This window comes from Manduca sexta, chromosome 25 (genome assembly GCF_014839805.1).
Source record: "Manduca sexta isolate Smith_Timp_Sample1 chromosome 25, JHU_Msex_v1.0, whole genome shotgun sequence".
NCBI lineage: Eukaryota > Metazoa > Arthropoda > Insecta > Lepidoptera > Sphingidae > Manduca > Manduca sexta.
This window is the reverse complement of record NC_051139.1, coordinates 9,998,377-10,142,555: the sequence shown is the minus strand read 5'-3', so window position 1 is coordinate 10,142,555 and position 144,179 is coordinate 9,998,377. Positions and strand designations below refer to the sequence as shown.

At 34.6% G+C, this 144,179-nt stretch overlaps 1 protein-coding gene and 1 long non-coding RNA gene across 7 annotated transcripts; one reads left to right on the top strand and one right to left on the bottom strand.

Moving 5' to 3' along the window:
* Positions 1-22,692: 22,692 nt before the first annotated feature.
* Positions 22,693-122,641, bottom strand: LOC115452692 (agrin). Of its 6 annotated transcripts, none has more exons than XM_037442679.1 (26): positions 121,970-122,641; positions 61,710-61,745; positions 56,120-56,329; positions 53,230-53,442; positions 49,929-50,153; positions 47,588-47,803; positions 47,103-47,324; positions 44,592-44,695; positions 42,850-42,964; positions 37,636-37,875; positions 37,073-37,375; positions 36,796-36,948; positions 36,004-36,285; positions 35,653-35,799; positions 35,106-35,239; positions 33,895-34,189; positions 32,687-32,854; positions 31,885-32,248; positions 31,568-31,780; positions 31,067-31,461; positions 30,751-30,997; positions 30,457-30,621; positions 29,612-29,808; positions 28,122-28,311; positions 25,338-25,702; positions 22,693-25,012 (listed from the first exon to the last, which is right to left on the bottom strand). In XM_037442679.1, exons 1-26 carry the CDS (start codon positions 122,490-122,492, stop codon positions 24,867-24,869), a joined length of 5,868 nt encoding a protein of 1,955 aa, XP_037298576.1. In that variant the 5' UTR covers positions 122,493-122,641; the 3' UTR covers positions 22,693-24,866. The 6 variants fall into 6 exon arrangements, 5 of the variants coding, with proteins under 5 accessions (XP_037298576.1, XP_030037179.1, XP_037298575.1 ...); XM_030181319.2 differs by lacking the exon at positions 121,970-122,641 and adding an exon at positions 70,973-71,848; XM_037442678.1 differs by lacking the exon at positions 121,970-122,641 and adding an exon at positions 70,973-71,848 and having other exon boundaries at positions 32,687-32,842.
* Positions 92,355-94,846, top strand: LOC115452789. The gene is made up of 2 exons (XR_003939516.2): positions 92,355-92,763; positions 93,217-94,846. It is a non-coding gene; the product is annotated as an uncharacterized LOC115452789 (long non-coding RNA).
* Positions 122,642-144,179: the final 21,538 nt, after the last annotated feature.

Sequence of the window (144,179 nt, the reverse complement as noted above, 5' to 3'; positions counted from 1 at the left end):
GTATTTATAGTAGAGTACATTTCAAAGAAAACGTATAGATTTTTTTTTAAAATAGCATAGCAGTGGCGATGTATCTAAATAACCCGATTTCAACCTGCTTCCTTTTATGTAGAATTTCTGTAGAATCTAATTAAGATCAAAACGATTTCCGAACGCATGTATGCATATTAGTACCTATATGCTCAGATGCTATATCGGGTTCCTTTTCATAAAATTTCACTATTAGCCACAGCGGTATAGATAAATTTACTGTGTGATGCTTACTCAGGTCAATTTCTTTTAATTACTATTACTTGCAACGCGCAAAATATAACTGTCATCTTAATTAAATCTTGTTTGAAATTATAGATAAACTATTTTGCTTAAGCAATCTGCGACATCGAGAATATTGCTTACTGTAGAATTTTACATCAGCTTTCCTTTAACGTATTTAGTTTGAGAAAATTTTAATTCAATCTTAGATAAACTTGACTTTGAAATGTAATTTTTAGTTAGGGACTTATTCGATAGCTCATTTTCAATTAATTATATACGTGGTATTTTTCGAAGTTTCATCTCCAAAAAAATGTGAGAGACTTTATTCCCAGTACAAGCAAACGATTATTATTATAAGCAACGAAAATATATCAAGCTGGAACAACAAATGTATATACGAAACAAAACAAAAAGCAAAAGTACGCGGTATCGTTTCCTGATGAAAAAGAAATGGAACAAAACTGTTCCCAAATTTGAAATTCCCATCTTCATTCTATACGAAACGATATACGGCCTTTGAATACTGCGAATGAAAAATGTCGCCTGAAATCACTCTCAATATGCAAACAAGTGGGGAACAACCAAAAACTGCGGTGAAAGCGCACTTTCCGGGTTCTACAGTGTTTATAAAACATCAATATTCAAAGCCAGTAGAAAAATTTGCCGCTGCGTCGCGTGTCGGGTGGCAAGGAGCTTAGCCATTATACAACTAATGGACAGTGCAACAACTTGAAAAGATATTTTAGGGTGCCTTGAAATATAGTGTTTGAAATGAATTATTTTGGTTCCTTATCTCTTAGCTGCAAGAAAATGTTTATTTAGTTGTATCGCAGATGTTTGCAAGCCAGATAACTTAAACAAAATGTGGTCATGGGAGAATGGTCAATCCTAAAAAAATACAAATACCAAAAACAAGATTTTGACAGTTTTAAAAAATCAACTGGCAGTTTTCGGAATTTTTACTAAATATCTACTAAAGGCTTTCAGCAAAATTTTAGAGTGTAATATTATCTATCTAGATACTACGAATGGCAGTAACATTGACTACAATATTTTGGTAGTTAGTGATCCTACGAAATTATTATGTCGCTAAGGGCTTTGGCGTGTGTAAACTTGGCACATAGTAAACCCAGATGCGTTACTAAACATTTATTGTACACGCGATCGACTGTTCAGTTTCAGGCGTGTGTTTATGCAGCAAGAGGCACGCTTCACTGGGTTCTTCGACGACAAAATGCACTCACGTCCCGTCCCGCGTGCACTCAACTAGGAATTCGAATGCACTAATATTGATCACAGCATCAATCTGTGTTCTCTGCTTTGCGTTGCGCGACGGCTGCATGGGAAATGACGCAGCTATTTTATACCGACGAATTGATTGGACACGCATGAACGGATTATGCTTTCGAGAATATTCGATGCATTGCGTGAACGACGGTACGGTAGCACTAAATGCGGTAAGTTGTTTTATGTTATATTCCTAAAGACTCGAATTAGAGAATTTCCAGCTAGTAATTAATAATGTTCAATTAAATTAATGTAAGTAACAGGACTCGATAGAAGATTCTCTGTATTTATAATTTATCGCGAAATCCAAAATTGTTGATAAATTTAAGCCACTCAATAAGTAAAAGAGATAACTTCCAAGAAAGGTAACTTCTAAGAAAATCATCATATTTCCAGTATTGGCTAAAAGAGCAATATAATATTATAATATTTTAACGCAATATACTTACCTATTTATAATAATGTTCCTCTTTGTAGTATACAATGAACATTTTGTAAGTAAATCTTATAATTTAATCATAAATAATCGGAATATTCACATCTCGGTTACCATATATTAACAGTTTCCCCATAATTTTGCTAAAATGTATCAAAAATCTCATAGTGTTTCATTTAAAAACATTAACATCAAGCCTGTTCAAACTCCGCAAACTCAAAATCTGCCACAATATTGGTTAGTAATTTGTAATCGCTGCGACATGTTAATCCGAAATAATCTCGTATATACGGAGGTATCATAGTCATTATTTTTCGTGGGGCTCGGCGGTTCAAAGGTATCTTCCATTTGTAGTCGAATCGTTGAACTCGCTACGTGAGCACTTATCCTAAATTAGTAGGGGCTCCACCATCGGGCGTTACACGCGATGGAGCGTGAGATCCGCTTGCGCTGAGTTAAACCGATGTTGCTTAAACGAGCGCCCGACATCCGTCGCGGTGCCGTCTCGGTACATTATTTTCGTATACAATCACAGCGATTGCTGCTTGTTCATCTTTGTAGAGGAATAGAGTTTTACGTCATGTATAAGCCTTGTAAATCAACATGAGAAGGTTTTTAGTTTGAGTTTTCGCTCAATGTTAGTTTTAGTTAGCTTGGCAGTTATTATACTTATATACAAATTTATAATATCATTCATATTTGCTATCAGCTCCGCCCAGATGATATTCTTTCCTTCAAAAAAAGTTTCACTGCACAAAAAGTATCTGTGTCTTTATCTAAGATTATTTGTGTGGCAGAAACCATCCAAATCAATTCAGCAATTTATACTGCTGTCAAAAAATGTGGTACATGTAAAATAAGCCTTCCATCCTTACTCTTGATTTAATTTTAACCGAACATCAAAAAACTATATTCAAGTGTGATTTATAAGGAAAATATATCTCCGTTTTCATTCACGTGGATAAATTGATAAAAGCGATAGCCTTCTTCCAGGAACTTAGTTTATTGCATATCGAAGGTAACACTGACGCAGTTTAATGTTTTCATAAGGATTTAAGTGTGGCATTGATTGATTCAGCACAGATATCTACAGCACTGCCATGCAAGCACCACCAGTGTTTAATTATACTTTGTTCTTAAATAATTCTAAATATATGAATTACATTTAATTCACATTCAAAGCGAAGAGCATTATTGTACGTTAAGTATTAAGTTGAAAACATTCATTATTAAAAAGTTAATAGCAACTCAAACAGTCTGTAAGACTTACAAGGGATCCAAGGATTGAAAAACGTTTTTTCATCACAGAAGCGCAGGCACTCGGGAAAGAGTATTTATATGGACTTTAGAACTGTTGTGAGCTTGAACGTTCCAAATAAAAGGCATCCGACAGGCAACGTCCTACAATACTTCCCCCCTCCCCTAATGCTACAATTAGAACGGGAATACTAGTGAAAGGATTTGTCTCTCGCTAATGAAGGACAACTAATTGTGTTCAGGCTTTTGTTTTATTTTTAACAAAAAACATTAGAATACTTAATTGATAATTACTGGCCGTCCATGGAACCTTTTTGTAATTAAAACAAATATTGAAACTCTTTTGTGTTCTTTTGTTTTGTAATTTGCTACGTAAAATTACAGTTCAGGGTTTTTTGTAGAATTTGTATCGGTATATATACGAAATTGAAGGTATTTTTTTCTATGTGAATTTGTGGTCGGAAAATATGAAACACCCCGTAAAAAGTACTTGCAGTTTCAAAAACTGTACGCGTGCGAATAAGTTATTCGAATATTTCACAGTGCTTTCTGGGATTCCGAATGCGAAATTTATCGAATTCGCTCAATGATCCAGTTATATAATATGTGAACAATGAATGTGCACCATAAAATTTCAATAGAAAATCTCATGAATTGTTACAACTAGAATGTAATAATATGAACGCTCATATAATTTCGAAAACGCTATTTGAGGTTTATGTACAGACACGTACATTATTAGCTGAACAATTTCAAAATTTAAATCATCTACTTTCATATCACACTTTTGTGTTATTACCAAAATATTTTCCTTTACTTTAATTACCTAAAAGAAATAAATTTAACTCAGTAAAAAAAATAATCAATTAAACTTAAACTGTAAAATTGATTTATAAAACTTCAATTTGCACATCTCCTTTTGTAGCTGACTGTACATATTTTATGATTTCACATACATAGGCTGCTGTCAGGTGGATTAAATGCTCGCCGTACAGTCAATATACTCTACCACACGTAGTTAACCACTGTTGAACGTATATACTGCTAACTTCAACCAATGCATGCAATTAATGAGTCTACTGCCCACAGTTGTCACAGCAGTGTTAATTATATTCGTCTGATAATACCTCGAAAGTTTAACTCCATAATTTATAAGCCATATAGCAATGCTATGCTAAAATCAGCTTTACGCATAAAGACATACATAAGGTTTTACGACACCTAATTAAAACAAATAAATATCAATATTGATATTCACACTCGCAAAAACCTCAACTTAGCATTTAATTAAAACTCATGGCAATTTATTTGCTTATTCAATAATGAAAACGGCAGAAAGGATGCGAAAAAGACAACCATTATTAACCTATTTCTGAAAGTGAAGAAAAGCGACTGCAAGAATGATTAATTAACAGAGCGGGCTGGCCGCAAATGCTGCTGCTAAGGAAAACTTAATTACTTTTCTCAGTGGAATCATAAAGCTGAATAATTCATATACTAGCTGAAAAGATAGTCCTGGATGTATGACATAGAAGCCACTTTCAGCCACTCAGTTAAAATTGAATCGCTGTCTTATACAGCGACCAACTTAAACCAAGATTAAACGTTTGTTAATGCAGCGTTACTTACGTACTTGATGGTCTGAAATATATAAAAATTTTTATTGTTTTAATCCTATTCGTAAATTAGGTGTAAAATATTTGTTACTCTATTCTGGTTATATTATATTAGATACAACATAAAATACCACATTTATCATTTTACTGAACAAAAATAAATAGCACTTCCCAGAAACGTATTAATAACCAAAGATATAAATTACTTGTACAACGTCGGATCGGGTATTACTTCAAAACTCAATACCGTTAAGAGAAAAGCTAAATTGTCCAATAAGTCAAGGAGTTAGCGAGTTGAAGTGACAGTGGGCCGGCCGGCTGTCGCGCGACAGACAAATGTCGAGGTAAACAAATTCCCTAGGGAGCACATTTAACCAATACAACCTCAAATACAATACAACATTGAGATGCGTGCTCTATAAATCGAAAGTTGAAAGGCTATTTATTTATTTATTTATAAAGATACACTAATCAGATCACTGACAATAATAATCTAAATTACTTTAATGATAATAATAATATCAACCCTGTATTACATACTTGCCACTGCTGAGCACGGGCCTCCTCTACTACTGAGAGAGATTAGGCCTTAGTCCACGACGCTGGCCTAGTGCGGATTGGTAGACTTCACACGCCTTCGAAATTCTTATAGAGAACTTCTCAGATGTGCAGGTTTCCTCACGATGTTTTCCTTCACCGTTTAAAGCGAACGATAAATTCACAAAGAATACACACTTGATTTTAGAAAAGTCAGAGGTGTGTGCCCTTGGGATTTGAACCTGCGGACATTCGTCTTGGCAGTCCGTTCCACACCCAACTAGGCTATCGCCGCTTTAAATTACATTACATTATTATTAACTTAAGCGACATTTTTATGCGACACTAAGTTTTATACATATTTAAAATCCGCACTCTTTCTATGTTTAGAAAAATAATTCGCTTAGGTCCATTAACCCTTCAACCGCTGAAATGTAATTGATTTAATAAATAACATAATATTTTATTAATTATATTGCTGGAGAGTTTTTTACATTGAAATGTATTATTTATAATGATGGTTAATTCGCGTTACGCTATACAAAGGTTAACTCATGAAGATTACGAGTTATATTTCGTTCTTGTTATTATAGTCGTTTTCTGCATAAATTTATGAAGGATTAGAGACAAACAATAACAAATAAAACTTTCATTAATACGTCATATTTTTTATTAAATTCAAAGAGAATATTAACACTTTTAAATATATTTTTTCGAATATTACAAAACATTATGTTCGATCATAAATGGAGCGAGTAATCCGATGGCCGGTCTAGGAGGAATTCTGAGGGATCGCAGCGACACGTTCTGCCCGCTCAGCAATACAGGCTCACATCTCAAAGACAATTCCACTGCCTTGAGTTGGCTCAAGAGCTCACGGTGTATCTCACGTAATACTTAATTTCAACTCAATGCCGGTTTGAAAATTTTCGTTAAGCAAACGTAGACTTACTTGGTTTTAGTTTTGTAATGGTTTCTTGTTCTATTTTTAAATGTCGATAGCAGTGTTTTGTTTTGTAACATATAGATTAAAGGACATAAAATTTAATATTTTGTTTCGTTTTACGGAATAATAAAAAACACCAGATATATCAAATATTTACATTTATTTGAATAAAGACATCTAACAAAATAAAGACTTTTCATATATCTTTTTTGTATGCAAATTCTTGTAAAATAAGACAGTGAATAAATGTGAGGGAAATGTTTTACTTCGCGCAAACTGCATTTATTCTACGAAGCGACCGCATCGCAGTCATATTCCCAAGTCATATATCTGAAACTCTTTCCAGATTACAAAGTTGTGCCCTCCTTCAGTTTTTACAAGGAAAGTGGATTAAGATTTTCTATATCTACCTAATATTTCAACATAACGCTAAGTTCTCATGATTTATAGTCTAACTTCCGAAAGTTCTGCATGTCATCTACTGGCTCTAAGAAAATTTCTAAGCTTTAAACTTTTTACGTTCTTAGCATGATGGCTAATGTTTGATATTTTCATTGGTTATTTCGTGTAAAAAGTTGACTCGTGTGACTTTGATGTCAAAATGTTCTAGGCTGATAAACCTTGGCAAACTTAATTAATTAAGATCGAGTTTCTAGCGATAAGAGACAGTTCGGCGAATTAAGTATTTAACTTACTTTAATTTATTTTATCTAGAACAAGTTTTAATAAAATTTACCTGACAAAAAAAAATATTAAAAAAAAATATACAATTTTTTAATTAATATAATGATATCAGCCTTATATTATACACTGTCCCACTGCTGGGCATGGGCTTCTTCTACTACCGAGAGGGATTAGGTCTTAGTTCACCACGCTGGTCTAGTGCAGATTGGTAGACTTCACACACTCTCGAAATTCCTATAGAGAACTTCTCAGGTATGCAGGTTTCCACACAATGTTTTACCTTCCCCATTAAAGCCAGCGATAATTCATTTATAATAGGTACATATTACATAATTTTAGAAAAGTCAGAGGTGTGTGCCTATTGGCCTTTGAACCTGCTAATTTAATAAAACATCAACATTTAAACCACGCAAAATTACTGAATTCCATAGTAAATTTGGTTTGTGGTATTTATTTTTACATGTTCTATACATACATGTATGTATTTTCGTACACTGAAATATCCGCACGTGTTGTTGTTAAAGCAAAGTGACGGAGGTTGCGTGCTCGGGCTGGATGAAATCTACGAGATTGTGTCAGCGTTAACACTAGCCCGAGAATTATGGGGGTAGGATTTTGTACAAAGCGAAACATGCTGTAACCGTCCCTTGTTGTCCCATTTCGTCGTCCTTTCAGCATTAATTAAGTACTTTGATGCACATTAGGGTGTTTGATTAATCCACGGATGTATTTCGTGTGGCCTTAATCTTATATTAGTTTCAAGTGTGCTCAATCAAAAAATAAACTATAAAAAATTTTCTTTAAAATTTAAAAATATTCCAACATATTGATAGAGGCAATTGAACTAGCTTTTTCGATGTTTACAGTTGTATGTCAATATTTGTCTAAAAATATGCCAGAGAATATTGCAAAATATCTTTATTCCAGCTATATCAGATCAGAGATTTATAAATGTTGGAAATAAAAAAGGCTTTGGCACTAAAAAGTTCCGCCCAAAGCCGACGAACTAATGATATTTGTCTGGTACCGTTGATTAATGACGCACTGCCGGATTGTTCAGGCGAGATGAGTTCTCAAGAAGCATTCACAGGCCGTGAAATTAACTTTCGTCGTCTCTCGAACGCTGTCAGTTTATTTTCTCAATAGCGTTTCGCTTTTTGTAATCGGCTGCCTTTGAAACTTATTTTAAACGTTTGCTCATTGCACTTCTTTGGGTTTTGATTTTTATAACTTATTTGCAAAAGGAATGTCATTTATTCATTTTAAAGTTCTTAAGAAGGCTAAGAAATATAAAGTTGTAAGTAGTTCACTTGTAATACTCTTGATTTAAATTTATTGAATAGGAAAAATCTTACACTAAACCCCTACCTATAATCTACTAATTATAATGACTAATTTGTGATAATACTTTCTCATATAAACTTAATTTGCATGATCAGTTAAATCTATTTTAATACGTATAGAAGGCTTATGATTACGTAATTTAACCGAACAGGGAATTTTGCGGCAGCTAACAATACGTTACGCATGAATTCGCGGAATCCATGTTAATAACGTGACGTCATTATAATGTAACGACCAAAACGGTTATCTGTGTTGTTAATTTTATTTATGTATTCACTACATTCTTTCAAACAATTCCTTGTCGCGTCTGCAAAAACTTGTGTCCTGTTTTTATTATGGAGATAGGTTACTAAAGAATCTGTTCTTTTGAGTTTGTAGTACATTTATTACTAGTGTTTTATCTTGTAAATAAACTGTAATGTGTAAAGTTAAGTTACGTTTTTTTTACTATAATTTAAAATGAAGCTATGTAGTAAATACTCAATAGGTATAGTAAGTTATCGCACAACCAACAACACAGTACACCATGCAGTCATGAATGTTTTAAAAATGTCAAGTCTAAAAATTAAACACAAAATTTCGAAAACATCCGTAAAATATTTTTATTTTAATGTGTAACTTCGCGTATTCCTAAAATTATATTCTGTATATTGTAATGAATACAATATAGTAAGATATAATGTTTGCTAGAGACCAACCAGGCTTCGTACACATTAAATATTTATCGAGTACACAAAATCCCTGTTAGTTTTCTAAATTATGCGTTCAAAAAACCATCAAAATTCTATATTCAACATTAAACATAAACACGTAGTTATTTAGTAACAAAATATAATTTTTATATTTTATTCTGTTCACAACCAAACAAAATTAAGTACACATTTTTATACTTCTCGAATAAGTCATGAACATTTTCGAAGTTTAATATAACGAAAATTTCAAATAATCCTTCGCCACCATAAAATTATTTACAACACACTCACGATTAACAAACACGCAGAATGGCTCTTTAATCAACGCTTACTTACCTTTTAGTACATTGACAAAGTGACCGGTTGTTAAGCCAGAGAGACATTGCAACTGGCACATACATCGCACGCGTCCCTCGGGGATGGGCTATAGTACCACTAATGGATCGGCATTCTGCTTCATGCTCTATGTCAATAAATGCCTTGGCTTTTAATGCTGCCTTTGTTGCAGGCAATTACTATCTGTTAACAATGCGCTTTAGGCGTCTATAGTATGTTTTAATATATTGAAGGAGCTATTGTAATCCAAATCTTATAAAGGCGAATGTTGGATGTTTGTTAGAAGTAAACGCCGTAAGCTGAAATGTTTTGAATGAAATTTGGTACACATAAACCATATCTAAGGTTAGAATATAGACTCTTATTCCGGTAATTTGCACCCGTAGGAAATACTATGTGGAATTTCGGTCGCGTTTTTTCGATATTTTTGTTGGTGGTGTTTAAGAGACGTATTAATATTACGAGTTTTTTTTTTGAATTGCCATTTCAACTCGTACGCTCTCAAGTTAAAGTCAGTATCTTAAGATAGTCGTTATTTAAGAAACACATAGAAACAACAGTTCATATGATATCATAAGTCAGCACATGACGGATTTTGATAGCCGAGATTATAAACAATGCACACTCATCTTAAAGCGACATCGACAGGCGCTTAATAACAGCTCAAACTTTGTTTATTAGATCGTCCCATAGCTTAAATATCTAGTGAGCCTTCTTAAAGGTTAGATCAGTCTAATAATACAGCCCTATGAATATGCAAGTAAAGCAGTAGGAATAATGGACTTTACTTACATAATAGTAACAACATCATAGTAACACTAGACGGAAAATGGAACGGACTGCCGAGACGAAGGTTAACAGGTTTAAAACCCTATATTTGACAGTTCAAAGTTATATTCTTATTGATTAACGTGAGTAAACTTACCTGAAAATTCTCCATAAGAATTTTGAAGGTATGTGAAGTCTGCCAACCCAATAGGCCAGCGTGGTGGACTAAGGCCTAAACCGTCTCAGTGGTAGAGGGAGCCCGTTCTTTCATTATTATTTCACCATATTTTATTTATTTTATTTTTATTTATTTATTTGGGAAATTTACAGCGATCTTAATAAAAAATACAATGCTTCTTTTAATCACATTAGGTTAAATATGGCCAATTAAAAATTTCCTCAAATTAATACAATGAAAAAACATAAATCTGTGGAAGTACATAAATTTTTAAAAAACTATAAAAGTTCATTTATAATAACTAATACGCAAATAAAATGTAGTGCGAGATTTCCATCAATAATTCTCATCAACTATTTGCCCCATTACAGTAAATGTTTAATTTTAATGATCGCATTAACGCGTTGTTTGTGCATAGGCAAGTTATTTCATCGCGATTTGGCTAATTACCTATTATAACAATACATAAGCTCACGACTAGCTGCCTTTTGGGGCAGGCGGAGTAACTAATACAACTACGATTCGTGTGATGTCATATGAGGCACAAATTAGAAAAGAAAAACTCACCCTCGTTTCAATTAACTCAGCTGGGAATGAAACACATAACCACATATTATATTATTATAATAATAATATACCAGAATGAACTAGTTACAAGTTATGTTTATACTGTCGATAGACCAATGAATTGATTCGTGTAAATATGTATGTTGTGCTGTAAATAGCTATTAAAAATGCTATGAGCAAAATATATAAATAAAGTTAATTTAGAATCGTTTTTATTCCCGTTCGTTCTGAAAGTCATGACTTTATTGACTTAGATTGGATTTTCAAGTAAGACGTCAAAATAAATGAATTTTTAATGTTCGCTTTTATTGCATTTTTCTTGGAAAATGTATTTTAACGTCTCAATCATAATGTTGCCTTTCGATATTGTTAATTTAGTTCATATTTTTCACTTGCCCAGACCGGCCGTGCAATAACGATAGTCGAAACGCGAATAAGTAATTTCATATAATTTAATACAAAAAACGTTTCTCGTACGCGAAGTCGTTGGACGTTCGACATTATATTTTTATTTTCGACTGAGACAGCCACTGCGATTTGGAGATCAATATGTAAATGCATTCGTGAATGCACGCGGCCCGGTGGAGGCGTGAGTGCATTTTGTCGTAGAGAGAAAGCAGCCAGGCGTGACGCGGCGACTGTTTTTGACTTTGTGAGGCCAACCTTTTTGCGAATTTTAAACACAGTCAGTTTACTTTAATGTGCAGTAGTAGGAATACTGAGCACGACTTCGCGATGGCCGCCACTACGATATGGTTTTGTTTGTAACATCACAATGATTATTGACGTTTTTTATCGACTACACTTTAATAATAAATAAAATTTAAAATAGCGCAACTGTGATTCTCTAAGCTAAGGATAAAGTTGATAGGAAATAATACTATTGATTTTAATATAGTCGGATGAATAAGGAACTAAATACATGTAAAGAGTGAAATCTGTGGTCTATCGTTTGTCAATAGAAAATCTTTTTGGTGTGAGATCGGTGAACGTATGTTGTTAACTTGATTTGACTTAGATTTACGACTTAGTTTTCCACTTGCCAGACGTCAATCACCTTTAGGGCTTTCAAAATAAAATTAATTATCCATTATATACCTCAGGAAAAATATACCTTACTTTACCGATACCAACCTTATACACTACATATTACGATCTACAATCCTTCCTAAACAGGAGGATCTTCTGTCCATATTTTCCACATAATAATCGGTAATTTGAGCCAGTGCCAAGAATAATCAAACTACATTAAAGGTGGCTTGAAGGTTGGCAAACATCTCGGTTAGATATCAAGTATCGCGATATCCTATGACAACAGAATGTACTTCCTGGGCACCTTGCCATGCAAACAAGATTTAGGTTAAGATTATTTTTAAGTTACCCTATAGCAATAGTGGTGCAGGTATACTGGTCGTTTCATACAATGCAACGTTATAACTTTGTAAATTAGATCCTTAATATACCTTGTTTTAGAGTTGCAAGTAACATTAGCGAAAGATGAAATTTTCCGAAAGGGACCCAACATATTAGTACTAATATGCATGAATGCGGTTTGCAAACCGGTTTATTGATAATTAGAATCTACATTAATTCTATATAAAGGGAAGCCGACAGGAATCATGTAGTGAGACCCTTCGTCACAGTTAAGTAGATAGAAAACCATAAATCACGTTCTATCTTTATGCAATATTATAACCCATCGTGCAAAACTTGTAAGGGCGTTGCTACCCATAACGCAAGGTACATCTTACCTTGTGTACCAGTGTTATATATGCCTACTACTATTATTTTTATAATGCATTTTACAATTGAGCATATTAATTGTAAGTGAGATTTGTATCTGGCCACCGAGGAGAGTTAATTCTACTATTTCATATTTTTATTATTGTAAATTTTTTACGCGATTATAATTAACTTCTATTATTCTATTAATGCGAGCTTACTTATAATATAATCGACACTGTAATAAACAACGTAATACAGCTGAAACTATATTCAAGGATTTGGTGAAAGTCGATCCAATTGTGGTCAAAGTTTGTACGGAAAGCTCATGTTTTATTTTTTGCGGTCTGTAAGCCGGCTTGATTTCATTTATTCTTTTTAATATCGGCGATCTGAGAATTTACAATTTGTTTCAATGCATACAATTGTAATGTAATACAAAAAATACATAAACCAACAACGGACACACTACAATATTAAGCTTTATTTTTTAGCATTTGTATATTGACTTCAAAGAATGGCGATTTACATATCTTAAAGTGAATGAACTTTGTAAATATTAATGAAAAATATGTTGGTAAAACGAACCAGTAATTTCGAGCGATACCACCGGACTCTCACGAATTAACCGAGTTCAAGGTTTCATTCTAAGCCAACCTAAATTTGTGACGGAAATTGCGTCACGGAATTCTAACAATTAAAATAAGTACTTATAAGAATTGTTCATTATAAAAGGTATTTGTTAAACAGCGCACGTATTTACTTTGCCATTAATAATATTAAGCCATTGTATTGGGTAAAATTCCTTTTATAAGAAGTTGGTTATAAAAAGGGAGAAGTCATAATAGAAATCATACTTTGTTGTCCAACACTTGCACTTACTTGTTCATAAATTGTGGAGCCTATTCAAAAATCATTTTACTTAGATACTGTTTATTAGAATCAATTTCGAAGCTCTGTATATTTCAGATCTCCAATTTTCGAGAAAAGGAAATCCCTTGGAGGTCTTAAGATCAATTTGTACCCAATTTATTCCAGTAATTAACTTTTACCAGCCGTAATTATTTGCTTGTTGCTTTCTTTCAGACTAACAAGTAATGAGATTTTTTTTATTTTCTTAGCTAATTTGCTAAAGCAAAGGATATTAGGAATCTAGGAGAGAAAATTATTGTTTTTGTGATCTTAGTAATGACATGATAGGTTTATTATATTTTTGTTAGTTATTCGTCCACGAAGCAATGTTACACTCAATTTACTTATTTTCTTTTTAAGAACTTATTTATAACATCGTTTCATTTTATGAGTGCATTCGACGTGTTAAGAATTTCTATCGTGCACATTGGATTCCTTTAAATATTTCCTAAACTAGCTAATTACTATTCAATAATAGATCAAGTGATTGAAAATTATTCCGATTTGGTGAACATGAAAAGCTATTTGTTACCGAAGCGTTGTTTATAGACTCAAAAATTGAATTGTTGCATGCTTAGAGGTATTTACTGTGAGTGGTCGTGGTAGAGAGTCGTAACTTCGACTTAATACTTACAGGTAATGACTACAAAAACATGATTTGATGGCTGTGTAGTGTTTTTTCGGTTTTGTTTTTTATTTTAGTTTCGGTACCGGCTAAATAATTAGAATGTTTCACTGCAATTTAGTTTCGGTGTTGTTTAACAAGAAATTTGAGGTGAGGTGTTTGTATTAAGTCTGCATTTTAGTTTATTAGTTTTTTTGTGGATTTGTTCGGGTGGAAATTCTTTTCCCGATGGTAAGTGGGATTACGTTTGATTACTATTGCTAGTTTCAAACCTTATGCAGATGAACTAAAATCGAATGATTCACAATGAATGAATGAATGAATGAACAACACACACTATTATTCACTATTATTGCATCGGATTACTTTGTATCTCGTATCCTTCTGTCAAATATAGACTTCGCTCGGAGTCTGTCGGACACCCAGCACAATCCGGTTAGTGTAAATAAACACCTTAACATATTTTATACCTTGCCTCGGTCTTCTTACGAGATAAGCAAGGAGTTTTATAACAACTTATTTTACATAAGAAAAATATCGAGTTGTCATTTTATCCAATAGCCACGTTCCAGGAAATTGAAAAGTATTAAGAACTAGATTCTTTCTGCAATTCGATTTGCGGCTGAGTTCTGATCCTAGGGAATAATAAATGGGTTAAATTTTAGAATTTATATTTATCATAAAGTTATTTAAATATCGGCTCAGTTCTATTTTATCCAACTGTCTATATACTTAGAATTATTATAAAATGAACATAACTTAATTGCAGTCCACATCAAACAAATGTAGACGAACAATAAAATTTACTGAATCATGGCTTTGTATACAATGTAGATGCTAAATTGACTCCAATTTAGGAAATACAGTGAAATCGAACTAAAGTTAGTAATGAACAGTTAATCGTTCTCTATTAGGAAATGAAAATAGCACTACAACTCTCAGCTAGCCGGCAGTTCGAAAATTATAGTTAAGTATACGGTGTCAAAATTTGTTGGTATGCGGCTGCAACACAAGCTGTGTTCACCGAAGTTAAATACGACTTAGTCCAAGTTGTGCGACATACCCCACCAGACTAAGACGCCAGTTTTGGCTACGAAACTACTTGACTTTGTTTGAAACGTACATACCTGCTAAGCTAATTCTATTCAATGTGACCGTGATTTATCAATGTTCCGTATATTGTTGGGACACGTTCTAAGGGAATGTAGGCTAATCGTGCAGTGTACTCGTATATACTCTTATGTACTAGTATAAATGGCGTATCACTCGTACATATATGCCAACATGTAGATCTATGCAATGATTTTAGAAAAAGGTATTTGTGAACCAAAATATGAAATTACGTCCTAATTATGAGCGTAATATCATATTTGACAAACGGACTCTTACAAAGGATCCTCGATTCCAGTTTCGGATTAAGGGAAATGGTATTACTAAAGCAAAGAAAGCATTACTAAATTTTTCAATATTTACAATAAAATTATTATAATATCACTGTTTTATGTAATATTATCACTTATATAGTATATTCTTAGATTATTTCGACAGTAGGTAGGTGTGACCTAGTTATTAAATACTAACTATATATCCTGAAACATGACACTTTATTAATGTTTGATAAATATTTTATCACAGGTCCAAATAATAATAAAAATCATTTTGGGAATGTGATATGATTATGAAATAAACCAGATTATAATTTTCGTAAACATTTAACTGCGACATTATTTTTCGACAAGAGCAATCAAAACGAAATACAATAGTACACAACGTCCTTTTTTATGTACACGGGAGGTTTTAGAATCGGTTTAATAGTTTAAAGATTTATTACTCTTCACAGAAACTTAGAAAATTTTCTTTATAAGTGAAGTTTTATAAAATCATAAATTTATCATTTCAAAATCAATCGTATTCCGCAGTCGCAAATAGCCCGCGGCATTTCCTTTGAGTGGCTAGAGATAAGTTGAGGTGCACGCCATATTACGTAAGACGTGCATTACAATCAAATATTATTTTCACAGTCTATATCTACCATTTTGTAAATTTTCATCCCCAAAGGAGTGAAGAAACTCGCAAGTCACAGCCAGCAGCACATCCACTTTCTGCCACGTTTATTCCGTTATCTGCCTCATGATGTAATAGAGGGCAAGCCTATCGCCTTATTAGGCACAAATTGCAGTCTCCAGGCTGATAAAAAGCAGAAAAATCCGATATCACTTCGCCCGATCCGAGGAACCAACCCTGAACCAAAACCTAATAAGATTTTTGACTGAATTTAACACAATTAACACTAATAAATTTTCCAATACTAGTTCAGAATACGACTTAGTTACAAATCTAACCCAAATGTGAAACCGAATTCTCCAAGAAAATTATAATGTTGAGTTTAATCGATTATTCGGGGTTGCACATACTGTGTTCGCATGAATAAGCAATGTTTGACTCAGACTTTCCGATTTATGACTGGACGCGGGCAAAAATTTGGAGCTGACCCCTGATACGGTTATCGGGTTTCGGCAATATGCATCATAAATCCGTAACATGGGATAGGCTTAAAAATAGAACAAAAAATTTCAAATATCCAAGACGATTTAAAAAGTTTTAGATTAGAAGCCTATTGAACTCATGTTTTTTTGTCTTATCAATTTTAATTTATTTGATTTATATTTACTGATAACAATAACTTATTGATCAGGATACTATCAAACGTATCATAGTCGAAATTATATTAGTAACTACTAACAAGATATTAAGCATAATATCGATAAAACTATAGGTTGTTTGTAGATTATACACTATATGAGGCTACATAAAGAAAATTCATATAGTTAGTCATATAACGAACAAAGTTTCAAGAAATTATAATTGTGTACGTGCATGAATAAGAGTCTTAAAAATAAAATAAATCATTTTATCTCCAGCTTATTACCATATTAAACAAAACGTTGCCTTTAAAATACTTTAAACGTTCTTAAAATGGTTCAGTTGTGCTGAGGTTTTGCATATAATTCGAGCGAAGTAATCTGCCCCGGGGACTTTAGGTATGAAACGGAAATCCTATACATGTTAACACACTTAAGCATCTCACGGCGATTACATTTGCATTTGTTTGAACAAGCTATTTAGAACGGTTATATTTCGAGTATCCGCCACTACTGCTCAAATTTGCTGAATAGTATTCAGATGTGATTGTATTTAATTAACAATTCATTTATAAACGCTCTTGATTTCTGTTGTATTGGAATATTTTACGAGAACACTTCCATTCTCTTCAACGCGAAGGACTATTTTGTAGCCGGTCGCATTAGGTGGGTGTTGTTTAGTCTTTTCCTGTCATCCATACTACAATTCATATATTTTTTTTATAAACAAAAATATAATGATTGTAGTGATTTATTTTTGTAAAAAAAATATACTTAGGTAGCAAATTTTAAATATACGAAAAAATATATGTTATAGATACCGTCATATATGTACAAACTAAACATTTTCTTATTCAAATAATAAAATACTATATACAAGCTTTGTTCAATTGTCATGAATCTTCAAACGCTTCAGACCGTATTATTGCTGTGAAGAAGAACCGGCACAAAAAACTCCCGCAGCAATACGATCAGTCAAAATGACTGATCTGATTACTGATATATACTTACCAAAGATGTGATAAACAGTTCCTTGTAAGTATTATTTCCTGGTTAGTATGCTATAAAATTCAATTAAGCCATTTCAATGGCACATAAATACGGAATATATTAAATCTAGTCAAATTATATACATTTTGAAGCAAGTATTCCTAGCGTTGGGACCGGATCGCAGTAAATTGTGATGGCGTTTTGGCCTTTCGCAATCGGCCGAGTCACCGGGGTGGAATTAAACGATTTATCGTAGTCACGCAGTCCGATTTCCACCGATCCCGTCACGGGTGGCAATATTGTTGTTACATGGGTTGCTCTGAATTTGTATAACTTTCTATTTGTATCTGCGGCATTAGGAAACACTTTGTTAAACATCCAATCCCCCAGAATTTTATTCATACAGTGATTCGAGTGTGAAAACTTATTTACATGGACAGGTTCTCTATGAGAGGGATTTACGGGCTTGTGATATGATGGGTATATGTTTGAAGAATGTTTTATTAAAGTTTATAAACAAGAAAACAAATGTTGAGTGCTTTACTATTTACTGGAACATTATAAAACTAGAAATTTCTGCCATCGCAACATCAGACTGCATTTCAAAACGAACACTATTAGTTCTTATTATTATTATCAAATATTCTGAGAGTACGTATATATAATATATTAACGTTACTCCTGGTCGAAATAACAAGTATTGGCACAAACCACTCCATCAATCTTGTCAATCCTCAAGCAAGTCAATAAACACGAAGGTAATAAAAATATTGTGACTAAGACGCATTACGCGCCTTTTTATATCACACCGACGGAATTACTTTATTGAACACGATTGTAATTATAAAATGCTGATAGACGAGCGAGAAATAAGTAACTTCCATCAGATGCCATAGCTGATATTTTATATACCTATACAGATATTAATAAGTATTTAACACATCATATCTATAGCACGTCGGAGGGGAAATGCCGTAAATAAGTATACCAATCATGTACTTACACGATGATCTCAGGAAATTAATACAGACAATCTCTATTCAATACATACATATAACGGTCTTTCCTTTTTAGTATTAATATTTCCTTCACAAACCAACGTCATTTCGAAACAATTTTACCTTTTCAATTAGGTACGACATACCAAAGGCAATTTGTATAAATTAACGTATGCAAAATTAATTTTCTATTGCTTATCTCAAGCAACAAACTCCAAGGTGGTAATATTTCAATGCGGCTCATATGATGTAGGGCCCTCCACAGGGATAATATATCAACTTGAAATTATTTTCTTCTCCGTCCTTTTGTTACCTAACCATTTCATTTGATGTCCTCGCTTTTTACTGTAGGTTGTAAAGAAATCTTAATAATGCTCTGAATTTCCGAATATTCTCTGAAATGTATTTTTGGAGTCCATTTGCCTTGTAGACGTTTAATGAGTGAAAGATAGAATTTTATAGTGGAATCCGCATAAAAAGTAGTTATTTTGTAAGAAGAATAAACTGAAGATTATTGATCCTTTATCTTCATACTTATTTTGAGCACGTTTAGGAAAATATTGCATAAAATTAAATAATTTGTTAAAAAAATGTGTATTGTTAAGTAAATATTTTCTAAAATTGAATTGAAATAATAAATGGTGACAAATTTCAACCTCGTAATAATTAGAAATAATAAAATTGTTTTATAAAACTCACGAACGAGACACGATTATGTTGGCATAGAAAAAAGCATTCGTTACGTATGACAGTGACGTGAACATTTTGATTCTTTTAGTTCAAAAGCCAGATTCAGTAGTGTGTATCGCTCGAGCAGTCGGTATTCACGCCACTGCGGAATGTCTGGATACAAATTCCGAGCGACGGCAAAAATCAGTATACCTTTATGTTCATTTTACTTTTATACAATTCAAAGAAATACTAATAATTTTGACATTGCGTTTCTAAATGGAACGTCATACTTATCTTTTTGATATAAGTACCACTTTAAATAAAATACGTTATTATAATATTGCCAGATCTAGAAATTGAAATAAATATAATTATAATTACTAATAGAATTTGACGCAGCGGCAACATCACACTTTCAGTAAGAAATACACTCACTCATTCGTACTGAACTACCAAACGATAAAAAAATTTGAATATAAAAACAGGGATTTTTGTGGAAATTATTATTATTAATGGATGTTTTTTGGCAAATGTAAGCAGAGGTAAAGATGTACCTATCTGGTTTTATTTATTAACGCAATGTCACAATGACCCTATATAGGTACTTACTCACGAGATTTATCCGTGAAGGGATCACCCTGTCCACTTTTCGCCATGTTTATTCCATCATGTGGCACGGGCGAGTATCGCAATATCAAGCCCATTCCTGACTACAGACTGATACTGTGCGAAAAAACTTCATCTAATCCGGGGATGGAAACCTAGACCAACACGGTAGTAAAACCACAACAATAACGTCACCAATACAGTCAGGTAAAAGAAACGTATTTACATAAGAAAACAAAGAACGTGCGCCGTATCCGTTTTGTGAGATGAAAACTATAAGTACTCATTATGTTTAAGTTCCACAAATAAAGTAGAGTTACCCTTATTTTTCTCTGAATTGGCTCAAGTTATAGTCGGCTTCCAGCAGAAATTTTCCGGGTAGAATCTTATATTTCTGCATTATCAGTCACTTTAAATCAGTTTAGAGGTTTAGTTCTTTTCAGGTTTATACTTCTTTATATGTGTTTCCTTTTAGGGTTAATTTAGGTTTACTTCTTTGAATTGTAATTTATTTAATTTATCATCTCGAAAATATTGGCATTACACATAATAAAATAAAATATTATTTTATCCCTGTATACTTCAAAGTACTGGATTATTGTGTAATATAACTACAATGTTGTCAGTTTCATAATAGAAAGAACAACGTTAACCTTTTAAGCATTGTTTTTTAAATTTACAACTTTTATAATAACAGTTGTCATTAATTGCTCCCAGGCACAAAACGCCATGAACTGAATGAGCCCCCTTTACAAACTACAAAAGCTTTCCACCTGCAGTTACAGCTCGAACATTTAATAAAGTGATAAAGCGTTGCGCCGAACACGCGATGTTTTTATGATTCCATTTCGTTACCATTTATTAGATCCCTACAGCTATGTATGCTCGTGCTTTAACCTTAATGACTTTGTAACTTCTAAAAATGGGTGTAATTCTCTCTCGACCTCACTTTCCCCTTCAGCATTTAAATAAAAACAAAACTAATCGACTTTTTAAATACCATGTTTTTAAACGTGTACGTAAACCTATTTTTGTTATAACCAAACAATGTTATAACTTAAGTAAATTGTTTTTATTAATCAACAGTTTCCAAGTAATATTTTCATTCAATTAAGAACTAGATTAGCGTTTTGCGTTTGCTGACCTTAATGCGGCGTAATGTTAATTCAAATTACTAGTGATTAATGAAAATTTCTTACGTCTCGATACAAGGTAAAGTTAATTTCGCATTTCAAAGAATACAATGCCGAATGTTTCAGTTCTTGGTATTAATACCTATTGCTTATTTTCCTCGTTCATAATGCCCCCAGGGATTCCGGTAGCTCGCGTGATTTATGACTTATGCAAAGAATGAGAGGATATTTTCTACACCATAATTCAGGCTAGTTGAGATTAGAGGCGGGTCCGCTTGGACGATGATATATCAATCTGTGTGCTCTCTGCGCCTTTTATTCTCCCTTATATAACGTAATTTTGTCAAATAAACAAAAATTTATTGATTTGCTCAACTTTTGTATTGTCTATTAATTTTATATGAGAAAAATAGTGTTTGTTTAAAAGTCCGCTATAACATTGGATATAAAGATGAAACAATTCAATTAGTCGTATGTACATGACAGCATTATTAATTTGCTTGTATTTTCCCTATGAATTAGTGCTATCCAACTATCTCATGGTTAAGTTATTAGCCCGAAACCTCAATTATATTTAACAATATAATATATCAAATTCTTTCCCAATTTTCATATTACAGCCTAACAGCCGTAGCCTGTGAATCTTTGTGTAAAATTCCCGTTTCTAAACGTTTATTACAGCAAATAAATGCCGTAGAACGTATTAATTACCGGCTTACTTTACGATTTATTCCAAGTCACTAAGTACTGAATTCATTAGTACAACTTCGCTCCCATAAAACCCAACAACGGCACGCGTCAAAGTAGCAAACAAGTTCGCATCATCAATCTAATCCCCTAATAGCCATCAGGTCGTTCCGACACCATGTCGGGTGTATTGTATCAACCCGCGACCAGTCCCGCAATTGTCTGTATCATTAAATTAAAAGCTTTCGTGTTTGTAGGCAGTTAGTAATATTTGCGGCACCTACAGGCACACTCACACAAAACCGCTCGCTAAACAGTTAACTAATTTATTATCCATAAATTCGTGATCAAGAAGTTGATAAGACACGTCCTTAGAGGGTTTTACGAGTGTAGTCTGCGTCTAATCAGCCCGTAGATTGGAAGTGGGCAGAGTTTAGCTATCAATATCGTGCAGGCATAATCTTGTCTGGTACGTTTCTTTCGTAACCGGAATCCGAGTTGGCGCTATAGATAAAACACGAACAAATGAAATTTTATTTACCGTTGTTGTCGTAAATAAGATGTTTTATCTACTTTCCGCACGAGCTCTTACATTGTAGGTAACTATTCTGACTGTTGTGATTACTGCGAATTGCCTACAAAGGTTTTATAGGTTACACTTGATTTATAAATGGCTGAATCTGTTGATGTGGAGATCCTTGGGGGAGGCCTATGTTCAGCAGTGGACTTCCTGTGGCTAAGATGATGATGATGATGATGAATCTGTTGAAATTGGTGCGACAATGTTGCATTAAAACAAACATTTGCGGATTGCAGTCTCTTTTATTAATCGTTTTATATTCAATAAACTAAGATAGTTACATCGAAACACACATTGCGTAACAAATTGGACTGGAAGATATGTAAGACCCAGTGATACATTATTGTACCTACAGGTAGGTAAATATATTGCTGCTAACCCTTGCCTCCGTTCCTTCAGGTAGATTTCGTAAACATTTCTAACGTTTTCCATATAAGGTGTCTATTAATCTTTATCACAAATAGATTATACAATTACCAAGAATTAACGGTGACAGGGTCCGATCTAAATCTATAAGAGTATTGGTTATGACTCGCTTAACACGAAGCACGTCTAATACGAACGAAACGCTAAAAGTCGTTCTGATATTATATAGATTTAATATTGTCATTGTTTTACTTTATTAGTATCATTACCTTACAAGTATTCCTCTAGATGAAGAGTAGAAAAACAACTTAGTTCCAAAAATCAGCGCTCAAATTAGCACATTAGAAAAACAAAATGATTACCTTAGATAATCCGTTCTAATTTCTATTTACCAAATAATTTTTCTATACATAACATTAGGTAATTTTAAAATTTACACTCTTACAAATAAAATTCAAATTCGTTATTTATTTAGTACATTTTGTAGTAGCTATTCTAAGCCGTTTTGGTTAATTTTCACAACGATAAAACATACCTCAGTTTACAACATTTATGCAAGTAAATCTCACGCACGTATTGTTTTTAAAAAGAAAATTAGTGTGATATTAATTTCGTTCAAAGCAGAGTAGACTACGTGTCTTAAATGTAACTTTAATACTGCGCTGTAAGGTACTTATTTGAAAGTTCAACTATACATCAAACATAGAACCGACTTCAAGAGCATATCTCGATGGCCCCGTTGGGGTTTATCCACGAGTAGGTTTATGTTAGTATACGTTTCGTAGCGTTTACGGACATTGCTCCTAAAGAAAATTAAGCGACTTAAACGTAAACTAGTCTAGAGAATTATGTACATATATTACAAAATTATATGGCAATGATGAGATATCAAATTAAAGTAAGTCGTGAACAGATCCATTTCTTATATAGACATACGCAAGACTGAAAATAAATTCTTAATTAAATTTACGATGACGAAGATAAATAAGAAATAGAAATGTCTACTAAAATGCTTTTATAAAAGAAAATAATTATGTTCCATAATTACTTAAGTACACAACATGGCTGTTTAATTCTTAATAGAACATATTTTTGATAGAAATCAACATCTATGAACATAGCTACTTACTGTACAATTACTATGGCACTGTTTATTTAAATTAATTAAATTAATAGTAATTAAAATAAAGTTGATCTTTATGTCATAGAACAAGATCAAAACAGAAGGCTGATTATTCCTAAAATGGACATTTAGTTGTGGACAAAACGTGTTAGTCACAAATGGAATGTTGCCATCATCAATCATTTTCAACTTCACTCGAATGAAAGTTTTTAAAACTTTCTTCGCAATTAATTTTCTTGAAACGAACTAATCTAACAACTATATAATATTTATGTCAGGATTCACGGGGAAAATATCCAAGTTATTTATCATTTATTTACCTCTTTTCATTTATACTCTGAGTATAAAATGTTTGTAAAATCTGGCGTATCAAGCACCTATACAAACTGAATATAAACATTAACACCTATAGCTACAACGTAAATTATTATGGCAGCACATTCTTTTGGTTAAGTAAAAACAATGATATTTTAGGTGAATACAAATTATTTTTTTGAGTAATATCTAAGCACCCTAAATTTTCATGTAATTTGTAGATTTCCATGCATATGTTATTTCAGTCTTAACTGTAGTTTATGTTGTCGATATTATATTTGCCGGTACAATCGACTACTTACAAACTATTTATTATAAATAAAATGCAAGACATGGCCACTAAGTCTGGTCGATCTAATTTTATGTAAAAATGCATGCGATGCTATTCAACGGACTTAGTCCCGGTTCCTTTAAGAAATATTACTAACTATGACAATTACTAAAATGCAATTGAAATGGAATGGATATGTATTAGGTACATAACATTAAACAGGTACTATCAAACTATTCAACAGAACAGCTACAAAATAATACTTTCATTTTTTTTATCTCAAAATCGTTTTTGCGTAATCTCAATAATTTTCGGCGATTTTTATTCGCAATGTCTTACTTCAGTCGCAGGTCGTATGGGTGTGCCGAGGTCAATGTGACGTCCGTTTGCTTTCACACTGGCAACACACCCGCGCAGACCAGTGTAGAGAGAAGATGGCAACCCTAGAGGCAGCGATGGCGATCCGCCTGCACAAACAAAAACAAACTATAAATATGGCAAATAATCTGCACAGAGAACCCTAATCTGAATAGTGGAGTGTCATAATTTACTCAGTTGAAACCGGAATGTACAATAATAGAATCTAGATCGAATAATGGCGAACAAAAAAAGAACAAGTCTAGATTGCGGCGCACTAAAATAAATTTCGTTGCTAAGCTTGAACAGTGTTGAACCTTATGGCGACGAAAAAGAATCCAATATATTCATATTCCTTTTTTTAAATGCATTTATGTGTTAAAAAGCCACACAAATGTAACCCTATCGATATCAATAAAGTGTGTAATGACTTACCTATCCAAAGCTTGGGGTTGGATTTCGAAGGTACCAGCAAGGACTGAGAGTACCCTCTTACAGGAGGTTTGTCATCTACTTGCAACATGGCCAATCTTTTCCTCCGTCTGATGGTTGCCGTGTGCCATCTCCCATCATTCACCCGTACCTTGGACTCCACACATTGGAACCAATCCTCGTGGGTAGCAGAGTTTATTTCTTTCACATCAGTATCAGTGTAAATCAACTGAAGTTTCCCGTCGCCCAAACCAAGTCCAATAAAATCACGTGGTCTTATTCCGATCTTCCGTCTCCATAATAAAAGACCTGATTCATTGTACGTCCGAAATTTAATTTCATATCTAATACCGCGAGCTCCGCTATTCCTAAAACGATTTTAGAGCTCATAAAGCAATCATTATTTTTAGCTGGGTTAGTGGCAGCCAATATAACGCAATGAAAAAGAACTGATCTAACTACGAAAATGTTATTACTTAGCAAAAATAAAATATGAAATATATCTACACAGTTATTCGTGATTCGATTTAATATTATAAGGAAGGACAAAATGTTTAATTTTAAATTTAAGAGAAACGTACTGTACACCACAAGCTTCTACAGTACACGTTTAATGGCAACTAAAAGAGTAATCATCGTCTCAGTACCCAGACCAAAAAATAAGCGAAAAACAATTTAACGACTTCAAAAACAATCAGAAGTAAGCAGAGACAGCGTAATCTTGCAAACTGTATTCCTGTTTACGCAGTTTAGTTTAACGCGTTTATGTAAATGCGTAAACTTGGGCGTAACTTATTTGACTTGCTTGACTTGAATTTATACATTCCGCTAACCTAAGGAGGGCCAACTAACATGAACAACAGTTTAAAGAAGTATAGCAGCTTGTCTTTTGTATTCACCGCATTATGACTTCGTTGTGAGGGAGTGAGTTTGTTTTGCATGTTGTATAATTTGTTAGCTTTCAAGTGGAATTTATAGACGTTATAAAGTTGTATTTTATTAGAGTACCTAACAACTATTATCGGAATGAAAAAATAATTAATAATAAATTTTGACTACTGTCCAAATTACATTTTAAGTGGAGTATAATATTTAGACCGACATTAAATATTTAACGTCGGAAAACATAGGGTGGCCCAATATCCCTACAATTAAGTTAATTTTAGAAACCATATCGGTTATACTACGCTATTCTATAGAAATAGATAGATATTCAATACATATAGTTACAAAGTAAAACACATTACTTGCAAAGTAAAACAGAAATGTAGATATAAATTAATTATTACCTAAACTAAGTTTTCTGCAGTGGCGTATATTATGTCTAAATATTGTTTGACGAATCCATCAAACGTTATCTTACACCATAATGTCCTTTGTTAGTTTGTAAGCTAGAAATGTAGGAGAAATGTTAGTAACAAATTAGTAAACACACCGGAATACAATGGTTACATTTAACAGGTCTATAACATCGATATATAGAATATACACACACATGTCCTTGTTGAGTAAACAAAAACTATTGAATGCCCCATGTTTAATTTCAAAAATAATAAACAATAGAGAATTTTTTACACAACTAGTCAAAGATTAGATATATTTGAATGATAGAACATTCCAGCCATACTAAAATGCTAGTCGTCTGGCGGCGGATTAGCGTACTCTCAGCTATAAATTCTAGATTTTAGCCAGACACTCAAGTACTGACATCTGCAGCTAACGTTCATTTGAATAGTCATCTTTTAGCCATTTTTCCCCTTGAATTTTATCGTCTTCGGCGTGAATATGTTCCATGTTTGTCGTGTATTTTTACCCTTTTATAACCTAAGTCGGCAATATTTGCGGTATTGAAGACAGTATATAGTATGTATGAGCTTTGTATTATATACTGCCCCACTTCTGTCGTGGGCCTTCTTTACTACTGAGAGGCAATAGGCCTTAATTTATCACGCTGACCTAGTGTGAATTGGCAGACTTCATATTCCCTTAAAATTCTTATGTTTAACGTCTCAGGTATGCCAGTTTCTAGTTTCAGTGTTTTCGTTCACCGTTAAAGAAAGTGATAAGTAATTCACATAGAATACTTAAACATTTTAAAAACTCAGAAGTGCGTGCCCATGGATTTTGGACCTGCGACATGGCTCGGCAGTCCATTCTACTCCCAATTAGGCTATCACCATTCAAAGACAGTAACTAATTGAAATGTAGCAACGCTTAGAAAAATAGCTAACCACGTACACATCACAACATAACATTGTACTTAAAACAACACAGTTATAGTTAATAAATGAACATTTATTTACTCGTTATTTTGTAATTACGAGACAATTACTACGTATTATTTTGTGTCAAATTAATCGTCAATACATAGACATTTAATTTGATGGTTTCTAGGACGCCAACAAAAATTGTGTTACAAGAAACGCCTTATCAGCTAACAACTTGTAGAAGTAAGTTTTTAAAAGAAATGTTTTAATTAGTTTCCCATTCTGAACTTTTCAACTTTTTCTTAAGTACTTTTTTTTTGTAAACGTGTCTGTTATTATTTTGATGGACTACGAAAGTTTATATTATTTCTTGTAAAATATTATCTAATTATAGAGTAATAACATAAAATATTTCCTTTGAACCCGATTATTGACTATGAGAAATCAGTAAATACTTTTGTCTGAAATGTATTGAAATGAATTGTCATCTGAAATATTATTGTCGACAAATAAAAGGTACTCATTAAATTGCAACCATTGTATAAAAATTAACAATTACAAAAATGGCAAAATTTCTTACCTACGGCTTCCTCTGCTTCTGTACGAGAAATAATTATTTCCGTCAAAATTAACTGGCGTTCTCTCGTTTAACATTTCCACAGTGGGATGTTGAATTTCACAATTTCTTCCTTTGTACCCATCGCGGCATATACATTTGTATTCATTTAGTAGAGGTACACATGACCCGTTGTTTTTACACGGTGTTAATCCTGGTGAATAATGTATATTTTAAATATAGTGATTTACGAGTGAAAATAATATCAGCACTTTTTCAATGTTCACGGTATTGTTTCGGACCGGTCGATGCTATATAAATTATTCGTGCTCAATATTTTATTGGATTATATTTTGTAAAATTGCCAACATAGCGATCACGTAGTATGAGAAAACAAAGTTACCATGACGTTTATGACCTCTAGTATATAAGACCTAAAATAGCTCTTGACTTATGATGTGTTACATCTCTGCCTATTCCTAAAAAGGGGAACAAACGTCATGCTACGAACGTTAACGACCAATGAGATCCCATAACCAACTTCACTATCCAGATTAATAGATTCGTTTTATCGCGAATAAAATAGTTCCAAACATACGCATTGGGACGAAGACCCTCATTCCCCAACAAGCCCCACGGTGTACCGCGATTCCTGTCCAATTTTGCAAGATTTACGATTAGCTTATACATCTGTAGACGTTTCTCGTTTTATACGATGCTATGAAACTAGAAACAGCTCTTATATACTTAAAACAGAACAAAGATGTTAATATCAATAAGTTACACGATTATTGAGATGTGGGAACCGTTTTGGTTAATTTATCACCTTCAGTACCAAAACAATATTTTGCATAATATTATTTTTTTTCTGTTTAGCCTTGATTTTTTACTGCGAACGGGGCAAAACGTTAACACGCCGACTGAAGTTAGTAAAAAAACTCATTTGTATACAAAACTTGGATTTACACCCGTAACTTTTGCTTACAAGGGCGCGCTTTATCTCCTGGGTGCCTCGTGGGTCTTTCATAATTTTAAATCAGAAACTTGGGAAAGTTTGCAACAGTGGACGAGGTCAATCCACAGAATTTTATCAATATCCAGCGGTCGCAAGCGCGTTTCAGGAATTACTTTATATCATAAGCTAAGGCAGCCCTTATCTTGGGTAAACTTTGGTGACAATTTACTCTGTAGTGTCCCGCTCTATTTGATTGAATTAAGTAGTTAATGAATCTTAGTAATATTATAAATATTTGTTAGAAAACACAAAAACCGGTAAATAGAATTAGATGAACTGCATAGATTTGAATAATTCTTTTATTCCTGCACAGTTTGAATGAACATGAACATTGGACAGTCCTACTGGAAAAATGTGTTCATCCGAAAGAAACTAGTAATACACAAACTCCTTTATGTTATATCCGAAACAAATGCATGAAAGTAGTTAATACCGATATTGAATCTTTACAACAAAATATTGATACGAATGGTATAATTTCATCCGTAGATATACATACCGTCTCCACACGGCGGGCCAGTGTACTTCGAGACCCCTGTCGTGGCACAAGGTAAACGCTCCTCTTCTTGTACTATAGTACACTTCGCTATGTCGCCACCGTACAAAGTAAGTGGATTCCCGTTCACAAAAACCTGTTGCACTGCTCCAATAAAACTGCTGGTCACTCCTGACATTTTGTGTGGGCGGATGTAGGCGCTAGAACCAGTGGGAAATGTGACAAAATGTCGCAGTTTCTTCGCTTATCGTGATGTGATCGATAAGGGGTCACTAACCTTTGCCGTATAATAATTGATTTTATTGAAAATATTAATAACTAAATTTTCGCTAAGAATAATAACATTAAAATTAAAATGATAAAATGTATGACAAATATAGGGCAACAATGATACAAATAGAATAATATTATCTTGACGAGAGAACAAAAATATCAAAGTAAAGAATCGAATGAAACGTCAATTAGTAGGTATTTTTAACATAACTTTTCATGCCGCTTATTATTTCTTTCCAGTTAAATAATTAATGAATGTCCGTTTGCGAATTTTAAAATACTGAACTTAGTACTGTTTTCAATGATAAAGGTAGTATAGATTACTTGGGAAAGATAATATTTGCTTATTTACTAAACTGCCCTAGCAATCAAATTATAGTAATTGATACCTACTTAATGATTAACATTTCTAAGAAACCTGCCTAGATATTTCTTAAGTTCCATTTATAAACTCAGATTAAAAAGAAAAGATGAGATTTCACGAGCTATCAACCCTAAAACCTACATTAAATGACACCGAAGCATCGTAAAAATACTTAAAAAAAATCAATAAAATTACTAAAATTAGTACTCACGGCAAAGATCCAATGAACAAAGGCAGCGTGAGTTCTAAGTGAGTGAGAGGAGGCGCAGAGTGTCCCCTCTGTGTCGGGTGGTGGTCGAGCTGTAAGCTTCCGTGACGACCAGATCGGGACACTCTCGCCCGATGCCAACGACCTTTTGTTATAGGCACCGGAGACCTTAATAAAATAGAATTGTTTTAGTACTGTTTATTTACCAAACAAAACTAATAATTGTATTTTTAGTTATAATAACTTTTGTTACAAAGAGACAAAAGTTTTAAGAATTATATTAAATGTTTGACTTACGTTATATTAGCGATACCGCTTCCCAAATTGTACCTAAATTGTAGGTAACCATTAACTAAGTTAATCGCAATGAAATCCCCTTTGGCTTTATTAGACTGGCCGGTGTAAAGAAGCATTCCGGAAAATCGGTTCGTTAAAAACCAAATTTCTATTCGGAACGCTTTCCCCAGCCCTTCGAGTGGCGGTAATTCGATATAGCTCGTACCATTGAATTGGGGCGTCCAAGTCTCTTGTATCACATTAACGTCTGAAATGTTGTGATTAATTAACATTTGATGTAAGTCAATGTTTATAATAGAAGTAACGTTATACGCACCATTACTGCAAGTATTTCCGTTAGAACCAATTTCACCTCCAAATAAACAGCGGCAGACGTGGCCGCCTTCGGGTCCTATGTCACACAATAGCCCCTCATCATATCCGCAGGGATTCGACTCGCACGGATCTAATCTCTCGTCACAATTGGCTCCTTGAAATCCGATAGGGCAGCTACAAGTATATTCGGTCGCCGACCCCTCTATGGATTTACACGTGCCACCATTCTTGCACGGAATACTCATACACGGGTTAGATTGGCACTCTCGAACGTTTTCTATAGCGACGACTAATGAGTCTGGACGGCCCAACTTCTTTGTCACTTGATGACGAATTATCCTCAAGGATTTTACGCAACCGATAAACCCGCTTCGAGTGCCGATATTATCGAATACCCTGAATAAAAGTTGCTATTATATATCGGGTTGGTTATTACTTTGAGGAAACTATTAGGTTGCCTATTGAAAATATAAAGTAGTTCGTATTATTAGTGATTCAATACCTGGAATAATTTGTGGGTACAGTTCCGATAAAAGCATCTTCAGCGAGATCTAATGCTTTGAGGTGACCGCTTGATTGTCCAACGACATCTTCCATGTCATCAACGGCCAAGATTCCGTCTCGATGATATCGTTTTGCAGATACCTTGTGATATTCATTCAATGATATTTTCTCCAAAGATGTCAAAATTAATACACCATTCCCTAGATTATACCTGCATCGAAAAAGACATAAAATGAAACCGACGAATAAAATCGCTTCGTTTCAACGAGACCAAATTTTATTCCCCTTTAACTAAAATACAGAAATTTTGCTCACCTAAACTCTAAATATCCGTTGACCAAAGCGAGCGAAACAAAATCGCCCGTGCCATCCGGTTTTTGCTGATTGTACAATATGACGCCATTCTCGGAAAAAGCTTTAAATTCGATATCGATATTCAACTTGTGGTAAGCCTTTAAGGGTTTTAGTCGTATGTAGGATGAACCGTCAAAAGATGGTGTTTCGATGTAGTTGTTGAGAAGACCATCTTTTGCGAGAGATTCACAATTGGCTCCCGTGAAGGATCCCGCACACTGACAAGTGTAAGTGGAGCCTGGCAAGTCGATACATGTGCCCAGGTTGTAGCATGGCTCTGATAAACAAGCGCTGTATTCCTCAGTTGTCTCTTGCGGTATTTGTTCTGTAGGAATATGAACATATTTGTATTGTTCTAATATTCATAAAACTTTTTTCTTTGAATAGTAAATTATCTCAAATTATTTTCACGCTGACGTTGACAGGGAAAAATGAGTCAAAAGAGAATAAGGTTTGCGTGGCTGTGCTCAATACGAGCGTGGGCTACGAACTGCTGTGCTATAGACGCCCTTAACTTACATCAACGACACGTTTATAGGCACTACACATAAAGTTGCCACTTGATCAATATTCGAAGAAAGCCTTATTGTAGTATGTCAGTAATTACGGTAAATATTGGACATTCCTCAAAACGTTTCAAATAAGTACGTAATGTAATGCTATAATTTACTCGCGTTTTTTAATGACAGTTGTAATTATTTTACTAATTTGGGTCTATAATTGATCATATAAAATTTAAAGTAATAGCTTCTATTCAACGTACCAACACATGCTTTCCTGTGAACAGTGGGCGTGTATCCAGGTCTGCAAACACAGCCTCCGTGCGGACAATAGGCTCCAGGCAGTGCCACGCAGTCAGCATCCTCAGTGCACAGGTCCCCCAGTAATGCGCCCACCGCGCCCAGCGTTGCGGTTGTTGCTGTTTGCGAACCTAACGTTTTCATTTATGTAAAAGTTACGTGGAAAACACAGAATCTATCAACCATTACTAAAGCTTCCAATTTATTGAAGTTATTATATACTGCACTTAAATATTTTTGTGAGGGTATTTGTAACGCGACGTACACTTTTTGCTATGATAACCCCGTGTTTGCGATCAAGGCAGTTAGTCATTGACACCCATAAGAGTCGGTTGGTGATAGCTTTATGTAAGTATTCGTTAAATAAGAGACAGATCTTTATATTTTCATCAAAATCGCTTCTGTTCCTAACAATGTGTAACCTATACAATCTAAGTTGTATTGGTAAGACCAATGAATTACGAATAAAAATATTCTTATGAATTCTAAGAAAAAGGTTTGCAGTGGTTTATTTTTAACCTTGTATGGTATTTGAGGTTGTCTGGGACGAATCGCACTAGAGCTAAAAAAAACCTCTCACTGTCGCGCCCAGGCATAATCATTGTTATTTTTATATTATTATTTTTTAATGCATTTGTGCAATATAAACGACTTTTCTATTCTATTTCAATCTATTAAGGTCGTGATTTAACGGACTAAATTACGTTTCGGAATAATTCGACTGAATTTGCAGGCAAAAAATAATGTATGGATATAGTCAGAGATCTTGACATAACACACCATTTTTTTGAAGAAATAGACACAATAAGGAACATTAAATGGATAGTAAAGAAAACACAAAATAACAAATAAAGTTTGGAGATACTCGCTCGATAAAACGTTAATTGTATTTGTTCGGGTTTAGTAGAAACACTATCGAGATTAAATACAAAATTGGCCAGGGATCTTGTAAATCTCTGTTACGCGTTCGTGATAAATATAAAAAACGTAGGTAACACGCAAGCTTTGTTATAGTATCTGAAGCCCTATATAAACAATAATAGACCTCATCTATTTCATTGATAACAACATTTTTCACATACTGATTAAAATTTTCACCTAAAAAACCAATGCAGACAGAGTGATAAAATTTCTAATATCTCTCAATCAAGTATTAAATTTGAAAACATACCTTTAAATTTCTGGCCCGAAAGAACGCCTTCAAAATCGCTTGGTGTTTCCTTCCTCGTCCAATCGTATTTGTTGTAGTTGGGATTGAGCAAATGCCTGGTAGACTTGGAGGCGGCGCCGTCGTCTTGTTGTGTGAATTGTATAGGGGAGGAGGGACGCGGTGGACCAGCGGTGCCAGCCACTTCTCCCAACTTGCAAGGTCCGAACGCCTGAACCACGATATCCTCTTGCGTGCGACATGCTTGCAACTTAAGGTGACACTCCGATTCATAAGTCTTCCCATCGCTACCACATACCTGTTGGTACAACCATCGGTGACAATACATTTTACGAACAAGTAGGAGGACGATGACAACACTTAATACAAAGTTTAAGAAGTGAGTTTGAAAAGTTTAATTACAAACTTAATTTCGGGGTGATTGATATTATACGGAAAATTAATTACAAAATTAATAAGGCATTCGGTAAAGTTGAAGCAATTTGTGTCGTAAAAGATGAGTAATGTGAGGTTTTTATTGATTTTATTGTAAGTAATCAAATTTATTAAGTATACATAGCGTAAGCTACAGCTTATTTATAAATTATAACTAATTTCAGTGGTTTAGAAGTTAAGTACACTTAACTTCTAAACCACTGAAATTAGTTATAATGAGAGTTGATAGTTTATTGATCGTTAAAGTTAGATAATTCTAACATGACACCAGCGACAATAACACTATATTGTCGCTGCATGACACACATTGGCAAACCAATACAAAATTAAAATTCAACACGAGAAATAACTTGTTACAGTGATTAGGGATTAAAAAGAAATAAATTTGAAACGGGCTCTCAGGAGGCCTAATTAACTTTTATGTCAGATTACTTCGAAAAAATTCAAGCGAGGATCAAATGTTGTAGCATAACTTAATAATTAAGAAGGTTGTCTATTTCAAATTAATTATAAATTTAACAAACTAGATATTGCATGCAACTCTGCACGGCTGGAATTTTCTGGAACACCAGTCTCGCAGTCAGTCCAGAACTTGATCTATCGATGTACTTGTATTCATTGAAATCTAACTTATTATGCATTTACATCTAAGAAACATTCAAATCTATCACAAATTTTCACATTTACGAAATGAAAGACATTTACAAAATTAGTGAGAAGGAAGATAGGATATAGGAATATACAGAATATGGTAAGATAGTATGATAAAACCCACTGACCAGCATGTTGGTATCGCTGTCAGGACACGGAGCAGCTGCACACTCGCAGAGAGCGCCGCCGGTCCGTTCCGTGCATACGGCTCCAAAGTAGCATGATAATTCGGCACACGAAGAAACCACGCCGCCGCTCTCCGCTACGAGTATGTTTTATATCAAAATTTAGATAAAATATTGTTAAGTAAAACTAGGAACATATCATCCGCAAAAATTATGTGATGTATTTTTATATTTACAGCTATGTTATTTATTAAAGAGAAACTGATATTTTCACATGCCAGTAAATCGCCTTTATCCCAGAAGGTCTTGGCAGAGTTGGAACCAGGCTATCCTCCTTCTGCCAAATGAATTTCGTCCTATGATATGATAGGTGGGAAGCCTATCTTCATATCATTCATATCATTGAGTAGAAATTCCAAACTACGGGCTGATACTAAGAGAAACAATTCAATATCACTTTACTCAAACCCGGGTATCGAAACCAGAAGTGTGGAAAAAGAGTAGTAAAAGCCTTTTTAAAAAAACACATCTATTTCATTATAATACTCACGATCAGAGCATCCATTAGGTCCTAATCTACGGCGGTGGTCAGCGCACACAGTACACTTCTGCCCTTGAACTCCAGTACGACATACACATCGTCCTGTCATTTGTTCGCAATCTTCACGCACTGAACCGAACGCGGAACAACCGCATGCTAAAAATGACATTTGTTTAAATAAATATCAACCATAAATTCAATATCGCTTAAGCATAAAAATAACAAAACACATATATGCGAATACTAAAAAAGAATTCAATGTGTACAACGAAGTATTTATGCACCAACACGCCATACATTAAAAAAGGTAAAAGCCTAAACAAACAAGAGACGCTTCAGATACGCAAAACAAATACTAACGTATGCAACCAGTATGACCGGAGCCGATCCTCGGCAGCCCCCAGTAGCCGGGCTCGCAGCGGTCGCACTTCAGACCGCCCACGCCCGGCCGACAAACACACTGACCACCCTCGTCGCATCGATCCGACACCGAGCCGAGGCGATTGCAGCCGCAAGTCGAACTCGTTATCGGACATCCCTCCTCATTAGGCCCCGTAGCCGCAGTGCTGCCGTCCGCACAACATCCGAACGCGCTCTCGCCGCAATGAATGTCTTTCTTCTCGTCCTGTTGCCGCGTATCATCTGTACAACAAATGTTGAAACAAAATGCATTCCTACGAATAAAATTATCTATTTCACTACAACTAAGGATTCAAAGCATCACATAGCGTGATAGCATACGATTTAGCAGAGGTGCCACGTACCGTTAGTGTATACTGATAAATCACCGGTTAGATGTTGTTTATAGCATAAGCAAATAGCCAAACTAAATGATATGTGCATAGTGATTTTTACGTGATGAAGATAATTATCCGTTAAGAGTTAATTGTCGATGTTAAAATTAGACCGACTGGAAGGGCACGTAATTCGCCCCACAACGGCATCGTTAAAAGTATTTGACGTGAAATGCGATTTATCTTTAATTGAAACTAACAGACTGGATAAAATTTAATTTAGACACGACAATTTCATGGATCTGTCATTAACATTCATAATTTTTTGTTTAACCCAATTTCATTCGTAAATTGCTTTTATATAAAACCACTGAAAGAGGCATGATTGGTTTTCTCTTTGTATTTACGTAATACTCACTTTTGGGGCAACATCTTGCGGCAGTCAATGTAATATGGCAATAGCTACCGACGGGGCAATCTTGCCGGTGTGGCCCATTACCGCAGTCAATTTCAAGACCAGTTGTTGGATCAACCATTGCCTTGTTGTTACCGCAAGGCCTTACTTCCATACCTGCGGTTAATAACACTTCGTTTCGAGACGGCATATTTGAAACTAACCTTCTCCATATGGAAATAATGTGTTAAATTGTTACGTTTATGTTCAGCGTTATTTTTAGTAAAGCGTGTGTACAAACCTTTACATAGATCCAATGGTCGAAGTCTCAATTCGAGTTGTTCTTGACAACCTTCCTTCCGCATAGCACACATGCTGGGATAAAGTCGAAAATCAGAAGCGCAGACGGGGAAGTACTCATCGTCATGTGGACATTCGAAGGGGCAGGAACAGCGAGGGTAACCATCTGGACCTATCTCGCAGCTGGCTCCGAAGTCACACCGAATGTCTCGACAGGCAGTAGGGCTGACAGTGCCAAGGTCAGTGGCGCCTGAAGAATCCGTCGGCCCTTCCTCCGCCTCGGTCGTGGTCATCGCGGTCGTCGCTACCCATCCCCAAATATTTGCGTGTTAGTCGAGCGATAAAGCGGAAAGTTAGTTAATTGATCAGGGATGGGTCGTTTTATTGGCATTACTGCTAACAATTCAGTTGATGACGGTCTGATGGTAAATATTTTCTATGCGCAAACATTATTTACAGATAAGTACTTAGTGAAAATTGATTAAATATTTACACAGATTTTACAGTAAATCCAACAAAACTTTAGAATGATACATGCATCATAAGAGATGGATAAACACTCACTCATAGCGATCGGTGGTACAACGGCGAGTCTGTCTTTGCAATCTCCGTAGAAGATGACGTGGAGTGTGCCAGGTGGAGGGAGTCGGCAGGCGGCCTTCTGCAGTTCACATTCATTAGGGTATGTCTGCATGGTGCTGCTACAGACGGGCTCACGAGCGGCCCCAGTACAATCGGTGGGACAGATGCATTCACCAGCCGCGCAGATCGCCCCGAACGAGCATTGAACGTCTTCGCACAAAGCTGTTAAAAAAACATATCCTTACTATGCAAAAATGTACACGTGTGACCAAAATTTTTTCTTCTAGTTACGAGAATTACGTAAAATAAAAGTTTTTATTCATTATGTCACTTGGGCAATCGGGAGTCTCATCTTACGTCCCCGTTTTGACATTTAAGGAAAATTGCACCTTCCCGCTCCGCGATGAGGAACGAGGGAAGACACCCGTGCAAATTTAATAACGATTGTTTACCACTTCTCCGCAAAATGAAATTCTAGTGAAAGCGCTCGATTAATACCGGACGGGAAATGAAAGATGTTTTGCAATAAAAATTTAAAAGTAGAGGAGGAAATACGCACTACTACACCGCTACATTTAATGAATTGCATTATAATATTCTGTTTGAGATTAGAGGAATGGATATGACGTAGTTAACGGAAATCCAATATTTAGTAATTGATATTATGCACTCATACATATATATGTATTCCCTAGAATTGTATGGATGATTATACAGCTAAATAATGATAATAATAACCCAGAATCGCCAATGCTTTCACTTATTATGATAATTACTATTACGTATTAGAATATAACGAACGGGCTGTGACCAGCTACATAAAATCAATACTTATTGCCCACGGAGTATGAAATACGGTGGGATTATGCGTAAACATGTGTTCTTGACAGGCAAATTCGGAATCCAGTTAAGGTTGGATGGTTTGACGTATTAGCACTGAAAATTCTTCCGTTCTTGTTTTTTTAAATACGTAAATATAATTGTATATGTTTTTATATGGTTTAGGAAAAGTATAACAAATATCGCAATGGGCTCGCCCGCAATCACATCATGGAATGGAACACACAGGTGAAAAGTGGGTGCTCTGATTGCACCTCTGCCTACACCTTTGGAAGTAAAGGCGTGATGGGTAAACACCAAGTGGAATTTTTCAAATTTTCGGATCTAAAACGAATATAAAATCACTGTGTATAAGTAACAAATTTCGCTACTTGTTAAAAAACGTTAGTATTATATCACTGCTGTAATGTTGAATAGGAATACATGAATTACAACACAAAAAGATTATTATGCTAAAGTATGTACGTGTCCACAAACTAAATATGTAACATATTACAGTAACACCGTTGCAAATATTAAACATGTTCACGTATTTTGCATGGTCGGCGTGTTTCTAAGTCGAGGGCTCTTATCGTACGTGTTACTATACGCTGATCATTCACATTTTAAACTTAGAAATAGGTCACGACTAAATCTTCAACGTAACCTTTACTACGGTGTATTTTGACCCGTATTACTGTTTTCCTAAGACCTTCTTAGTTATGATAAAATAAAACCACACTATGAGGTTGAAAATAAATGATAAAACAGATTCTAAAAAGACTACGCGATATGTACAATATCTTATTCACTCGCTTATTTTTAAATATACCGTTTTAGAAAGAATATATTTTTCATTCTCGGTTTGCCCAATTTTTCCAAAATCTAAAATATCACGCTTTTATCCCCGAAAGAGTAACCAAAGGTGCAACCAGGGCACCAATTTATCGCCAAGTCTTCCTTCCCACATCTTGATAGGAGGTAAGCCTATTGGCATATCGGGTACCAATTCTAAACGCTGGACTAACATTAAGAAGAAAACCCCAATATCAGTTTGCCCGATACAAGATTCGCACCCAAGATCATAGAGCGCTGTATACCGCGCAAGCAATACAACTACGCCACCGAAAAAATCGTGGCGAAATACTGAGCTAACATCTCTCAAAGGAAAGGTCCTTATAAGTATATAAGTCTAAGGAGACTTAAACTATAATCTGATAATCCTTTCAAAGTATTATAATCAATTTCGAGCAAACTGCGAAATGTCTTGACCTGACCATAAATGTGGTAACCAGTAACATAAGTGAAGTTCTAACAGCACAGAAAACATCTTAAGCTATTAAGTTCAAAGTAACAAGAGGATGCACATCACAAAGGAGCTTACTTAATCTGACTTTGTTTCGGGTGCTATGGAGGACTTTAATCCCGTATCGACCACTAATCCTCTACAACGGAGGCACAGGTTCTCAAGTATTACAAACTTTACAAAGGAGGCCACAATCAAAACTTCATTGGATACTTCCAGGTCGGCTAATGACAGCCGGTTAACGAAATTTGACGAAGTTGGTAAATTAACTATATTCTAGGTCAGTTTTAGTTTTCATGTGCCTTGTATTACATCGTATGGCCGCGGAGTGAACACAAACATCTAGGATGAAATAAATTACGAAACTTTTAGCTTTGTTTTTAATATACTATTCAGTAGATATACTAATTACAATTACGCGAATAAAAACCTTATTCATAGAAAACATTTCTATATTGATTTGTAATGTTAACGTGAACGTTAAGACATTGAAATAAAACTATTTTTCGGATTTTATACTAAACTTTTCTCGCGACGTTTTGAAGACATTGCAGCCTTCATCGTGGGAGGGTTGAGTTGACAAAATGTTAGTCGTCCGAAAATTGACAATTACAATATCTACCTCCATTATACAATAAAATTATACAAAATAAAAAAGCTTTTATATAATTGCGATAAAATCTGAAAAAGGGTTTAATAATAATATATTTCTGTATTAATCGTTTATATAGAAATATGCTGAAATTGTAAACTTACACATTGAATTTACGATAACCTACGCGTGCCTACGCATTTATTAAATATATACAACATTATTCGCCTCTACTGACGTAGAGTAGTAACAATACGTTGTTCAGAAAATGATGTAAAATGACTTTAACAACATTTTCTGAACAACGTATTGTATGCTAGCGTAGATAAACATTTTTAAAATTAACGGAGGCACTCGCAAAAAGAGTAACGCGTTTTGCCAGCGGCGGCCTACTTTTTCCCGTACGTATGTCTAAAGTAACTTTTATCTGATAATTAATAAAAAATGCTGCAATATGGGAGCCTTTTTTTTATCCTGGCAGGTGGTTATTTTTTTGCAATCGAATGACGAGACGTGCATGTAGCTCGTCTGATGGAAAGCGATACGACCGCCCAGAAACTTTAAATGATATAGTAGTGCGTGGCACCCTGTGTACTAGTAACCTTGAGACATAAAATGTTAAATCTAATAATACCCGCTGCTGGCTACAATGTTCTACAAACCGGAATACAACAGTGTATGCAACTGGCGCTTGGCAGTAGAATTAGACATTGCGTTGTTATGTACCATAGATATGTAGGTACATATCTATGGTACATACCTTCGCCTAGGTAGACGGCATCTCGCATACGAGAGACGAGAGTTTTTAGGCATCTCTTACCATCAGATTCAGTGAGGCTAATTTGCTGTGCCCTCGTTAACAAACCATTGAACCTAATGGTGTAATATCCTGAATGCTATTGTGATGTTTTATTTTTTACCATGACGTAGATGGTAGTCCCTATCAAGTTGGACAGCAGTACATTCAATATACAATCTTTTAACAAAATTGTTCTATTTTCTATTTTTAATTAATTCGATATTAGACAAAACATTGAAATATATTTTTATTCCATCCTTATTTATTTTGTCCAGAAACGTAACCTTAACTAGAGAAAATCATTTTGCAATAAACAAAGTAATACATATCCACTAGTTATTTCCGAATGTAAACACATAATTCAAAGGCCGGATTGTCATGACGGGTCGCAACCCGCCAACATCCTAAATTTCAACCAATTTATCTGGATTATCACGGTTTACTGAAATACGAATAATGATTAACCCTACCCCGAGTCAAATGGAATATAATCGTTTTCAATAAATGTAACCCATGATATAGAGTTATTTGTTACGAAATACTTTAACCCTTTAACGGCTGTGCCTTTATAATTTCTCTTGTTTAATGATTTTTGTACGATTCTGAGTTCGTCGATTTACATAAATATGCCCTTTACCAAAATATACAGTAATATAATTTCATAATAATAATTACATAAACACAATACTTATTTATTACAAATATTTATTCTATGATAAAGCAAATACACTCGTTGAGAAACATTAAAAAGGTCAAAAGATGTTTACAATCTTTTATATTTTCTAACACGTTTTTCTCGTTACATGAAAACATAAACTAAGAAAATATAATTTCAAGCCACCTCTCAACTCTACCTGCGTTGTAAGATTCTTGAAACTCAAGAGTTTACCCCTTACGCATTTCCTTTATTAAGTAGATGCGTACAGTAAATAGGATACGAGAAAATACACCGAAAGGGAGGGGATTTAATGGAGTAGACAATAGTTACCAGACTAAGTAATGGTATCATTACGAAAACACCCAGCTTGGGATTATTTCGTGGGTATAACAAAACCGGCGGCCGGTTTTACTTTGGAGAATACACCAAAGTAGCCTTTCATTTCGTCAACAGTTCATCAACTCATACGTCTAGAAAGTTTCGAAAAAATACCAAATGCAATATAAGTATTATTGTTCCAAAAGACAACAACTGTCTAAACAGTGCAATATGTGTTTCTCTTTAGTGATATATTAAGTGAGATTAAAGCCCAAGCAAACCAACTACCACAGATAGGATGTCTTTCAATATGTCTTTTTATACGTACGACAAAGTGAACCTACTGTACCTGATGGTGAGGTGAGTGGGGTCCAATAGAATATCGACTGACCAGGATGATTACCCCTCGGCAATCGACACAATTATGCCGGCCAGTTGAAACCAGATGTACACACAACGACGACGGAACGCCACACACTTACGTGAGCCATTATGGCGAGTTTTAACACTTTGTGTACGGTGATTGCTATCCGAGCGGATGTAAAATATACCCTACCACCAGCTATGATACATTAACATCAGTTTTATATGGATCATCATTTGTTAATAGACATATATAAAAAATCGGCATAACACAAAAAATCCTACCACATTGCGAACGAACTCAAATTTTAATCATACAACGGATAATTAACATGGCTTACCGCAGTCTCCTTTGTAGGCGAGCCGCAAATCACTTTGCTCGCGACACGCTGTCGAGTCCAGTTCACATTGTGAGGGATAGGTCTGACCATCTGTCCCGCATACCGCGGCCGACTCCTGCCGTCGAAATTACGGGTTAAATTTATTAATGGAATGATTTGGAGATATTTTTAAATATAAAAAAGCCGTTACGGCTACAATAAAATTTTACTTATATTGATTTTATTGTGATTAAGATAAATGACATTATCACCGACTGCAGAAGAATTCGCCAATTTAGTACATCTTAGCTCCTATACTTAAAGAAATTGCACATAGAACATAGCTAAGTTATATAGTTTGCGGTCTGTATCCGACTTTAAAAAATACCTCAGCTATGCTGAACTAATTTAGTTTATCTCCTGATCAGCAAACCGCTTTACATGTAAATATTATGTATTGAATTAAATTAGGTATTAAATATTTATTTTGATTAAATAGTCGTAGTTCAGTAATAAAAGTTTTTTTTTGTAAGTAAACCGTACACTAAATGTACAATAAAAAAAACAAATAAGTATTCAAAAACCGTAATATTTTTGAGCTAAGAAAATTAGCGAAATATAATTTTTTTTAAGAAACATATTTATATTCGAAAACAACTTTTGTTAGCTAGCATTTAACATTGTTCTAATGATCAGCAATATAACTTTCGTTCCAAAAAATACAATTCAGATGGGATTAGTGTGTAACTTTTGAAGAAATAAAAGGTTTTCTTAGAAACTTTGAAGTTTTTACAGCTTTTAGAGAACTTATACAATAAAAGTTTCGTATGAATTGGCACTAATCCTACGATAAACCTAAGTAAGGTCAGGGGGCCATATTCCGTCTATACGGGCAAATCCGTCTTTTTGCAATCAAAGGCGTTATATTCGAAGGACAGCTTGGATAGTAACAGTAGACGCTGTATAGGTAAGAGAGTCAGAGAATTACCTATAAGACTATCAAAGCAGTCCTTCGATTAGAACGCCTGTAATAACAAAAAGACGGATATGCCTCCATAGACGGTGTAAGGCACCCTGACCTTATACACTTTATTAAGGCGTGACCAAATTCGCACATGACACGAAACACATTAAGGTACGTGTCCATTACAGGTTTTCCAAATAAGACCAAGGAATTGTTTTTAAATTACCTTCTCCCTTTCACCAAATTACGTACTTATTGTCTTCGAGTCCATTTTGGCAAATTGATTCAGAATCGGCTTAAATTGATGGGATTGGAAATCTTTGCTACTTTACTGTTTATTCTGAAGTAAATAACTGAGGCGAGTCATGGCGTGTTCAATAAAGTTGAAATAATCATATTCGCGGTAAACCAAGGGGTCACTTACACGACTTGGAACGGATTAAATATGTGCACTTCACTTAATGTTGTAATTTTAAATTTAAATATAAAATTGCACAGATTTTTAAGTCGAAGTGTTTAACTTCTGCGCTACCTAAGCCTGATATTAATTAGACTTTGATATTATTTTTGAAATTGCTAAGTTTATAATTCTTTTCGATCTTGTTAAAATTTAGTTTAAATGTTTTATTAAATATTTTAACAACTATTTATTTTTCATCAAAATCAAAACATTCCAAATCATACCCTAAAGATTGCACAGTATTCAACAATAACATGCTAACATTGCAAACATTTATACGTCCAGAACTAAACAATACGAAGCCGAAATGCAATATTGAGCCACAAGTTGGTATCTGACCTGCGCTTCAGTGCAGTTGTGGTTGCAATGACATACAGGGCGGCCCGTGTCCCCGTCGACGATGCAGTCCCCGCCGCCTTGGCAAACGATGTCGGCGCATGTCTCTGTACCAACAAATAAATAAACTATTACTGTCGACTTTATACGTTCATGGCCAAGTCCATTGCACCTGACGGTAAGTGGAATGAGATCCAATAGAATGTCGATTGATGAGAGATGACCCCTCGACAGTCGACGCAATTATGCCGCCCTGTTGGTACCGGATATAAACAGGGTGATACCGAAACGCGACACACTTACGTAGGCCACTATGGAGAGTTTTAATATCTCGTGTACGGTAGTCGCTATCAAGGCGGATTTAAAATATATCCTACTACCAGCAAAGGTTAAAAGATTAAGTAGTAATTTCATGAACTGTAGAAGTAAGACAGATCGGTATATTTGTGTCAACTGGCGAAGTGTAATTAATCATCGCTCGAACCGACGCTCTATATGAGCTCTACTCCACTAACCATCAGGTGTAATGGGATTTGCCATTGCCGTACAAAAAAGTAAAAATAACAGTTAAATTAAAAGCGGGAATATCAGCGTCATAATGACGTAATAACGTTGTAAATAAACCGGCCGCTAATGGCGAATAAGCCGTGGTTCGTCGATGTAATATGAGTTAATTCTATCAATTCTGGCCATTGAAATCATTGTCTATATCTAGGTAGTACATAGTTGAAGGACGTTTTGTTGGCAAAAGTCATTTTTAAGTAAAAGGTACATAATACAATAAACCTTCCTACTAGACACATTTTTAATTTCTCACATAAATGTCTGAAATACCTGTATGTAAATTGCGACAATGTTCTCCGAAACTAAAAGGATTAACGCCCTGCCCCATAAACTAGTAGGATAAGCGCATGAAAAATGAAGCGTTATAAATAATAAGAATTCCGCTATAAGTTATGGCCAAAAATTAAAAGTGCTCCACTCTGAGTAAATTCTTGATAATTTATTACACGAACGGAATGCCCTATTGAAAAAAAGTTTCATTAAAATGACGTCGGTGGACATGTTAATCGAATATTGTTTCTGCACATCAATATTCCGCACTCAACTACTAGTGATATATTATTTCAATGATTAGATAAATTTATCTATCAAATAAATTATAACCTAACTAAATATAAAAGTGAGACAAATCTACATTATACATACAACTGTGTTTTTAATTAGTTTGTGTTGTAGTACAAAAAAAAATATCTGATGATCGAAAAATCAGCCTTTACATATTTTACGTAGAAATACATTTATAAAAATGTATTATGGCTTAGACTTGATTTTAGCTCGACATTTATAAAAATGTATTTTAGCTTCGCCAAAACATTTTGATTGCCTGCTAACCCTAACAAATAACAGCCGCATCCACATAAAAAAGATAAAGTAGTATAGTAAGGAGTTTCTTTCTGCCTTTCTTCTTCGGGTAGTCATCGCTTAGGTAGTTAGTGAAAGGCTGGTAGGTTAGCTAGGTTAGGGCTTTTATTGTCCTCACCGGTGAGGATCGCGACGCGTTTCTCCCTTATTGCTTATTTAAAAATACATACATACATAATTTTATTTCTTCTTCCCTGCCAGCCCGAGCTGGCTTCTTTGTTTACTAAGTATATTTTTCATTTATTTTATTGTCTTTGTTTATATAAGCTAATATAATTAAGTAATAATTGAATATTCTCATGTACCTTGACTTATCATAAGTGCAACTATGTTCGCCTACGTGATGAATAAAGCATTTTTATTTTTATTTTTAAACAAACCAATATTTTCCCTCAATCGTTTTTTAAATGTTACGAGTTTTGCAGAAAAATAATATGTCGATATTTCCTAATATTTTTTTTTACTTTTTAAATAAATGTAAACAGCCCTTTGAAAAAATATATCAACAGCGTAAATGTTCTCTACATCAATAAAAGAGAAAAAAAAACAATTTAATCTAAAAATGGATAGAGACTTTCCTCGAAAAGGTATTTCATAATTTATTTCATCTTTAAATTCACCGCTGTGGGGAAGGCTCTTTAATTTAAATGACTAATGGAAGCATTTCTTCACTCTTAGAATGTGAAAAATGTAAAATCAAAAGAAATTAGCCAGCTTTCAGTATAATTTTGCCGAATCTCTTTTGTGCGCAGTTACACGGCTAGGAAATGAAGCCTATTAATTTCTGTGTTAGCTTATTGTGACGGGAATTTAATAGAATTTTCTTCCTAAACTCTAATACAGACCTTGTCTAGAATCTTTGTTTTTTTCTCTCAGTCTTGGAGCTTTATTAAAAAGGTCTCGACTTTGATTTAATCAATTGAATTAATTCTGTCTTTATGAAGTCTGAAGTGCTCTGTACCTAGCACTAGATGCGTTTCTTGCTTAAGTAGGTACTACTACTTCGAGCGATCTTGAGCTAAACCATTATAAATCTGAAATATATAAGTACCAAAATTCAGTATGTATGGATACGAGTAAAATACTTACGACAAGTTCCATTGTATAGAGCACGTAGCTCTCCTTCGTTTATTCCCTCCTGGCAAGCGTGCATGCGCATTTTGCACTCAGTGCCGTAAGTGTTGTGGTCGGAGGCGCAGACCGGCGCAAGCGCAGCGTCACACACAGGACACGCACATTGCGCGGCGCCATTACGGGCTATACACGCTCCTCCCCACGGGCATTTAACGCGTGCACACGGGTTTTCCAGACCTATTGTAATAGTTATTTAAATAAATTTTTACCGATAATTATCTTTTGTCAAAGATATTATAAATATAAAACACTTAACCCGTCTTTAAAAATATCACTCAGACTTTTAGGTCACCATTTTTTAATCTTCTTAATTTTTGCATTTTAGTTGTAAACATAAGATAATATTTTCTAATAGACCAATAATTTATAGGACTACAATCAAACAGGTGATACCAAGTATTTTGTACCTGTCACGAAACAATAATATAACCAAAACTCACCACAAGGACCGGCATACGCGACTCTTATATCGCGTCCCTCTAGACACGCGATTCGGTCGAGGTGGCACGGGCTGTCGTAGGTGCGTCCGTCTGTGGCGCACACAAGCCGCACAACGGCCTCGCACTCCGCGCCACAGCCGCACACAGCCACGCCACGCGCGTCCAGCGAGCACTGCTCCCGAAGTCCACACTTCACGGATTCGCATGGATGTTGGGCTGCAAATAAAAACATCCTTACCACTCCAATCTCATCGTATAAGTTAATTTACTTATGTATACACATACCATCAGGACACTTCGATAAGTTGGAGAAAAAATACCGGTGGTCCACATATTATGTAGGTTAATGAAAAACCTGGCGTTCCTAAATAGTAGCCAGAATTATGCGAGTCTGTCTTACTAGAATCACCGCAACAATTTTGCAGAACAGTTTTGGCATAATATAATTTTCACCTAAACTCCTTTACAAAACATAAAATTTTGTGCTGGAGTTAAAAGTTATTATCTTAGAAATCCAGCAAATTGAAACCACTAAACGACGTTTATATCCCCAGCTGCATTGACGTTATTGCTGCGCAGAATGTAGATTTTACCAAGTTATGGATTTCTACGGAGGTGGCATGTTGCGCATTCCAATAGAAAGTAAAGATTGTACACAACATTTTCATAACGGGCGCTAAAGGTTTTCATTGGAACTATCTTTATTTTTTTCTTTGGTTATGATGTTATTATGTATGCTTAACTATTGTGCAAACATCTACCTTCATTTCTCACTACACAATGCAGGAAAATAACCTCGTTGGCAAGAGCTACATGCTGCAAACAACAGATCGGACCTATAAGCCTTCTTAAGTGTAAACTACCAATATTTTTGTATTAACTAGATTCCATAGCCATATAAAAGTATTAAATAATTAGGCACCAATGATAATTAGACTTGTACTATCATTAGTTCAATGTACTAATATAAAAAATGATCTAAAATAAGTATGTTCGGTAAAAGCAAACGTAATAAGGGGTTACATACGTCAAAAAAACATAATTACGGTGTTATAATATTAATACTGCGTGGGTATATGTAGTCTACCTATTACCTTATTAAGGTACATTGTCACTCAGTTACGTGACCAAAAACTATTCTCTTACAAGCACTTTAGTAACAAGTATTCTCAAAGCAACTGACACAATAAATTTTACTTCAAAACGGGCGAGCGCTCAAAAAATTAGACAACAAACGACAAAACTTAATACCACGTAATAAAATTATTTCGTTCCTGTCACAATATCTTTAGGTCGCGTTGACGCTTCGATGCTCGTATTCAATTACTTTCTTCAGAACAAAATGTCTCTTCAACACCGACTACAATAAGGCAGCTGCTTTGCATTTTCGAACAAAGATTTAATTTTAGATTAGCAGACAAGCTTTTCAGCCGACAGAATAATATAGAATTATAATCTTGTTAAAAAGTATTATATTTTATGTACGAGAATACACCATTTTTTCTTTTGCATGTTTGGAATAAGTAGCGATGGGCGATATAGAGAATTTTAAATTTAATAATAAAGAGGGATCATTATTCTAATTGAAAAGGCTTATTTACATTTAATACGAAATGAAAAACTAAACGTTGAGGCACTATGCTCAAATTTTCATGAATTCTTTCTATTATGCTCAAGTTTACTTCCATATTCGGTCCCAAGAATGTCGTAATAGGCCCAGTACCTATATTGTACAAAAACGAATGATGCGGACGTATGGCAACGATATATAAGAACATTCACATAGTTACTTAGTAAACGCATTTTGGGACCAGACAATATATACGCTTTTTTTTTATTGGAAATAGTTTTTGTTACATTTTAATTACACTTATTATAACTTACAAAGTGCACACATCAATGCTCGCGTGCGAAAGTAAGATAATATTATAGTAAAGTCTTTTGTTGTTATCCTGAGGGATATATAAGATCTTTGGTTTCCACAGTACTGAAGCCTGAAATATTCACGTATCACACAGTCATTTGTCTCGGGGCTACGCTGAAGCCCAAAGCCGACCATTTCACAGATTTCATCGCCGGTTGCACCACGAATATAAACTTCATGTTTTGTCTTTGATTGAAAATATTTCCACACAATGTATACAATTTGCCATATTGACCTACATATGTGTGTCGCAGTCCGGGTTAAGCCAGCAGATATTGTTTTGAATAGTCCGGCATAATTATCTCAAATGGCAAGAAATCATCATCCCTCATCATTCGATACTATTTGGACACCACTGCACTTACTGTTAAGTGCAATAGTGTTACTACTATGTTCGTGTAGAAACCAGAATTTTACCTGAAGCGCATTCTCCTCTATAAGCAATAGTGAGCTGTTGTCGGGTTCGGCACGACTCCTGTCGCAGTGCACATTCGCCAGGATAGTCTCTGTAGTCCGAGCCGCAGACAGCGGATCCTGGACGCGCCACCAGCTCGCAAGATGGACCGCAGCGACATACCGGCGCGCGCGCTTCGTTTAGCTGGCACACACCCCCGTCCGCACACTCGTGTTCCGAGCAAGGATCTGTATAAAAGTATGCTATTAACAAAATAATTAAGATAAAATTCGAAGGACATAAAATATATACCTTTGAACGGTATATACACTAGTTCTTGTAAAAAAGTTCTATGTCACATTACAAATATGCATTGGTATTTACATTACATAGTATTGAGTCAGTATATCAGATAATCGAATACTCGTTAATTGTTTTAATATATAAATTACAGATAGATGAGGATGTGATTTTACTATTTCTAATAAAATAATTTACGCTTCTTCATTAAAGAACATATCCTTCAGTAACATTCTGTATCTTGCCCATAAGGATGTATAAGTAAGACGCGGATCACACCGGTTTACCTATAATAGTAGACCTCAAAAATCCCCGAGGTAAACCAAGGGATTGCCAAAATGAAAGGGCAAGTATCCAAAGATCACACGTTACCGTAGGGCTTGAATCCATTCTTAGTAGAGATTTGTAGTAAATTACATCTTTATCGAAAATGTACAGTTCACTCCAAAAAATATATTCGTTGACATAATGACGTTCCAAATTAATTACATTATAATTGGTACAGTAATTGGTCTTCATATATATTTATTTGAGTACGTATACTCAATCATGCCACAGATATCGATTCGTCCTTTAATGAACTAATAAATATTCAAACATGTTGGCAGTCGACACCGTTCTCATAAAATATACAGCAACTTTTACACGGTGAAATATCATAAAAAAACATGCACAGAATCCTACAGATCAATCGTGGATATACGTGGATGTATATTTGTATGTATATAGCTGTTACATGTACAAAAAAATGGTGCAAAGCCCTCAAAGAAAAAATGAAACAATTTAATAAAAGCACAAAGCAAACTAGTAATGTAAATAGAGAATCTCGTGGAGTATGTCGGAATGTGCGGGCTTTTGGTCTTGTACAAATTTAGTTCAAATCAAAAGGTTCTTAGACTAGTTTCGTGAAAAGGGTTAACCGATGTAAGTAAGGAGCATGCCAGATTAAATTACTTGAACAAAAAAATTATCGGCCATCTTTGCGACATTCATTATTTACAAGAATGCGTACTATTTTCAGAATTGATTAAAGATACATAAAGAAAGATTGACTAGAGTAAATCTTTACACAGTAGAAATATAAATAAAACTAAAGTTTGTTTATCGGATTACTGAAAAGCAAAATAGATCTTTCGACTTCTTTGTGAATATTTCTTGTAATATATTCATAAGGAAGATCGATCACAATATGTTCTAGTTCAAAAAGTACTACACAAAGTGAATATTAATCAAGGTAGACATTACAATTTATTATTACATGGGCTTAGCTCCCTAATATTTCACCTCTACGGCATGATAAGTAAAACTGACGTTAAATTTGGAAATTTATTCGTACACGCAAAGATTAGAAACCCCGATGTCAGTAGGAAACACTAAACCCTGACATATTACCACCGCCTGTGTTATAAAATCTGGATAAAGAACACGAAATTATTATATCTACGTGTTAAACCTCGAGTATTAGCCAAAGGAAATTCATGTCACAATACGAAATAACCGATTATTTGATAAGAAATTGTACGGCATCCTGTATTGGATTGATATCATCGTAGAAATCTTTTGCGATAAATAAAATCATACTGACAGAAAGCGTGACGCGTTTCCAAACGTGTTTCCTCTCCGGCTGATTTCATTCAGATATCGTCACGTCATCCTCTTGGGGTGAAATGAAATGTTGACCCTTTTTGTGTACTCCACGTCTGTTATCACGAAGAAGCCTTCCCTAACGAGTTTCTTTTATACTCTGAAGGATCTACACTAACAATACGCTTCCATTTGTAATTAATAATCCCTCATTAAAAATATTAAAAATGTACCCTATTATTTCTGTGTCCTGCTACGATGTTATTAAATTTCCTTAATTAATGTGTATTATAGTCGCGAAGCGCGAAATTAAGAAATGTTAAAAAGGTATATCGCCGCCATGATTTCATTTCTGATTAAGCTTTTATTTATTTGGTGTCCGCGAACGGTCTGTATTAATTAAATTTAATTGCAATTTCTAGGGTATTCATTCGGAGCTGATTTAATAATAACATGTAAGTAACGCTTTATTTAATTAAGGACAATTTGCGTGCAATAATTTTGTCATTGTGCATTAAATCTATATGATAATATATTTTCACATTCAAGTTTGTTAGTATGCAACACTAGTTAATAGCAAATAGCAACTGCTTTGGATTTATTTCATACTATAATATAATGTTTAAGTCATGATGTCTAGTAACAATATTGATATAATAGTTTACGAAGATGTTAAATTGCATTAAATTCTATAGTACGAATAGTTCTGTCTTTACAATATAATTTGATGTGTTGTATGTGAAAATTAAAATCCGCTATTAAAATATCCGCTTTAAGATAATTTATAGCACAATACTGTTCGTTCAATTCGTGAACACACTTACCTAAAAATTCCTTTAAATTCCAATACAAACCACGTATTGCTCTTTCGAATTTGGACCAAATACAACAAGAATTGGCAACAACGAACGATTCACCGTCCACAAGTTAATCTGCTATTACGTTTGAGACGACTTTTGTATCCAATATATATAGAGTTTGTTTAAGAGCCTGTTCCTACTAGAATCCAACTACATATCATAATATATCTTTAAAAAAAATACATGACATAATAATTACTTTTGTATGTATTTTAATGTTAAAATATAATACTGTTGCACCTTGTATATACCTTCAATCGTAAATCATAATATTAATACTATTAATAATAAATTTCTTCTTGGTCGTGTTCTTCATTATTGAAGGTCTTGTCTCTGAAAGGCCTTCGTGGTTGTATGTATAAGATCTTTCCATTTTGCTCGGTTTTCGGCTTCTTTTAATGCATTCGCAATAGACAATCCAACAAGGGCAGTCACTTGATCTACGGCTAGATGTACTTTGCCCACCACAAATAGCTTGTCAAGGTTATCTGTGTAACAGCGGGCAATAGGTACAAAATACCCAAGAATTCTTGGTCATTTAATCAAAACAATGTTACTTAATCACAATTGTATTACTCACCACATTTTCCGTGATATTTGATGCTTATATTGAGAGTATTATCACAGGCATGTTTGTCCAGATGGCACGCTGATGGATACTCCTTCCCGTCGGTTCCGCAGACAGGCTTCCGTCGTTGACAACTCCGTGGACACCTGCATTCAGGCTGGCCATAGCTCGCCACGCAGCGAGCTCCGACTGGGCAGGACACTCCGGCGCATGGATCCCCGGCTTCTGTACAAACATATTTAGGTTTTTTTTATAAGGATTAACTCTAATATAAGATACAATCATTAAGCACTAATCTAAAAATAGTCCGTTACATAATATAACGCATATATTATTAATAAAGTCTCTATAGGAAAATAAAAAACATCGCCATGCTGTGGAATTAATTTCTTGTATTGACAACGTTACCTTTCAAACTAAAAAGCAAAAATAGCGCCGCCAAAACAGGTATTTTTTTATTTTCCTGATCAGGCTATGACAACGATATTAACATCTTTAAAAAAATAATAAACATTTAAATTGATAAATAGAAGCGCTAATTACTGTCTAGTAACCATTGGCGGTGTATAGATAATATTCAAAAGAATTAGACATATCTAAGACAAGAGCGAGGAATCAATTGGTACCAAATTTCTTTTTTTATACATACATACATAACATCACGCATTTATCCCCGAAGGGGTATGCAGAGGCGCAACTAGGGCACCCACTTTTCGCCAAGTATGTTCCGTCCCATGATGTGATAGGGGGCGAGCCTATCGCCATATCGGGCACAATTTCCAGACTCCGGGCTGATACTGAGCAGAAAAACCCAAATATCACTTTGCCCGACCCGGGACTCGAACCCAGGACCTCAGAGCGCTATTGTACCGGACATGCAATACAACTACGCCACCGAGGCAGTCAGTTCTTTTTTTATGGTCACGGCAAATTGGGCCCCACTGTACCTGATGGTAAGTGGAGTCCAGAGGGTCCAATAAAATGTTGGCTGACGAGAGATGATTACCCCTCGACAGTGGACACAATTATGCCGGCCTGTTGAAACCGGATATACACAGGCTGATCCCGGAACGCGGCACTATGGCGAGTTTTAACACTTTGTGTACGGTGGTCGCTATCTGGGCGGATATACAATATATCCTCCGCCAGCAAAATTAATATCGCAAGATCGGTAAGAAAGAAAATAATTTCAAGAGTTTTAGACGCTTAAAAATTATTAGACCGTTAGGTATTCAAATTTATAAGTAAAACCTCAAAGTCGGCCCACGCTTTCATTAAAGGGTTGTTCGGTGTCCAATTTTGACAAACCATTTTGTGCATATTTAATTAGTTCCTAATCCCTCAGACGCGTTTTTGGTGAAAAATATGATTTTTGTTGGGTCCGTCCGTATACAGGGTCATTTTGACATTGCGTTACTAAATGAATCAACATACTCGTCTTCAACTTTGCTGACATTGTGCCAAAAATCATCCATTAATAACGAATATATTCACCAAAAATCCTGATCTTTGTTTTTAGAATTTTTGATAATTTTGTAGTTTAATGCGAATTTGTCGTGTGCGTGAATGGATTTCTGACTGAAAGTATGATGTTACCGCTGCGACAAATTCTCTTAGAGTGGTAGTAGTGGCATTAGGCGTAACATTAAAATTACTTTTTATTAATATTTATTTTGTTCGAAACTTACACTTTTTTATTTTACATCTACGGCTCAAGTAATTTATTGTAAAGTGTTATTTCCAAGTAGATAAGTTTAAGCTTTCATTTAGTAACGCAATGTCAAAATGACTCCGTATAAGGGACGTTCCCGATAATTTACAACTTCAAAAAGGAAATATTGGGACTGCTACAAAAGATTCACATATTTATATGATTCTATGCAACGAACTTTCGACACATCTATAAGTTAAAACCCACCGCTATTTCCAATTGATCTACTGTCAAAAACTTGGACAATCCTAAACTCTTACTATGTTTATATATAACATAGTAACATAATATTATGTCGTTTTATTTTAAAATTTCATAAAATAAGTAACAAACTCTCATCAAGAATAGTTATTGTCATATTTTTTAACATTATATTAAAAGGTTGTTGCTCGGGCCTTGTAATTGTCAATACCTGACATTTTTAACTGGCTGTAACTGCTTTGTACTTGGCTGAATAGCAACATTATACATTAGGCGAACATTATATTAATATTAAGTAGACCGTAAAAAGTTTTATAAAGTCACTTCTTAACTCTCGCATCCTTGGGTTTGCCGGTATGCCTCCAGTGGGATAGACCGGCATAATCTCACGTAATACTTAGATTATACAGTACTTGTCAGATTCAGTGTAGTCATTATGGTGTTAGTATTAATAAAATCGATTTCATGGAACTCTTTACGCAACGGATACGAACACTGCAGCTGCGATTCCATCAGTATAGGGGCAAATGTTTGTGGATAACGCAAACATTTGACGCACAGCGGGAATCTAATAATTGAGTCCGCTACTCTAGCGTCGCGTCGGAATTAATAACAAAGTTTATGATACCAATTAATAAAACAACAAAGACCCTGATTGGAATTAAATATTCACTAACTTCGCGTAAATTTTACCGCACAACCATCGTGGACAACATTGGTTAGCTATTTATCAGTACGTGATTACGGGACACGATAAAATTTGATAATTTTAGTAGTTTTAAAACATGGAATCGAGATATTTTAGTAAACATGATGTCTCTAAAATAACAAACCCTTAGAAATATGGTATCTTAAGATTTAAGAATAATAACTTCAAAAGAATTAAAACTAAGTGTTTTTACAATATCCCATCTTCAGTTATCTCAACAATTACAAAAAATATAATTATATACTCACCGCCCACCAATAAAAAATAAAAATAACACTAACCGCATTCGCCATCATGCTTGACGCGCAGATTCAGCCTTCGTTCGCACGCCTCCTTACGTAGGTAGCAATGGTTGCGGTAGGTCCGGCCAGCAGTCGAACACACGGGCGCGGCGGTCGGCGGGCAGCTCGCAGGACAGGCGCAATGGGCACGTCCGTCCCCCAGGGACACACACTCCGCACCCCATCGACAAAACGTTTTTTCACACGCCTCTGCAAAAGGAAGTATAGAGGAAAAAGTTCTGCGATTACCTTGACGTATCTAGTTTTTGTTAGGGTTTCTTGGAATTGGGATTTTTTCGAGATGTTTAAGGACACTGTAGCTACAATTTACAATGTTATTCAATTATTGTTGCAACTGAATGGCGTTTTTGTGAAAACTAAAATTCAACTCTAATATTGAATGACACACCAAAAGAACTTTATAAATATTAAAATTTATACATAGTTATATTAAAACAGTACATTATGCTCGTGATAGCGATCTCAAAGAAGTGAAAAGAACTGCAACTTATTTATAAATTACTGACACAAATTCTAACCCAAAATAACTCAAGTAACCGTTTCGAATAAAAATGTTTGAAATAACAATGAAAAATAGGATACAAAACATACGTAACATAATAGGTAACAGTTTATAATATTCCACAATTTATTTACAAAACCAGATAAAAACATTATTCCGTTACTTGGAATGTTAATGTTAATGCTTACTTGGAAGATTTAAAACAACTTTGTCAGCCTGAACGAATAAGAAAACAAAAGTCTCCGTCTTTTGAACGGAACGTAATTGATTGCGATTCTAGACTCTGAATAGAGCTAATAAAGCCGATATTCTCGATTCGAACGGAAGGAAAAATTCTTTTAAATAAGACTTAATTCTGTATATAACTCGGGTGTAGTCGAAGCAATTTCCAATTTTCTATCTGGGGACTACGAGGCGTGAGTAAATTATTAAGAAGGTCTTAAATAAGATGCAAACATCAATGTTTTCACAGCACTGTTATTAGCTGCCGTCTCACGAATTGCCAAATTCTATTTTAGATAAAATTCGGAGCAGGTATGACTTGAATTCCTTGAGCTGTAAATAAAAAACATCTACTAGAATAACTAATAATTTCGTAATAGAATAATAAAATTTGCCAAATTAATTACTTGCGATGAATACAAATACTTTTTAGGTGTAAACCTCAGCTAAAAATGTATACTTAAAAATTATAACTATGTTATTTATTAGTTCAATAACTAGAATTAATTAAAATGTTAAATAATTGAATACAAAAAATATTACCTAAATGAATTTTATAAAACATGGTTTTCACTCCATTTTCATAATAAAAAATAATTATCGTACCCATTGCTCATGTTTATAACATTTAAATATTATTCTAAACGTTGTTTTCTTATTTAAGTACCTCCCTTTTGATTTATTGCTAAATTTATAAAGGTTTTGTTGATAAATAAGTACATTAACAATAAAAAAAAAATATTCTTTTTTTCTTGTTAATTTTTCTTTTTATTAAATCAAAGATCATATCAAATAGAAAGCTCTTCTGTAACACATAACAGGCTGACAAATTGTTTAAGCATTACGTTTGTCTTTTGAAAAAACAGGTCAAGTATCAGAATTCAGCCGCGAACTCATTTCCTTTGCTTTCATACAAATGCTGTCAAGAGTCGACGAATCCGCTTAGAGAAAAGAAAGCAGTCGGAAATAACAATTTTGTAAGAAACAAACAAAATGTTAGAATACGAATCGCTGTAGGAGAAGCCCGAGATAAATGGTGACAAGGAGGGAAGATAAAAATGATGGCGGATGCTTTCTGAATGGAAGAAAATTAGGAAATTCACCGAGACGCTTTTTTCAGGCCAGCGGACTGTTTAAATTATCCGCATTATCTGAACGTAAATAAATTTGTATTTATGCGGGTTGAATGTATAAAGAGAGGCTTCGCTCGCGCGCCCATTGCGTCCTATATCGCTGTCGGCTAGAGGCATTACCGTTAAAATACAAAAATGAATGCCACAATATTTTATGTCCAATACGTACGCACCTGCACGGATATAATGTTATGAAAGTATTCCCTACTATTCCGAAAGTAGGTATATGTTTTACATTGTGTATGTATATATTCTTAATAGAACAATATATTTACTGTAAACAGAAGACTACACTGGAAACCATACGAAACTTCCAAACAGAAATAAAAACTTAATATAAACGGCAAAAGTTCATTAAACGAGACGTTTGTTTAGCGAAATAAGCCGAAAATAATATGGCATCACTGTCGACGACATAATGCGGGACGCACCCTTCCTAAGTCTCAGAGACAAAGCAATTTTGTTGGCTCGAGACACCGAGTTGGCATGTCACCCGCACTGTAGCTACATGGGGATTGTAGCCTTAAGATAAGGTATTACGAGTAACTCTGGGGTCGTCTACCAGCTATTTGGTTTAAATTAGACAGCAGTTTCCATAATCAGTGCCGCATCTAGCTCCAACTTTTTAAATGTTCCGTTTGTCTTTGCGTCAAAGCCAAACTTTTACATAGAACATTTGTACTGCAAAAATAAAGCCGCTGCTCGTTTGTTTTTATTGTGGCTCTGAGCAAATTAGCCACTGAATGAAAAATAAATCTTTCGGTTTAACTCTTTTAATTTTATTTGTTTGCTTTTCGTGTATTAAAGCTATGAACGAACCATTTTCTATATCAATTCCTTCTCAAACTTATTTTGATTCTAAAATATTTTTCATCAGATGCGGTAGGCAACAGCCGCTGGCATAGTAAACGCTACGCCAATATAGGGACTTTGAAGTTGGCGGAGTGAAATAGAGAAATGCAAAGATGTACTTTACCTGGGGCAATAATTTGACCCGTCATGTTTAATATAAGGCCCTCTGCTAGCAAACGGCCTTGAGCATTCGTTCCATACATTTTCGGCGCATAGAGGACAGCAAGATAAATTAATAGATAATTCTGCTTCCTCCTGCATTAGTTCATTTCTGGGTGATGTGAGAAGTAACGTCTAGCGTCCCTCAGTTTCAAGTATAGTACGGATCCACGCTCTGTTAGGTAATTCAGAATTCTGGGTGTCATCTACTGTGTATAGATATGCATAGAAATCATCTCAAGTTACCGAGTAATTTTGTGAACTGTGAATCAGTTCCGTAAGAATGCCAAAAGTTACGCCACGTCGTAGGTATGTTACAACAGCATAAATTAATATTGCTACATACATCTTATGGTTCTGCACTTTCTCTATCTTCGACGAATCGTTAGTATTAGTAATATATGAGTTCTTGTCTACTATACTTTTCTTCAATCAACCTTTATGTCACTCCAATAGGGTTGAAGAACAGAGATTTTAAAGGACGCAGGAGAAATTATTGGGCATATAGTTTTTACGACTGGCTGCCCAACTGACGCGAACCTCCTCCGGGAGAGTTAGTCTCAGCAATTGGTGTAGTTAAATTCATTCTATATTTGCTATGCACAATACGTGTAGTAATATGAATGGTTAAAATAACCGCTCAAAAATAGTTATGTGTTAAACATAAAACGCTATGGATATGTTATTTATAACGTAACACTTTTTAAAAATAACAGAACTGATTAAAATGTTAATTTCAGTGTAAAATTTTTAAGCCATTATTTAACATAATTTGACATGACATGCACATTTGTATACGCTGTCCAAATTTTAAATAATATTGTAAAAACATCGAGCGTTTGGCAGTTTTTCTTTTTTTTTTTGTTATATGGGTACAAGCACTATGTTTTTATGCTACGCCAAAGATCGAAACAGTTGTGTACTTCCACACCATTCGGTTGATTAGTGATATATTTGTGAAAGTATTTATGTTAAAAAGGTTGATCTTTTTATTCTAATCAATATCGCCTCAGTTCCAATCAATATTATATCTTTCGTGTGCAAGACGACGTTAGGGAACAGAGCCATTGCTTCGTCTACTTTTGCTACCAAGCAGCAGTATGCTAGCACTCTTGCCAATACCATTACTGGCCCCAACTCTCAATAGCCCTAATGGATATCAAAATGATTTAAATTATCGTATAGGTATGGAATATGCAAATATATACGGCACTAACTCTTGCGCATAGTTTTACTCGCGTGAAAGACTTTTCCCAGGATAAAAATCGCGCTTTTTTTCCGGGAAAAGAGTAGGGTATATCTTTTCCAGGGTCTCAAGTTATCACCATACCAAATTTCACTGAAATATGTTCGTTAGTTCTTTTTAGTTTGTCGCGATCAGACAGGCGGACACGGCGGGGGACTCTTTTATAATGCGTAAGGATATTGATTCTTGGAATCGTATTTGTTTCGAACTACCAAATCCGTAAGAGTAAGTACAGCAATATATTGTTTAATATTAATTTATTAAATAATACTTCTCAATATTTTTTTACTTAATTAAACACGCTGAAATAATTAATTGGTTTGTACAAAAACCAATTTCATCAAATATCTCTTGTGAATAGAAATGATAAATGGAGGTAATTTATTTTATAATAAAATGATTTATTGTTTAATAGTAACATAAAGTGTGAATAAGCATATCAAGCAATTAATATAGGAGATTCCTTCGTTTATTGCATTAATAATACTAAATTAATAATTGGTATTTTATGAAACACTTGCCTGTAAAACTTTGTCACAATAAAATCTAACTAATCGAAAAAAGTACAGCGTTATGTTGTTTACAAATAGTTATTACAGTAATCTAAGCTATAGATGATATTATACAGTAGGACCTAATATGCTTAGGGGGCCTGTGGCGGGTCGGCAGCCCAATACCTAAGAAATGTTTAAGAGGCTGACGGGTTGCTTCGAATCACGACTGTGATTCCGAAGTCTCAGTTCTTGGACTGTGAGAAGTTATGCCCAATAGCCGACTCCTGTGAGGGTTGCATGCATATGCGTTACCCGCAACCGTCGATGCGAGAGGAGAGAGTAGCATAGCGGGGTTTTAGTCGGATATCTACTCCGGTGTGGCTGGTAGGCGTTACATTCCCCTTATAGCCGAGGGCGTCCTTCGGTGTGCATAGCCTCCTGAGCCCTCCCACATCCAACATAGAAAATGGGCTGTTCTAAGCGGCACAACGCATGGGCGGTTGCGTAGAAAACTTAACTCATTCGGTCAAAAAAAATCCGCAATCGTCCCTAATATGCTGAAGTTAACCATCGCAGAGTTTTGATTGGAATTGACATGCAAAGAGTACGTATAGAGTGTAAGGGACTCGGCCCGGCGGTAGTCCGACGTTTTCCATCTCTCTTCGGGCGATTCAACGTCGTCACCACCCGAAATAACCGCCCATTCGCCCCCGATAAAAGCTGGTTGGCAGTGGTCATCACTGGTGATCACTTTCTCCGCGAAACCAAAAAAGGGCCTAGTAATAAGTTTATGTTCTATGTAAAGATTTTAAAATCTTTTATAAGACAACGAAAAGTTCTCAAACGTATATACCTTCTCGTCATCCAACCACAGTTGTCTAATTTACTTATTTAAACTGAAGTCGCTCATACAATATATTATAACTCTATAAAATAAAGAATAAATATAAGTACTGCTTACCTTCTGGGGCAGGCGGTCGAGGTTGGTAATGAAGATCTGAAACAATAAAAAATGACCTTAATTAGTTTGACAGAATTGTTCAGTTTTTAATGACATTATCAATTTCTATAGAGCCTGTAGTATAAGCAATGATGTTCTGCTTTTCTTTTTATTTGAAACACATTTCAGTCGTGTCAAATCTACGTCAATTGTGTTTCCGTACGAGACATTGTAATTTGTACGCAATATATTCACCGGATATTATGAGACTTCTAAAGTCTAAGCGTGACATACTTAAAGCAGGATGCCTAAGGTGAGCGGATTGCTCGTCACTTTATTCAGGTTTAAAAAAATTAACCATCAATATAATATTAAATTTTCACGAAAAAAAATCGTAAATTCAAGACTAATGAATTCCAGATATTTTTCTCACGAAGACTTAATGAACAGTATGAACTATGAATAATAAATACACACACAATACATATTATATAAACCAATGCTCTTTGTAGTACAAATGCTAACCTCAAATTATGGATGTTATTGTGATGCCGGACTATTTCCACACCGCAGCGCAAATTACCTAGCTGTAATTATCACAATCTATTTAATAAATTAGCTTGCATATACCTTTTTGGGTTGTTAGCCTTTTACGTTAATTTTGTATAATGGTATTGTAATTAATAATTAATGAAAAATTTATCATATTAAACATATTGTGGTTTTGGGAGATAATATGATTTATTAAAAAGTCACAATTCCCCGACCATTATTAGTGTTTCTGGACAATAGATCACCAGCTGTAAATACGTTCCTATCGATTTGTTTATTGCATAAATTAAACTTATAAAACTCTTGATATTAAAGCCATGGCGAAGTCAGTATAAAATGAAGATGTTCATGAGACGACCGCACAGTTAGTTGATTGATAGGAATTGCCGTACATACTAAAAGTAAAAAGAACTAAACTTATTAAAAATAGACATTAAGCCCGTTATCGATTATAACACAATTAAAGCGTGGGGAATTTGACCGCATTTATTTTGTATGCACGTTGCTATTGCGTCTTTTTTTAGACGAGTATGACAAATTGATTCTACATCTACTGGTAATCGGAGTGTGGTCCTGATAGAGCGTCAGCTGACTAGGGATAATTATCCGTCGCTGGTCGCTATAGTTATGCTGGCCTGTTCAGAACCGGATATCATCATCATTAGCCGCAGGATGTCCACTGCTAAACATGGGCCTCCCTCAAAAATTTCTAGATCAATTTATTGGAAGCGGATATACGGAATACGATATACTTTACTTAGGCCAGAGTGACGGGTTTTAGTCCTAGTGTACGATGATCACTATCCCGGCGAATACTAATATCCTAACAACAGCGTTTCTAACGGACACAATTTTATAGTATATATAGAGCAAGTGACTTAATACGACTCGCCGTGCCTAATCGACGTCGGGTGTTAGACCGGTAGCAGTTGTTCGCTTTTGTAACTCTTGGTTACCCTTTTCGATCCCCTCGAGAATTAAAGTAAGGGGGAGTGATTAGTATTCTTACGCCGCCGATCGACCCCACTTTACAACCTAAATCGCTGTCACTGTGCCAATGATGCGTTTTACTCTTTATAAAGTTTATTTTAAGTGCTGGTGGCAGAGAATTTGTATTCCAACGTATAGCGATCATAGTACATAAAGTGTAAACTCCGTCACGGTAGCTAACGACTATCGTTTTGCAGGATCAGCCTGTTTACTGCTTACGATCAGGCCAGCATAATTATGGCAACTGACGAGGGGTAATCATCTCTCGTCAGTCGATACGCTATCTGAACGCAAGTCAACTTATACTCAAATATAGTGAAGGAAATTTGCCAACTTAAAAAAAATGTGTTTGATAAAGACCGCGACCCCATCCCGCATCGTGTAGTCGTTGAAAATATTCGTCGCAACACAAATAAGCACCGCAATATTAATTAAATACTGCGTATAAAAGTATTTACTTAAACAAAGGCAACTCTGGTTGCCCAAATTTCCATAAGGCCGAGAATAACACGTAAGAAAAATATTTTTCTGTGAATTTTGGAGGTAGAACTTTGATATTTCTAAGAATGTTTACATTATCATTTGAAAGGATTTTGTTAAAGAACTTCAAATATTCTTTCGAATAAAGTTTGTGTTTTTTTGTACCTTTGTGAAAATATATTACTCATTTTATGGAGTACTTTTTGTTTATTATAACATCATAATGGTGTCAAGGAGGAAAATTACGTGAAATATTACCACACAAATATTTTGAAAATTTCGAATTTACGCACTAAAAAAATCTTCAAAGCTCAATGTACATTTTTTGATTCTAGCAGGAATGGGTTTCTCAAAGCATTAAACATTACTATAATCATATATTCCAAAATATACCACTACTTTATCTAAATATCAAATAATGTTTGTCGTAATATGTCAATGAACAAACCAAAATCACAATACATATTTTATAGAGATAAGCCAGCACACGAAAATAAAACAAATATAAAAAAACATGTCCCCTGTAGCTTGACATTCCACTTATTTACTTAAAACAACATAACAAGCAAAGGCAATGTTTAAACAACAATTTGGGACGGTTACGGCGTGATGCAAATGTTCAGGTATCGTAAACCGAACGCTACGTGGGCGGCATTTTTATGCAAAATGCCTGACAGTCAGCCGTCTGCATTGTAATCTAAATACAATATTTATTTTGTGTATAACCAATAACGATTGTAAAACAATGCAACGCAGTAATTAGACAAACGCAATTTATATTCTTTTTATACAGGGTGATTTAAAATATGTCCCTATTTTCTATCGACTTTATTTGAAGAAATAATTAGAAGATTAGTTAACAGCGTTGACTCTGATTGGTGGGATTTGTTGAAGACACGTTTTCCGATCAGCAAGGTGTAACACGTGGAGATATGCCACATTGCATCCCAAGAGATATTGTTTACGATCCCACATGTGAACATAATATTCTTACTAACCTTAAAATTTACTTAAAATAATATCAATATAGTCCAAAAGTGACTACAATTAATACAAACGTGAATTTTTGAATTACAAATCGTCATAAATTATCTAAACTCTGGTCACGGAACGTGATTTCGAGCAGCGAATCAGTTTTCACGATGTAATAATTTAATTATAGAAACTAATTGACCAAATCAACAAGATTTTTTTGTTTATATCATTATTACAGTGATACTTAAAAAAATAGCCCTAAGAAAAATAACCTTGCAAAAAATAAAACTAATTCAGAGAGTATATTTAGTCACTTCTCCTGAGCAATAAATAATGTTGACAAAACAAAAAGCTCACGTTTTGTATGTCGAAAGGTCTCGTTCGGCAAACATACTGTAACCGAATTTGCGACGTTGAAGCCGTGAGCGAACTCTCGACTCATTCTTGTGCCCTCGGATGTCCTGTTACAATACGCAACAGAAGACTACACGCATTGTTAGTTTTCGTACGTTAAAAGCATTCGGAACGAAAACGAAAACACAACGAAATACTTGTATTTTTATTTTACTTGTGAATACGAATGAATTTAGTGTTTGTTATTGTGTATGTGAATTGCGATTCCCAAAAAGATAATATAAGAATTATAGACGATAGATTTGTAGTTTATTTTAACTCATGTTTAAAACGTGCGTGATCTCAACCGACTTTAGTGTATGTGTTAAAAGCAAAGCATACCTAATAATAAGCGTTGAAAACTTATGCGTTCTTATTTCAACAAATCATTTTTCTTCTGAGTTATTTAACGTAGTTCGAAAAAAATTTCTAAATCTAAAAACCATAAGTATAATTGAAGTAATGCATTATTTCATAAGTATAATATAAATATAAGTAAGTCGTATATATGAATATTTAAATATTCATTAGAATTTATATTAATTCAACTTCCCGGCGCCGCATATTAATTAGTTTATTTCCTTACCTTCACGAAATACTTGTCCAGAAAAAAATAACGAAAATGTCAAAACGTCACATTGCATTAAAATTCGTACAGATACAGATCTCCGATTCTCTCGCAAAAGTTTAATCTCGCCGTCAGATGGCAAAAGCAGATAATGAGGCAAATTACTTTGATGTAAAAAAATTACCAAAAATATTTTAAATTTAATTCCAAACTCCAACTCCTATACGACACGACCTAACAATCCTCAAGAATTCCAGATAATAAAATCTCACTCACAAAATTTATATGAATACATTTCGGCGGACACAAAGGTGTTGCAACTAATGTCGGGATAAATATAAAATACGACGAGTGTAGCCACTGGCGGGCTGCGGCGTGTTGGTGCTCGCCATATTGTTTTATTGCAAATTGGTTGGACGTACACCGCGTCTGTCCTTTACATATACGAGGCTATTAAACTACGGCGGGTGTCCAGTCACGTGTTAAACGAATCCGATCGGTGCAACAACGCCAGACTTCGGCTGCTCATGTCGTGTAAGGTTTAGAAAATGGACGCTATGCAAATGGCGAACCGGCTCGTATTGTAAAATGAATTTGTGAATTTTTAAAGGTTTTTACGTCTTTCGTACGGTTACGAGCGATAAAGTTGAGTTTTATTATGTTTTATGTTGCACTATCGGAGTAGAGTTAATTTTTATAGAAGGCTGTCTTTTACGGGTAAATTAGATTAATATAACGAATTCGACAAGTTTCCAGCTTTGCATGTTTCAGCGTATTTTAATTTTAATAAAATGTTAAATTATTAATAATATATTCTTTTTACCTGATGTTAATGTGTGTTTTTTATAGTAGAGGTTTTAGAGGCTAGATATTTCTCATAAAAATATTGCTAATGGGCGCCACGTTTTCTTTTATCAAACCCTATTTAACAACTGATAAGTAATCAACAAATATACTAACATGTATCCATACAATATCATTTTATTTCAAAATGGAACTGCTTATTTGATTTTATGTATTGAACGTCTGGTTTTGTGTGCTAAATTTTACAATGTGCCATGCACTGTCTACCGTAGGAATATGATAAACTGCCATTTACCACGAAGGTTATCACTCCAATAGTGAGTCACCCGAAACATGCAGGTTTCATCGCATTATAATAGTGTTGGGACAAACATTTGCCAAACTCGTCTACTGTACGTCTTCAACATGACATGTTTCAGCGACATTGCGGTTCTCGCTATACTAAATAATAATGTTTGACCTAATGATGATTTTTATTATTGTTGCGGAAATCATGTAAATCATGATATCATTATGATATTACGATATGACGAGTTGACAATCTAACTACGATGTTTTTTTATCCATGACAATCGGTCACACTGCCTCACTGCTGAGTAAAAACGTTCTCTTTTTTGATAGAGAAGTTTAGACCTGAATGATGGATTGGTTTATTTGTTTTGTCGTCGGTACCTCGTGTATGGATCGATACTCGATAGGTTGTACAACGGGCTTAGAGAACAGAATCTGAAAATAGTTATTTGGATTATTTTACAACTTTGACTTTATATTTCTTTTACTTAATAGGTGTCAAATTATTATGTTTGACGGCATAAACTGTAATAAACAACACATTCCGACTTAAAAAAAATGTAAAAAGTAAAAAATAAAATGTGTTTGTTACCATTTTAAAATATTATAAGTAGGAACCAAGTAATATTTTAAAGTACCCAGTAATATTTAACCCAAACGTCCTCGCGTCGTGGGACTGTAAAACAATATCCCCTAGTCTAGAGTTTGGTAACCGTGCACCTAATTCCAAATTAATCGGAGTAAAATAAAGTAGAAATTAAAATAATAAAGTAGAAATTAGCTGACGATCTTCAAACGTCTCAATAGACCTTCGTAAATTAAAGTTAAGAACCATCTCAAGCTCGTCAGCTTTTAAACAAAAAGACACATCAAAATCGGTCTATTCCTTTGGGAGCTACGATGCTTCAGACAGACATATAGATACACATCTACACAACTTAAACTTATAAACTCTTTTCCGCCGAGTGCCAAAAATCCTTCACCCATCCATAAGCTAACAATTATAAAACAAATCATCAGAATTTCCACCCGCCGCTCCTGCACGTTACTACATACAAAGCCGCAATTACGTAGAGTTAACAAAGTGTTAGATACGGCGACCACCTCGCTTGCTCGGAGGCAAGTGCGTGATTGCGCTTGACACCCGTAATATCCGGCCGCCCGCCGCTGCCCACCGATGGTATCAATTTCAATTTGTTGCGCCGCCATAACAGCCGCCTCTGCTCGATTTGTATGAATCGATTTCGCTCCAGTTTCCTGTTGCGTTCGCATCGGACTTAATCTCGTATCGGACGATTGAAATGCTCCCGCGGTATCATTGGTGTTTATGGCGGCTGATATCTATTTAATTTCATGTTCGCCGAAATACAATAAAACAGTTTACGATAACGTTTAACCGGATGTGTTTTAAAAGGCTGTTAATGGAACAGTTTTCATAAGCATACTACAATCGACGTTCAATATTATCTGTGTTTTTGTAATGTTGATTTGAGAATGGTAATATTTTGATGTTATTTGATCCTATATCTGTTACTCTTTTTATAACACAATTTACCCGAGATAAAATGCTTTAAAGGGGTATAACATTAGGCAGGCAGCTAGTCGTAAAACCAAACCTAACCATTTCTGCTACACGTGTAAAGAGCATATTGTGCCAACTCCACATTGGAAAATAAAAGGTCAGGGGAATGGATTTCAAACTACCATGATGTAAAGGCATCGTACACTACGTAAGTATGCTCTAAAGCATAAAATATCTTTTAAACCGCAATATGTTTCAAGGAATTTGACATTTGCTTTATTAGCAGCCCATTCATAGCATAAATATAACCAACAAATTAATAACAGAAATTCCAAACCGAATCCCTCAAGACACCATAAATATCACAAGCAAACATACCTGCGCGCGTACCTATCACGGATTCCAATCCTCAGTACATTCCGCAAGAAATTTGTGTTCAAACGGCGTGAAAATTAATCGATCGATTAGCCATTCGCGCTCGGCTTCAAAAGCTAAAGTTGAACGCGAGTCAGTCCCCTGGCTCCACGGCCGCACAGGCGCCGGTGGAAATTAATTCTGCCTTTAAAAAAAGAACGTTTCGAGTTTTCGACAATCTATTGCAATAGAGTTCGGAATAACTCTTCGATTGTGCCGATACGTAGGTGGCGTGTTCGCGAACTGTGTATGTAAATAAACTGCTTCGAATATTGCTATCGGTTATTGCTTGTGACTCAATATTTCGATACTCGACGTGTTGGCTGTCGGAAATGAAACAGATTGTAGAAATAATGCGCGGATATAATGAAACGTGAAATGTTAAATATTGATTGAAAAATAATGTTTATTATAAAATACAGCACAAAAAGTCAAGACGATATTTTGATTCAATCTGATTAACATAGAAATTATTGTGTTGTCACTTAAATATTAACGCCGAAAAGTATGTCTAACTACAATATCAAGAAATAAAGAAATTTTATATTCTGATCCCTTCTGTGAATTCGTGAGATAGAATAGTTAATGTGATATTAAATGATTACTTACACACCTACTTAACACATTTTTGTTAACATCTCAATATTATAAGGACACCATGTCAAAATTATTTTTAATGAAAATTCAAAAATATATTTAACGACATAAAGTAAAGTTAATCCAATTTTCTAAATTACTCATAAACATGTTTAAATCAAGCACGAAATTCTAGTCTAGATAATAACGTCACTTAGAAAACAGTAACAAGCAAAATTCCACGTTTAATTAATTAAAAGTTAATCGATGAGTTTGAAAGTAACTTGGGGCCACGTGCGCAGCATTTTCAGTCTGAAAATGTTCAGGAGAATATTTTTGCGTGATGAAATATTTTAAATGTGTTGAGGTAATAATTTGCTTAATTATTACTTCGCACTTTCTACGCCTAGGTTTTGCAATATTTTTCAAATAAATGTCCATCGAATAAAACTATAAAACATGTTCATGTCATCTTCATTGAAATCTCGGCGCATCACAGTTTAAAAACGAATAAATTATTTTATCTCACTGAGAGTATTAAATATAACACAGATTAGATTTTTAAACGTCACACTTCGCTTTAGATATTTGAAATGCTTCCTTAATTTTAGCGGTTTAACCGCAATTTGAAAATCCGACTCTGTGGTGCCAGAGTGCCACTAAAATTAATGTTCTGCCAGCGAGAAAAACGAGCGCTACGGAACCTGCCACCCATACACCCACGGTTTTCCATTTAGTTGAATGAAATCAACTTTAAAATTTAAAGAGTCAATTGCACACTTTTTCATACATGTTAAAATAGTGTGAATGATGTGATTTTATTTATTTTATTAGGGATTCTATAAAATAAGATATATAAATAATAAGAAACAAATTAAATAATAAAGTAACTATATTGCCATGACCTTCAAATAATCCTGGTAGTATTTTTTATTTCGCTACTTATGTATAATTCTGACCTTTCTAGTTTAATTTTTATACTGGCATACAAAAGTAAACTATATTGACCGTGACGTTAAGTACAATGTAGTCTAAACATAATATCGATGAGATACTTGTACCCCTAAGCGAACGCTAGAAGTATGCCAACTTGCTGAATATTTTTTTTATATTTCAACACTTCCATACCACTACCTCCAATCAGAGCGCTATATTTACGAACGGATAATTGCCATTTACGAGCAGGTGATCCAAAATGCTCGAAGATTTGCGCCTAAATATTTCTTACTCTGAACATATTCATCACGAATTTCAATACTCTGGCATAAGACGGCATAGATCTATTTGTGGCTTACCTGAATTAACTAGGTTTAAAGTTAATAAACGTCCTCTTGCTCTAAAGTGTAACGACAGTATAATACACATACAATATAAGCTGATAGTAATTTCAGAGAAAACTCTAACTGTCTCTAATACCATTTTTTTTAAGGACTAAACATTAAAACTATTAAAAATTATTTCTCGAAAATAAGTTAATAGGTTATAATGTTTTATACCCATAGAAACTATTTTCGAAATAAAACGGGTAATGCGACTGTATCAATCGATAGCAATGATCAACTTGATCGAATTAATCGGTTTAGTGGCAGAACCAACTGCATTTGCCGATGCGACACACTCGCCGGCTCTGTTTTGTCAATTTAACTGATAACAATTTTTGGTTGCAAATATTTGTAAAATGAAACTGAGCAAATAACACTAGTAAATAAGGGTACTTACAATTATTCGTCAGTAAAAACCCTGTTGACACACCCAGCAAAACTAGAAAAAATAAAAGTAAAAGAACAATCAGTGCAGGCCGACAGTAATGCAGCCAACAGTAGTCTTCTGAGTTGGCGGCCGGAGGGCTCGAGGACCAGGCACAACACTTGCCACAGGAAGGTTCCGTGGGAGACTCAGCTCGCACTACAGCACTGTTCCCTTGCTGATTCACTATTACACCTTGTACAGGAGCCTCGCTCCCTTGTCCATATATCGCACTTTTCTCCGAGAGTCGTGCGAAGCCCGAGTTTTCGTCTTCGTGGTTATTACTGTACACACCGTACGACGCAACCATATCCACTCTCGACAGAGACCTCGTGGTCTCATTACCAACGGCATCTTGTGCAACATTATTGTCTGTAGTAGGCCAACATTCACAAGAGCAGCGGTCCTCTTTCCTCCGCTGCCTCGTTTGCGCGACATCCGCGCGTCTGACAGGAACCTCTGTTTTCTTCTCTTCTTCTTTTTTAATTTTGGCATCTTGAGGTACAGTGTCATGATTAACTTCATAGGTGGGTTGTAAGTTCTTGTGATTTTCTATATACCAGTGTCTCTCTTCAGCTCTAAGTGTGGTGTCGTTATTACCCTCATACACATCTGCATAATTGGATAGAGGATGGGAAGACGGACTGTATAATGGGCCGGCTGTGAGTTGTCCGTAACCACGCTCGTACTGCGGTGGCCTGTTAGTGCTCGCGTGATATGTGGTGGATGCAGGCACGGTGTAATCGTAGGCCGGCCTGTTCATCTTTAACGCTTAATCGCCTCATTTGAGCTTATGTTTCACTACAAAAAACATCATCAACGGCGCTGTAAATGAAAATCCGCAACCATTCAGACCCTGCCATGATACTATTAACGTCAGATTCTAAATTAAATTAAAAGTAAAATATAACGTGAATATTATGATAGGAAACAGAAAGAACTCCCTAATTTAAGGGTAAGTTAATAGACAAACTTAGTCGATTTTGTAATACGTTACATTAGAAGGCAAAAAGTTATAGAGCAGAATACACATCTGCTTATCTTAATTACTTCTTGTTCGAATGTGCTATTTGTCTTCCGAATTACGAGTTTCTCGCGCGCCGCCATCCGAACACAAAGAAGTAGCGACGTAAGTAAATAAGTAAACTTAAATTAGTCGTGTTTATTCCACTGATTTTGACACGTGAGAGTTACATAATTTAGTTAGCAAGCAACTTGACTAAGAATGGGAAACAATGAGTAGCGAGGAGTATTCTTAATTTAATTATTCGTGCTGTTTGCTACGCAGACAGAAAAGTTCATCGCATTAATAAAGAATCGACGACCTTTGAACCAAATCAATAACAAAGTTGTGTGAATCCCAGCGAAGACTAGGATAATCCGTTCCAATTAATTAAATTAAAAACAAAAGTCATTATTAAAGTTGGGGGACGTGAACTCTTGTATGTGACGTTTGTATTTAAAAATTGACACTATCTACTACAATATTATTTGTTTCAAATAGTGTCTAGTATTTAATTTAAAACACAGGACTTAACGTTTATACTAACGTTTATACTAGAAGTATAATATTTATTACTCGTAACACAACTTTACAGAGTTTGAGGTAAAGTCTAATTTAGGACAATTAATTTAATGTCCCGTAATTTTATCGATCGATGGTTTCTAGACTTCTTGCGTGACTAATGTTCTTGAAGTGGGGACAAGGGCGTACAAATGAAGTCTAACATATTTACCTCAATATTTCTTTGAAAGCTTTTTATTAATAATTTGTAGGTCGACAGTGCGGTAATCGGCATTAATACTTACGATATCCTGAACAAATACGAGCCGGATTGACGCATTAAGAATTTTCGGTGCGAAGGCAATACGTTTCTGCATGATCTAGTTGATAGGATATTATTATTTTTAAGCCTAAGATGTTTTTATTATTATTGTAAAACATCATTGTCTTTAAGCAACAACATTTTATTTGGCCAATCCATAGTAAATCATTGCGGTGGACTAAAAACTAAGACATTAATAGTAAAGGAGGTCCGTACCCGGCAGTAATACAGAATACAAAACATTTTTCAAAAAAATAAAATTACATATTATTAAGTATTTATTTATTTTTTCAGCCAGTCGTGCAAACTGCATACTTTTGTTAAGTTCAGTTACTGCACGATCTGATCATTATTTTCGGTTTTACACATCTACTTGCACCAAAATTTAATATGCCAACGTAATGTATTCAGCGAAAGGTATTAAAGTTGCGTATTGATTGTTATATTATATTGCTAACATTATATCATACAGCATTATTAAAACGCAGACTTTAGTACTTACTATAAATTTTAACATGATACTTCAAACCGGTTTCAAGAAAAAACAAACAAAAATACTAGCAAGAAAGAAAGACGGACAAAAGCGTGATCCTATAAACATTTTGTTTGAAATACGGAACCACAAACTAATTAAGTTTTTAGAAATAAATAAACTCCTAGGTAACCCACTTTTAGCTGCATGGAGGGTGAACTACCTCTAAACAACTGGGGAACAATAAAATAGTATTTCAACGCTCTCCGTGCTGGATTGTTGAAATATTTTGTTATTCGTGAATGTTTGCATTTTATCCTTACTTCATAACCTTAGGAAAGAATACATTCGTCTTGCTTGAGAGATACCAGTTTTCGTCAAAGATATCTTCATTGATTGTCACAGACTTAATTCGAATCACGCTCCGGATAATGAAATAGAACATAATATTTGCAATAAACTCGCGAAACCAATAAGGAAGTTATTGGCACTGCTTACACGCTTTACGAAAACCCGAACACATGCGTAAATCGTATTCATAAAACGTACGAGCCCTGTAATCTTTATTGTAACTCGCCAATGGCTTTAATCATGGTCTATTCATAAAAAATGTCCCAAGGCACTCATCGGAGGACCGTAAAATATGGCTCAAGTGTAATAGGAACATAAACTCCGTGCGCACGAAATTTTCCCGTACATTTTTATCCGCTCCCTTTGCAGTGTCATAATGTTTATACAGTAAACGGCAGCGACGTTAACTAAAAATAACAAGTTGCAGTGTACACTCGCCTTTATTCTATATGAAATGAATTTGAGTTTGCTATTTGTATGTATTTATACATAATCCGTCATTCAAGTTTTTACCCAACACGGTGAAACATTTAAGCATGCAAGCTGCATTTTAATAAGCTTATTACCGGTCAAACTGAATGAGAGTTGGCTTTTAAAATTGTGTACATAAAAGGAAGAAATAGTGTAATGTGTATATCACATCAAAAGAATTTATAATATTATTATTTTGAATAGGGAACGGACTATTGTTTTATTGAATACGTTATACGTAACATATCTATCTATATTCTATACTTATATATGAAACTGAATATATCTATACTAATATATGAAGCTGAATTGCTTGTGTAAACGCGCTAATCACAGGAACTAATGATTTTTTTTTTTCACTTAAAGAAAGTTACATTATTCCTGTGTGCTATGGGCAAATTTTCACACCGGAAAAACTTTCACACTAACAGAACCTCAGCTAAAAGCTAGTAAATAACAATAAAGTTATATATTAATGAAAACTAATTAAAATATAGAAACCTAACTTGCATCTTCTTGACTTGCACTTAGCCAGCTTTTTCTAGTTTTCTCAATATTTGGAGTTAACTAAATCCTACGGCAAATTGTTTGTTAACTATAACAACGATAGGAGGTAATTGAAGCAAAATACAAACGAATAGACGCCAACGATTATAAAGTCTCGAACCAGCAACAGTGCTAAAATCGCGTTGGCCCTGTAATGTGGTCAGAATAATCAGACTTACGTTTTGTTTGTTCTACGCCGAACTTCGATCGTAACTCACTTTGGATTAACTACTTTCGTCTAGGAAACCTAGTTTGCTCTGTAATAGGACTTGCTCGGTCACTGATTGAAATTTAAAATGTTACTATTGTTCTACTTGAAATATTACTGTGCGTAGTGAAATATAAACGTTCTTCTCCACATAGCGGGATAAGAGTCTGGCGTCTGCGTATTTTGCAAATGCGCGCGATCTTTGCGTATTTTTAATGCGCACATTTGTTTCTAAAACCTGCGTCATGTTATCTACGCGTTTGAGTAATATTTGAAGTGTACATGTAAAACGTGTACGTTATCCTTGGGGACTTCTTAAAATACCGAAATTTGATAATCCATTATATTAGAAGTCTGACGGTTTGTTTTATAATACTTTTTGTTTTATAGAACTCTACCTGTCAATTTATTATATTATATTACAGTCTGTACTTCACGTGCAACCTTACCACAAAACTTTTCTCACGATATAAGATAACCTATTGTGAATATAAGTTGCGTACAATATATTCCCTTATTAAAAGCGACATCATCAATTTAGTATTTCTGCACCATAATTAGAATTTTTAGGTGATACTAAAACTTATATAATTTATGAACAAAAGCTAACATAGAGGTTATAATTAGCTTATATGTTAGTCCTACCGCAGTGCAGAAACCACACACGATTGGTTTTCATACTATGCTTCACAAGCTGACTCAATGCGGTTCAGTAAACGGATTAAATTCAGACTACTAGCCAATTTGGTGTCAAAATATTCGAACTACCCGCTGAAACTCTGACTTCTAATATGTTTGAAAATTATAACCGCCTTTTGGATGCGCATATTGATCGCACTTATTAGGTTTATTATGTTATAGATTTCTTATATTCGACATTCAATATGCTATTTTGTTTTCACTAGTGTTTTTGTGTTGTAACTCGGATCGAAGGGCCTTGATTTTTATTTATTAGTCACTATAGAATCTCAATTATAATTATTACTCATCAAATATTTTAGAGTGTCGATTGCAATGAATTTTTATTTCAAATTTATGGGTCGTGTGACTATTAGCTTGTGACGTATTACTCTTATTGATTAGTCCAAAAATAACTTTTATCCACAAAGGGTTGGCATAGGTTGTATCATTCACGCGAATGCTATTTTTGTACGTATTGTAACAAAGGATAAAGCCAGACTTCACCGATAAACAGGCGGGCATAATTGTGGCGACTGCTGAGGGGTAATCATCTCTCGACATTCTAATGGACCCCACTTCACTTATCATCAAGGTGTAGTGGGGTCACTTTACCTTGTCTGAATAGAAAAAACTAAAGGACTATTTCTGATATATTGATTTGAATGACGATGAGCTTGCCGTTCGCCTAATGGTAAGCAATACGACCGCCCATAAACAGAAGAAACACCTTCCAACACCTTGAATTACAAAGTATTGTTTGGTTCACTGCGCTCGTCATCCTGAGACATGAGATGTTAAGTCTTCTTATTTCCAGTAGTTACACTGGCTACAATACCTTTCAATAATGACTAAACATTGCTGCTTGGCGGCAGAAATAGTCATTGCGGTTGTACCTACCCAAGCAAACTGTCACATATAAAGGATCTTCCACCAGTAAAGAGGCTAATCAAACTAACGGCCTCACGGAACAGCCCTACGCTGCAGCTAAGGCAAACTATAGAGCGCACTTAAACATCACAGTGTCCTATTTATACAGACCAACAGACCTACTATATTGTTACAATGTATGGTCTCCAGCGAGTTGAGTAATGCATATACGATTAGCCCGGAGTGTAACACACTCGCAGTGGCAGGACAACTGACTTCGCCGAACTAGTGATTTTAATATCTTACTTCTTACTAATATTACAAATGCGAAAGTTTGTAGTTTTTTTTGGATATTTGGGGGTTTGTTAGAAGTAAACTATGCTAGTGGTAGAATATATTTTATATCCGCTTGGATAGCGACCACCGTACACACCGTACACCGTAAGTGTATGGCGTTCCGTATCACCCTGTGTAAATCCGATTCCAACAGGCCGACATAATTGTGTCGACTATCGAGGGGTAATCATCTCTCGTTAGTCAACATTCTATTGGACTCCACTCCACTTACCATCAAGTGGGGTCACGTCTAATATATATAAAAAAAAAAAACAGAAACGACGATTTGCATGAAGTTTGATCCATAGGTAGAACATGTCCTGACACGTATAGGCTACTTATTAACCCGATAATATGCTTCTATAGGATTAATAGAACTTTTTAAATGATGGTATTGGTATCTTACTATTCACGCTATGCATATATATTATAACCAATTTCCAAGTATCTAAATAGTTCACAAAAGTACTATAAAATTCTACAAAAATGGACCTGACGAAGAAAATGTAATTCAGTTTAAAAATAACTAAATTACGAGCAGGATCGCGCTGAGAGCTAATTATCACAAATAGGTAGAGACATGATACTGCGACGAATTTGTTTAACAAAGATTCCCGGTAACGTAGCCAAGATACTTTACTACAATCGTTAACGCTAATGGAAATGAGAAAAATGTATGCGAATGATATATCCTATCGATAAGTTTATCATAATCTTAGCGTTAACTATTGTAGAGAAACATCTTCGCTACCGCCCCTGTATGTACTTAGGATGTTTAGATTCATGAAATGGAAAATGTATGAAGTTGAAGATAACAGCTACACTTACACATTACATCATAGATCAAATTATAAATTTAAATGTCAACAGCTAAAATATTTAAAATATTATTTAACAAGGTCTTGTTCGCAGCTTCGCCCGCGTGAAAAGCCTTTCCTATCCACAAAGGTTCCTAAAATACTATAGCGATTCATAGCGACACGTACACGACATTAGCGCCATCTATTAAAAAAAACTATTACTACTCGTGGGCGGAACTTGCCGGGATAATAGCTTGTGTAAAAAGGCTATGGTATAAATTTCACCCAAATCCACTTAGCTATTTCTGAAAGTACTTATAACAAAAAAATCACAACCCCGCACTTATAACATTAGTAACATAAGATAAGATAATATATTATTAATAGGAGGAGTATAGATACCAGATATTAGAACAAAAAAGTACACAAACACACGCACCGTCACGCATTTATCCCCGAAGGTATGTAGAGGTGCAACCAGGGCACCCATTTTTCGCCGAGTCTGTTCCGTCCCAGGATGTGATAGGGGGCGAGCCTATCGCCAAATCGGGCACAAATTCCAGACTTCGAGCTGATATTGATCAAATAAACCCAAATATCACTTTGCCCGACCCGGTATTCGAACCCAGGACATTAGAGGGCTGCCGTACCGCGCATGCAGTACAACTACGCCACCGAGGCAGTCAATACCAATAAGTAAAATTTTCTTATTTAACATTAATCGCAACTTTATATTTTTTAAGGATTTAAAATACATATTGGCTGTCTATATTGTGCCTATATAGATATCGCTATTATAATATTCAAACTGGAAAAATGTAGGCCCGTAGTGGCGAATGGTGAAATGTTCCGAAACGGAACCCCACACAACATTTAAGTACTATTCATGCGGTCAGCAAATCGTTCTGATGATAATTACATTCTACAGAAATTCTATATAAAGGGTAGACGGTTGAAATCGGATTAAAAAGACCCTTCGCCACTGTAGGCCACTAACTATTACTATTTTCATTGCAGCGGTCCTCACATATACACTATATTTTAGTGCATATGCTCAATATTTGCTTGACAAATCTATACAATTACGTATCCTATGTGTCATATTTTTATTTTACAAGTGAAGTAGAAGAATAAATCACTCGCCTGATGAGCGTCATTCATGGTCCATGACTTCCAATACATATCTAAACATAATAATTATACTTCTCCAATAATGTAAACATTGCAATTGTTATACAATCATTCACAATTTTAGACGCAAATTGTGATATGACAATGCGCTCATAATTTATTCGAAATTATATAAATGATCAAGAAAATATAACTATTAGCATGTTCCAAAAAAACACCATTCGAAACTCGATGTTTAATTATAATGTTTGTAGTTGATTGAGACACCAATGCGTCAACGAATCGTCACTCAACCAATTCAAATAAAACGACTCGAAGTCATGTCGCGTTTTATTGCCACGTTCTAAGCAAACTGACTTACTTTAGAAATAACATACATAATATATCTATACATATATCTACATAGTAGTGATGTATAAAGGAACAGCGGTATTACTAGCAAACTTACATGCCTTTCTGGGTAATATTTTTCCCAACCGCATTTTTAAATATGTATAAAAATGTTGTATGCCACACGTAGCCGCATAGAGCTTGGAAAATTGCCTTTTCATAAAAGGTATTGAAGATGGAAACCTCTACAAGTAACTTGGAAACCTAAATCATTACCCATTTTGTAAATACGAACTAAAAATTCCAATATTACAACATAGTTTAGTAGTTTAACAGGCTTTTTTGTTCTAGTGTGAGTATATTAAGTACAGAATCGACTAATTATAACGTCGGCTAGCGGAACACCTTAGGTTGTCAGTATTATAAAGAAATTGTTGTACTGCACATGTATGCACTAATTATTATCAGAAAAAAAATCTTGTAGCAAATGCTCAGCAGTTCTAATTGGTCTTCTGATTCGTTAGGTTAGTAACCACCGCCCATGAACACCAAATTCCGGAGTAATCATGGATTGACAAGCATTGGAGCGTCCTCCTTTTAAAGCATCATGCGGTCATACTAACTGCATCGATTTCTTGGGACATTATTACCTCATTGTTAAACCCGGCCTATGCGTATTTAAAAAAAATCTAAATTCAAGTGTATACGTCATATACGACACGACGTATGGCGGCACTGGGCCCTTATTCTGTACGATAGTGTAAACGCGTAACGTGGCCATGTCATGTTATCTTCGAGAAATGTGCGTGGAATGGTATTCTGTAAGCCAAATTTCTATAGTTCTAAACATGATGCGTTGTGTTACGTGCTTGTTACACACTGTTTAAATAACGTGCGGGATAGAGAATAAGGCCCCTGTATGCCATTAGTAAACCTAAAACCACTCGGAACAAATTGAAGCTCTCATTAGGGTTTCGTAAGCATATAGCATCTACCATACAAAGTCATATCTTAATCATTATAATAAAGCAGAGCATTGAATAACATTTTGCAGTCGAATAGACAACAATCACCGGGTACTCTGAAGGTAAAAAACCCGACATGGCTTGTTCCAATAAGTCGCGTTTCGGGATTAACTAGTGTACTAGTAACGACTGTTTTCAATAGACGATTCCAATCTTAATCTAATGATTGGATTAATATCCGATACCGAGAAAGGACCAATCAAATTAAATAATTGTAAGCATATCAAATAATTCTTATTTGTCATTGATCCATTTTCGCGATAGATCGAAAATCGATTCAGATTATTTATTGAAGTAGCGGTTAGACACCGTAGTCTATATCATATTAGGGCGATACAGTAGGTAATATCAAGGTCCAGTGTGTAGTCTCTTTGTCGCGGCTCGATAAAAAATATTTTATAAAAACATTTATAATTTTACAAGCGAATACCTTTCGTACAGTCAGACAAAAAAGTAGGTGAATAAATTCAAAATTTCAAATCGCTTTTAAACTTTTATGTCCTTGTCAACAAACGTTTATTCTTCAGAAAAATAAACTTCGAAGAGCTGTCTTTATTTTACTTAGCAAAAAAACAATTTCCATTGAAGTTAAAAATTGTAGAAACGTTGTAAAGTTTTAAAATTGTTCAGCTACTTTTGTAGTTGACTGTACATCGCAATTGAAATACTATATGGGTTTAAAAAAAAAACATTAAAATGGCATCAAGTAAAAATAACCCTCGTATATCATATCAGATACGAAAAACTTGATTAAATAGCTCACTAATTTTACAAATTACTGAATAATATAAAACTACGTCGTCAATTCATTCAATATACAACTTTATTAATTAATTTGTAAGGAATACTTTTACATGATGCGCCCCAACATTATTGGGGACTGAAATAAAATACGTCATTAAGATAATGAACCGTCGTCATGCTTTTAATAAATGTAAGTGGTTATGTATACGAATAAATTGTATGCGTATATGTATATATTTCAGCAGTTAATACACGAGTAGTGCAATTACGGTACCTAGAAAAACAATTCAAAAGACCAAGTCCGGATATATTTTTTTTGCTTTAAATGACGAGACTAGCTTAATAATAATAATAATAATATCAGCCCTGTATTATATACTTGCCCACTGCTGAGCACGGGCCTTCTCTACTACTGAGAGGGATAAGGCCTTAGTCCACCACGCTGTCCCTAATGCGGGTTGGTAAACTTCACACACCTTCGAAATTCCTATAGAGAACTTCTCAGATGTGTAGGTTTCCTCACGATGTTTTCCTTCACCGTTAAAGCGAACGATAAATTCACCAAGAATACACACATGATTTTTAAGAAAAGTCAGAGGTGTGTGCCCTTGGGATTTGAACCTGCGGACATTCGTCTCGGCAGTCCTTTCCACACCCAACTAGGCTATCGCCGCTTACCGTTCGCTAAATGGTAAGCGATATATACACCCTATAAACAGTAAAAACACCATCCAACACTTTGAATTACAAAGTATTGTTTGGTATTCCACTGCGCCCGCCATCCTGAGACATGAGGTGTTAAGTCTTATTATGTCTAGTAGTTACACTGATTACAATGTTCTTCAGACTCGAACACAACAGTGACTACACACTGCTGCTTGGCGGCAGAAATAGATATTAGGGTTGAAAAGTTCCGAACAAGGCCACCGCGGGTTTTGGTTGGTATGCCGGTGTAGGGTATACAAGGGTTAGGGACTCGGTCCAACGCTCGCTCGGATGATGTTATACTCCCGAGTGTCGACATTGGACCATAAGACCGGTGAAACCAACATAACCATTCCACTGACCCTCCAAATGGTGATAGCGATAACGCGTTTTTTCCCCGCGTAAAAAAAAGGGTTGACAAGTTGTTTAAAATTGTCTGTTCCAAAAACTTAGCCTTACGTAACAACATATCACATGTTTTATAACTAACTTTATGCTTCTAATGATACAGTTTTTGAAATATCGCAAATAGATTTACATATTTTAGGACTCTCAAAACTATATACTAATAAATATTCCTACGTTATCTTATCACGTGGTTTCTATTCAAAAATGAAGTAAGTTTAACTTACAGCTAGACCACTATAGAGAGAATCTAATCCCTCGTGAATCGAGAGATTGAAAAACTTACAAAATCATTTAACCGACGGTATCATACCTAGGGACACATTGTTAACGATCAACGTCCAATGTCATGAATATTGGAGCTATTTCAAATCCCATGTAGGTTATTTACTAAGTACAACCTTCAGGGCCTTCAAAAAAAGGCAGCTAGTGAAATGTGACAGAATTAAAATATAGACATATTATTTTAAGTTTCTGAATTATTTTTTTGTCGCCTTTAAAGACAAAGTCTACCACAACGTCTGCTCTCGTCAGATCTCTACTTCCTATCGACAATACTTCCCGTTTAACTCTATTTTAGCTAAATCAACAAAAGTTTTATGAATAATTTCATTAATAAAATATAAACTCCACGGCTATTCATCTATTATAATACTAAATGTGGGTTTTATAACTTTGAATGTTTGTTCGAAATTAACGCAAAACAGGTTGAAATGGCAGGCACACGGGGAAATTAAATACTTGATATTAATGTATAGCAAAATATTTCCCGAAAAAAATCATAGATAATGACAGTATCAATCCGACCTTTGCGAGGATTATGACCACCACGAACAAAAATAAATATCCTTACATATAATAAGATAATCGACCACCGCATCTGTTTTTCTGAACGCGATAAACTCAAAAACTACCGAAGGGATTTCGATGAAAGGTATGGGATAATGACGTTGCGAAGGACATATGCCACTTTTAAACCCATGGAAATATATAGCACGACTTTTATTCAGGCAAAACCCATTTACTGGGACGTAGATAGGACGGTAATAAAATAGAAAGTATTAAATAGAAATTAAATATAACGTGGTAGTTTTACTATGAAATATTTGCACTAAACTACGTACTGTGGAATTTTTATAATTTTTTTTATTACTGGATAGTAAATATATGCGTATTTAAAAATTGCGCTATAATTCTGTGCATAAATTCTATGATATATTCAATCAAAAAGGGTGAATTAATTATTTTACACCACTTCTAGGCCGAAATAGCAGCATAGCGTCATATCTAGTTTTTATAATATTAAAATTACAACTATCGCACTCAGTATAAGTCCAACCATAAATTTAAATCAAAACTAACGTACATACCTACCTAGTTTTATCACAACCAACATCCAATCACATTCACAAACATTTGAACGACAAACTTCTCCGGTAAAACAGTTACAGTAACTGATTTGATCAAAAATCTTGCTCGCTCCCTCACTATTCCGCGTGACGCAATGGAATCCAAGATATAAACTTTCCAAGAAACCCTAAAAGTCGAGTCCCTTTCCTCGGATTTGGCGAATAAAACAACGAAACGAAAGTATTGTATTACAGTTTAGTTATAAACGCACCAAAGATTTAATATAACTTTTGTTGTGAAGCAAAAATCATGGATTTTCGAAGGTAGCTTTGGATATTTTTTGTATGGTAATATGTTTTTATTGAATTTGAAATACGAAATGTAAGTTTCCGAAATATCTACGTTATAAGCGCAACGTAACTTTACTGATGAGATATGGGATACGATAACTATTTTACTTTATGACCTCTTCCAATAGTAAATAAGTATAATATTTTAGAAGTGATTGTAATATTTATTACACTTTCCAACATCCTTCGGAGAATTCTTCCAATTTTAACAACAAAAATCTTTACAAATCAATAAAAGAAACAATTCAAAGGGAATTTTTGAAACATAAACTACTAAATTACTCGAATGACTAATTTGTCTACCAACCTTACCCCAGAAATAAGACAAGCCGATTATTCTTTATAAAAGGCTACAGACAACTTTAACAAAATTATTGAAGCAATAGCATTTTCACAATATATTTGATAAACAGTATCTGACATCAATGGAATCGTGGCAGTTAAAAGACATATACACAATCAGGCTCGTAGTAAACAAGGAAAGTGGGTGAATGATGGCACTCGACGACAGACCAGTGCACCCATATAAACGGAATACGCCTTTAACACATATTACATGGAAAGAAAACACAAGCACGCGACGCACTAAACACATTGTCAAGGCTTGCTGTAACCAGACTGGCAGTGGTCCCCATTATCGTCCATAAAGTAACTTGAGAACAGTAATTGTTAGTGAGAGAGGTCACGATCGCGTGGCACTCGTAGAAGGAGCGTAGAGCCGTGGCGACGACGTAACCTCACCGGGGCGACGCGACGCGAACTGGCACGGCGGCCGAGCCAAACCCCGCCCGCCCTTGCGCCTCCCGCCTCTGTCACCGGCACTCTTCGCTCAAATTCAGACGACTTTTCATTAATGTTGTTATCAGTGTAAAAGTTCTACAAACTCAAACTAAGAACGGAGCTTTAATTAACTGTCCGTAAAATAACACTAAACACACAGCCAAAGAGCCGTCAGTCCGCCTTAGATATCAGTCGTGAAAACTTTTTGAATAGATTGCGATATAGTTGATTGACTTGTTATGTAAATTAGAAGCTACTTTTGTTAGTTATCTCTGCTTTTATCTTATTTATAGCCTGATGGGCTGTTAAAATCTTATTACAGAAGTTGTCTATAATTTTCAGGGAGAAATGTTTTACCCACTGTCTATCTTACACGTCGCTATGTAAAGATTACTTAACCAACTTTAATATATGTATTATCTCATTGAGCTGCTGACGTAACCTACGTTTACATAAACGGTATACGCGAAAATCGCAATATTTAGAAAACAACCGGTTCGACTAGCAAGTTAACCATGTGTTCCCATTTTGTAGTGAAATAGGCAAATATTGGGACAATCTGCCAGAGTGTTTATCAAGATTCCGTTATCAAGAGTGGCAGCGATCCTCTATCGATTGAATACTGGCACAAATTGTAAGAATTATTGATATCACGGCGGTGGCTCATACAAAAAGTTTATAAAAGGAAGTGGAGCGAACAAACTGGCGGCGAACAAACTTTTACGCCGGGACGCGACGCGAACGTTACTTATCTGCCGCCGGCGAGCTGACAGCCGCAGATGAAAAATTGAAATTGTGTGAGATAAAAGTACCTAACTGCTGCAGCGCGACCAAACAATGTCATGTCAACAAATGTACATATTTTCGAGTCTCATTTTTTAATGTGAATTTAAATCCCGTGATGCATCTGTATGCCATCCAAAGCTGAAATAAAAATAAAATAAGTTACAACCAGCGTCATAAAATATGTAGATGTACGCTGAACGAAATTTTATGAAACTAGTAAAGCAAAATTTCGTCAAGCTAAAATATTGGTACTAAAAATATTGTAGTCATCAGTCACTGAGGTACATCAATAATGGTCACGCATTGGGCTCACCACACGTTGAAGTAAAAAAGAGTCAATATGCAAATATGAGTATATCCGCTACGTATCAATTCAGTACGGTCGATGGAAGTTGAATAGTGACGACGCGACGTTCTAACATGCAATAACGAACACCCCAAACGTCAGCCGACCCTTCTCTATTTATGGAGAAACTCCGTCGAGGGTGCCACGTGAAAAGTCTCGCGTAAATCAAAGTCATAAATTCTCCTATCGTGAATGAACATTTCTCTTCGCGGACGTCTACACCGGCTGAATGGATAACGTCGGCCAACCCCGCAGGATCACCTCTACCGAGTCATTTGCTTTTGTTCGTGGGGCAATTAATAACGGGCAGAAGGGCGTTTTCAAACCGCAGCAGGCGCCATTCGCATATCAGTAATGATCTAGCGGAGTCGACCTCGTGGCCGTGTTGACAATCGCTCATATTCAATTGCTGAACGGTGTTCTATCAACTGCTTTAATTAGTGCTGCTTACCTCAACATTAAGTAAAATCTTTCGTGCAAAAAAATGAAACATGCAGTTATTAGACTCCTTAGTTTTAGTTAATATTATTATCAGTATCAGTTTACACCTATTATTATATGAGGAAGTTGTTTCCTTCCTTCCTTCCAGAACACGTTGTCAAACATTCGTCTATGGGATCCAGTCCTGGATAAATCAAGAAACCCACACAAATTGTTACAGGAACTATGGCTTCACTACCTTTATTATTATATACTGCCACTAGACCCAAGTAACATTTAAAAAAACATTTAAAATAAACTTTACAGCACGATATTAAATAGAATGACAAAATCAGGAATTCAAATAAACGTATCTCGAATCCGCAAGCGCCCAGAGCACGTTCGGCTGTCAATATTGATTGTTATTAAAGCATTTGAGGTGAAACCAAATCTATTGACAATTGGTGACTGTATATTGCCAAGTTGTCTAGAATAGTAATCTGTCAACCAACACGTGTAATGTCAAAGCGGTGAATTATGATTTTTTTTCTATAATTTAGGCCACAAAATTAGGCCAAATTAGAGGAATATTTAAATAAGCCGGTAACACCATGTGCGCAACGACTGCCCTAGTGACGTAGTTGTATTGCGAATCCCAAGCTGGGTCAAGTTAAAATAGGTTTTCCTGCTCAGTATCAACCTGAACACTAAAATTTGTTCCCGATATGATGATAGACTCACGCGTATTACATCATAATAATATATAAACATGTGTGGTTACAAAAAAATAAATATCATTGTAGGTATGTTACATATTGGTAAGCCATAGGGGTTGCTGACGCACCCTAACCTCAATTGTTGCAACATCGTGTTAGCAACCGACAAGAATGCCGATACAGCACAACGTGCACCAGCCACGAGTCGCCGACGCACCGACTCGTGTCATCAACTGCTAGCACCTCCGCGGTGGCCCCACGGACCGCGACACTTCTGGTTCATACATCGACCATTAGCCACATAAGTTTTAATTGTTAATTAATTAATCAATTTATTTTAATTCGATTTGCATTTTTTTTTTTGCAACTTCGGGACGCGCTCGACATAATTGGTAAGTAAATAAAAAAAAAAATCATTATAATCGTATAGAACAGTGAACTACGCATAACAAACCAACATTTTGTTTATAATAATCTGATATCTCTAAATAGACTACAATATTAGTGAAACTAATGTAGTTCTGACTTTTAACAACATTATTACCGCTAACTTTAATAAGCACAACTTGGTCATATAGTCGATAAACGCCACATAGATAAAACATTTGTTCAATTTTACCCCAAAACTTGATTATTTAAACTTTTTAAAGTAGTAAATATTGTTAAAGTAAAACCTATATACACGAATGAAATGTAAAAAGAAATTAATAACGTAGTTTATTTAAAAATCAGCGATATTAAAAAAAGTAATTAAAACATTGGGGCCATACAACAAATATGAATAGTATGAAATTGATGGTCTGGTATCATATTGATTTAAAAAATAGCGCTCACTTAATTTACCCTATTGATTACAATGGTATCGATTAATTTAACTTGATATAGACATTTTTTATTACGTTGTTTTATAAGGACATTTAACTGTCAAAGTACCTGACTATTTGCGAGTATACTTTTTTCAAAGAGGATTCGTTTTATTTTTCCTGTCACATTAGGCCGACATCTAAGCACAAGTTCTGTATTGTTGTTTACGACTAACTTAGAAGTTAGTAGAAGTAATTCTCTCATAAATTTTCATCGTTATAACAGTTCGCACTTTCCTTAAGACACTTGTAACTGCTCTACGGTAAGGCCGGTTTGAATAGTGTCAGACCGAAGATTCGGCTTCGGCCACGCGTATAACTTTTCGGTTTCAGCCAATATGAGCTGAAAGGCCGAACGTACCTAGCAAGCGCTAAAACATATCAAATAAATAAATAAAATATTATAATTTATGTTATTTATGTTTGACAAATTGCTACATTAATTGCTAGAGTTGATTAAAATTTATTTTTTATAGTATACAGTTAACGCAAACTTTCCATTTCAAAATTTTAATTCAATTGTATTATTAATTGTAGCTTGTAGCCAATCTTGTTTGTTTCTTAGGTTTTTAAGCCTTCTAATTCGGCTTCCATTTAAAGTTATGGTGATAGTCGATTAATCTGTTTACGATTCAGCCAATAAACCAACCTGTGGCTGGACACTAGGTTTTAATAACCAATTAATTTCATATTCACTTCATGAGACTTTTTCTTCATTTATGCCGAGCGTCGTCTTGAGCAAAATCGAAGCGCGTCGAATCCTATAGAATTTATTTTATACGTAACCGGGGCTAGCGCGCCGCGTTCCTAATGAACAGCTCCATATAAAAACCAAAATAATTAATCAGATTCCTTCTAATCAACTCGGCGTGGTTAGTTCACGCTGGGCATTACACGCAAATACAAATTCATCTTCACACGTGTATTTTTTTTTTTTGATATCGGACAACACTGGAGGAAACCTGCGAACGGTACACTGGAATCCCCCGGGCGACTAGAGAGCCCTGGCGGAAAATTATGAGGAGACAGTTGGAAAAGAAGTGGAGGGGGAAGGTCAAGGAACTATCTTAAAATGGAAGGAGGAGAGAAGGCCAAGAAATGTTCGAGAGCTCTCATAGGGCTCTCATAATGTCCCCCCATGCATGGGCGTTGGGCATCACATCGGGGGGTCACAAATGTATTGCAATACAGTAGATACATATTCACATATATATTGCAATACCATAGATATATCGACTTCTTACATCTTGCAATACGATATCAGGTAATTCAGTTATAAACTAAAAACAGTTCATAGGATCGAGATTTCATACGGACAACGTCAGGAGCGAGCACTACTTATTCGATATTGTCTAATACAAAATATTATTCCATTACGTCACTTCACGTTGCCCGACATGTAGGTTCTGTAACTTCCAAACTCCAAATATAATAGTTATATTAAACTTGAAGCGACATTCTGTCCATATGAAATATGTAATACACACTCTTAGAAATCTATAATGTTAAACTTTAAGGAATTCGAATAATTATAGTTGTTTGCTAGAATCTCGGGTTATGATGGCAAAGGTATTCCTTTGTTAATGACTTTATTAATTGAACACATCCATAAATCTACTTATCCTTTTTATTTTAAAAGCGAAAGTTTGTGAAATGAAATTTGGTTGTTCATATATATTTTATTATTTAGATGATGTTTCCTAACTTGGGCTTACATTATAGCTATAAGTTATAATATTTTAATTATTGTAATCGTATTAAGTCTGCTGGAAAACCTAACAAATAAATAAATAATGTTACGTAACAACTAAACATAGTATCTGTTCAACAGATCGCATGAAATTTGACTCAAGATTGTGGTATACATATTATAAGTTAGTATTTATTTCACAGAAACGCATAGTGGGACTCTCATTCCCAGAAAGGCCAACCAGTTCAAATAAGCCGGCATAATTGTATCGACTGGCGAGGGGTGATCATCTCTCGTCGGTCAACATTCTATGTGGACCTCACTACGCTAACCATCAGATGCCACTACATCCACTGTCCCCACTGGGTCACTTTGCCGTGCTCAACTAAAAATCAGACGGACTATAGTATTCAATCCTCACATATTATAATTAGAAAACAGTCTGCCGCCGTGTTTGTATGCCTCTACGCGGTAAACTGAGAAACGATCGAACGAATTTCGATGAAATTTGGATGAAGGTAGTTTAAGACCCTGATGTTCTGCTACGAGGCAAAGCCGGGACGAATTACTAGTTCATTCTAGAATTAACGAATGCACGTCGAACAACTACAACCTAAAGAAAGCAAAGTAATCGCGCCAATAATTCAGATTTTTTTATTTAGCGCCGAACTTTGAACAAAACAGCAAACCAGAAGCGAAATGGTTATATAAGTTTTAGCAACGTGTATTTCACGTTACAACTGTGAAATTATCGGATACGGGTCAAGTGGACCTACCCGCTGGCCGAGAGGGTTGTTTACAGATCTACTGCTACAAATGAAACTAGTTTGATAACTTATTAAATATTTGCCGTACGGTTTGTTCCTTTTAACGCTGTATTATCTATAATTTTTCTGGTTTTAAACAATATTTCATATAAGTAATATATGTGCATTTATTATACGATTTCCGTTCAAATTGTCTGTGTGAAGCGAAAATTCATTTTTTCCCCAATAATCTTTTGTTAATGGCAAACTATCTAAAAACTCATTAAGTGTACATGTAAATGTGTCATTCATATCTAACATAAAAGTATGTATATAAGAATTCAACATTTATGTTACCAAATAGTTAAACATCAAGATACGCCATTCTACAATTTGAATATTGAAGGTTCATAACCAAATCCGAAAACCAAACTAGATATTTGTCATTGAACAATGTAAATAATAGCTCGATTAAATAATAAGCAAATAAAGCCAATCAAACGTTATGAGTCTAAACAAATGAGAATACGAATTTGACATCAATTGCCGTTAGATGGCGATAGTTGTAGAAACGAAGAACGAAACAATAATAATATAATTGTACAATAGACTAAAACAGTTACCAGATAATTGTTCCAACTATATTACCGTACACGTTAATTGCATTGCACAAATAAATGTATTGAAAATAATTATTTTAACGATTTAATAAAGAAACTAAATAAGAAATTACGTAATGTAGTGGCTTTTCAACTTATCGAAGCAACATTATGCGCTGTTAATACTGAAGTAATAATCAATAGACTTTACGATTAAGGCTTTATTTTAAGATAAATGTAAGAACTCAGCGTTATTTCTGTTTTGCCTTTGAATCGATGCATTTATGTATGAACGACGCTGGTAATCTTGTACTATATCGACGTAAAAGTCAAAGATTTTGTAATACTTTTTATGAGATCTCGCAGCAGTTCGAATACTTTTATAAAATTCCTTTTGGTGTCCTATCGATACAATATTGTTCGTCCAGCCTTTTCTGTAAAATATATCCTATGAAATAATTGAACTGCAAAACAATGTCACGGGTATTACAAGCCTTTATATAATAATATAAATTATTAGTCTTCAATGAAAGCAAAGTATGGAGACTGACGGATAACGTACTTTTTTATGTTATTATGTAAATACTATAAGAATATTAACTAAATCTCTTATGCTATGTATTGTTTTAAATGCTAAGGTACTAGTATTACTAAAAATGATAGGTTCTAGTGCGTCCTAATAAATATTTAAGCAAAACATTACATTTACATAATGGTAAAAAAATCGTGTGTACACGGCACACGATGTCTGACAAAGAGGTAACAAGCAGGAAAACACTTCTAGAACCAACCTCTAATGACCAGACTTGATACAAGTCAGACAAATTGAACACGCGCTGCAAAAGAAATACATTTTCCCCACCCAATACAAGTCTAACACTAGGTTTTGTTATTATTTCAGCTTTTCTAACAATTATTACTTAATAATAAATAATAATAATAATATCAGCCCTGTATTATATACTTGCCCACTGCTGAGCACGGGCCTCCTCTACTACTGAGAGGGATTAGGCCTTAGTCCACCACGCTGGCTTAGTGCGGATTGGTCGACTTCACACACCTTCGAAATTCCTGTAAAGAACTTCTCAGATATGCAGGTTTCCTCACGATGTTTTCCTTCACCGTTAAAGCGAGCGATAAATTCACAAAGAATACACACATGATTTTTTTAGAAAAGTCAGAGGTGTGTGCCCATGGTTTTTGAACCTGCGGACATTCGTCTCGGCAGTCCGTTCCACACCCAACTAGGCTATCGTCGCTTATTATTATTATTACTTAGATTATTTCAAAACTATTAAACACAAACATATAATTGCAAAGCGATAAGTCTGTGGTAGGTGTCGATGAAAGATCATAGTTATTATTCATTAGACAGATAGCAATAAATAGAAAGTTACTTTAATACCTTATGCAAAATGTACCGCAAATTGATTGCTGAGACAAGAGCTATAATTTGCCGCGTGTCAAATAGTTTTAACAAATCTAGTTTCTAAGCTTTTACGATAAGCATTTAGTTTCATTTAAATTGTTTATAAGAAGAAATTCAGAATTTCTAAATAATCTAATTGTTAATAAACCAAAAATATAATTCACACTGTTACCTAGAGAATAGTCTATGGCAGCAGATGGAAAAATAGAAATGAATTTCATGCACGTCCATAAAAGCATGCGAGTAAAGATATCAGTGTACGCACGAATTCAATTTGCAGTTCTTGCTGTTTATAGTCCAATTCAACTGAGCGGCGAACTGTAAGTACTAAAAGGTATGTTCCACACGGGTTTTAAATTTTACTTTTAATAGAACACGGCGATAATATATTCAGATACAGTTTCGCGTAGAATCCTCGACCACAGTACGGCGAACCGCCGTCCGGACGACCGCAGCCCGCAATGTAATTAGCTAAATATGACTTTCAAACTAAGAGCTACCTAGAAACTCTATATTCCAGCCGACGTTTTTGGCAAACGAGCACTTTTATATGCGAACCTTCAACGTGTGGTGTGATACAACTTCGCAATGAAGAAATTTACACCAACTCATCAAAATGTTATCACTTGGGATTAATGGAATTTGAATTTGATCCACACAGCCAGTGAAACGTGACTGATATTTTAGAAAAACATACTGCGGCACGTTTTCCTCTTTCTGGTGACGTTATTTAATTTTAGACGTGATTAATACACGTTCGAGTGGCATCGATGTGAGTGATTTTTTCTTTGGTAAGTAATAATTTTCGCAGAAGTTTTAAAGTTCACGTCACGTCCATGCAGGAAGCTGCCAGTAATACTGGTTCGTGAAGTCTCACTATAAATCATAACGCCGTTTCAATTTACCGACTCTAACACGGCTGTAATAGGCCAGCCGCTGCCCGCTGTGTGCTGAAAGACCTGAATTTGTATTCAAGAAACGATATGATCATTAGTTGGTGCAATTTTCTTCACATCCAGCACACGAATAGTATCAGTACGTTCGGAATAAATAGTACTTCGTAATTGCTATCGGAATCTGAATTGCAAACCGAGTTTGCGAGTGGACTTTGGTAATAATTTGTGTAAAGAGCAGACATAATGTGGTCTCATTGCATGCTGTAACTTATCTACGACGTAAGCGCCGCATATTAGCTACATTATTACTTTATTATAATTAACATTGGATTTTATTTCGATTTGTAGCATGTCACACCGATGTTACTATCTGGAGCACTTCATTTAAAAACGATCTAGTTAAGTGACTCCTACACTCACATCGCATGCGTGTGATTGTCACTTCATTAACTCAGTTAAGATAACTGCTGGCGAGTTCTAAAAGTTGTCAGGTATGTTTATGATGCGTAAGTAAGGTTGAGGACTTTACCAAAGGTGTAAATTGCACACGTTCATTATGAAGATACGGGCTATGATGAGTTTTTAATGGAATCCATATTTCCATACTTATGTTTTAAATGTAAAAGTAACTGTGTCTGCCAGTAACGCTTTCACGACTGAACGATAGTACATATTTCGATGAAATTTGGTATGAAGATAGTTTGAGATATTGGCCAAGATATAGGCTATTTTTTATCCTGGTAAAATATGTTATAGACCTGTTATATACTGTCTTCTTACGCCGAGAGATCCGCGAGCAAAATCTAGTAATTATTATTTTCCATATATAGCAAACCGATAAGCTGCGGTATTCGCTCGAGGATCCCACGTCCGACCGTTCGGTCTTCGAGAAGTGACTTCAGGAAGCACGTACAAGTAATATTATTGATCACAGGGTACAGCGGTCCAACCCGATTTGAATTTCTAATGAACTCGTTAGAATCGGTCCGCACACGGCCCTCCGACAAGTGATAAAAAAAATGTTTCCTTTTTGGCTCATCGTGCATGATTACAGACCATTCTTAAACGGCGCCTTCTCGCAAATGTTTATCATAATGACGGCACAGTCGTGTATTCGTTTTTTTAAAAAGCACCATTAAGTACTTACATTTAAAGGGAAGTGTGTAAAAATGTTCGAGGAATGAATGAAGTAAATACATATAAATTGCGTGGAAACAGATTAAAGTATCAATGAAGTTTTCGTGTAGGAACATAAAGTAGACGATACTTTCTCAGTTCCACAGCAACGTAGCAATTGGAGTTGGTACCAGTTGTTAATTAAAGCCCGGCGGCAGAGCCTAGCGCGAAACTTCGATTGCGCTGTCAAAAATCCGAAGAATTATTCCAGTAGTAAAATAAGTTGTGCGATTTTAGGCTTTATCGTAGGAGTTCAGGCATATTAGCGAATTTATACTGCACGGATGCAATATGCCGCCGTACCGAGCCGCTAGTTGAACACAGCGCTTTTATTAAAAACTGTTTTTATTTATTGACGATTCGAAGTAGAAGATTTTTCTTTCCGTATTTCTGAATCTAGATTCGGGAAATTGATTTCCAACTCTCAGTACTTTTATTGTAAAAACCAGAATCTTTACGATTACTTAAATTTAAACAAAAATATTGAGTTTTAAAAATACATGTAGCATTTAAAGCCTAGATTTATGGATCATTGTTTGCAGTAATTACACTATTGCACTGTTACTTCGAGGTTAAAGAAGCACGTACTAAGTACTTCTGTTAGGCAAAATATCTACGGAATTGCGACTACAAAGTGTATAAATTGTTTGTAAAAGTTAAACGAAGAACCACTTCCGTGTCTTGTTAATTTTACATTTTACCAACGTTTGTTACTTTGTTTCGAATGATAATTGTATAATTAACAATATAATTTCTTGTACAACCCAAGCTGATGTAAAATGGAATATAAGTTTAAAGATTTTTTTTATTTGCTTTTATTAGACAACTGACCACCATTTTAAAAATAATGTTTAATAACATAGGTTGTAAAACGAATAAAATATATTACATAATAATTGAATTGATTGATGAATATTTACAGATAAAATAAAATACTTAGATAAATTGTTTATTCATCTACGTAAATAAAATCTCTGACACAGTCTATCAGCGGTAAGTATTAAATCCAGAATCAACGAATAAACAAGACTAATACGATAAAATTTTAAGTGGCTTATAAATTTATGACACAAAATATATGAAGACACTTTGAATATTTCATTCCAAAAAATAAAATGACTCGGGAGTGATTAATATTCATATACAGGCGCTATTCACTTTAATGATAACACTCAATATTTTTATACTATAGCTCCAAGGCAGAACTATTAAGGTTTTGCGCTTTTTAAGTGCCTACGCGGTTTTGAGTGAAGGGAGCAACCAACTGAATGCAGGAGTTGATATTTATAACGGCTTAATTAGCGACCGGTTCTTAGTATTTCTTATGCTATTTATGCGCCTTGTACGCGACGAAATTTATGAAAATCGCTTACAATTTACGAGGAACGCAGGACCAGTTCCTCATCATGTTTTATTTCTTACGTACGCTTGTATAATGTCTACGGGTAGAATCGGAACGCTTTCGAATTTCATGAGGGATAGATTCTAAGGCATGTCGCAGTGGCGGTCTGTTCCTCGTAACATGTGCAGTTTACGGCCCCAGCGGAAGAACGGGCCTGCGACACATCAGATAGAGCTCCCGTCACTAGACCCGCCTACGACAACACAGCCGCCGCCCAAACCGAGGAATTCCCGTTCGCAATTTTATTACCACAAACTACTTACAACGGCTATAGCTTATTGTCGAGTCGGCATTCCTTCGCGCAAAATATTTACTGCGTTGGTCATCGACACTTTGTTATGATATCTACTATCTGGCAAAGGCTTGATATATTATTTCATACTATGAATTCATTTATCTTTCATTATAATATCTTATGTTTACGCGAATGTTCCACATTGAAATAAATCACCTGCAGGCTGCAGTTTTCAAAACATCTGGAGTAAAAATTAAACAAATTTATCGCAAAAATTATTGTTAAGTATTTTCTCTCAATCTTTCATTAGACTAATTTAAATATACTATATGTAAGTATATGAACTGTGTAAGAGGAAATGCCAGAGTTCCTGCGGTCACCCCTGATATGGATTTCATTGGGGCTGTACCTGCACAAAGGCCGGTCGGTCATTCGAGGTGATTCACTTAATTGTTAATGCTACAGTGATCTAAGGTACACACCCGGGCTCATATGGGTTAATGAGCTCGCTAGTAATTCATATACACAGAACTCTAGTTATGAACTACCGTCTGCCAAGTGAAACAAGTTTCGCTGTGTTCCTTAGAAAACCTTTGCTTTTAGGATTCATAATGAATTCACGCTTCTTGGGAGGGTCCGCGTGTTTTAGTAATGAAATAAATTAGGTACACTTTTACTTGGGAACAGCCATTAAACTGTGTACTTAGGCGCTGCTAACCTAATTGTTAATTAGTAGTTTATCAATTTTAATGCTGCAATTAACTCTAACAGGACTCTCGCCTTAAATGTTTTGTCCAAAAATTTTAATTAATTTTAATAAGCCATTGTCATCAGAGAGTACATACACGATTCAAAATATACATGAGATTATAAATAAAACGAATATTAAGCTAAACATTAAGACATAAATATTTAATTGAACTCTCCGAATAACCCTTACTAATCGTAGCACAATGAATGCACACAAAAACCTAAAGTTGCTTAAAACACTTTTGAAATTGCCACTATAAAAAATTACCATGAAAAACACGTCACGAGTAAAGAACAAGCCCGATTTAAATTTAAATTAGAAAGGCGGTTAGATAAGGCACGAACATGGAAAAACGTTTCCCTGGACTATTAAAGGAGTCGTCATCAGAGCAGAGAGCAATAAGCAAATGAACGCGGACTATCTAGTGTGCAGACATTCTGTTATCGGAGGGCGGAGCGGGCGTTGCAGTAAGCAAGATAGCATCGCGCGCCCGACCTAATTCGATTCGCCGGGCTCGTCGAGACGGCCAAGTCCGCCTACCCCACGTAACCCAAACTCCACACTTATTACTCAAACCGCGACTGCAATTCAACCGTAACGATTGGTCGCCAATCGCAATGCCCTAGCTGTAATAAATCCGCGATCTACCGCAGTTATGTAATAGTCGGGTAACACCGACCCCGGCCTAGTCGTGTAAGCGAGGGAATGTTACCCTTATCTACAGTAACATGCAAATTCGCCAGTGAATCACGACAATCAATTTCGTCGTACTTTCTGTACGTACTATTTTTTTTTATTCTATCGGGATGCAAATCATATGAGCACAATGTAAACTAGTTCTTCTGCACGCGGATACAATAAGTCATACGATATTCGTGTGGAAAATTTTTCATCGCGAATTGAAAAGCAATAAAATGCAGGTATTGGATTCACTGAAATGTTATGCATCAATTATAAACAAGTTTGCGTATTGGTTTTCAATAATTTGCGTTAGAATGGAAAAATGAGAATTTAAAAATATTGTTTTAAAATAATCATCATAAAATTTGATTAGTCTACACAAACACTCTTATAGTCATTTATTACCTATATAGGAAACCCAAAAAAATACTACCGACTTCATCATCATTAATAATATTGTATAAATATTGCTTAATGTTTAATTAAAATCATACATTGTTACCATTTCGTAATACACATAATACTCCAATAAGTCAACTTGAAATAGTAGGTGTCCCTAGATATTTTGAAAAGCTACCGACATTTAAAACCAAAAGAAATCTCGGACGAAGGCTAGCGTAGAAAAGAATGAAATTTTATCGTGGCATTTAAATAGATTTCAGATTTACATAGTTTTCACATGAATAAGTTAAAACGTCCGTGAATAGGGAAAATATATTTCAACAAATCTGAAAAAGTTCATTCATCAGTGACGGGGCACGTCCATTGTAAGGAAAGAAGCGCGGGCGCTAGGACGTCGAGTCGCGGCGAGCGTGGCGACAGCGCGGCGCGGCGCGGCGTGGCGGCGGCGGGCACGCGCCGGCTGAGGCCGCTTCCGCTCCCGAACGTCCGCCTAATTAATTCAATGATCGTCCGCATAATGACTTGCATGTGGCCACTCTCTTGCGAGTGCGCCCCGAACTAACGCTCACTAATTTCCACAACGTTAATGAAGGGGATTTTCCACAGGGAGGTTTTTGTTACAACTAACACACGGCGCGAGTGGAGAGGATTTTTGGCAGTGTCATTGTGCGCGCGTTTAAACGTTTATGCCATTAATCTTGTACTTCCGCAAAGATTGCATTTTAAAAATTCTGTTTGCGCAACATTTGTTTGTAATGTTTCATTTCGACCGCCTCCGCTGTTTCAGTATTGAAATGAAATTCTGCAGTATCCTATAAAACAAAATTATTTTGGTGTCAGCTGCAGCTACGTGAATGAACCGGTCAAGTGTACTGGTAAAACTGAGCTATTAACGTCGAACGCAGACGGCCGTAAACAAACGTTTCTATAAAGTTGGATGATATAGGAAATACACATAATATTATGTAACATATATATGATGCTTTTAGCTTAGACAAAAACATCATCGGTTTGCCAGACTTACCTTCCTTAAATTAAATATTATAAGTGGCACATAATTAAGAAATAAAATAAATATTTTAAAATGAGAAATCATAATAATAATGTTTTGGCACAAATGACAACATTCTTGCTAGACAAAAAAAACGACTGAAAATATCAACCGGCCAAAGCCTTGCCGAACAACAATCAATAAAGAAAACAGTCGTCTGCAAACAGCTTTAGTTTGCCTATTGATCTCCATCTTGCTTTTAAATCTATACAAAGGTATCAAGAAGCACGCGCCACCGTTTTGGGCTACTTAGACAGCTATTTGCAGAAGCCAGTCCGACCTACCTCAGATTGCGGAACTTTACAGATAACTCCTCGAACTTCGAACATTTTGACGCTGCAATACTAGGATAAGGTAAACTGACTGTCTTAATTAAGTAAGAGATGCTCAACTATATCTCAGATTTATGTACATTAGATGTAACTTTGATAACTCTAATTACTTAACGGCAGCTAATCCTTGGCAAAACCCGAAGTCCGTACACTTCAGGGCTCTTTGACGGCCTACGTACCGACGAGTGACGGGGATAGGGCTAGAATTATTTATTTTGTTAGTTCTCTCTTAGTTTGATGCCGTATTTAGAATTATGTGGCTGTTTGAATGCAACTACATTATATGTGAAATTAACTTTTACTATACAAAACGTATTAATTTGTTTTATTAGCCATTTAAACTAATATTATTGGTTAATGTATTTTTGAAATCAAAACATTTACAACTAATAATTCATCTAACATAATTTTAAATAATCAGAACCTAATTTTCAACATTTTCATTTTATAAAACATCAAAATGATATAAAATTCATTTGCAATTTTAACAACTCTCGAGTATGTCAAGAACTACGTAAAGTCGTGTGTTAAGCCAATGATGGTTTAATGACCGGCTTGGACATGTAGTACAATAATGGTGTACAATTACTGTGAAAACATCGTATTAAGTCATTACTTTCCTATTGCAATCAGGGGCCTTATTCTCTATCCCGCACGTTATTTTGACAGTGTGTAACAAGCACGCAACACAACGCGTCATATTTAGGACTATAGAAATTTGGTTTACAGAATACCATTCCACGCACATTTCTCGAAGATAACTTGACACGGCCGCGTTACGCGTTTACACTATCATACAGAATAAGGGCCCAGGCGAGTTCGTTCGAGATAATGACAGATTATGCGATGTATTTTGTTCGCAAGTCGTTAAAATATAAATTATTAAAATACAAAATCTTTGCGTATTAAAATTAAGCAGTACTGACTCCTATTTACTATACAAAACAACATAATAATAATATAAAAATGAGTATATTTTGAATTAACTAAAATTGCTAAGGTTCGAACTCGATTATTGTGTTCCATACTAAAATTTTAATCATTTAGTAAAGATTTTTCCTTGTGTTTATCGACGAATGAAAAAACTGTAAATAACATTATGATAAATATAGGTACTATTTTATACAAAAATAAAATCGAAGTATTTTCCCTTAACGTAAATGTATAATTGTATTTTGAAGGTATTCTAAAGACGCTCACCGAACAACGTTATTTTTTTATCGCGACACCCTAGTAATACATTTAAATAATAAAGATATTAATATATTCGATGTCTAAAAAGACATGAAATCCTTAAAGACTGCGCGGAAACGCCCAGATCTCAACACAATGCCCTGGAAATGTATTGTATTGTATAGCATTTTGAGAAATCGCTTTCTCAAAAGCGGGGTTCGCCTTTTTGCAATTTATAACGGCTCTCATCCAGATTGCATGAATACAAACAGTCGGTAGGTATGACCTTTGTGTGGTGTAGCTTTGTGTTCACGATTGAGACGATTGTCTATGGACAGTTTGTGTGCGTACCTTTAATTCTCTATGATTAGCATGGGAATTCAGTTTTCAAATTGTATTTATTAATTACTAGCTTTTGCTCGCGGCTTCACCCGCGTGAAGGGGTTTTCCGGAATATTTTTTTTCGACTTATTTGATATTATGACCAAATTACACAAAATCATTATAAATTGTAGCTTATGGATTATTTTGATGTATAACCAAAGTTACTGTAAAGTTTCATCCAAATCCGTTCAGTAGTTTTTTCGTGAAAGAGGAACAAACATTCATACATCCATCCACACAAACTTTCGCATTTATAATATTACTAGTAGGATCATTGTGTTTAATTATGTAACTTAATTAATTTAAATAAATGAATAAGTATTTTAATGTCGTACTTGATAAAAAAAGATAAATTCTTGTATGTAATGTAATGTCTTGAACTAAAACGCGCTCTGGATAACCTAATAAAGAGTTTCTAAACATATTTGTAATTTATTTTGTCATACAATGTTGTCCATAAACGTGACAAATTCGTACAAAACTCACTTTGAAGATTATTTGTAAATACTTCCCAGTAAATAATTCCTGTAAGGTATTTTTCATTTTATCACATTAATGGAGAAGAAAAATATGACATACAAAAACTCATGTAAGCCTAATAAATATTATTTTTTGTAGAATAAGAACGTCAATCACAATTGATGGTAATGAATACTACCGTTCATTACCATATGAAATTATAGAGAAGTCGTATGTTATGTATAAGAAAATTATATTTGGGACTGCGGCATCTCACTAACAATATCAAAAACAACAAAAGTAGTCACTTCAGTTTGAAAATGGCGCAACCCTCGAGCCAATCCATTTGTATTGTTACAAAATGTGCCATAGCGAGACTTTACTAGAGTAACTCACCTTCATGAGGATCCGTTTATTTTACCTCCATTCGACTTGCACCTTTAAAGTCTAGGCGGATACGATTCATTTATTGCTATTTTACATGTAGAATAGGTTATAAGGAAGTATATGTATATAATGCCGAGGGGCGATTGTAAAAATTCAAATAGAATTATTTTTATACGTTTTATAATTTGATACGTTCCACTTATTCTAATGCGTCTGAAAGTTTTTTATACTGACTTTTATTTAAGGGAATTTGTGTAAACGTTATGTAATTTTATTGGATTCCGTACGTCAAAAGGAATAGTATGGAATTGCTTTTTGAACGTTTGTCTGTCTGTGAAAACCTTTCTTCTTAGATACGCGTAGGCCGTAGAGCTATCGAGTTGAAATTTATATCAGATACGGGACTTAGGTTCCTTTTAACTCTAAAAAATCAACCTTATACATTTTTTTAACAATAGAAAGGTAGTTTAGTAATAATGTACGGTTGGTGCAATAATCGTGTCTTAAGATCGAAAGGCAAAATTTTGTTCGTCAAGTGTGAACTTACATAATATAAGTTCTAATACCTTACCAATAAGAGTGGGTAAGTATACTAAACCTTTTGACGCGAGTCCAACGGGCACTTGTCCGATTTTACTTACAAAATCAACCAGATAATTTGCTAGTTTTATATGCCCCGTGAAATTGATTTCCCTTACACAATACTTTTACAAATATAAATAGTTACGATATTATAATAATTCCATTATATTAGTGTCGCTAAGCATTATATTTCGACAAAACTACGGAACACGTAATTTAGAACGTTTACTGTCGCCTTTACCAAAACGCAATATTCGCGAAGCTATATAATAAATTCCTTTTGTGGGTTCGGAAACTTCCGTTTAGGGACTAAAGCAACTTCCTCTAACAGAAACCTATTAAGACGTATTTTATGTAAAATTTAAGCAACGGAATATAGTAAGGTATATTCATCTTAAATATTATGTAATTAAAGTTAGTTTTAGTAATCCAGACTTGTTTAGGGCAATATGGCGACAGACTTACCCCTATCATACATATCATGGGAATACATAAATAAAAATCATTGCAATAATTAGGACACATGTACCTCCGCTTATTCTTTTGGAGATAAAAAGAGTAAGAGTATTTACATCTAGTAGGTAAAATTATTTTATGATTGTCAGTCTTAGGACAGGACATATATTTTTTAATATGATATCATCCATCACCCATTGTCTCACAGACAAACAAACGGCTTCGGAAAACGATAAATTTGTAAGTGAAGCTACACCAATCCGCATCTTCTAAATGGTCTACTATTGTATTTCCTTCATGATATACTGATATCTGATGTAATCTCATAACAATTACTTTTAGTTGTTATAGTTCAACCGTTCAAACATTTAAAACGATAATTTATTATACAAATGAATGACGGGACGTGCAGGTCGCTCTCCAGGCTGTAAGTGTCTCACGCAGACAGCAGCCACCCAGAACTTTGTATTACAAAGTATTGGCATTGAATACGCTTCTCACCTCAAGATTTTATTATACCTACTGGCTATTATGTTCTCTAAACCCGACCGTAGCTATACTTCCGAACTGCTGCTACATGATAAGAATACACAAATCAGTAGCCCATCCGACAGACATACAAAACGATTTTCTATTATGTTAAAAATAAACTTGCTAATAATAGAATAAATAAATAAGAAATATTCTATTTATAAACATAAAGGGGTGACCATACCCTTCTTGTAATCCGCCTACAAGTAGGTAAGGCTATCTTACTCGCGTACTTTATAATGATCAGAAGTATGTAGAACAGAATTATATAAATCGACGAAAATAAAACGCGTGATGAAACCTACTACAATATAAAAGTACAACGTTTAGATTCCATACAAAAAAAGTATTCTAATGGTAATGAACTATTTCACTACAATTAACAATGATTAATACCATTTAATTAAAAAAATAATCCGTATTTAATCTGAAGTCCGAAGTGGAGAGCACCAGCCGCGATTGTCTGGCATTGGCGCCGGCGCGCTAGCCGCGTGGGCGAACCCGTGGCGAGCTGCGAACCCGAATAGCCGGTGATTAACTGTGCATTGCACACGAAGCCTTAAAACTAAAAACTTATAATTATTAATGCAATACGCTATAAAATTTTAATACAATTGACAGCAAAGTCAAGAAAGAAGCATGGCCTGTCATTACCGGACGCGGTCCCTTAAGCAATAAATTAAGGTTCATAATTCCGCAGACATTAATCCTTGTATGGAATGATATATTAACATAATTCTATATAATGATGTTCATTTTGTAATATTTAACATGTTATTGTTCGTATATGTAAAACCGAAACCAGTTTAAACGAAATTAAAATAATATTTTTGCTCTCCCCCGGGTACTTTCAATTCCACGTTAAATTACTCATCTGGCGCCTACCGCTTAACTTAATAGCTCTAAAGCCAATAAACTAGCTTAACTAATTTCACGACGTGAGAAATTACAAATACACATTTAGCTTAATTACGCTTTTGTGCAAAACATTCTACGCAGGAACATTGCCGTGTCATTTATAACTCCATTACTTTCATGGATGGGTTTGCGTTTGAAAGAGAACGGTGCGGAGTTATTACTATGAATATTAGTGTAGCTATAAATAAAATTAGGAATATGTGAGCCTTGTTCTCTCTATGAGGTAAATGGTTGAAGATGTCCATAATTAAAGTGGCTCGCGATATTTACATGAATTATAAGATAATATTAAAAAAAAAAAAAAATACGTTTTTACGCCTCTATTAGTAAATTATTCGCTATTTATTCATCCACGTGGTTGCTAATTCACTGCACAAACTTTTCGTCAACATCTTTGACTACGCGACATCTCATAAATCGGCATTATATCTCAACTATACTAGGTACTTATAATGTAATCCACCGTAATGAGGGTAGTAACAGGATAAAAAAACAGCAAGTCCCTACCGTAGCCGGTCCGGTCCTCCAATTATGTATTTTCGTAAATGTCGCGATTTCCGCGTTGCCGACATTGACACAATTTGCGAAAAGGTCATGTTCGTATTATAAGCGCAATTGATCACTTCAGTAAACTCTTTCCCGGTCCGTGATAAACATTATTTGTATAAATTATAATTACTTAATACCTAGCAAGTAGGTGAATTGTTTAAAGTACATAATGTAACTAAAGCCAAAAAAGTTACCATAACCGCGTTTTAAAAGTGATTTAAAATAAATATTCATAAAACTGTGCGACGTAAACTCTGTCAAATCGAAGAACTAATTTAAAGCTACTAATATAATTAACAAATCAGACCATTGTCGGAGATAAGCGCTTAAAAAAATAACAAAACGGTTTCTCCATAGCTTTTTAGTATAGATATATCCTCATAACCCAAAATTACTTCCAATGTTCTCTTCAGATACTTATAAAATTTTATTGATGTCATTTAACAAATCGATATTGGAATATAGGCAGTGTAAAGCCCGGAATTCGCGATGGCAATGATTTGTATTACTTTACGCCGAATGCATCCAAATGATCAGTTTAACTTAGGGTTTCATGATCATGACTTTTTTTATTGACTTCCTTACAATCCCCATTTACGACTATTGGTTAGGTAGAAGTGTACGTATGATGTTCAAATAGGTCGCCATAATTGTATCGACTAGTGAGGGGTGAAGATCTGTCGTCAGTAGACACTATCTAGACCCTAATTCACTCGCCATTAAATGCAGTGGTATCACTTTCTGTGGCCGAATAAAAAAAATCGGAAGGCCAAATACCGCTTCTCTAATCTCTATTTTCTTCCTCTAAGGATTACAGCATGTTTATAATGCATTTAGAGTCGTAGATGTCTATCTATTGAGGATTGTGCCATAAAAAAGTCTTCAACTCAATCAAGTCTCGGTACACTAATATTTTCTGTATGCTTCGTACTAAATATATTCTTAGATAGGGCTAATGCCCGTTATGGCGATAAGTTGGTACCCTATCGCATCGTGGGATGGATACACCGTTGGCAAAATGTGGGTGAACTCGTTGCACTTCTGCCTGCCCTACGTTTTCATAGTATTATAAATACTGTATGCTGATTGTAATCCTATAAAGCGTTCGGGCAGTAAATATTTTGCAGGGTTGTTTTATTACCTAATATAAGGTTATATCAAATATAGATTATTATATTAACGTTGTTTAGCATAGGTAAAACTAATAACCCATGTAAATAATAGAAAATATTATTGACGGACTCTAATTCGACAAGCGTTAAATATACCAAATGTACTCAATTGTAGGGCATTGCTTACATATTAAGCATAGTTGGGTTTCGACTGTAGAGCCAACATGCGCACGTTTCAGTGCATTACAAACTTACTGTTCCGAAAGAGACTTGACAACTTGGAACAGCTATACGAGTATTTGATAATAGTTTTTGTTCGAGTCTCTTCTTATTATACTTTAATGGGCTTAACTAAAATGCAATGAGAACAGAGCGGGCATTAAGCGATATTCCGCTGGCTGGAATTAATACGGCTCTCTGGGATTTTGATATGCTAGAACTAATTTCGGCCTTTTAAACGGCGTCTATCAATTATCAATCATTTATCATTATAATAAGTACGCTCTTTGTACTTGTTGATTAATTAATAAAATATAATTAATGCCCGCGTTTAGAAAAAATATATATTAAAATTAAAAATTAAATAACTATTCAGCATAATAAAAGAGAATCTACGTAAATAAATAATAATTCCATAGTGAAGTTTTTATTTGCTCTCGTTCCTCAACTCTCTGGAGAGCTAATTATCTTCGAAGCATGTTCCAGCAAATAGTACAATAGTGTACGCAAATTCTATGTTCCTTTGAATTTTAATTAAGAATTATTACTAATTTAAATCGTATTTAAATAAGTGACAGATTCATTCGAGAACGTTACCGTGATTGCAGAAGAATGTTAAGTCGTAGAACTAATTGGCTGCAGAAATGCTTCGCTAATTGAAATATTTATTGACGTTAGATAGCCAGTACATAAATCTATTGCCGCTCCTAAGTAGAAATGTCAACTATTTTCCATACATAATTGAACAAAGTCAATCTCCAATCAGTATACGAGCTTTACTTAGAGCCTACGTACACCAATTTATTTAACAAATGTATATATTTACGTAACAGTACTTCTTATAAGGTTAACACAGATTAAAGCAGTCAAGTGTGTTATCCAATAAGGCGGAAAATGTATTTAGTGTTATTACATTGTAGGTGTAAACGTTTACACTATAGATGCCTTCTGGCAAATACGATTTTAATAGTCTCATATTGATTCTAGTAATGTAATATAAAGTATATTTAGATACAGTAACTACATCGGCCCAGCTGAATTTAAATATTACTTCAGATGTTGATTTCTACAACACATATAGATATATAGAATATAGATATATAGAAATCATGTAACTACCTACATCAAAATCATTTAAAAAAACATTGGCTTTTAAAATATATTTCATCAAATTTTGATTATTTAAACATATTTTTACAAAAGCGTCTAATGACAACATGATTTAAGTTTTCGAAACAACCGTACGATAGTAAAGCAAACGGAACACAACTTTACAAAATTCGAGCCACAGATTAAATATGCAAAGCAATACGGGCCAACGAGGTTTCTCTTCAAATTTTGATTTCTCTAAAACCTGTCATATTTGCGCAAACGTCACGCACTCCGGTAGGCCCGCGGTGCAGGCGCCACTGTCAACAAGTCGACGTGCGTAAACAGAACTTGGCGAAAGCCAACCCAGGTTGCTTTCAACTTGTATATTATTTACTAAGTGAAGACTCTAGACTAAACAACTAGTTGGAATGGGTAGATTCAGTTTGCTGCACAAACATGTTTATATAACTTTATTTTAACGGTTAGCATAATATACTAATTGCCATAAGTAAAGCAGATAATTCAGACATGTTTTTTTTATTATTACCTGCCCTTGGAGACATTAACGTACCTGCAACAATAGAGGAAAAAACAATTAGTAAAGCTTTGTTACATCACGGCCGCGTAACAATACATCAGTGCCCCCGCAGCATTGTTACAAATAAATCATAGTGGGTGTTACTCGTGGCGTGTCGGGCGAGCCGTCTTCAACGGATTGCGATCACGAACGTTGTCGCAAGTCAGTATTGCGTCTTCTATTTATTTACAAATTTATAGTATTCAGAATGTACGCTCTTAGATTTAAAAAAAAATACGTTTTATTTATAGCCATTTATGGTAATGAGCTTGTGTTTTCTGGTCTCTTATTTAGATACTCGTCGAATACAGACGAATAGTTATGTGAGTGTGTAAACAGCGTATTCGGGAGTTTTCGTTATTCATAATAATATTTATTCGTCAAGATATTCGATGAATTATTCGCCAATATTTTAAATGATGCCTAAAATATGAAAAAATTACAATTATTTTACAAATCAATTCGTAGTTAACAAATAGGTATTAATTAAAACAAACATAATATTATTACATCATCTATGTTCGCTCTCTGGCAATAAAATGTAATATTCTGATATATACTACAAATTACATCTACATATTCATAAAATATCAAAATATCGTGCTTACTTGGCTACCTTATTACTAGGTACCTATAACGGAACATAAAATATTAAGCTTTCTAAACCTTATCTTGGTACATTAGTAAAATTATCTCGACAGCCAACCGTTAAAACCCATTTCATTAATAATATCTTATGTCAAATTTTCGAAGGACATAGATAAAAGAGGGCATCACATAACACGGTAGGAAGATATATATCGAGATTTGTACTTATTCATAAAATAGGTTTAAAGCATATCGTTTTTAATTTATGGTATATAAATTATAATATTTAATTTACGCCAATAATGACTAACTGAGTTATGTAAAAACTGGCTGTGGCTCAATATACCTATAACTTATCTTTCTGTTTATTCATTATCTCTTGTATATTTACTTTTCTATATGATTTGGTGTACAATAAATAGTTAAAATAAATAATAATAATAATAATAAATAATAATAGCCATATTATGAGTTAATTTCAAAATGAGATTTTCTAAAAACGTTTAAGAAATTGATTTGTAGGGTATATCTACTTATCGCTTATCTAAAGACACCTTGTCAGATTTACGCCACGCTCGATATTTACAAAATATTTTAAATGGTACGATCAGCAACAAAAGTCGATGAACAGATACTAATTTACAAAACACCTGAACACTGAAACGGACCATAAATGACTTACCAAAGAAGAGTACAGATTAAGGTTATCATTTCAATATGGACACCAAAGTAAAGGATTGGCTGAAAAAAACATGAAAAAGAAACTGACGTTTACGTTGAATCCTTCGAAGAGAATCTCCTGCCAGAATAATTTTGAATTTACACATTTGTTTCTTAAACCGGCCAGTGCTCTATAAAATAGGATGTTTACAATGTAACTAACCTATTCCTATTAATGTTATAATATTACTTTCTAATATATTATGATGTTTTGCCCATACTTAAAAAATATATAATTCTGGTTATTAACTTCAATATGTACTATTATATTAACCTGAAGAATTTGTTTGTTTGAATGCGCTAAACTCAGGAACTACTTAACTTATTTTGAAAATATTTCACTAATAGAAAGCTACATTACTCCTGAGTGCTATAGGCTACTTTCTATCCCGGGTAAATATATAGCATGACTTTTGACCTTGAAAAACTTTTTCACGCGGGCGGAGCAGCGAGCCAAAGCTAATATGTTATAAAATAACAATTTAATTGATATTCTGAACTGTTGTATTAATTCGGCAATGTTTTGATAGTAAAAAACGCGGTGCGCTGCGTTTCGCGAGATGGGTGTATTGAAGCTTGATGGGTTCAATTTAATGAATAGGAAAAAAGCTTAGATCAGGTGGGGCAAGTGCGCCGACGGGGTAAGTGCATCTGCCCTAAAAAAATCTAAAACTATTGATGTTATACAATTACCGCAATCTTATATCTATGCTACTAACTGAAATACAGTTCCACTAAAAAACATAAATGGCTATGTTCATTTTAATACGATTTATTTGCCATTTTATTTTAAGTGTCATTTAGACCTGTAAACAGATATGACCCCGTGAAAGATAACATCAAATATTTCAAGATATTTAACATATTTATGTAAACCAGTAAGGTGAATACATAGTTTAAACCTTTTATTTTAACTTCCTGCCTGTATTTTATTTATATATACTAAAATAAAGGATTTTTTAGCAATCCGAAAAAATTTACCTAAAAATTGTCGAGTAGGGCAAGTGTGCCACCGTTAATAGTCGTATGGCGCACTTGCCCCTGATGCATATATAACCAACCTTTTTTGAGAATAAGTTTTACTAATATGAATTATTATTATTAAAATGTTATACTTAACATCAGAATTTTTTGTACACAAGGTATTTTGTTTTGATCCGACTTAAATAAAAGGGCGTATTAGTTAATTCGTTTTTACAAAAGAAAAAATGAAATACCTTGGTCTAGAGCAACTTTACGTGAATAGGTTGCAAGTGTTCGATCAGGCACGTTATCTGGCTATAATGCAGCTAAAACATATCAAATGTCATAAGGCCAAATTCTAAGTAATTGTGTTTTAACGCATTCAAAATTGTTAATTCCTACATTTTTGTAAGTTTTTTTTAGTTTTTAGAAATAAAATGGATTTAATATTAGGGCTACCATTTTTTTATTCCAACATATCCGCACATAAAACTCTAATATAGCAAAAATCTTATATAGCAAAAAAAAATCTAAAATGTTTGAAGCCCTGACTTACATATATATGGCGCACTTACCCCGAATTTAATTTGACAGCCATAGTTTGTTATAATATTGAGTGATTAAAAATTATCCAAGAGCAATGCGAGTAAAACTTATTTCTCTATGGACTAAAATGAGTGTTTTCTTTATAATGTTTCATATTGGCGGTTTTTTGACACAGGCGCACTTACCCCATTTCCGTAGGCAAGTGCGCCTACTACCATTTTTTTTTACTTTCAGCAAAATATTATTAATTTATCGTCCGATTTCCTGGAATGGCTATAGGTTGTTATCACAAAATACCAAATATTCTTAAATTAATAAAATTACATTCTTAAGTCAGCACAAAAATAAATTATGACAAGTTATTTTGAATTTAATGTAATCAGTAACTTATGGTAAATGATAATGATTAGGAAATATTGGAAACAAATTATGTTCAACGACTTCTGTTGCTGACTGTACATACATTACATACTATCGAGATAAACATCATTTAAAACATTTTAACCAATGACGTTTTACAAATAGAGGCGTCATACACTAACAAAATTGCACATAAAAACAGCGCAGTATTTACTTATAGTTACAGCCCTAGCGGCTCGCATTAATACGGCCCGAGTGGGCCCGCGTGTGCCCGAATGGGCCCGAGCGTTGACCACCCCGTCGCCATGACAGTCGAATAAAATGTATTTATTAGTTAAAAAATAAGTTAAATAGTGTATACTTATTACTAACGTATGAAATGAAACTTTTTTTTCGTTCAAAGTTGGATTATTATTTGTACATCATCTAGAAACACAGGAAGGTATTTTATTTATTAAAATACACTTAGTTAGTACGCCGACTAGCCGCAACAGAGGTTGGAGGTTGACTAAGTGAATGTCGGGCAATAGGGGACCGGACTCATTTTTGTTCTTTATTACTATTAAATATTTACGTTATATAAATTATAACACAGAAAGAATTATTTAAATCCGGTAAAAAATCTACAAGTTATAAGTCTTTCAATTTCGGTAGAAGGGGTAAGTAACAAGAAACAGAAAAGGGGCGCAATATCCACGTGTGACGTCATCGGGCATTACGACACGTGCGAAAGAAAGGGATGAAGCGATATCCCCACTTCCCGCCCACTTCGGCACATAGTAATATGTGAAATATAGATTACTGGCTCATTTTTTAACCAATTTTAATGCAGTTTTCGCAGGAGGGTTTCTTTTTCGTATTAATAACCGTTACATATACTACAATGTACAAATTCAAACACAGGACGGTCCCCTATTACCTTGCTTTCGTCTTGCCTGTATTGAGCTCGGACAACGTATCAATGTAATAAAAACATCTTAGATTTTAACTATAATATTCAAAATAGCTATAATATACTGAACCATTCTTATAAACAAAAAATTGTTCCGGTAGCTCTCAGTGATTCATCTTACCCCTTTTTTACCGAACAAGTAAAGACAATACAAATCATTTTTGATTAATGATTAACGTCATTACAGTTGTCTCGTGTTGACAGTTAAAAACATTAATTACCCACCTACGGATACAGCGGTGGTTAACTTTTAAACGGCCATTAGACGAAAACTGATTAATCGATAACCATTCATTGTAGTTTTAAATACTTTCGGTGATATATACCACGATTATAATACTTATTTATGTCCATACAAGAAGCGGAAATCAATTGTTGATAAGTAACATTGTTGGCTATGAATAGTGATTGCTTATGTTTACGCGGATGTTAGTGATCGAATAAAACGTTTTTTAGTTTTATCACGGTTTTTTATATTATTATTTTCATGATCGTCGGGGGGAAGGGGGACTTATTAAACATCGGGAATAATATAAAATACCGCAATAAAATCCGAAAAATATTTATAAAAGTATCTACGGGAATTTGGAATTATGAAGCACTGCACTGTTACCCTGCATTGTTACCCTGAGACAGGCGTTAAATGTTATGATAAACAGCATTGACTGCAAATTGCAATGTCTTACAGACTATAATTGCGTGACAGAACTCCAACAAATCTGCGTGACAACAAAAACAGATAAAGAAGTATTATCCTCTAATCTGTGTGACTTTCGCATGCATAACATTTTACAGTAATTACAATCATAATTTATAACCATAAAAAAATAAATAAATCTTTAAAACCAATAAAAACATATAAGGTAGTGTGACCGAAAAAATCCCAGTTTCTAACAAGGCCCGCCATTCCTGTTTTTTTATGTTGTAACGCAACAAACATCAAATTTTTTATTATTTATTTTATTCTCAAATTTCTTAACATGTTAAGTATGACAACATGCAAAGATTTTCTTTATATGTTTTCATGAAATGATTTTATGAAGATGTAAAAATTGGATCAGCCGTCAAGACTTCCTTTACCTTATAACAAACTACCAACGAAGGTATAGTAATTATAAGCAAAATACAGGTAATTATTTAATAATTTAACCATTACTTCAGAACAATATACAATACAAGAACTTTAATCAACTGAACGAGTAAAACCATAAAATATATAAAAATGCCATTTCCTAAATATTAGAAAAATATTCAGTTACTGGCACACATTCTTATGAAAGAGATAACCGCACGGCTGAAGAGATTTTTGGGGTTGCGACTTACGATAAGTCCACAGCGGGCAGGCTGACTTCCAATATAGTACAAAGAGGAAACCCATTCAACGGAATCAATAGAAGCCACACAACTACAGTATTCTTATATCATATTTTATATCCGATATCCTTGAACATTCTGTTATATTAATTTAGCTAATCACAAGCCCAAATATTCGTATTAGACCAAAATATCGTTCAATCTACTTAGAAGCACAATAACATTAATGTAATTGACGAAACAGTTACTATTTATTTGTACTGTATCCGGAAATGTGTGGGCATGAGACAGTCATCTCTAACAAAGGTTTGGAATGTCGGTCGAATCCTACCTGCGCACGAATCTTTATAACTTTAATAACAACCTACGAACTTTATGTGCTACAGAATATGATTCAGAATCGCGTACCCCCTGTATAAATAAGTGAACACGAAATAATGCTGGAAGATTTATGCGGTGAAGAAACAAAATAAAAAGATGTCGTTAGTAAACAATTTGGGATCCCATCTGAAGACAAAAATATCTTGGTACTTTTATCGCGTGTAAATATTGAACAGTCCATCAACGAATAGGTACAGCAATACCGATTATTCTTGCTATATCGTGTTTATTGAATGGAAAGGGTCAAGAAATTATTTTTAATAAATCATAATAATTTTACGTAACTTCTATTTTTTCACCTCTTACTTCAACAAAATAATCGATTATTTTGTTATTAATACTATATTAATATTATAACTAACAAGTCATTTGATAATGAACTAAAAACAAATTAAGAAAATAGTAGAGGTTTGATAGTATTTAAACACATACTCAATATACATTGGTTTACAATAAAAGACTTAAACTCATCGTACTACTCGTAAATGAAAGTATAACCAGTTTTCATCATGTGTATAGTGATCATCCAGGTACAAGACAAGTGCCCTACCTCGAGCAAAGACATGTCCTTGAGAGGAATTTACACGAGTCGAAGCGGGCTTGTACCAAGCAAAATGCCGCAACTGGAATACAATTCGATGACATAATATGTAAATATAATTCGTATTTTTAGTATTTGTTTTTAATAAAATAAAATAAAGAGACGAGCAAATCGCTTGCCTTTTCCATAGACAGTGGCAAGAGCAATTGTGCGAGTTACCAAGCGTGGAGTACCATTTCACTACGCTCATCACCTTGAGTCAAGTTGTTCATATACGCTACTATATATTTCGAATACAGCTTCAGTTTTGTAATCGCTTATCTAAATTATAAGTTGAAATAAAACATTCGTATGAGACTGCCCCGTGACCAGGAAGGCTGCAAAGTCTTCGAAACGTCGGGGGAAAATAATAATATAAATACCGCGATAAATCAAAAAAAAAAAAAATTCAATGTCTAACATTCGCGTGAACATAAGAAATATTTTTTTAAATTATAAGTCTTAAAATAAGTGACATAAGTTAGGGCATTCCATATCAATGTGCCCCTTCGCTGCGGGCCCTGGCTTGCCACTTATACAATGAAGGGATAAACGGCAATGACAGATTTAAAATAAAATGACACGGCAGTGGTAGTCACTATTAAAAAATAAACAGAAATATTTAAACAAATTGGAATCGTATTATAAATTTATCTTTTTATTTTTGCAAGTTAATTAACTCTTTAAGATGACCATAATTTTATTTGAAAGAACTAATATTAGAGTATTTCATTTTTTTACATATTATCGACATTATAACTATCATTTGTTTTAGAAAACCGAAAACATATACAACAGACAAACTTATGGTGTATTTTTATACAAATAGAATACGTTAAAAGGATCTAAAGGAAAGTGAGTGCTCACATTACTATTTCCATAAAGTAAACTATCTTAGTCGTTGGTAACGTCGTATCAATATTGAAATGATATGACCTCAGCATTGCTTGAAGTAAACAGAAGTCAACATTATTTGTTTTTAAACATATTAACATAAATATGTTTTGGTTCCTGGTATGGAACGTTGTAGATAGTACATAGACGTCATTTAAAAAGACTACTCAAGTCTATATTGATAATGCAGCCAAGATTCCTCAGGTATTTAGGTATTTCTTAGCAATTTTGTATGACGAAATGACGAGACAATCGAACCGATGGTAAGCGACAGGACCAGGACACGAAAAGGGGGAACAATAAAACCATCCGAACTTTGAATTAAGAAGCAATGTCACCCTGAGATATTGAATATTAATCATATAATACACATCGATGATATTAGCTACAACATCCTTCAAACAGAACACGACAGTGTTTGCATAACTAGCGGATTATACCATCAGGTGACTCACTCACTCATTTACCGACCTTAGTCTACAAAAAAGAATAGATTATTTAAAACAACATTTGTAATCGATCATTTATGTCACAATGTCAAGTAACAAGCTAGCGCAAAGGCGACAAGATAACTCCACGAGCTTATTAAGTCATTTTATATTTCATACTCAAACTAATTGTAGTCTCATAAATCATTCTTGAAACATTGTATATTTAATTTGAAAATATAATGTTAACAACATTGACGTATATTCTATAGACACGAACGCCCATATATTCTATTTGCTCAAAATTTGTAGTAAAATGGCAACCAAAACGTCACCGTTATAACCTATTTATTCACTTGAACAACAAATAATTTTACTTATTTGACTAATATTTTTATTCAAATCCAGTTTTAGACTTAGACTCGAGTTCTTACGTCATGAGCGCCACTCCGTACATAACCACAAGCTGTCAATATTGACCATACTAAAGTCAGTTTTAATGGATTGCAGGTCAATTCAGTTAAACACGGTGAATGATCGGAACGCCAAATCTAGTACGTAGTACATATATATATATCGATGGTCAACAATTTATTATCAAATTCTTAGTTCAATTTCATCAACATTGTCCAATATCAGAATATCCAGTTAAGCAGGAAGATAGTAGGGTAGTTACACAAGCGTTTCAATTCAAATGGAAGTTTTCTTTAAGCGAGTGCCGTCGGCGGAGTCGGTTCGCTTTTATGACAGCAACACCCCGTGCAGTAAGGCCGCTTTACGACCACCGCGTCCCCTTCGCTCTGCCATCTTGTTTGAAAGTAAAACGGTTAAAAGAACACTTACATCATGGAAGGTATATAATTCCCTGCTTAACTTTAAACACTCGATTTAAGTTATTAAAACTGGTAAGTTTCTGTAATTTTATTGTTACTATGGTAAGTAGTTCGTTATTTTAATTCTGCAGGAAATTTAAATGATTCACATTTCTATTCTTCATTTCAAGCTATGCATATCGGGTATTACTACACATTCATGCGATATAAACTCTACTGCATGTTATATTAAATACCATTTTATTTATTTATAATCCCAGTGGCATTATTAAAGCGTCAAACTTAACACGGTATGTATAATAAATAAGCTGAGTAATAATTCTACGAAAGGTTTTTAGGTATGGCACGAAACCATTGAGTGGATGATTTGAAATATATTAAGTCGATAATTTGCTGTATTAATCACTTAGTTTCTTTTTCTTTACATAGTATTAAAGTGTAAATGTATATTAATTATACAGTTATTGAATATAATATACGAAAAAATATCCGAATTATACACATTAATATACTGTAATTTAATTATCAAATGAATCCTTTAACTAGTGAAATATATGCAGTAAATCCTACCAAAAATATTTTTCTATCAGATGTTTGTCTTATTCTATTTGTGGTCTCAGGTTCGATCTCAGGTCGGGCAAAATAACATTGAGCTTTTCTAATGAATTTGTGCCCGATATGGCTCGCTCCGTATCACAACTTGGGACAGAATACACAAAGAGTAAATTGGCACAAATTACGCCTCTACCTACCCCTACCGCGATAAAAAAGAGAGTATATCTTCATATTGATCCTGTCAAGAAGTAAATATACAAAACATACGAATGATAATTCGACAACAAATAAAAAATAAACAATGATATTCCATTGCTATCTATCACAACTACAAGTCCAGAAATGTATAGGAATATAAAAATATTCATAACACCTGTCAAACAGCTCTTAAGTCGCCGCGCTTAAACGTTGAGTGAGTGTATTGAGCGCCATTTATAGAAGGTTTAATTTTATTATTACCTAAGGCTGTCAGGTTGATATACTTTTAACACGTACCAACCGCAATGTCATAAATTTCGTTATTGAAGTCATAAAGCCTTTGTTAAGAATTTCTCATTGCGTTATAACATCTCTTAACGAAGACAAATAAAATTTGTAGAGATAAAACCCGCAGCTACTTTGAAAGCGAAATATTAGTCCAAGTTAAATGGAGGCGGTGTTACCTCAGGATCGCCGACTCCCCAACAATTGTTTTGATACAACCCAAAATCTCGCTGGTCGAGGACGTTCGGACTATTTATGATTTTAACCTACTTGTGAATTGAGAAATTAAATTTTATAGCCTTCGTTAAGTACAAGTGCAATTCTCAGACAGTTTTGATTACCGACTGCTTATAAAGATGTCCTTAATTACTTCCAACTCGCATTTAAAAATAAAACCCAATCAAGATATTTGTCGTTCAAATTAAACAACTTATGCCTCATAACGTACACAATAATCATGATTTTTTATTATTGCCTCATTGAAAATCATGAAGAGGCCAAATAATTAAAATGGAGGCGGGAAAAAATCATTTAGCGTTGAATTTAGAGGTGTCGGATCCTTCAATAATAGTTATAACGTTATTTATAAGATAATATTCCTGCCTAATGTAACTTATGTGAGAACTTTCCGAATACACTTTGTTACCTGAAAGGGGTTTCATAAAACTGAATTATAGCTATAACCTTTACTTGGTCTTGTGGATCGTCGTAAAGTAGCATCTTGGGTGCTCACAGGACATGTGAAGTCAACTGTTGTTAAATTTTATGGTAACTCGGCTGGATACAATGGGTATATGTAAATCGAGGCACCTCTTAACATACTGAACCGAGTTTGATGTTTGTTATATTTGCCGTTTAATATCAGACCGAAAAACTTAGGTTTTATTCACACTAAACATTTAATTATAGCATAGTAAAGTATAGGAGTTTAACGGTGAAAAAAAAAGATCCTGAGAAAACCTGCACATCTGAGAAGTTCTCTATAGGAATTTCGAAGGTGTATGAAGTCTACCAATCCGCACTAGACCATCGTGGTGGACTAAGGCCTAATCCCTCTCAGTAGTAGAGGAGACCCGTGCTCAGCAGTGGGCAAGTATATAATACAGGGCTGATATTATTGAGTTATTATTAAAGTATAGGATGTAGGGAAACGCCGGCCATCGTTAAGTTGAAATTCATGTCATGATGTTTACATTCATAATATTCTATTCAGCTAAAAGCAAGCAAATAGCATCCCCCAAGAGTACTGTGTGTAATGTAAATTTTACAGCATTGTTGAACTCCGTTTTGAGAAATAAAAGGCTCTCGTTTGTATACGTAATCCAATACAGATATATTTTATGTTACAAATACAAACAGATGCTTACTATGCATGGTTATGGTCTCTGACCTTTCGAAACGCTTTTTTATTTCCAATATATCACGTCGGTATTGACAATAGAAATCACATATGGGTTTTCCGTAATAGGCATTAGGATGTTGTTAATAACGTATTACAATATATTTTGTAGCGAATATGTCGCAATATTTATTATTTCGTGTGTTAGATTCACTTTTATCGAAGACCAATCTATATCATAAGTCGTGGGTAACAAGAGAATCTCAAGCAAGTGTCACGTAGCTATTTCGTCTCCCAAAACAATGCGTCAGCAAAAAATGACCCATTCTCATGTCACGTTCTCTAAGAAGATTATCTCGACCTAACTGATCTACCCCAATGCATACGAAACAATAAAAGGCTTTTAAACATTCAATGTTATTTATTTTAACCGTACGTGTTTATTATTTTATTATCATTTCTTTCTTTGATGTGAAGTTTCCCTTTATAACAATAGAACGGAGTTTTAAACAGCGTAGGCGTTTACGACTAATATTGGCCTACGTTTATTTCCTATCATAGATTAATAGTTTTGAGAACTGCCTTTCTGTCAAAAGTATAAGGTCTAGCAATTTATTTTTACGGTTTCGAACACAACAAAATATTAATGTTATGAAACACCGAGTAAAAAAAAATAATTATTTTCTGATAAACATTAACATAACAATACTGAAGCTTTTGTTTATCTGTAAAATCTAGATTTTTATCACTACTGCATTGTTATTATAACATACGGGAACCACAAATAGCTTACCAAATTTTAAAATCTTCATAAATCATTTCATGTAATAATGTAAAGAAACCCCTTTGAATATATTGCAACATATCACTATATATTATAAAAAATATTAATAAAAGAACTAATCAAAAATCCTAGTATATTTTTGTATTACAACACAATAAAAAACAAAACCATGGATGGTAGGCGATGTTAGGAAATGGGCTTCTTTTTGTAACCTCTATATAAAAAAAGTATATGTTTAACAAAAAAGGATAATTATAAAATATCATGCATTGGCTTACTTGCAATACTATACGACAATACCTACAATCTTATTTTAAAAGAGAAGTGTAACATTCTTAAAAGAAATAAATTAATATTACAGTGAAGAAATTATACTGTCAGTGGAAACAAAAAAGTTTGATTTCAAAACAACACCGATGTCCAAATTCCAATGCACACATAAGTAATGACCGTGGAGTGCCGAATCAAGGCGGCGCGGCGCGGCGGAGTGAAGTGAGCCCGCTAATTACGATGGTCGATAGTCGTCATGCGACTTGTCATAAATGCCGTTCTTACTTCTTACCCCCTGGACGCGATAAATATTTTATATTAAAGGATTTATATGCCTCATAGCCACTCGCAGCCGACTTTTATATTAGGATATTTCTTTATCGTGAAAAAACGGGAAGTGCAAGAATGCGGTTATTACCAAAGAGCCAGCCCCAAAAGAAATATTTGAATTCTTACAATAAAATATATCTGAATACGAGCATCGACCGAAGAACTTGTGATCCTTCGTTTCATAGCTGATTATACTATGATTAATTCGCCATTATTAATAATGTTGTAGCTTCAAATCTTTTTTAAAATTAATCAGCCATTTATAAACTCAATGTAATTTATGCGATGAAAAATAAACACGCTACAATTTCTGACGCTAATTGTTGAGCGACTAACGGTTGATCGTGTTATTTACACAAAAATGCGTGAAGTTCGCGGCGCGGTGGACACGGCATGGCGACGCATGGGGCCGCAACACTGCCTGCCGTCTGGCGCCGTGAATTTCACTGCGCCCACGCGAGCTTATCTGCCCTGTTCTCACATAGAAATTTACACGTGCTTGCGAGTAGTAGTAATAACGCAGTGGTCGCATTTTATCTGCCAGTGTGGCAGCGGCTCATCCGCGCCGCAGCGCGATATGCACCGCCGTGTACGAACACACGACAACACCCGCGGGACGTGGGCGAGCCGCAACCGCCGCATTTTATAACCTTTTATTCCATTGTCACTCCGTCGGAGCGGCGTATCCGAGGGAAAAATAAATTTTACTCTTTATCTAAATGTCAAATCGTTCGGTTTCGATCGAATCAGTTTCCAAATAGTTTTAATAAATCTCCTTTTACTGCGGCCGGAGCGGTACACGCTCGATATGGGAACACATTACGGATACACACGGCGAGTTATCGTGTTTTATTCTGTTATGACCGCTGTGTCCGTTCACCGCAACAATAGATTTAATTGAAAGAGTGTCAATAAATTTGTCGAGGTCTGGGAAGCGGCCCTAGGCGTCGTCGGTGGTCCCGATAAACTTGATCGTGCCCGGGGCGCTGCGACATATCCCGCAGGATCGGGCCCTTGTTCCGGAGGACGAATGTTTGTTTTTATCAACCACCGCCGACTTTGTCTTCATTATAATAAATTATCTACCAATGTTTTATCTACTACAGAGGTGATATTGAGACTATCATTGTGTTCGACATTAGCTTGCTTTTATAGAGTAAACAAAATGATTCTTTTATTTGGAAACCGTATCAAACCATTAAGGGAACATTAAAGGCCGACTAACGATTCATTTTTATTTAATGTTTATTTGTAAAGAGTCGGGTAATTTATTTCTCAACACCTCAAGCGTCAAACAAGACAGCCAGGCAGTCCGTCAATTACGATTTAAGGAGTGTGAAACCATAAAACAAAAGCGAAGGATGTTCGTGGATTGATCGAATAATACGATGTTCGTTTTCCAGCGCCTTTTAAAAGCACAATCGTACAATTTGGGGTCTGTTTTCTCACGGTACGAGACGCCTCCGCCCACGGCCTGCTTCTACGAATACATTTCTGACCAAGGAGCGGAACTTTATGTTCATAATTTAGCTAGAACGTGAAAAAACGAATGATCTTAGCATTTGGACTCGCCGAAGAAGTTATGATTTATATATGCAGAATGTTTTAACCATAATTATATATAAATATAATAATTTATATCTATTCCTTCTAAGAATAATAAAAAAGAAGAACATACTTAAATTTGTTAAACGAAATTAGTAAATTAACGCTAGAATGAATCGGACTAGCTATATTAGAACGGAATTTATATTATGGCGCCAAAGTTATTTAGTGATAAACGATTTTATGACTTTACGAGCAACAAATTAGAATGTTTTAATGATCGAGAAAATAAAATTAAATAAAATCTGTGCCTTCTCCGAGAGTTTGAATATTATAACTCCGTGGTTTTACAGCAGTCCACCTTCGGAACCACCAATTCACACCCGATAATCATCTTTGAGATAAAATGCCGGCGGTACGTCACAGAGATCACATCAAACACACGCATGCTTTTCTCTGCCTACCTACACGCATATGAAACTATAGAAGGCACTTACCGTTGGTTGTTTACATAAAAATACAACAATAATATATTTAGCATACTGCATTATGTATTATACTTTTTCTGAATGTGTGTATTTTCTTTTATGAATCTTAGCATAATGCGTTACATGAATATTTTAAGATGGTATCGTGTTTACTAAGTATTGTATTTTTTACCGTTGGTACAAGAAAAAAGCAGTGAAGGTTTTGTTATTTTGTATTTTTAACTCCTTGCGGACAGTTATGGATATCAATATGAATTTAACTCAAATATTATCTCTTACCTTTTATAACTGCTTTCACTCGTCTGACAATATCTAAGTTTGATGGAATAGGATCCACCAGAAGTTTCAGGGGCGAAGAAAATTCTCCCTTACTGAACAACAACGCCGCCCAACCTTGACTTGCGCCGACGCAGCTTTGCTTTTGTGACCTACTCTCCGCAAATATGTACGCACGATTCGACGAATTCAATGTTCTAGTTTCGAAATATAACATTTCACTTAATAAATCCACATCACCTTTCAAAACTCTCCTAACGAATACCTTAAATACATTACTCTTTATTTTACCTCGTTTCCGTTTCTGCGCATTTGAAATTTTCCCCGTAAATATATATTTAGAATCTAGCACGACCCGTTTCAATGTTTCATTGTTTCTAAATACGGTATTATTGTAGCACTTCGAGTGTATGTTATCGTTAATTTTTATAATTGTGTTTCGTTTTTTAACTTTTCCATTTATTACAAAATCTGCATCAGTAGCACAAATTAGCAGTAACACTGTAAATATTATTAGCTTCTTCATTTTGGATTACATTTTTTTAACACTTTAGATTTATACATGATTACGTCCACATTGAAAGTCACATGAGTCGAAAGAGATGTCACTCTCGAACAATACTTCGACGAGTGTCGATGGGATCTGAACAAGGTAAGTAGATGCGCGCGCGCCGCCTGCCGTGCAAACCTCGACTGGAGGCTTTATCCGATCCGCTGCAGCTTGCAACCTGTTGTATGTTAATCCTTAAGCTCGCCGCGTCTTTACTAAACGGCTTACTACAAATACGATTAAGTGGAATAAATTATGTTTTTTAAATATTTAATAAACTCTAAGTTTTATCGACGTCTCTACTAATTGTTCTGCTACTTGAATTTTGAATTGAAGTTCTAGCGAAGCGGCTTTATAATGATGTGGATTAATTTGTTCTGTTTTAAAATGAATTAAGTAACTTGAATAATTCTTAGACTTTAATGTTAATATTATTAAAGTGCGCAAATAAATTACGATATAAGAATTGCTTTTAGTATAAACTTTGGATAGGCGTCTGATATTTTATTTAATGTAAGCTACCTAATTATAAAAATAATATTTACACTAGAATGCGACGTCTTCACGGTAATCAGTTATAAGATATAATATACAATTAGTTAATTATAATAAATCTAGTACCATACTAATGTACAATGTTTTCTTCGTACGTGAACATACGAATGTAGTGCAATTTCTCTTTGCATGTAAAATGCATTGTTTATTATAATTAATTTAGAAAAAGAAACGATCTATTTTCTTCTTAATGAAAAAAATAAACTCTATCAAGTATTAACATGTAAACATGTACGGGACATTTTCATGACTTCATGATTTCATATAAAAATACTTAATGATTTTTTATCGATATCAATACTCAGTGACTTCACTTGGTTTTTGCGGGATTTTATAATAACTGTAATAAGATCAAGGCAAGAGAATATTTTTTATTACTCTATTCTTTAAACCGATGTAGTAGAGATAAAAACGAAAGGGTGACGAAATTTATTTAATTTCATTGGATGTCAAAAAGATCCAAATGCACGCAGACACTCACGCCCTACATCCTCGAAAGGCTAGGCAAAGCCCCATCTGGTACACCCTCTTTCCACCGTGCGTATTCTTTCTCAACTTCCATGATGATGAAAATAGAAAGAACTTAATATAAACTTATGCTCAATTTTCATACTTCCAAGGATAAAAACACGTAATTATGCACATTGTTGGACGTTTCATATTTATGCTATTATAAATATCAATTATGTTACGTAGGCCGGTGTGGTGGCAAGTCTCATCGCATGCACGTGGCGACGCGTGGGCGAACAAGTGCCCTGATACGTTAACTTGCATGTGCGAAGGCGAAACACGATAACAATTTACTATCTACAATAGGACCACCGTATTTATTACACGTACTAGGAGTACAAGAAGCTGTTTTGCTTTACAATATGTTTATTTGATGATAAGAAGTGCTGGGCAAAAGTTATTTATCATCGGTAGATTCTATTTCTTACATACTTTGGCAGATTCTTTCATACTTTGGCATAAAAAGATTAAGAAATTCTCCCTTATAACTTATTAAATGAGTATATTATCACGCAAGAAAATATTATATAACCTGCGATTAGGCAAAAAAAACCGTTTGTAAATACAGCACGCTAAATAATTAAATTTGAATAGGTAATGCATAAGGTAATTTAATATTTGGTATCCCCCACGGTGAAGAATCGATGTAGTTATGCTAGCGAGAATTGTTATGAATTCCGCGCGGTCGAAGCCGCGGGCGATCCTTAGCATAATGTAGCATACTCGTGTTACACTCGATACATAATTGAGTTTCATAGCAAAATTACCTATTTCACACGACTCCGTAAGTGCAGAGTAAATTCCCAATAAATTTACGCGAATAACAGCTATATAAAACTAGTTGCAGATGTTTTACTTATATTATGCACTAGGTTTTGTTTGTGAATGTACTAATATTAAAGTACTTTTAGTAAATTGAAGTCTCGCTCCAATTTCCCGAACTAGAGAAATATGATGCTGTGCGGTCTCTAAAATACCCATATGCAAAAAATCATATCCTTCCATTATTTCATGACTCTAAAAAAGACAGCCGTTAAATCATAATTTTTTGTAGCAAATCAATAACGAAGCTAATTAAATCTACATCTAAAATATTTTTATGCTCCTTCAATACACATTTTTAATTTAACTAGCCTCGGAACTCCGTATATTTTGATTTTCGTCCACGAAGACACGTTGCAATAATATTTTATTCTCGTGTCTAAATGTGTAGGGACGTCAAAGTGTCCACCAGGGAAATAAAAAATTATTACAATCGGAGCTGCCTTCACAGCATCAGGGAGTTATATTTTTGAAGCAGACGAATCCACAGTTGAAAAAACAATGATGTTTTGACGCTAGCCTTTTGCATTCGACCCGGCCCGTGTAGAAATCCGTTTTGGGAATAAAAATATACTAGATGATTATATAGCTGCCGTCAAACAACTTGACCCATCGCTTGTAGCTGTCTGTGGGCAAGTGCACACGGAGCCTCGGCGCATTGACCGATCGTTTGGTAGATCAGGCAACTTGCGCCTCCTGCACTGCGCTCAAGCCCCACTGGGTCAAGTTGTTTGAAGTCTATAGTTTTCGACTAGTACAAGAATTTTCAATAATCGGATCAACTCCTTCATATGAACTAATTCTGCGCGCAACCCTCCCTCCCCCACTACAACGCTCTGAACACAATATAGTGATGATGTCACACAAGATTAAGCACAAATCGATAAATAAATAAACAACCCTGAGTCGAATTATTTGTAAATAAAAAAAAACGAACTCTGCCAGTAACCCCTGTTTTAGATACTTGCAAAGTACAGGCGAATAGTCAAAACAGCTTAATCGGGTGTGCTTATTTGTTACTATAAGTCACAATAAGAACTATGGCAAAGATATTTGACGTATTAATCGCCAATAGTCTAAGAGGCACAAAATATAAATGTCGATTACTGCAGCAAAATTAAACACGTTTCAACTTTCATGTAATACTTTCGACGCTATTCTACTAGCTCTATCCAGTGGCTTTATTTTAAATTAACATTATATGAAGATAAAGCTCAAATACGAGTTGGTCCGTGGAGAACATTTGATGCAACAACTAAAAAGCAATGTTGAAATAACCCGAATGTGGAAAATGACTGGAGTCGTGTGCGAAGAACTTTCTGCATATGATCTCAGTGTGGAGATTAAATTTTATATTGTGAGGATAAAATAACAGTGTTACGAGTGCTACGACTTTCATAATTACTTCAGCTAAGATAGCTCTCAATGGACTTACTAAGGTTTAAATAAAAAAATCAAATAGGTGAAGTTCTGTGGATAATTTTGGCTACAGCATGTATAGATTGTCTCGACTAGTACAAGTGACTTAGAACACAGGTGCAAAGTGCCACTTCACTATACTGTACGATTTATGTATATCGGAATTCTAAAATATCTTCTCCATTTAAATTCTCATCCTCTTCTTTAACTTTTTTGGCAACAAGGTAGACAGTGGTAATCACATATCCTCTCACTGTCTTGTACAAATATTCTTGTATTTAAATTATATTTCGTCATATGTGCCATTTTAGTAAAATGATGTCCTAGCAAAACGTCACAAACAGTTTTATACCTACTATACACATTTTTATTTTTCATAGATGTATTTGGTACTTGAGACGTTAGCGAAGTTCTTAATGACAACATCCATTCTAATACGAACACATAAACTTAATCTGCCAATATATTCTAACTACCCTCCTTATGCTGGTAATATTGCTAAAGTTGCAAGCGAAGGCATGGACGCAATAAGCTAGGAATTGGATATGTTGGCAAGTAAAGTCGAGTTCAAACACATTTTCCTATTGTAATAACAAAACAATGACCATAATAATTATGTTTGATTGGCTAAAAACAATGAGAAAAATCAATTCGAAAAATGAATTCTGGCTGGTTTAAAGTAAATATATTCACAAACGTCCGATTTTATAAAATAAAAACTTGTACGCCTATCATTAATTTGTAAAACGAATACAATCCCGTTTAATTTTTTCTTATATTGAAAATAAACGTTGTATCATTTAAAAAAAAATACCGCAATCAGCCGTTTTCAATAATTTAACGTATCCAATCTTAATATTCGATCAGATCCCGAAAATAAACTAATTAAGTAAGTAATTTATAAGCATGTCAAAAAAAACTTTATTCTAATTAGTCGTTTTTCGCGATCGATCGAAAAAAGCAATTTGAATCGTTTATTCCAAGTATATCGAAAAAATCAAACTAAAGAGAGTAAATAAGATTAAGTGTTTGTACTCACAATTGAACAAAAATTAAGAATGAAACAATATAATTGTGGAGATGGAAAAGAATTCCACACCGAGAAATAAAGATCGCGCGGCACCTGCACCCTGACATCATGTGGCAGCTACAATGCAAAAATAGCACTTTCATTACTAAATTGAATGTGAATTTTTTTTTTATTATCATATATTTCTTATGTTTACGCGAATTTTAGGCATTAAAAGAGTCCCCCCTCCCCCCATGACGACGAGGGCTGCAAGGTCTTCTAACTCGAGAATAAATTAAAATATAAAAACCGCAATAAAATCCGAAAAATAGTTTAATTTTAATACTCGATATTTGTTATCATAAACTCCAAAATGGTTTTTGATAAAATTTGGTACTTACAGAAAATCATGCATGCCTAGTGGCTACTGTAGTACCTACAAAATTCACTCTAAAGCTAACTAAAAAGTGTCAGTGTATATCCGAAAGGTTTCATCATGGGAAGAATTTGAGCAAACAATACCGCAAGTGAAACCTAGTTTCAAGTATTCCTTGATATAAAATTGTGTCTTCATTGAATGTAGACCTAATATATTTGTAACGATATTTTCAAAATCTGCTAAATCTAATAAGTGAAAGTATTAAATTTTTTTCCCACATTCTAAACCGTGTATATTTTATATTATTTAAAAAAACATTGAATTATCCAAAATTGAATCATTCAAAATAGTCTTACCAAGCTATTACGTAAAGTCTCACTCAAGTCGACTGAATAAATGGTAATTATAGTTTGACCTCTCATTAGAACACAATACAGTGCGTTCAGGAGTTCAACTTAATTGAATGTTGGCACTTAAATCAATGACTTTCGTATGGAAGAAATCTCGAGCAAAACCTACTTTACAAGCATCTGAATAAAACAATTATAATTAAAAATATGATTCTAGTATCTATATACCTAACTATCTTTAAGTGAATGCCAAACATCCCGGTCTTTCTAGTACATATACATATAATTAATAGGATAAACCCTAAAAGCAAAGAGAAGAGTCGACTTCGTTCATACTCTAACAAACTAAACCAAACTACATATACTAACATTTCGCAGTTTCATTTCTATGTAAATAGCAAATTATACGCTAGATTTGTTCATTTAGTAAAGAAAGATCTGAAAATCACTCAAAACGTTTATTTTGAACCAATCAAACCTCTGAATAAACTTGTATAGGAAACAATCAAATAAAATACCTTACATTATGTACAAGGGGTCAACGGCAGCAGGTCGGTAGTTCTCTATAGAAAGATGAAAGATCATCATTTAACGTCAAATATCAAGAGCAATTAATCAAAAGGACTTATGTTACAAAAAACTGCGACACAAAGGCCGCTACAGGCCAGGACAGGCTCATAGTTGGCCTCAGCATTGGAATGCAATCCGAGCGTAGCTGCGGCGGACATCGGTCGATAATTGCATTTTGTGGTCGTAGCTCCACTTGGCGGCGGACACGCGCGATTGAACGGAACGCAAACAAACTCCATGGTTTCTTCTAGAAATTTCGATGGTGCAAACAAAATTCAAGGGCTTCGAAACGGTTTCGTACCTCTATTATGTCGATACAGCGGCGTGTAGTTAAATCGATCAGTTTAACAAACAAAGCTCAAGTCGAGGAAGTTTAAAGTTATTGATTATGGTGCCAACAAAGCTTCACTCGACAACTTGGCAGAGTGGAGTGCCGCAAACCATTACTGCGCAAGGATTGTTATTGTTATCTACTTTATCTACAGTGTACAAATGAAACACATTATATAAATTAAGAGTACAATATTGTATGTTTGATTCGGGTAAAAAACACACAAGAATATTTTTTATCAATATTAAAGGAAAACCATACAAAACTTATTTAGTCACTTAAAGAATTTTAAGAAGATAATAAACTAACTGATACTTTGAAAGACCATTCAATAAAACGGCGTGACTACATTTCCAGTAGTTATTAGCATTATACACAAAGACAGTCGTACACGAGTGTCGAGAACATAAACTTACATCTACCAATAGAAAATTACAAAGGAATATGTTTAAATAAGCTGTAAAACTTAGACGGTGAATTCAATCAGACATAAAGAGAAATAGCGGACTCTTGACACGTAACAACCCAATTAAACGGTTTTAAAACAGCTAATGGTAAACTTTGTTTCAACTAAATTCAGACAGGAGCACGCCACATATTTGCGACGAAAACTAAAAGCCAACTAAAGTTAATGAGACATTATCTAACCGAACTCTGGCACGCTTCAATAAAAGGATTATGTTATTACCGGGCTTACGTCACAGGTGATATTGACGCGACGTTACTACTCTCGCAAAAATGAGATGCCAGCGCCCAGAAGCGAGATTAAATGCCGACTCGTGTCGTCTGCCATTGCCATTCGCTAAAATATTGGAGTACATTGAAACTGTCGTAAAATAAAATATTACCTCCGCTTATGTGAAACTAATATTGCTGTATAATCGTGTTATTCAAAAGGACTAGAAGAAATTTAATAAAGATTTCCGTTAAGAATTATTTTAACAATCACGACTTTTCTTGTTCAGGTAACGAGACAATCGATTAATGTTTTTTATGGTTATTCTTCGAAAGAATTTGTTGAGGTGTAGACTGGACACAATAAGAACAAAAGCACTAATTCCGCGCAGAGTTATCGATAGTTCGCGTCAGCTCAATTCGTAGCTTTGTTGCGAGGACACACGAGAGAAATGTCCGACAAATTGCGTCCCACGACTGGACCATCGTGTACACAATGCTCAGTTGCATCAACAGTTTATTTTATGCACAACTGGACTTACGAACGGTTTGGGACTTAACTGATAAATAACATTACATGTTTTTAAATTTATTTCAGAGTCCGCACATTATGCGGATGGTTTGATTTAATTTAATTGTAAATTAAAAGATATTATCTTGCATGTATTTAAAATTGCAAAATATTTATAACTATTTTTATTTAAAAATGCAAATGTCAAAATACGGTTAGATCATAGGTTATGTAAATAGAATATAACTAATCCAGCCCAGCCTATAACTTAATCAGAAAAAGAAAGAATTTCCTTTCATGAATATTTTTTTTTTAAATGTACCCACTATCAGACAAATAGCCAGTTGTTGTGGAATGAATAATTAATTTTTGCAGAACGCACAGGATCGCGAAATATATTTATGTTAATACGTATTTTGAAATTATAATTATCTGAAATATTAATTACGAAATACATTTTCAGGAAGTAATTTAAATACAAACACCAAACATGAATTAAATTACGTATTTTAATTACTTACAAATAATTCAATTACAGCCCAACCCTGACAAGGCTTCAAACGAAATTTGTATAAAATATCTATCATGTTTTAAAAAAAAATATATATCATAAATATATTATAATTGGTAATAAATTGCTTTATTCACAAATTATTGAAAGAATACACGCAACAGCATTATAACTATGCATCCCATAAATCAGATTTTTAACCCCCGACCAAACCTTGAACTGAGGGGATGAAAATACCTACTTCTTTAGAGATCCCCCGACGCGAGGACGCTTCGAATAAAATATTATAATAAAGTTGAAGCCTAAGCACAACATACAAACACATATTATTTATTACTTTTTCAGTTTTTCTTGGTGCCGGGGACTATTTTTTTATAGTACCTACTATTGAAGTTCTGAAGTCTTCATTCGCTTTAAAGCGCAAATTAGACACGTTTTACTATATAACATTATTTGCGATTATTGCAAATTTAACGTCTACACTTAGCCAGAGTTAAGTTTACAGCTAAATCATTGGTAATTTAGCACGTCCATAGTAGTGATTTCGCTCAAATCCGCAGAAGTGTCGCGCGGCATGCGAGAGAAATGGTCTACAAATTGCGTTCGCCTGACTGCGTCCCCCGCCGTACGCCTGCCTCGGGCACTAGCTCTAAAATAGATAACATTACTAAAATATATGGGATTGCGACTTACCTAACCATTACATACGTTCTTACGTATCATATGAGCTGTTAATACTATTTTGTTTCACAGCTTTTATGTTCCTAAGTATCTCGGTTCATACTTAGACCTAATTTAAACTATTTTACGGATTTTATCGCGGTTTTCCATATTATAATTTTCTCCCGATATTTCGAACGACTTTGTAGGCTTCATGTTAAGGAGGGGGAGGGGGGTAGTATGAGGTGTTTTTCGTCTGAAAAGTCATTTACAATATCTACATAATCTACATTTTATAATTATGCAATAATTTAAAATCTTTTGGGGTTAAACGTAGAACAGGATCCCCAGGCTTGTACAAGTTTCTAACCATCTCTATTGAAACTGATTTTTTTTAAATTTCAATAGCCACGCAAATCATCCTAGGTAGGAATCAGTGTTCTTTAGCAAGGATTTGTGTCTTGTCTAGTCGCAGATAATGATTGGAGCCTTCGTCCGAGGGTTCAGCAACTGCAGACTTCGTAAAGCGTCGGTGTTTCACGTCAGCTATATGTTGTTTTACGTGGCTCCCTATATTTCTTTTTTATTTTGGCCGATAAAGTTCTTTGTTTTGCCAGTACTTCTCATTGGTCTTTCAATCTACTCTTAAATTCTTATTATACGTCAGCTTTATAAAGTACAATGTTTATTATTAGTTCTGTTGAATCAAAAATATCGTTATCTTAAATGAATTGGATCGTTTTATTATTTCTTTTCTCAATTTACCAAAACACCGTTAAAATTAATTATACTGTGGTACTATTATGAGAGTACATAAAGAGTTGTCTACATTAAAATTAAACTATTTTTCGGATTTTATCGCGGTCTCTAGGGAGAAAACTAAAATATTAAAACCGCGAATATAATAAAATCTGAAACAGTTTAATTTTAATGTCTAACATTCGAGTTCTCTACACTTGACACCTTTTCAGGGATACGGTCCGAATCCTATAAGACTCTTTCAAAAGATTAATCAGCATCTTCATTCACTTGCTTTGATGTTCATTAATTAATATCAATGACGCTTGTGACCTTTCGCTACTTCAGCTAAGCATCGCCAATATTCGACAAGGTCAAGTTTCATATTACCAGACTTGTATACAATTGAAGTACGTTGTCCTTCAAGTCACTTAATTTCAATAGGTTTTAAAGAAATGCTAGTCCTAGGTTACGTCTAAACCTTAGTTAGACCATTTCATGATTAATGGAAATGATATAAACTTGTTACGAAATAAAATTGAATTTATGTTTTATTTCACAGTTTGGCGTCAAGATATAACTACTCACAATAAAACACGGTGCCAGCATGGGGCAATCGGGTTTGTCCCATCTTCAATCGTTCACAAAGAACATTAAATTTTCTTTAATGTGTTTGTAGGAATTAACGTCACACCTAGCGCAGGACACTACAAAAAATACTCCCATAAACTGAACCATTAAATAAAATGGATTTAGCACTAACTGCTATTATAGCCTTTTCATTAACACCCATAAAATCTTTTATATTTTCTGTCGCAAAATATATTTGCACCAATTTTTGAAGCAAGCCAGACTTAAATTATAAATATTGAATGAAAAAAAATACAAAAAAATATTGTAAGGCTGTTAATAACAAAACATTACCTTCCAATTTAAATAAGCGAAAGAAAAAACACTAAAACATATTTCTTATAACAAAGAAGAAACAATTTTCTAAGTGCTCAGTCAGTAAAAGTATATTTTAAATTAAGTGTTTTTGTTTTCCTTTTTCATTCCTCGTCCTCTTTCAATAATGTAAATTAAACGTTGTAATTACCTATAACTAATCCGCTATAATAATACCAGTAGCAGTATCACAAACATTGAGGTTTCGACGTCAACATATTGACAATAGTTGATCGGAGTCCAAATGTAATCCCCTGTTTGTGTCTTCACTTATCTGTTAGGACGACACATAGATTAAAGCTGTATAGGTAATTAAGTTCAATTGTTAATACAGTGTGTGGTTCTAATCGGGTTACAGTCAGAGCTGCGTACACCTGGGCCTCGTCGATATTATAATAACGTCTGACACCGGAGTCCATTGAGGTTGACTTAAATCTCACTCAGTTGTTAGTTTAGGCCCCATTGTATCTTTGCACTGAGGTGTGCTCTACACTACAGTATTTACGATATTAGCGGGGACATGATCCCGAATATAAAGCCTGTTTTCTACACTTTTGTTCTATTTTTAAAAACCCTTTTTGATGTTCTCGGCCTTATTCTATTTTTAAATCTTCGCATTCTTACTAGCACTTAACTTTTCAACGCAAGCGTATTTGTTTCTACGGAACATCTTTTGTATGTAAACAAAACAACGTTGAAAAGGTGCTTGTGCGGTGACCGCGTCCGTTTTGTGTAAAATGTCAAAGTGAGGAAAAAGTGTGAGGCGAGCGTTTTGTGTACTGCAAATAGTCCGTACTCATGAGCGGCGTTCTGTCAAGGACGTTCGTGCAATGTGATGTGGTGTAGCGGAGCGGAGCGCATAACCGGGTGGTCTGCATACGGTCTCACTCAAGAACAATTCTAGTGAAGCCGTCATCCGCTGGGATAAGCGGCTCATTATTCACTAAAAGCCCACGGCGTGCCCGCTCGGATAATTGGAGGCTTTGTTCCTTTGCGCACGGCTTTGACGCTCTCCGTGAACTACATGAGACGCCGCTCCCTCGGATTATTATTCGCACAATCAACGTTGTATTCCGAGCCTTAGATTAAGCTGACATTTGAGGTATGAATTGTTCGGACAAAGAATCCGCATTACTTTTTGGAATGTTTTCGTTTCTGTTGTTTAATTTTTCGTAAAGTAACAAATGAAAACAAACCGACGCTAAGAAAGCTTCAACACATTTTCTTCGGATAGTTCGAAATATAAAGTTGCTACACAATATTTACTAAAAGAAATGAAATATTGCACTATTGTCGTTCCAAGAGGTCTCTGGATTTATTGTTAGCGTGGGAGAAATATTTACAGAAACTCTATATTCATAGACAAGAGAATGCTTAACTGTGCAGAGCTGGCAACAAGATCACTGTTAAATATAACGGCTACTGTTATTCGAATATTATACAAAATATGTTGAGAAAAATAATATTTCATTAGAAAGTTCTATAAACGAATAATGTAATTCAGTTACCCAACATATTTATTAATAAATCGCCATTCAAAAGCCATCATTAACATATCCACAATATTCCCAATATAAAATTACATCTTACTACAAACATTCTTAAATGCATCAGAGTAAACTATAGCACGATATTAAAAGTTGCAATTTTCATTCATCTATGTCACCGCTAACTATCGCTGGATAATACGGTAACTTACTTTCTAATCTAAGTTGCATGAAGCCTCTTCTGAGATCTTAAGTCATCTCACTCGTTTTGCTGTTATTGCGGTGCAGTTATAGTCTAATTAATTGTTAGTAGAGAACAGAACGTCAGTTTAATTATGGACTGCTAACCATGGAATATTATAGGCCAGATGTCCCTTGGATAGAACACCGTAAACTGCTTTTCTGCAAAGCAGAACCGTCAACTCAAACAAGTGTAGCGCAGGGACGTGTAATTTTAACGTGTTTTTATTAACAGAAAGTTGTATCTAATTATGCTATGCAAATACACGCGAGTAATGTACACGAATCGAATAATTCAGATGCATGTTACGTAGTTCAGTGTTTGAAGTGTATTGGTCTAATCCAGAAAGCAGTTCTGTTTGCGTTTAATCAAGAAGTAATTGAATGCAATTACATGGAATTTGCATGCTCCACAGGTAGTCGTATTTTATATTTCATCGTATTATAGTTATATCTTATTCACAATATGTCCTTTACCGTAAATTAGAAATGTCTAATAAGGTTTTATGAGATATTTCTCATATGCAAAACTGATAGAATCTTATTTTCATTTCCAGTTTGACAAAGTTATAACATGAGTAAAGTTTAGGACTTACGCATAAAAAGAAAAGCGAAACATCAAAGACATTAGTCGACAAGGTCGACGAAGCGAAAGTATTAGTAAAGTAAACGTGGAGTCAAGATGTTCAAGTCAGACCATCTTTTGAATGTTTTAGTATAAAAAAGAGACTAGAAACAACAGTAAAAGTTTATCCACACAAACATCTTACGATCGCGACTTGAGAGTTAAAATTCAAGTATTCATTTTTATAAGAAGCTCGGTCGAAGGCTCGAACGCGGTTTGTTGCGATCGCCGGTGTCCCGTCAACGCAAGGGCGCTCGTTACACAGAGCCCCGCGGCGTCGGGATAAAAAACCATCACACGTTATACAACCCATATCATTAATTGACAAGCGACTTTCAACCGTATAATCACGCAATAGATCCCCTAGAAGCATCTCTCGGGTGTCGGTTTACCGTGGCGAAGATTTATAACCGACCTTCCTCATTACGTCTGTCGGCGTTATTGCCATCTCGTCGCAACATCAGTAAGCGCCGCTCAGAAAAATATTTACATACATCTCTTGCACAAATATTGAACGCAAAGGTAACAACCAGTCGTATGTAATTATGCTGTCTCGTATACGTATTAATAACATATTTATATTTCTAAGAAACCTATTTCAATAGCTTTTCGCAACTCGAGCTAGTCATTGGCAAGTAAGTGATATTTATTTTACTTTGGATTTCGTTGTATTGGTACATGAGTTAATTGCGAATGGTAATTTGAACTTTTCACTTTCTAAAATGTATAACAGTACTAAGTGTACAAATGTTCAAGCCAATATTCCAATGGCTATCAATAAAAGACATACATAGTGAGAATGCGTAATTACAATTGACTTCCGCATTATTTGAATTCTTAATTCATTTCGCAAATATATTACTGGTGGTAGGATATATTTTATATCCGCGCGGATAGCGACCACCGTACACAAGGTATTATAAACCCGCCATAGTGGCCCACGGGTCTCGGATCCCGGATCAGCCAATGTATATGGTTCAACATAATAGGGGACCGGCCTATGCTTGATTTTGTACATTATTCTATATGTAATGGTTAATAATACGAAAAAGAAGCACTCCTGCGAAAACCGCATAACAATTGGTTAAAAAATGAGCGAGTAATTGATATTTAAAATATTGTAATGTGCAGAAGTGGGCGCGATGTGGGGATACCGCTTCACCTCTTTTTTTCGCACGCGTCGTAATTCCCGATGACGTCACATGTGGATATTTCGTCTCTTTTCTGTTTCTTGTTAATTACCCCTTCCACCGAAATTCAAAGACTTATAACTTGTTGATTTTTTACCGGATTTTAATAATTCCTTCTGTGTTATAATTTATATAATGTAAATATTTGATAATAGTAAAGAACAAAAATGAGTCCGGTACCCTATTGTGTCGACTGCCAAGGGATAATCATCTCTCATCAGTCGACATTGTATGAGACCCTACCTCGCTTACCATCAGCTGCAGTGGGGTAACCCTGCCGTGCACGTTTAAAAAAAATATTCTTCACAATTGTAATTTAGAACGTTAAATTCTAGTTAAAGCATACAACCATAGACACATAAGCAATCGTGTATTTTGTACCTGTTCAATTGTTACAATTTCATTTTTAATTAATTACAATTTGGCCTAAATATCGAACTGAAAAATATGTAATATATTATAAATATATTTATTTTGTATTTATGTCCATGTATCACGTTTTTCATTATACATTGTAGGCGGATCGGTCCAAAATTCGCAGAAACTCGTCTTTTTGACCACGACTTGATAATAATGTTTGCCAAAAAAGTACATTACTTTCAAATTATTACCACACCGGATTTACAACATCTTCCGATAAGACAAATGACAAAATCGATTTAGAGGGTTTTTACAGTGTTAACTAAATTATGAAAAGTATATTTATTTTATGTTGATATAAAATTGATATGATTGTTAAGAACCCGCATAAAAATGTAGACTAATACATTAATCCTGGTTTTGTGGTATGAAATTTAAAAGTTTGCGATGTTTGCAAATTCAGATGTTCGAATGTTTGTTAATAATAGAGGCAGATACTGATGGATTTATTTTGATGAATCGTAGCCCGTTAGATAAAGTTCAAATACACAGGTTACTTTGCCTTATATATAACATAAATAGGCCACAACAATTAGATGTTCAATCTGGATTCAATAATGAATGATAATCACAAATAACACTAAACATTCATAAAGATGAAATAAAATAAGAACTTCTTCATATCAAATCAATTATAGCCTGGCTAGGAAAATTAAAAACCTGTCTTGAAGGCGCCACTTTCGCTCTTTCGTTTTAAGCTAAAGTTGTCAGTACAAGAAATTAGCTCCATGCTTTTGATAAGGATTTTTTGGCTGGTCAGATTGTTAGAAAATAAAATAAAACTATTTTACAGATTTTATCCCGGTTTTTTATATTATAATTGACTCCCGTCGTCTCGATGACTTCGCAACCTTCGTGGTCACGAGGAAGACAAATTGTTAGACCTTCGAATTTACACCTACAGTCATCTAGCATCTAGTCTATCCGTTATGAAACTTGACTGCTATAATATTTTGTGGAACTTAATGAATCATACTGAGTTGGCAGTCATTGCCTTCCCCATTATGCTTTAGAGCCAGCTAATTGTAAACACTTCATCTCTTACCTAATATCGCTATTTCTCGTTTTCTTTATTGTTTCTTAGAGTAATTTGTTGTGGTATAGTGCAATAATGTTAATATTTTAGTTGGTTTAAGTATATTTTAAGGTTTTAAAGGATATAAATACTATATACCGGATACATGCATATTCCCCATCATCGTCAAAACTATTACAATAAACAAATTAGCAAGATTTTTATCCTATATATTATTTTAATCAACTGTAACTCCGTAGTATACGTATGCACATACATACGGTTAAGTATCCATGTATATCCCGTACTAATTAGCACTAAGATGGTAGATTCTAAACCAACATTTGCGAAACCTAAAAATAATATCTTCAATCTCTAAAATAGATTTGGAGGTATCAAATAATATTTTTAATTAGTCTCTTTTATGATGATTGTGACATGGTCTCTGCACAGTTAATACATTAGATGGTAAAGGATACAAAGCAGTAGGCTTAGTGTAATTTTACCACAATGCCGCAATGTGCAATCTTTGTTGTGTTCATTGAAGAACATTGTAAACAGAATAATTACAGAATATTATGGGACTTAAATTGTGTCGCAAGTTGAAATGCACAGGGCGATGCCAAGGCTAATGTTTTGGGTTCTCTTGGAACTATTTAAATGAAGAGACGCAAAGTAACCGTATAAGACGATACCTACCATTTATTATAAGATCAGCCCTGTATTATATACTTGCCCACTGCTGAGCACGGGCCTCCTCTACTACTGAGAGGGATTAGGCCTTAGTCCACCACACTGGCCTAGTGCGGATTGGTAGACTTCACACACCTTCGAAATTCCTATAGAGAACTTCTCAGATGTGCAGGTTTCCTCACGATGTTTTCCTTCACCGTTAAAGCAAACGATAAATTCACAAAGAATACACACATGATTTTTTAGAAAAGTCAGTGGTGTGTGCCCTTAGGATTTGAACCTGCGGACATTCGTCTCGGCAGTCCGTTCCACACCCAACTAGGCTATCGCCGCTTTTTTTTACCATTTATTATATCATAACAGTTTATAATCTTGTTTTATTTAATGTTGGGTATTCTTATTGGTGGATATGTTATCTACTTAAAACAAACACACCACTTTATCCTCGAAAGGGTAAGCAGTAGTGCAACTAGAGCACCAAGTTTTCCTTACTTATGTAGTCCACAATAATAAGGCGAGCCTATCGCCATATCAATAAAGTACGAATTCAATATCAGAGAACATTCCCCACACGTTCTCTGCATGGTGTCTTATATAATTCTCAGTACCGTAACGTCCATTTAAACTTGTATTTAATCGATACTTAGTAAGAGAAACTTTCAATTCCGCTCAACCTCAATGTTTTCACAAAACGTCAATCAAAGTGCGAAACAATCATTCACGGGGGCATACAATGTTATAATTAATAGTTTCGAGCTAAAGTTCTGATTGAAACATGTTCCATCATCCGCACTGCCATCTACAAATGTAATATATAACTTAGGACCAACATAAAATGTTATATAAGTACTCTACCTCAAAATATATATTTGTAAAATAACAAAGTAAAAACTGGAGCAATAAGTAGACGTAAAAGAATGTTAATAATTCGTGTGTGTCACTTTTGAGTATTTTTTAGATATTTATACATTTTAAATGTTTATTGAGTATGTACTTACCGTATATACGATTAGAATTTACTTTTAAAGATCTAGTGCGGGCTTAAGACGATATAATATAATGTACAAATGTATTTTTTTCTGGAAAAATGACTATATGCAAATATTCGCTTCTGCACAATTCCGAATTGAAGCTATACATATATTTACAGTCCACCCACTTACAAATTCAATGTCGCTTCAAGGATTAAGCTATTCAAATGAATTTATAGCAACTGTACGTTTGCGCGGGAGTGACAACTGTCACCATTCCATTCCACGTTCCAAACATGGAATTTCGAAAGCTTGTGGACTCTAACATACAATATCTAACTGTTGCGATACTTTAATAGAAAATACACAGTAACAGGCTGCTCAGAAATGGCGAGTTTTACTTTTAGAAAACGACATAATTGTCATTGATCGGTCAATATTTTATTTTATATACAACTAGCTGACCCGACAGACGTTGCCCCGTCTTAACTATGAATTTGCAGCGCGCATTCTGTCAATCGTTGACAGTTATTTCAAACAATTGACAATTATATAAAATTAATATTTTCGTTAAGTTTTCTTAAATTTTCTAATTTTCCGCACATTTTTTTTATTGTTTTCTTTCATAAGAATTTTCCCCTAACAATAAAAAACACAACAACAAAAAAATATTGAAATCGGTCCAGCCGTTCACGCGTGATGGCGTGACCAAGGGAAATAGGGATTCATTTTTATATATAGTATACAATTGACACAATTAAGTCCATAGTCGTGGCGACCGTAAACAACAGAAAATAGCCTACGTGCTCACACAGGAGTTAGTGCAACTGTCTTAATTATCGGTTTTCGTAACTTTAAATAATTACTTTTTTATAATTCTTGCGCTATTAGTCTATACGCATCCGCGAATCAAAATGCACAACAATTCGAAAACCTAAGACGAGAATCCGATGATAGAATACGTCAAACCAACTAACCAGATGCCACTTCTGAAGCTAGATAGTCCACTGACTTACACAGGATTGTCCACGATTAACCAAGGAATTAGTCCAAAGTCTAACTCGGCAGCATTCGACGACAAACTACCCTCCGCTAGATAATATATTTTGCGACACAAACAAGAAAAACTGTAATAAACCAATATAATTTATTTTTATAATTATTAGACTAAGCGTCTGTTATAACTATCTAACAATTTATTTTAAATGTCGAATGTTGCGAATTCCGGAAAACAGCTACATATTTTACAAATTGTCACAATATTTTCTATCCGTTTGATAATGATTTCTTATGTTTACGCGTGTTAGGCATCGACTGAAGTCTGCCCAGTGACCATGAAGGCTGCATAGTCTTTGAAACGATGTGAGAAAACCGTAATATAAATAACCGCAATAAAATCCGAAAAGTAGTTTTATTTCGATATCCTGTTTCAGAAATTACCATATATGTGCCGCCATTGAAATACAAGTTTATAAGCAAATACATATTACATGTGCGAGAACGTATTTAGCATCTAGAAATTAAGCGTTCATATTAGTGACCTAAATAGTACCTCAGGGGCATAGAAAAGCGGTACATGTGAACTGATTTTGAGCTAAACATTCCACAACTCCCCGAATATTTGAACTGTTACTGTCAACATTTTAAAATATGCAGATTTGTACCTAAGGGAATAATTTGATATTTAATATTTTATAATTGATCGCATAATTTCTTCAATAATTATTGTTTATTTGAAAAATATATTGAACCGTCCGGCTTAAGAAATAAATAGCATTATATATTTCAAACCCACGCACAGCAAGCAATACGTTGATTAAACTTTCGAGAGCGTTTTTAAAAAAACAAACACAAAATTAAACAAGCTGCCCAAAATTCAAATCGGCATTCATTTAATACCGAACTTCATTTAGAAATTAATTCTAAAGCAATTTCTGAAATGGACACCTATTTAGAATCCAATCAATTATTTTCGTTTTATTTTCATTTCGTCTACAAATCGCAGTAAATCACAAGTCTTTAATCATTACAAATGGAGTGAAACAAACTTAAATGTATATTTCAATAAATAAATATTTTCATTTAATTAAAGTTATTGTTTTCAAAAGTTTATTCTGTCCGATCATATAAATTGAAATCGTAAAATTGCGTTATTTAAAAGTCGTGTGACAATAGCTCAGGACTAAGGATTTAAAAAGTAAAAAAAAACAGGATCCGTACACAGTCACGAACTTGGTTAATCCAAACAAACACATCTTAGTGTCAGCGTTGCATTGTCTAGAGCAAGCTGCAAGGCGTGTCACAGAGGATTGTAAGCGACTTTAGAGAAATAAGTCACTACGATGGCCAATCAGTTAAGCTGTACGCCTTTATTCTATTTTAATAACATAAAACGCTGTAGGACAAACACAACTCATAATTATAATGTTATTTACTTATTAAATTCATTTAAACGGAATGCAGATTATCGCTTTATATTGTACTAAGTTTCGCCTGGGTCGTTTATTTGTTAATAATTTTGAATAACCAATTTTCCAATTAAAAAATAGCCCATAAGTTAATTTAGGATACATAAAATTTTATCGACGTCCTTGAAGCGGTTTCTGCGTTTACTTAAAATAAATATCCACTATTATTTATACTCGTACATATATCCGCAATAATAATAAGATACTGAGAATATTGAGGTCCAGTAACTTGACTGACATACTTAACACTTACGGTTAATACTATAAAACTTATTGTATTTTTATATAATGCATGAAATATGCGGAACGGATGAATATGAGCACGTAATTATGAGTTGCCATGAAAGGCACAACTTTCATTTTGTTCTTGTGGACAATAACGGGTAAGTCAATAAAGGAAGATGCACCGAAACAGGACCTCAGTGCCCCATATCTCAATATAATTAACGGGATTTCAGAAATAGCTATATATAGTCATCAATTATGACGACTTTCCATAAAAGTTACAGTTTTCTGATCGAACAGTGCCGTTATAATGTTATATTTATTATAGAAAATTCTTTTATACGGGTTATTAAATATAAGCGAGAGGAGAGAGAGATAAACCGACAAGTCGCTTACCTCATGACAAACGCCACAATGCGATAAATAAGTAATCAGTAACGACCCCACTTCGACCTTTTTTTTATACGGGCAAGGCAAAGTGACCACTACACCTGATGGTAAGTGGAGTGGAGCTCCATAAAATGTCGACTGACGAGAGATGATTAGCCTTTGACAATCGACACAATTATGCCGGCCTGTTAGAACCGAATATACAAAGGGCAATCCCAGAAGCCCACATACTTACGTGGGCCACTAAGTCGGGTTTTAATATATTGTGTACAGTGATCGTTATCCGGGCGGATATAAAATATATCCTACCACCAGCAAGACCTTTAAATGAGAAAGCTCTACTCGACACTGAATTGCACTAGTCAACCTGAAACATTATACCAAAAATATTTTTTACATAATATTTTTATACAAAATCCATCAAAATCTTATACTTCTCCTTATATATTATCTTATTTCTACACCTCAGAAAACCAGTCAGAATCACACCTATAAAATACTTTAACACGAATTTCTAGGCATGCCAGTAATATGAAAAAAACTACATATATCGATAGCGCAAAATATTTTTATGACTCGATATATCAATAATTGAAACAGTATAGCTATTATGTTTTTATTGTTGTCATAAAACATGTCCGCGGTCGTGTAGTGTGACCACGCAAATGAAACAGCAAGTCAGTGGGTGCTCTCATTAAGAATCGTAACGTAGGCGGAGTGTACATCATAAACATTGCGTAGATGTGCAAAAGATTATAAAATGTAGGAAAGAAATATGGTCCCCATTGTAAAGTTTCAACATCTATCACGCCTTTATCTCCGATGGGATAGACAGAGATGCCACTTTTCGCTATATGTATTCTGTCCTATGATGTTATAGGGGCAGCCTATCGCACTATCAGGCGCAAATTTCGATACTCTGGCTTGTGAGAATAAATTCCAAATATTACTTTTCCCGACCCAGGATTCGAGCGCTTCGTTAAAAATTTCTTCTTTGAAGTTATACTGCACATACAAAATATAAGTATGTATACAGGCAGCAGTAAAGATTCAAATAGTGCAAAGATTTCTCAAATGTTTGAAACCCTTGTAATAATATATTTTTTTAATAGTATAATGTCTGGCCTGTTTCACGATAAAGTATTATAATTTTAAATTGATTCTGGCTGATAAAAAATTGTTTGTTAAATATTTTACTCTGTAACTTAGTTTATTGTGAATTTTATTGAAGCTATTGTGGGAGAAGTTAGGAACATTAATCTGAAGATGTATAAAGATAAAAAGCTCATATTCAACTCAATTTCTTTTTAAGACAAATATGTAATAATATTTATAAATATATTACGTCATAAACCCAAAAGAACACTATAAAACATCAAGAAGACAATATAAGTAAATACACTCGTAAATCTCTTTTACGACACATTCACAGGGCGTTGTTGTCTTTCAAATGGTTGCAAATGATATACTATAAGGGATTAGGTACTAACAACGAAAAGAATTGAATACCGAAAAACTCAGTGGCAACGTAAATTACACGGTTTGGTTCTCAGGTCAGGCAATTTTATGTAAATTTTTTTTGGCGAACACACTCACGCCTTTTTATCCCCGAAGGGGTAGGTAGAAGTGCAATTAGTGCACCTGGTTTCCGCCGCATATATTCCGTCCTATGATGTGATAGGAAGGCGATAAATTCCAGATTCCGGCGTGTGGACGAGCAGAAACACCCAAATCAATTTGCCCGACCTCAGATTCGAACCTACAACATCAGATTGTTAAACCGTGCACGCAATACAGCTACGCCACATGACCCAGTTTTTTGGAGCACTTATCTTAAATTAGTATTTCTCTCATCTCTTAACTAATATACAATATTTACAGACTGCACGCAGTGAGATTGCGATTTCATATATGAAAACAACACTTAGGGCATGTTTCACAAGTTTCGAGTACA

Coding starts and splice junctions, on each gene's coding strand:
- LOC115452692 (XM_030181319.2), bottom strand. CDS start 71,762: ATGAACAGGCCGGCCTACGATTACACCGTGCCTGCATCCACCACATAT. Junction 44,696..47,102: donor TCTATACAATGGAACTTGTC/GTAAGTATTTTA, acceptor TTGTTGGTACAG/AGACATGCGCCGACATCGTT. Junction 32,249..32,686: donor TCACAGGAAAGCATGTGTTG/GTACGTTGAATA, acceptor ATATTCCTACAG/AACAAATACCGCAAGAGACA.